The following is a 104,877-nucleotide window of genomic DNA, read 5'->3' as shown; positions in this document are numbered from 1 at the left end:
CTACGGCCCTGGGGCTATATGCGGCCCCGGTAAGCGTTTTAATCCGGCCCTGTGAACTTGAAGAAATTATATTAATAGTCAGTAAACCATAAAACAGTTGTGTTTCACCCGTTTTTCAGTATTTTAAGAGTGATTTTAATAACGGGCTAAACACAGTGGGGCTTCAAATACACACTATTTTGTACTTTTGTTTTTTTTAATTGATATTAAAGCTACATGATGTGTTTTCTACATATCCCTCATCCATCTATAAGTCACCTCTGTCTAATTTTAGAACCCATTGTTGCCCACCAGTCAAAAAAGTTTGCCCACCCCTGATTCAGCCAATACTGTTTTTAAAACGATGGTGAGCAGCGTCCTATAAAAATGGAAATTTGAGCAAAAATGATCAAATTTCATATTGTAATGTGTATAAATAAAGGTTTAGGATGAAGCAATAAGCAGCAGAAGTCTTTGTTTCACCTGCTGTACGTTCATCTACATTTTAACTGATTTATTGATAAAAAATAAATTGATCAAACTAAGTTGCTTTGCATTTTCTGCTTCAAGAAAAAAAGCATTTTGCCAGTTGTTGTTTTTTTTAGTGATTGTTGGTAACAAACAGGGGAAATGGAGCAGCGGGAGAATAAAGGTGCACCAGAGCGATTTGCTGACTTTTTAGACATCTGTGTTACAGTGAAAAGAAACATCTTTTGCTACACTAGGAGGACAAATTTACGTTTCCGCTCCAAAAGTGCGGCGCGCGCCCTCCAGACGGCCGCGGGTCTCAGGGTTCACGCGCAGCCGCGAGACAATTGAGTGCGGAACAAAGCGCGAGACACTGAGCCATTTTGCTCCGCTTGTCGCCTCGCGCTGCAACACTACGACCCTGACCTTCGGCTCGCGCCAACAACACCAAAACATAAATGCCGGTGTTTCCTCGTGAAACACAAGCAGGTCCGCGTGCTCCGAACCTGGAGCCGGTGGAGGAAGTAAAGGGTCCTTTAAGTGCACCTGAGTCTGATATGAAAAGCACTGAGGGTCTGCTGCATAAAGTAGCTCATGAAATACAAACTACCGTTTATTATTGCACCTTGTGATTGGCTGTTCTGATTCATTAGATTGGTTAAGATGAGACCTTTCGACCACAATGTCTACATATATATGTACATGACTTTTTATTGATTTATTTATTGATGAATTTGTTTATTTTTGATTGGGCATACATGCTTTTTCATTTTTCATTTTGAATTTTGCATTTTGTATTTTGCATTTTGCATTTTGGAGAATCACTCAGTGCATTTCTGACACGTGATAGTGGGTAAAAACAAAATACAATTGTGTGGGACTCCAGCAGAGTTTTTAATTGCTGTATGCAATTATTAATAACTGTTAGAAACGGTCCATTCCTTTCAGTGTGTATATATATACACACACATACAAATATTTGTTATATAGGACAAGACGGGAAGGAAGGCATTCAAATGGATTAGTGATGGAGTATTTAATTTAGTGTTTTCACTATTATGCTTTAATATTTTAGTAGTTTTTAGAGCTGTAGGCCTGGAGTTCATGCTGACATTTTAGTGAACTTAAAGCCAAACGTGTCTCTAAAGCTAATAAAATGACTTTCGTTATCGTTTTTTTTAGTTATTTGGAACAAATTGAAAAATGAATATTGCAATTTTTAAACTGACAATAAAAATGTAATTCGTGATCATTGTTACTTTTCCGCTGTTACGGGTTTCAGTTCAGTGTTGTGACGTTATTATGAATTAGTCTGGGCTCTATGTATTTTTTATTTTTTTATTTTTTATTTTTTGTTCTTTGTTTCTTGCTCGTACTTTATTTTTGTTTTGTTTTGCTCCATATCTGATCTGCGGACAGCGTCTCCTCGAATAATTCGTCATAGTTTGAGTAGAAAACTCATCCCTTGTTTGTTTTTCATCCGCGTGCTAATTAACGGAATTAATGTGAGGGGAGTGCGGGGGGAGTAGCTGTATTTGTGACCCCTCGCTCTGACCGAGCGGAACCGGAAAGAATCGCACTAAAGCGCGAGACAGAAGAACCAAAGGGGCGATTATAACAAAAAGTAAACACGTAAACATGGAGGGGCTGGGAGAGGGAGCTGTCAGTGTCTCTCTGCCTGTGGAAAGTCACTGCAAAGCGGAGAAACTCAGGTCATAAGACCGCATTCTGGCCATTGTCCAAATGCAAAGAGGAAGACAATGATATAATAATGGAAAAAAAATGTGCCCTTCTCCCACTTTATAGAAAGTGCCTGTTAGTTTTTTCTGAAAACACCTAAATCAATGAACATAAATGCTTGTTTTCCTTTGACAATGACATTTTATTAAGTGCTTGATGCTTTATGTAACAAAATGTTGATTTTTACATGAAGCAAACATTTCCTAGACTTTTGAATTGCAAAAGCAAATATGTTTTGATATGATAGCCTCATCTAAATGCTCTAAACGCTTTTCCCCCATTGAGTCAAAACTTAGGAATTTGTTTTTTCTGAGAAAAGGGATTGTGTGTTTTCTTTGCAACTTACTTGAGACAGCCATAAAAAGTTATTTTTAAAAATACTTCCCTTTTAGTTTTAGTTTCATATTATTATTTATGCTCTTTGATGCAACCAAATATCATTATTTGATTATACACATGTCCATATTTCTGTGTGGTAACAACCCTCCTTTGGCTTTCACCAAAGTGTCTGCCGTGCAGTGCTGGTTCAGCCACCACTGACATCCCTGGGATTTAATTCAGACTGGCACTTTGCAGTGGTCACACAAGGGTCCCTTTTCTGCACCCAGGGTGTCTGGCTGTTTGCTGTGACCATAGAAGCTACAAGGGGGCTTAAGGGCTGCGGGGCGGATTGAGAAATGGGACACATTATTTGTCCATGAAACATTATGTGACATAACATGACACTGGGCTATTTGTATGTAAAGGTAAACATTTCAGCGTGACAATTCAACAAGAGTGGACAAGGCGCCTGTCAATGTGGTTTTATACTCTGCAGTCAAAGAGGTGTTGTGGGATCGAGTGGCCGTGGGGTGTAGGTGGGACTTTGTGTGTGTGCGTGTGTGTGTGTGTGTGTGGTGTGTGTGTGTGTGTGTGTGTGTGTGTGTGTGTGTGTGTGTAGAGAGAGAGCTTCTGTTCACAAATTTAATCCCCATAAGGCACAAGCCAGTTGGACTGAAAAGGTGTTTGTCAGGCTGGTTTTGTTCTGTCCCCTACCTGCTGGGAGCAGCGGCAAACTGTTGATGTATCACAGAAAGGGAGATTTCACATCTTCTGACCACCAAAAACAACTAAAAAGTTGAGCAACAGAGGCCGTGGCTGGAAAAGGTAACAAAACCTCATGACAGGTGGAAGATGTTCTCTCTTGCATCTCTGTTTGAGGTAATCATGAAACCACAGGTACACAGTTCAGGAGAATTTTACAATGAAAGCCTAAAATATATAAAACTGTATTTGCGTTTGACCGATATTTACTGTAAATTTGGATACACATTGTTCTGTTTGACAGGTGTTTCATTTGCTGGTCAGCTCTCTACTGGTTACATTATTTATTTATTTTTAAATTATATAAGGAAAAGCAAAGACCTGCTAATCTGTTCACTGATCTATCAGTTGCTGATAGGAAATAGACTACAGTAGTGGAAAAAGGTTTTTGCTCACCCATAAAGTTTCTACACAATCCCAATCAATATTTGTCATATAATTTATGTTTGTTTATTTAAAAAGGGTTGGCTGTGAACACGCAAAAACAAGTAAAAATTATTTTTATTGCGTACTATTATTAGACAAAAATAAGAAAACAAAATTTCAATAGTTTTTGTACTCTTGTACTCAGGATGCGTTGCAATAATAAACATCCAGTTCTGAGCTGGCAGAACAGTGCGTGTGCAACATGTGGGTGAATGTTGGTGGCTGAAATAGACTGGTGGCTAAAATATACTGCACTTGGATTCTCCAGACTGATTCTTAGCGCAATACAATACATCACAAATGCATCAGGTATGCAAAAGCCTTTCACTACTGTAGATGTTGAAGTTGTTGTATAACATCAATCTAAATAATTTATAGTAAATCTGCTTGCTTTATGAAGACCATATGATGCGTTTAAGTTGCCCTCATTAAGCATATTAATGAGATTTAATTGTCAGACATTGTGTTCAATCATTGTCCCAAATGATTGAACAGGAAACGTTTTGAACAGGACCAACATCATTTCGCTCAATAAACTTTAATAATCTCTCTGAGCCTTCAAAGAATCCTTGTATGGAAACACTATTTCTTATTCAATAAGCACATGCTAATACTTACACTAATAAAGTCAAAACACTATGTGAATTTTACTTAATCTTAGGGTTGAGTAAGTCAGTACCAGAGACTGTGACACCAAAGCTTTTGGTTCCAGTGATCTAAACCCAAAGATTTATTCTGTGACATGATTCAAAATGTCAGGCTTTATCCTTGCATATTGTCTTCTAAATGTGTTTCCAACTGAATACAGACTTTGCCTGTGGCTGTAACCAGAGCCAATAATTAACGTGTCCTAGTGAATATTGCCAAGACACCTCAATGTATGATGCCATCATATCTCCTATTAATACAGTCATTTATAGGAGTGAAGAAAAAAATTACACAGTGACACAACACAGTCTGTGTGATGAAGTAAAATAAGAAGGACACCAGTAAGGAGCAGAATCATAAAAGACTGAAAATGACTCCAGCACTGAGGGCCCCATACGTGTGATGCATGGAAGCCATTTTTGTTCCGAAGCGCTGATCCAGGGCGAGACCCCCCCCCCCCCCACTCTCCCTTTTCCTTTTTTTTGGAGGGAATTCCTTCTGCGTGGCTGCTTTTATGCAGGCGACCTCGCTGTATTTACATACAGTAACAAGGAAGTCAGTTCCAGCAACCAGAAAGGAAGCAGATTTTGTTTGCAACTGGAGTCTTGCTGCAGAACTGAAACGAGCTGATGAAACCAGCAGTGGTTGGAGATGAGACTCCTCCTTTGGTGTTCTCACAAATGATTCCTGAGTACTGCAACAGCCACTCTCTCCTGAATATTTGCTAATTTAATAAATGTTCTCATACATGGCTTTTTGATGTTGGCTGGCTGTTTTAGACCTTTGTGAAATGATTTTCTTTCATCAGAACAATTTGACAATACTTGAATATTTATTTTGATTTTTATCTAATTTCTCTAAAGACTATAAAAGCCATAAGGAATATGTTGGGTATTCTTTTAAAATGGTGAGCTCAAAATTTACCAACGGCACAAAAGGTTTCTGTTTCAGTAACGTCGACCAGAGTTAAGAAATTGCAACATTAAGTCAAGAGTCACAGCGTTTTCAGTCATCAGGAGAGACCCCTGACCATCAGTCACAGAATATTGCCAATATCCCAGAGTCGGACGACAATTCTGCTTTGACATAACACTCCACTGGAAGTGCTCAAGTCTTCAGTGCCACCAAAATGAAGGCAGGAGCCACCATGGTACGTACAAACACTAGCGAATGAGAGCAATGACATGCTTCTTTTAACTTCCTCTCTCCAATAAAGATCATTCATCAGGCAGAACCACCCCTCTGGAATGTATGATTGGAAAATCAGGGGACACCAAATCCCTGTCCGGAGCTCTCCATCCATCTTCAACACGCCAGTGGTTTGGACTCTCCAAGATGAACCGCTCAACCAGATGCCTCCATTCAGCTCGTCTCCTCTACCTTTTTTTTTTTTTTTTTAAATAAATAAATAAATACCTTCAAATGCATGGAACCCAAAATCAGGCAGCCCCATCACAATTTCACTGAGGCAGTGAGGCATCCCAAACCTGCATCCAATTTAGAAAGATAGGGGGGAGCAGAGGAGGCTGAGGCCCCCTTCCCAAAAACAAAATAGATGCAGGATAATAAATGCATGCATCTCTCTCTCTCTCTCTCTCTCTCTCTCTGTCTCTCTCTCTCTCGTTCACCCTCTCTCTCTCTTTCACCCTCTCTCTCTCCCCCACCTCTCTCTTCGTTTCACATATAGACTAAAAGTGAGTGTTCAAACACGAGAAGCAGCCTAACCTTTGAAAGGAATAATCCAACTCTGCGATGGCCTTTCCCCCATTGACACGCATGGAGAAGCCTCTGGAATCAGATGGCATTCTCCCTCTGATTGTCTATCATACTGCCATTCACTCACTATCATTGTGATTGTGATGCCTAAAGGATATACCTGAGTTCACTATTATTCTCATGATATAGCGGGAGCGGGAAAGATGGATGTTAATGTTACCCGGTCGACATAAGAGCACGGCTGGCATAATTTTGCTGTATTCTACTTGTGACAAATATGACTGATGGCGATAGCCAGTCTGTTGAATTACATTTACATATAGATTTACATTCCTATCAGCGTGTAATAATAGCACAGGCCTGAAGGTCCATACAAGTCACTCAAACATTCATACACACAGCCAGTGTGCACATGTACGTTTTATAACTAATATCTGTGCCTTATTGAGGAGGGGGTGCAAATGCCGAGCATCCATCAGACTGAGAATAGTCTCTATGTTCGAAAATACTGTCATGCAGTAAGCGATCTTTTGTCTGCAGAAAGAGATGTGATGCATAAGAAGTAACTCACTTTAAAACTAACATCAACTTCAATAATTAAACCTTTTGTATCTGCCTGTTCAGACTGATGTATTTTCTGGGTGTTCTGTGGAGACTTTAAACATTCATCTATAACTCTATAACACTTGGTTTTAACCCTAACCCTAACATTAAGGTTCAACTGGAACTGTAATCCACATAGTTGTTGAAAGTCATTTGGCTAGTTATTTAGATCAAAGAAAAAATGGGAGGTCATTTGAAGAGAAATAGATTGAATAGATAAAATGCAACCTTTACAGAGAACCGCTGATGGTACACAGTTCTGGTACACAGAATCGCTTCACTGATTTTATTTTAAATAGTTCATTTTTAAACAATTTAATTTTATATTGTAATGATAATCATATGGGTCTGTTACAGAACTGCAGTATTCATAGTTTAACAGTTCTGTTGTAAAATGTGGCAATAGAGACATGAAAGTCCCATGTCCAACCTCAGATCTTAAATCATGATGTGAGATGTCAGGGTAAAATTATGAAACCAAAAGTAGATCCACCTTCTGGGCCAGTGAAACAGCGGCTGCTTTTTCTAGTTATTCTAAGATATACATTCATATATGATTGGGAATTTTATTTAATGGCAATATAATCATTTTAACATTACATATAAGACTGATACGTTTGTCCTTCATCTCTAAGAGTCATATTTTATGGGTATAAGTTACAAGATAGTCCATCAATTTCCCAAGACCACGATATCGACAAAGCAGTTATTACGTTTCGTATCACCTTCCAACGACATACTGACTGGAAATACGTATTACACTATTACACTAGTCCATAAAAGTGTCTGTGTAAGTGCCTGACTGTAAAACAAAACAAATAAAAAAAAATAATGAGTTCATTATTATTATTATTATTTTTTTAAGTCAAGATCATTTGGTCACACAATGTACGACACCAGCTCTGAAATTGTCATACTAAGTCTCAACAATTCAGAAACTCTTTCTCAGCACGCAGGGAAACTTTACGCTACGCCCACAATTTTTTCCCCGGATGAACCCGGAAGTGGTTCGCTCGTCCCCGGGTGGCCGGTGATAGGGGAGATTTTCTTGCCACTATAATTTCTGCATATTGTTAAACAAAGGTAAGTTAATGCTTATTGGCACTACTCAAGTATTGGACATACGCACACAAGGATACATTTGACCATTTTCTCATTTATTCCAAAACCCTTATTGTCTTTCGTGCGTGTTTGTGACCTAAGTGCTTCACTGTTTACATTCTACCGGCTGCTCTGCTGCTTGTAAGCACGTGGATAGACAGAAGGACCCATGCTGACCAGGGACTCCGCTAGGGACGATTTAAAGTCGGCGATTGACCTCAGCGCCGTTTTCTCGATCGCCTCTATCGCTTTCAGCCACCGTTATATGGCCATTCGCTAAGCTGTCTTCTTACAGAGCCAATAGAGTGAGTTATTTATTGCTAACGTGTTAGCATGCTGCTAGCCTTAGCTATCAGAGTGCATTGTCAGGTGCTTTCTATTTTGCTTGACATTAGATCTCAACAGTAAAATGTCACTGGCACATATATCCGGCTGATGTCCTAATATATGTGTGTTTAAAGATATTTAACATGTCTCGGTCTTGTGAATCGATATGCGTGTTTGCGTCATGTGAAGCAACTGTGTCGCTGTTTATTTTTTAACCAACACGAGTCGAATTAGGAGTTGACCCCAAAAAGTCAGATAGGATCTCATTTTGGCTTCGGAGGCGAAATATTCCATAATCACATTTCAGTTTAAAGGACATTGACAGCCTTTCGTTTGTAAGTTTAAAAAAATTAGATGGTCACATGCATTGTTGTCGTTGGCTTTCCAAGCCTGACACACACTGTTTGTACAAGATTTTAATGGCACATCAACCATGGGCTAAGGCAGAACGTTGTTGATTTCATCGTGGCGAAGGTTCCTCCTACGTTTCAACTAAACAACATTTGGGGTTGTGTGAGATGTATAGGTGCGTGTTTCGGGTTTGAATAAATTGAGAACACAGTAAAGTCAAAACAGGTGCTCCCAAACTTGAATCACTGACACAATTGTGTGTTACCAATAAGCTCTCTCTTTTTCTTTTGCTGTGAGTGCCATTAGTGGTTGCAAATTTGTCTGTTATGAATTATAATGTGTTTTGCAATGACCATTTATCCAGGGAGTTTTAATGTCCCAGTTTCTTGGACTTCAGTGGAGCAACTTTCACAATTAAGTTTCCTAAAATCTATTCTCATCTCCATGTTGAAACGGCATATTTTTATGTTTTTCATGGTTTGGTGGTTTTTGCCTCTTGCTAAAACTGTTGTGTTGTGCTACCTTCCACATGTTTGGAAGATGACAAAATAAGGTGGTCGTGAGATGGTCTCCAGAGGGGAACAAACGCCTGGCTTGGCTCGGAGAGATTTCAGTGTCCTTTGTGAGTGTTTAAGCACACATAATAATAATAACAATAATAATAATAATAATAATAATACTAGTTGACAGGCTAGAGGCATATATTTCTGTCAGAAAACACTGGTAAAGTGAGTTGTCTTTCGTAAATGGGCCACACATGTGATATAATAATAATAATTCAAAAATAATTCTTAATTTATATGTTTGCAAAGATCAAGCTTCTGTAATTTTCTGGACATGGACTCGTTAAGACGTAAGGGTGACAATTTCTATCCCTCTTAAACGGATGCGACGATGAGCTGATGCACCAGAGAACTAGAAGATTGCTTGAACACACCAGCTCTGCGAGAGGACTGTTTTGAACCTGCAGCAATAACTCCAACTTTCTAGCGCTATAAAAACTTGGCCACTCTTGGTCCACAGGACTCTTGTGCAAAGTGAAGAATTGTTGATCTTCCCCGCCAGGCGGAAAGACTCTTCTTTCTGTCGCTTTAATCCCCGGTGGCCGGCTGGTGACCATGTAGCGTGGCGTTTCTGCAGTATGTGAGGTCTGGGAGCCAATCATCTCCAGCCATCATGGCGCAGACACGCCGGACTGGACAGAGCAATGGGCCAGTGCTCCCTCTCTGTTCACTCTGTGTGTGCGTGTGTGTGTGTGTATGTGTGTGTGTTAGAGAGAGAGAGAGAGAGAGAGAGATTTAGAGCAACAGATTTGAAAAATTACCCTCAGTGTTTTCCCAGAGTGTGTGATTTCACAGTTTGTAACGCAGACATTGAAAGCGGGCTCTAAATGATGTCTGTTTAAAGTGTTTTGTTGACATCATCGCTCAACAGCTGATTAAATCAGAGCCCAAGTCAGCTTTCATAAAACAGCCTGCTGTATCCGCAGCTGATCTGTGTCTTCCCCCTCCACTCCGTTAACAAGCCCTCATGGATTTGAGGAGGAGACCAAAGTCTGTGTCCTGCCTGTAATTGATGCTGGTTCCATGTTCTCTTGCACTTAATCACTGACACATGAATCTGCACGTGACTGACCGTTTGAAACCATGTCGGTAATGATGCACCCGCTGTTATGGTTTGGCTTATGTGATCTCCAGATGTGGATCGGCCTTTGTTGAATATTTGGAGGTGTGCAGCATATATTTAACAAAAAAGAGACAGAACTGAAAACTGACATGATATAAAACAATGTTTAAATCTGGATTCTTTCTAAATGATTCTGCTCTGAATTTGATATTTGATGTCGCTCAGTTAGGTTACATATTACGTAATTGTTTTTGTCACAGGATTTGTCTCTTGCGTTTGATCAATTCAGCAGACATAAGAAAGGTCTATAAAAAGTTTATAATGTTTTTTTTTGTATGCCCATTACACAAAGTTCTGGAAATCGGGCCTTTTTTTTGTTGCTTTTACTAAGACACCGAAGGTAAAACATAGCACCATTTTAGCAGAAAGTTAAACATGTTGCTTTTTGGAGGACTCCTTTTTCTTTTTGTTTGATTTTTCATTACGTAATCCTACAAGCAAACTTTCGTGTAATCCAGAAATAAAAATAAAGTTCTGAGAATGAACACAAACCACTATGAAATGCTTAGAAATGGTCAGTACTGCTGAGAAAACCCACTGCCTTTATAGAAGTCAGCTTTTCCACTGGCTGTTCTTAAATATCAATATAAATATCAATGGAAGATCAAGAAATGTGTTAAGAAAAAAAAATCTATATTTGTATTTTGGTATCTTCACACATTTTTAATTATTGTCACCATAAGTGTGTTTGTTAATAAACATTTCACATATGTAAAGGCTTGATTGTAATAAAATATCATGGTTTTGTTTTTATCCCTACAGCTGGCTTCTCAGAATTCCTCTTTGTGTGTGTGTGTGTGTGTGTGTGTGAGACTGTGTGTATGAGTTGACGAGGTGTCTGTATGCGTGCGAGTTCATGACACGTCCTTTGGAGTGATGTACTGTCAAGATCGGGCGGAGCTGGAGGACGACCTTTATCAAGAGGATGATGGGGATTCGGACGGGTCAGAGGTCAACAGTGAGCTGGAGTTCCACCTCTACAGCCAGCTGCACTACTCAAACCCCGGGGATGAGGAGGAGGTGGAGTTGGGCGAAGAGGAAGGAAAGGACGGCGCCCAGCAGGAGGTGACCGAAAAGGCCCCTGTAGATGACGGAGGAAAGGAACGCACCAAAGACAGTCGGCCGTCGTCGCCGGACATCAGGCAGCCTCAGCCGCCTCTGGCGAAAAAGGGGGAGAAGAGCAAAGGCGAGAAAAAGAGAAAAATCCAACCCAGCGTCCGGAAGCCATCGTCGTTCCTCGAGGAAGTCATCGTGATCGACTCCGGCCCTGACATCATCTCCATCTCCGACAGTGACACCTCTGCTGACGATGCAGGAGTGTGTGCTTCAAAAGGTCAAAGGGCACAGCGGCCGCAGACCTCCACCCCAGCTCCACAGGTATGAATGGGACTGGGAGTTTCCTCAGCTGCTAAAAGAACCGTCATTTATCTAGAGCAATGTTCCAAATGAAGTCCAGCTATACCACAGCGACTTCATGGCTATATGGTAGATGAGTGTGTCAGTGCAATTTCACATGGCAGCTGTAAAGCAGCTATAAAATCTTGCTGTCCCACAATAAAAACGTTGTCAATCTGTTGAGCGCCGCAGGCCCTTTCACACAGCTGATTTTGCAAAGGTTCCATTCTACTTTGACTATCATTTGCATTTCACTACTCGAGGCAAGCTTGGAACCAACCCCCAGTATTCATTGCCAATTGTATTGCAATTTTGTCTGGATTTATTTTGTACAGTAATGGTATAACTTTAAATTGTTGGCCAATGAACAAATTGAAGTCATTCATAACAAACCTGATGCATTGCTATTTCATTAAATACATACCAAGACATCTTTTCATTCCAAAAGTTAAAAACAAAGTCAGCACTGTGTAATAGAAAATGTCTTGAATGAACCGTTGGGCAGGATACAAAAGATATTAGTGGGTTGATAAAGGGAGGGACCACCAACACCAACACTGTATTCTGATGCAAAAATGTAATCGGATACAAGAAATCTATCTGTCTATCTAATCTATGTTAAACTCGTGCTTTTTCACCAAGGGAATGCAGAAAAAGAAGATGGCTGCGATTGTGTCGGTGACCTCAGACTCCAGCAGCTCGGAGTCCGAATGGGAAGAGTCCGACTCCAAGTCCGTTTCGTCGGAGGCTTCTGACGATCCCGACTCGTCCGACTCGGACGGCCTGGAGAACTGGATGATCCTGGGCCGGGAGAATCAGGACGGGGACCAGTCCATCTCGCTCAACCTGGAGGGAGTGTGCGTCAGCGGTTCAGGTGGGACTCTGCTCTGCTTTCGCCCCTTTGTTTTGCGCAAAGTAGGGGATTTGTCCTTTTGTGCGATTCAGTCGGGGCCCCGTCTTAATCTACCTGCAGCACATTGATAAGGAGCCGGTGTGATTGTCTGCGCCGCGAAACTGTGCGTGTGCACACGCGCAGGCCGTCCTCCGCCCGCGCGTTTCACAAATTCGTAGGCTGGCTTCCCCGATGCATCTTGAAGCATGTTTGCCCGCATCATGTATTGATATGTGCGCCGGAGCCTGCGCGACGTGCGAGCACTCTAAAATATTCCCGCTCTAATCAGAATGCGTGCATGCGCGCGGTGCGCGTGCCGACAGTCATAACACTAATGCCAAAAACAAACAAACAAACACACACACACACACACACACACACAGAGCAAGAGGCAGGAGGAGAGCGGCGTGGGCTGCAGAGAGACGGCGAGTAATCAAAAAATGAATAAAAATGTTCCCGGCAAATCTCTCCAGATCTGCACATTATCTTAACCTGCAGCCTCAGCAACCTCTCCTGACCCCCCCACCCCCACCTCCCCCTACACCCACCCACCCACCTCCCTCCTCCTCTTCTGCCCCTCCACCAAACACTCTCCCATCTCATTCTTCTCCCCTATTTTGTCACTATTGTGCTCCCTTCCTCCCCCCTCCCCGCTCTTCCTCCCTGTGTCTCTCTCACCGTTTCTTCCTCATTTGAATTTCCCTGGGCTGATGTTTCTGCAAGAGTGCTCACTGCTTCCTCTACACACAACTGGGTGGGGGGTGGGGTTGAGCTGGGGGGGGGGGTGGCGGGGGTGTCTGCTGGTGGGAAGGCTTGGGGTTTTTGGCCCGGTTTGGGGAGGAAAGAAGGATTTTAGGCCCCCCCCCCCCCCTCTCTCTCTCCCTCTCTCTCTCCCTCTCTCTCTCTTTCCCTCTCGTCTGGCTTCGCTCTGTGATCTTTGGAGCTTGACCCCATGTCTGCACATGGGGGGTCATGGGTGTGGTGAGGAAAAGGGTCTTAAAGTGGGAGGAATATGGGGGAGGGTTTAGCCAGAAAGGGAGAAAATATATAATAAAAGGAATTGAAAGCAAGGAAATTTGAGGGTCATGCCTCCGTAGCCTTGAGCTGGAAGCTAATTTGACACTGCACGGGATTTCCGAGCGTGTTTTGAGTAAACAGCGTGTGCTCGCGATGGAATGGCAGCGGTCTATTCATTTTCGCAAATGGCGATTAAAACGGCTGATACAATGGAGAGTTGATTCTACTGGCAGGTTCTTGTTTTTTTAAGGGTCGAATGGAGGAATTCGCCATTGAAAAAAAAAAAAAAAAATGACCCCTAAAACATTTCACGGTCACAATCTTCAAATATTTGTTGTGTTTAAAATGAATGAATGATTAAAATGAATGTTATTTCTGCTCCAGTGAAAGCCCTCAGTGTTGGGCAGAGCTGACAGTCACACAGGCCCACCGTCCCCAGCAGCCTTCTAATTTCTTATAATTAATATCTTTTGAAAATAAATTTACATATTTGTGAAGCGTTTATTAGATTACATTAGATCACGCAGTCTGAGGCCTGGAGCGACAGAGAAGGTTAATAAATAAACCAGATTTAAAATATTAGGATTGGATCTCCCACACTGTTTGATATGAGGAGTGGGCTGTTTGTGTTGATCATAGCTTCATCAAAGATGTTGTCTAAGAAGACTATTTGCTCAAAGAAGCACTGGCAACCCTTTTTTTGTGAGTATATATATATATATATATATTTATTTATTTATTTTTTTTAATTTAGTGATGCATTTCACAAATGAAAGGAAAAGTGATTCTTGAGCGACAGCTGTTCAGTAGTTAATTTGCATCGATATATAAAAAGCTAAAAGATTGAAAGAAAGAAAAATTGACTGTATTGAATTGTAATTTTCTTAACTTCACAATACAAAAATAGTTTGTAATCCAAAAATATGTTTCTTTTGAAATATTTTTTTGTCATATGAAATCAATCCTTCTCACCTTCATTATACTTGGTACACAAACAACCAAGGAGTATAAAATAATTATAACTTTAAGTGACACTGTCTCTGGATCACCTAGTCGTAATGGTGCAGGATTGATGGCCAACACTGACCAATTCCGATATATATATATATTTTTTTATCACCTGCCCTTTAATTTTTTCATTTAAAGAAACCGATGAGAAGCACTTTCAACTCAAAAGATGAAGCAGAAAAAATTGAAATGATCTCTTACATCGTTGCTTGTAAAGTCATATATAAACCATAAAACAGGTACATCTACGTTAGATGGGCTGTGCAGAACTTGATCTTTGTTCACAAAAAGAGGCGGCCTGGTGTGCACAGCGGTGACGAACAATATTCATATACGCCCCCGAACCCCATCTCGGAACCGCCTGCGCCGCCCTCAGTCTTTCTCTCTCCTCTTCACCGCACAGGAATTAAATCCTCTCACCTCCCCAACCACCCTGTGTTCGCTGGCTGAAGAAAGGTCCGACCCGATCGCCGGCCATCTAATGGTTTTTTATCGCGGACATGGTGACGCTCACACAGCACGGGTCACCTGTCTGTACAGTGGGCAGCCCTCGGTGGGCGGATGTGCCGAGGACGCTGGGATGAGCATAAATAGAAAAGATAGAGGAGAGAAGGGGGATGAACCGGTTTGGGGGATGGTGGGGGAGGGGGGCGGCTTCCTGTCCGGCAGCCGTGCAAGCAGCAGCAGCAGCAGCAGCAGCAGCAGCAGCAGCAGCCGCAGCCACACGGAACAAGAGAGAGAAAGCCGAGCCTCCCAAAGTCCTGCGCAGTGTCCCTCACACTCGCAGAGGCGGAGGAATTAGCCCGGCCTGTAGGCGGGGGTGTGCTCAAGCTAAACTTGAATCATAAGTGGTTAAACTTCCACTCAGTGGTCACACTTTTTTTTTTTCTTGCCTTGCCCCCCGCCTACCCCTCCACCTGCCCCCCCCCCCCCCCCCAAACCCCTTTTTTTGTCCCCACGGTCTTGGTCAGTGCACACCAAACTTTGTTTGAGGCTTAGAGCGTCGGCTCTGGCTGGCTATCGGGGTGGCCGATCACATCAGAGTGTGTGTGTGTGTGTGTGTGTGTGTGTGTGTGTGTGTGCGTGTGGGTCTGCGGGTGTGTGGGCTTCTCGCTCAAAGTCTTAAAATGTGAAACAGGGGAGTGCGTCGGTGTGCCCTGTCCCTAAAGGTTAGCGCTTTCTCACAGCGGTCGAAGGTAAGCTCCTCTCGCCTCCGTTTTCCTCGGCACACCGATGCACACGACGAAAAAAAGTTGTTGTTGTTTGTTTTTTGTTTTTTCAAAGCGTCGATGTAAAGTTCAGCGTTTTCCTTCAGTTTGTTCCTTGTGTGAATGATCAGCGCCGACCCCCTCAACACCCCGCTGGGGGCCTGCCGTTTATATCCTGCAGCCGCAGCCATTGTGAAAGTGAGGCTGTCCTGTCTTAACGCACATGCCAATACATGGTAGGAACACGGAGAAATATGGATTTAGTTGGCTTCTCTATGTGTTTCACAGCGGCGGATTACAAAATGAGATTACAATGGCTACGATGGCCGCTGTAGGACTAGGTGTGGGGCTGTTGTGTCGCTGGTGTGTGTGTGTGTGTGTGTGTCTTTGTGTGTGTGTGGGCGGGCGTGCGGGCACTGCAGAAGGGAGGCATGGATAGGATCAGCTCTTATCTTGGCTGCCCAGTGCCACGCGAGGTGTAACGCCACACCCACGCTACCACACAGTGTGTTTGAACAGGCAACGCACACACACGCGTGCGCACAGACGCAATGAATTCACCGTGCCACAGTTTGTGTTCCGTTATCCATTTTTAACAGAGATCTATGCAAAGTGCACGAGACGAGCGCGGAGGCCTACTATGAGCAAAACGGTGTGACAGAGCTGAAACCCCGACGCACCATTTAAATACGGTGAACGTCAGCCGCTGCTTGTGCCTCATATTACTGTAAAGCTTCTTTTTATTTGAGAAATGAAAATGCAAAAAAAAAAAAAAAAATGTCTCTGTATCTGTGTGTCACTGCGTCCCAAATATTCAACCCAATTGTACTCATCAACATCGACTGAAACGATCAAATAAGTGTGTTGGAATGGTGCCGGGCTTGTGGTTATTTTTTTATTTTTTATTTTTTCAAACTTCACTCTCATTCATGCTAAAAGCTATTTTACTAAGAATATCCAACACCCGCTCCGCTTTCTATCTTCATGGTGTTTTTGCTCCCCTTACTCACTGCGTCTGGATCTAGCGTCGACTTAATTTCATCGGTTGACGACTGTTGCTCTGAAATGATCTACTTGAAAAAAAAAACAGCAGTGTCGCAGTTGTCGAAAACGAGGTCCGACCGTGTTCGAGCGCAGCGCTTGATTCTTTAAAAATGTTTTAACGGCCGGAGAAATGTGTGCGGAGGCACGGCTGAGCTCAGCGTCAAGACGAGGAGTGAGATGAGAGCAGCTAAGCTAAACAGGATGAGACAGGCCTTGAAAAGGATCGGCCACGGTTCTGCTGTTGGCCAGAGCCGCCACGTCTCCGGGCTAAGATCTCAGGATGGTTCTACCACGGCGGCACTCTGTCAGTGTCAAATCTGACTAGGCAACAGGGAACGTCACGGCTCTGGAAGAAAGAAAGATAGAAAAAGAAACGCGTTCCCTACTCCCACTTTTCTGGCCCTGATTCTGATTTTCAGTCGTATGGAAGACACTTTATTTAAAGCTCCAATTTAATAGGAACTGACCTGAACTGAACTGAAGTTTTTTTCAGTTGGTGCGAAACTGAATCAGCACGTTGAAATATAAAAATTGTAATGTGACTATACAGGTGCTGCTGCTGCCGCCGCCGCCGATCAACAAATATGTTTTTTCTTTGCGCCGACGCAAGTTTATTTTTACACGGCGTCTCTCTGCATCTGCAAAGAGCAAGCCATCCTGTCTGAAAGTCCTCGTTGTAAAAAATAATCTATGAAAATTTTCTCTATTTTTTTTTTTCGTGGAAACTTTGACTGAAAAAACACCCACAGACATCTGCGGTTGCGGCTGCAGGTGCTCATTTGTATTAGTGTGGCTGTTTTATTCTGAACGAGGCGTAGCATTTAAATACAATCCCGTAAATTGAACTCGCGCGCACGCAGCCGGCTCACTGTGTTGGAGGCCAAGGTCCTTCTGTTGATTTGATTTTTTTTTTTTTCCTTTTCCTTTTCATACGTATGTTTTGGCCCCAACTGAAACTCTTAATAACGACGGCTGACGTGGGGTCACCCTCTAATTTTTTTAGTAGTGAAAATGAGAGAGCATTTAAGAATGAAAGTGAAGGTGTTATGTTTGTTGGAGTGTGAAGGTGTGCGCTAATGACTAAAGTCTGTTTGTGTGTGTGTGTGTGTGTGTGTGTGTGTGTGTGTGTGTGTGTGTGCCTCAGTCGTTGTCGGCCTCACCACGCCTGAGGTGAGCCCAATAACCGTGCCCTGCCCCACTGGAGCAAAGTTTCACCGTCTTTAGTTCTGAATGGAGAAAGAATGTGATGGTAAATGAAATAGTTTTCAACATGGTGTCGTTTCCACGTCACCCCATTGAGCTGCGGCCCTTTGATTTTTTTTTTTATTGGATGGATTTTTATTTTCATTATCAGGGCTTTGTAAAAGGTGAAGGTGCCGGATTAAAATTGACTTCATTTTTTAATTTTATTATTATTTCTTCTGTTTGCCAAAACGAGCAACCTCGTGTGTTTTTTTGGTAGCTGTAGCCTGAAGGAAAGGGTAATAAACTGGAGACCCAGTGTCCCAGTAGTTTAGTCAGTGTGTGTGTGTGTGCGTGTGAAGGAGGAGCGGAGAGGTGAGGGGTGGGAGTCTCAGCCTTCTTCTTTAACCTTTATTTAACCAGGATATCCCACTGAGAGCTGGAATCTCTCCTCTACAGAGACCCGCAGCAGACATTGTGCCCTGCAGCTACAAGGATAAGACTCCTGCACAGAAAACACACGTGCCGCCGCACTCTCATGTATGATTAAATTAAACTTCAGCGCGATGAAACCTTAATCCTGCGTTGTGTGTTTTCGGCCGACGACGCCATTTGAAAATGTCTTGCGGTCCTGTGCCGCAGAGTTGGGTTCCAGCCACTTACTTTGTCCTCTTTTATTCTTCTTTTTTCCCTGCCGCCTCCCACCCCGTGAGTATTTCCAACACCGGTTTTGTATTTTCGAAGAAGAGCGGCGACGGTCAGGAGGGAAGGGACGGAGGTGACGGCGGTGGAAGCCAGGGAGGGAAAAAAATGTCAATTACAATTACCAATAATAATCATTATAATTAAGCAATCACTTAATGGGAAATCAAATTATTGTGGGGGTTGACAGTGGGACAGTGGCAGCTCCCGTGGGACTGTATTAATTTCTCTTCTTTGATTTGGCCGGAGAACTTTCCCCTTATTGTCTTTCTTCTTTCCTTTTTGCCTGGGAGGGGTCGTCGAGAGGGCTTTATTAACTGGTAGCCTAGGGTGGTGGTGGGGCAGGGGGCGGGGGAGGGTTTGGAGCAATATGTATTAATATTAAAACGTTTTTTGGAGGGGAGGGAAGGGGGAGGGGCGGTGGGTTGAGGAGCAAAGGCAGTCATGGATCCACAAAATTACCCCATCTTCCCCCTTTCGCCTCATCTGGCTCTGTGGCTGCCATCAGCACTGGGGGTGCGGGGGGGCGAGGCTGTTTTTAAAGTTTATTTGTAACAGCCGACTCTGGGAGAACCCCCGCACCCTCCAAACACGCAGATAGCACATGAACAGTGCGCCTATTTGCTCCAGTATGCAAAAGTTTGCCCTAATAATAGCTGCATAATGTTTTTCTCAAGGTCCCCAAGGATGACGGTGTGTGTGTGTGTGTGTGTGTGTGTGTGTGTGTGTGTGTGTGTGTGTGTGTGTGTGTGTGTGTGTGTGTGTGTGTGTGTGTGTGTGTGTGTGCAAAAGAGACATGGTCTTGGCAGTGAACCACACATACACAAGTGTTCCTGCTTGGCTGTTTCCTCTCCAGAGGCTCCTGGCAGTGTGTGCGTGGCCATTCCGAGACTTTCCTCCCCGCGTCTCTTAATTAAGGCGCTCGTCAGACGGAGACCAGCTGGGCCTGGTCTGGCCTAGCTGGCCCTCGCCATATTTCAGTCAGTCTAGCGTTTCCCCCTCACCCTCATCTCTCCTCTTCTGTCTCTCCGTCTCACAGTCTCACTCTGGATGTGTTTATTTTTTTTTCTTCCCTACCTTCCCTCTCAGCCAAATCCTCTGCCCTTAATTTGCCTCCGTCGTCGTCGTCGTCTCCTGGATTCGCCGAAGCCGGTGCCACTTCCCGCGATGTCTATCGATGCGCTAAATACCACATGTGTTTGCAACATATGTAAGCATAAATGGTTGACCTTCCCATCACACGGGCCTTCAATAAAGCGCTAATTAGGAGTCCCATTAGGATTGGAGAGCTTGCCAGCTAATAGGCCCCCAACATTCCTGGCTTTAGGTAGAAAGACTGGAGCAGCCATCGCGGGAGGCAAATATCAAGTTTTCACGGCTGAAATACTAATTAGGCCGTGCACGAAAGACGAGACAATCGCGTATGACAAAGCAAGACATTTCAAAGCAGGTCTCTTGTTAGTTCACTCTAGCCACGAGTCTAATAATAGTGTCAAACTGCATCTTACAAACTAATTCAGAATGTTAAAATGTCTGAATCCCCCAATATGAAACCTCCACTGTAAAGGTTAACTAGATTAAGTGACAGGCACCAAGTTAAAAAAAACAAAAAAAAAACAACCAAAAAACTACAACAACAATGTCCATCCCTGTTTTCTGATGTCCCTCTTGATCTCACATCCATCCTGTATGTGCTGTGATGGTGAAATCATGTAATCCAGAGCAGATCCACAGTCTGGGCTTCTGTAGATACCTGCTGGTGCAATACGACCCACGCCCTGCAGGTGGATCTGCTCTTTATGTCAAGAAAAATGTTTATTTTAGTGTCTTCATCTAACTTAAAAACAAGCATTTTTAATGCATGCAAGTAATCCCATTAAATGTCACACATTGTGCCTTCGAGATGTGAAGACATTTTCTTCTTTTTTTTTTTTTAGAATAATTTCCGTTTCTAACAGAATCTGTTCACGACCCTTGGAGCGAAAAGCTTTTTTTTATTTTTTTTAAATGCAACAACACTCGAAAACCTGTTCATTGCGAATTTTTGTGAAGTCTGCATTCTAGCGCTCCTCTTTCCCTTCACTCACCCCCCTGCCGCCGCCTGCTCCGCCCTTCCTTCCCCTCCTCCTCTCCCTCCATCCCTCCCTCCCTCCCTCCTCCCGTCCCATCTATTTACCTCTCCGCTCCCATTTCCCAACCATCCTTCCGCACAACGAGACCGGGCCTTGGTTACGTGGCTGTTGCTATGCTGGGCTCGCAGGGTCGTGATCCGCGCTCAAGGCTTCCCTGCGCTAATCCAGCGAGTGTCTGCGATCTGTTTAAAGGGGAGGGTGTAGGGGGAGTGGGGGGTCGCGCAGGTGACACTGTGTCCACAAACGCTGCATGTGTAAAACCTCCACAGCCCTTTTTTTTTTTTTTTTCGCGCTAATTGATAATTATCATTGGGGAAAGGTTTCCTTTTGTCGGAGGAAGCGGCCCAGTGTCGTGCGGGATGGCTGGCTGCGCAGCTGGTCCACCTGCTTCGCGACACGATGTTTGCGCGCAGTGTGGATGTCCTCCTGCCTCTTCACGCCGGCGCATTAGCACACCTAGGCTGCTCCTTTATCCAGGGGATTATGGTTAAATGGAATGCTGCGATTCTGGCAGCCAGCGAGTGGCTGATAAAGCCGGAGTCTGCATGAGGAAAGAAAATTAATTATTGGGGATAAAATCAGAGTGGAGGAGATAGTTGCCAATTCGTCGGGGAGTTCAGTCATTGATATTTTCCGTGCAGGCTTCTAGACAACATGCAGAGTTCATCACGCCCTCAATAATAGTGTGTGTGTGTGTGTGTGTGTGTGTGCGTGTGTGTGTGTGCGTGTGTGTGTGTGTGTGCGAGTGTGTGTGTGTGTGCGTGCGTGTGTTCAAGTGCTTTGCAAACTTTCGTTGGCTTCGGTAAGGCAGGTGCTTGGGTTTACAGACAGATTTTCCTTTTTCTTACTCCTGTCGATCAGTGAGAAGACCCGAACCACCTTCTTCACCTCTTACTCCGTGTAGCCTGGTGAGCAGCAATTATTAAACTTAATTTTATCATGATTCATAATTTGGCATCAAATAGAACATTACATTTGATAATTCAAACTTGCTCTGAGTCAAATGAGATTTTAAAAAAATGCGGAATAATAAACTTTAACTTTTTTTTTGAGTTGTAATGAAATTAAAACTCTTACTTAATTCAAGAATGATTTTTAAAAAATTTTTTTTAAACAAACTGTGATGTTCTTAATTCTACAAAGAATGCAGATGGGTCGAGACCAGTTCAGGTCGGCTAGTTTTTCATTTCCCTTTTTAAAGAACTTGACCTTTGACAGGTCTGTTTTAAAATAGCGCCTACTTTACAAGAAAATAAATGTTCTCAGTACGTTCTTGATTTAAAATATCATTTGAAAGGTTAGGGAGAGGTTAGGGTATAGGCGCTTTGCATCTAACAACTAACAACTAATTTTCCTATAAATCTGTATATAAAATGGATTATTTGTCCATTAGAGGGCCTTTAGAGGGTAAAACACCTGCACAAACTCAGTGATTAAAGAGACCAGCATACAAATTATAATAACTAAAATGATAATAATGTTAAACTCTCCAACAGTCTTTCTGTTTTTTCGAGTGGTGGCTGGACTGTTTTTAGAATCACCTGTGAACACACACCATCTCTGACCTTACAGGACTTTCTGCATCTAGACAGATTTGTGCACGTGTGTTCAGGTAAGCACATTTTTTCCCCTTCTCCTCTGAGTGCACACTGGTCAATAGTAATTGGGTTGAGTGTCTCAGGCCTGGTTCTCTCCTTCGTACTGGGCGGCTTTTGTAGGGTGACACGGGGCCGGGAGAGGCAGAGAGAAAAGGGGGACAGGGAGAGGAAGAAAGGGAAGAGAGAAAGTGAGGGGGGCAGAGAAAATGGGAAGGATGTTTGCAAGTCGATGAGCATGGCTGACTCCTCGACTAAATCTCCGGATATTTATTCAGCATTACTCACTAATCTAAAAAAAAAAAAAGTGTTCCACCCTCTCTGTTTCTTTTCTATTCATTCATACTCCACCTTCATGGAATATGCTTGTGTGCGCATGTGTCAGAACTTGTATTTTCAATGTATAATAATGGTAACGAGAGCGAGGCGGAAATGTTAAAGGTGCATTTGAAGGCCTCTCAGGTCTTCCCTCTTCATCCGTCATGCCTACAAATGCAAAACACACTAGCCGAGTATCTGTTCACCCTCCTCTCTGGGCGTGCTTCCTCTTTTATGACTTCCATAAAGGCGTTGTGTGTCGAGCAAGGGCGGCGAGCTCCGGCTGTATTAGCAGAGAGGCATTAGGCATAAACTCTAAGGTATATTAAAGCAACGGCCCTGTTGTTCATATAAACACGCCAATTCAATTTAACCTGCCCCACGGGGAATGGGATTTCAGCAGCGGGGGGGAGAGAGGGAGGAGTGCGAGGTCTGAGGTAAAACAAGAGGAGGAGGTGGGATGAAAGGGTTGGAGAAGCACACGAGCAGCAAGGGGGAATAAAGAAGAGGGAGCAAGGAGGAGCAGACAGGAAGGTTTTGGAGGTGGGGTGTGTGTGTCGGGGGAAGAAGGGGGGGTTGTGGCAAAAGGGAGTGGCATCGTGGACGGTTGCAGGAATTCATCGTCGCTGTGGCATCACTGCTAACGCGTTTTTTATTTTGCCGTTTACGAGTGCTGGGAGGACATTTCTAACATTTTAACAGATAGCCAACACACATAAAGTGGTCATCAAATTGAACAAAAGGATGCACAGTGTTCTATGTCTTGGCTAGTATTTAGTTGGATAGTCTGTAGTATCGGGTGGAGTGATCTATAATAAATATCTATCACTTGAATAAAAACAAGAGGAGCTTTACTGTGGCCCTGCCATGCATCAGTGATCCCCATTCGAAAACACTCCTTCAGTGTATTGTGGGGTCCAAGTCTGACTCACTTCTAGCTGCTCAGTGGGTCTGTCTAACCCGGGGCACCTGGATGGAAGGTCGTCTAATTCCTTTGAATTTATCTGATGTAATCTGACGGAAAGTGATTCTACAAACTTTCTGTCTGTCACATTCAGGCAGACCGTCAAATCTGTAGCTCTCCGACACCAGTAGGGGTGGATTATTATGACAAAAATCATAATAACAGTTATTTTAGATCATTGAAATCCTGACATTTAACATGATTAGTCACCCACTCGAAGACATGCATCTGTTTGATCTTTAATGCTTTATGACAGTGAACTAATATATATATAATGAATTCAATTAATTGGTTTAGGTAACTTATTTAACAAGCATTACATTTATAATAATGTGAGTTTTTAATTAGTTAGGTTCTTCCTCGCAATAGAAGCACAAAACAAAACAAAACAAAAAAGGATCAGCAGGTCAATCTTTCCTCTGCTCCCCTGAGATAATCCTCAGTAATCACTGTATTTTTACAGAGAGACTTATTTCTAATAGAAATTGAAAACTGATGAATTGCTAAGCGTTAAATCGCTTACCTGTCAATAAGCGCCACTGTCCAAGAAAAGCTGGAATAGTCACCGCCTGCCTCGTGTCCGCCACCTTTTTATCCACAAAGGAAGCTGACAGCTAATGAATTGCAGTGACATTTTAAAACCACTTAAAAAAAATGCTCTCTGGAAATGAGCGAGTTGAATTGCGAGAGATTCAGCTCCAGTGCAGGGTTCATGTTTGCCTCACAAATGCACGCTGTTGCATCTTTCCAGCACCGTCAAGGTTAAGCGTCTCCAACAGGGGACATGGCAGACACGTTACTGTTATCAGCAAAATGGAGATAAAGATTTGATTTGATTTGATTTGATTGGCAGGTAAAATGATGTAATAACTTCACCAACTGTTTCAACGCTTTTCATATACTGGTCAAGTTTGTTTTTTTTCCCAGCGTCCGACCAACAGCTGAAGGGTAAACCAGCCAGCGGCCACAGTGCGGGGATAAGCGTGGGCACACTCCAAGCTCACACCCGGGCGGCCAGAGGAGCTGCTGTCTGTTCAGCGTTGCGTGCCGGGACACAGCATTATGTGGGAATCCCAGCTTTTCTATTATTCAATCCAAATTCAAATGGGCTTGTCAGGAACGCCGCCGCTTTTTATTACCTGTCAGAGAAACCAAGGGATGGACCAAGCGGAGGAAGGAGGAGGAGGAGGGCGAGGGGTAGGGGGGTGGTGGTGGTGGTTGGGGGGGGGGGGGGGTTAAACGACAGTAAATTCGACCCCCGCCCCCCCTTCTGCCGTCACTGGCCATGCTGCATTTTGGAGAGACACGTTTTCGGCTTGACAGCGTGTTGTTGTTGTTGTTGTTGTTTGGCTCTGTGTGAAGTTTACCTTAAACCGGGGTTGATCTGTCAATCACACACGCACACACACACACACACACACACACACACACGTACATGTGGGAAGACCCTAATTATTTTGTACGTCTCAGGCTGCAATCTCCAGCCGGTAGGGGGTTCCGCTGTGGCGACGCTTAAATCTGAATTCTGGGTCGGGGAGGGGAGGGGGGAGACGACGACCCAACGTTCATTTGGGTGGTGGATGGATCAATACGCAGCGAATCACGGCAGGTCAACGAAGAGTCGATGGAAGAGAGGAGGGACGCAGGGGCGTCTCGACGATGAGCTTTGCGCGTGGAAAAGTAAAATATGGCGGTTTTCGCACACGCACACAGAACCCCCCCCCCCACCCTCTAACCCCACCTCCACCCAACCTCCACCCCCATCAGCCTCCTCCCATCTCGTCCCCTTCAGCCAGGCATAACCTCTGCCATCTGTCCAGCCCCCCCACCTCCTCTCTTCCTCCTTCTTTATCCAGCCGCCTCCTTCTCTGCTTACCCTCCCCAAAACACACACACACACACACACACACACACACACACACACACACACACACACACGCACACACACACACACACGCACATTCATTTATAGGGCCCTTTCTCCCCACCGTCACTGATGGCATCTGAAAGGTTCTGTGTTTTTTCCTTTTTGTACCCCCAGACCTGCATTGTGGTCATATTGGGAGCTTTTGAATCAAAGGTGCCTCTAAGCATGAGATCTCTCGCGTAATGTCACTTTTACATTTATTTCTACTTATCCGTCTGTCCCACCATCTTTAGGTTCAGATATTTCAAAGTTGTCATTTCTACCTTGCACATATTTTTGAACCTTTGGAATGTTTCGGGAGTGGAGCTGCTAATGTCACACTTCAATTGGGAAGACGCTGTCTTGTGTCACTGTCTTATTTTTGGCGCATTAGTGTTGCCTCCAAGTCCTCGACTTTGGCTCCTTTATCACTTCCTCAATTTTGAATTAAATGGCCTATTTTAATAAATTATATCGAACCTCTACTTTCTGCTAAAGCTACCTGCATTGTCTGTGGTCGTGACATTCATTGAAGCTTCTTTTTGGAAGAAGGTTTATATTGAAGAAGAAAAAGTGATTGAAAAATGACAGTTTGAAGTGGCTACAACGCTGCTATACAATCTCTTAATTAACTTAGATAAAATGAGTATGCAAATTTATGAGTACATTTTAGTAAGTTTATTAGTAAATTGGTCTACAGCCCAAGGCAATGCAATAAAAACATGTTTTCTGGACTTATCTATCGCCAATTTCCAACTTGGCCAGATGAAAAGAACAGCTGTGTTTGAATGTCGGGAGCAAAGCTCCACATTAGGAGCCGCTCGTCTAATCCTCCATTGTTCTTTGTCTGTCCCCCTGTCCCACAGAGAGGCTGCTCTAATTAAAGAGCAATAATTGTATTGTTTTATAAAGCCCACAGAGACAGAGATTCTGCTCTTCAATAATTCACTCTGTCTCCCAGTGTAGCCTGCTGGTGGAGGGCTATCTCACTGGGTGAGGTGAATAACTTGCTGCGACCGACTGTTCTGCCCGCACGTCTACGTGTGTGTGTGTGTGTGTGTGTGTGTGTGTGTGTGTGTGTGTGTGTGTGTGTGTGTGTGTGTGTGTGTGTGTGTGTGTGTGTGTGGCATACAGTAAGCCAAAGGAAATGGTCAAATATAAATTAAAACTTTAAAGTACCATTAATTACCCCAAAGGCCACGGATTGGAAGGACCTGTGTGTGTGTGTGTGTGTGTGTGTGTGTGTGTGTGTTCCCACCCATTTGTGTGTCTGAATGCTGTTGTTTGCTCAGGCTTCCTCCTTTTACTTTTCAATTTTCCCTTTCTCTTCTCAGTGTGCTGTGTGTGTGTGTGTGTGTGCACGCACAAATATTTGTTGGTGTGTGTGAGGAGAGAGAGAGAGAGAGAGAGTGAGAAGGGAGAGAGACCCCTTATTAGTTGCCCCTCCCTCACCTATACCCCCCCCCATCTCCCCCCCCCCCCCCCCCCCCCACACACACACACACACACACCCACACACACACACACACAAAGAGGCATGTAGGCATGCTGAAGCGCCAGCAGATAAAAAGGCATTATGGTAAATTCCACTTAATGACAAATTTTTAATTTGGGGAACAGGGCCTGGTGAATGGAGCTTAATTACCGGGGCCAAAGATCCCTTGAAAAAATAACCCCCTCGACGTGCCCACCCTGCCCGATAATGGAGCACTCTGCAAAAGGCCTCAGATTAACCAATGCCGTTTATCTCCCCCCTCTCCCCCTCCCTCCTTGCCTTCCCCCTTTTCTCTTGCTGTATAATAACAAAAATAACAATCATGAAAATTCTATCTGCCTCGCAGCCCCCACCGCCCCACTCCCCTTTCCCGCTTCTCCGCCCTCCCACCCACTGCCTGGCTCACTCCCGCAGGAGGAAATTCATCAAAATGAAATTGAGGTTGCAATTCACTGGTTTTATTAAAATATATTTGCCCCTTACAGACACCGCATGTCGGTTTGTGCATTTCACCGTAGAAGACAATGGGGACTCCCCGAATAATTTGGTCAGTTTTATCAGCAATGCCCCCCCCCCCTTTGCATACGCCAGCAGGGCCTCGGTCATAAAAAAGAAAAAGAAAGAAAAAAACACTTGTTGATTTTGCTCCACCATCATCACACTGTTCAAACCCATGGGTGGTTGTGCTTATTAATAATGTTGAAAACATTTGCCCTGATCCAACAATTTAATCTGCTTTTTTTGCCATGAGCTTCAATACACTTGCCATGAGTTTAAAAACTTTTCTCGGGGAGAAGGCAAAATCCACATTTGCTGAAGCTATAAAAATTTTAAAAACAGAATGTCAAAAATGTTACCAAAAAATTGTTGTAATGGTTTTCTTAACACAAGTTTGACTCTTTGCAAGTACTTGCTTATTTCCTTTTGTTCATAGTATAGTAAAACTTAATATAATTTCTAATCGTAATGGTAATTATAAAATTCTAGATGCACGTCATTGGTAAAAAAAAAAAAAAAAAAAAAGTTTTAAAGATTTCAAATTTTCCTCAATTTTTTTCATTTGTCATTTAATTTAAAATAACCAATTTGTTATGCAGGGACAGATAAAACTAATTTTTGGGGGTTTGCTAGGGTGGGGGTTCCATTATTTTATTGCTATGGCCACATTGACAATACCATAATTTTATTAAATGTTTTTATTATTATGTTAAAATGACAAATCATTGATTTTCCATTTGTCTCTGGCAGACAGTTTTGCTGATTGAAGTCCTTATTTCTCTCAGCTACCAGCGTAGTGTCGAATATGAATATACATGTATTATTGAGAAACAAAACCTCACCCCAATAACACAACAGTGTTAATGTGTATATATGTATATATATATGTATATATATATATATATATATATATATATATATATATATATATATATATATATATATATATACATATTAAGGTATTTAAGGCTGAAACTATCTGAGCATGAATAAGTCAAATTAAATGTGAGTCCAGCGGAACCAGTCCTGAGTCATGAGGACTTTGTGATGAATAAGAGCCAATGATTATCAACACTGAGATAAATTTTTGGTCTAAATTGAAAATCTCAATCAAATAGACAGCTAACGGATATTAAAATGATACAATGACTACCTGTCAAAGATGCAGACATGCATGGGCTCAGCCCCGGATAACTTGAACAGACACACACACACACACACACACACACACACACACACACACACACACACACACACACACACACACATACACAATCTCGTTTTTCGTTTTTTTTTTTTTTTTTTTTGGCCTACCCTGGTCCCTGTTGTTGTGTACCCTGATTGGACCATGTGGTTGCCATGCGGTTGCCAGGCCGCGCCCCTGCTGTGTGGTAATTGGTGTCAGTGGTGCTGCCGCGTGGCAGCGATGCTTTGACTGACAGGTTTGGCCACCTGCCCTGCCCTGCCTGCCAACATGCAGTGGAGGGCTGTGCGTAGGAAGAGAGGGGGTTGGCACACGGCTGGCAGGGGGTGAAGGCTTGGCTTGTCACATGGGGTAGGGGGCCTGCAATGAAATATGTGATGGCCAAACACGAGGCAGATTCAACAAGACCGGGGTGATGGCATGCTTGTGTTTGGGCTTTCAGCCGGAGGCGGAGGGTCTGATCAAACCCCTTGATCACAAACACTCCTCCTTTTGTATTTACTCTTCAGTAAATATGAGACTGTTCATTCAGTGGGTATGATTCTGGTTCTGTGGTTTCCAGTTGGAAAAAAGCTTTTAAGCAAAACCATCTAGCTCACCCACAGAATGTTTTAATTTGATTTAACGTGCATCATCTCATATTGCCAATCACATTGTGGTGCAAGAACAGCCCAATAGAAACAGTTCAGTCAAGATGCAAGACTAGTCGTGCAGTAATGCAGTAATTTAAATTGTTGCAATAAGCAGAGGTCACCAAGTCATTAAAAGGTCCCTGTAGAAAGGTCTCAAACGCGATGAGATGCTCAAGACTTGGACATTGTGGGACTGGCTCTGCGGACACACTTTTGCAGTATTTCATGGAGTCCTGGGACAATGGAGTCAGATGTTGCACGAAGCCGAGGAGCTCAAATGTCCTGGAGTGATGAGTGACAGGAAGATGTGTTGGGGTTTGCTGTGGCATCTTTGGTAATGCACACATACTGTTGTGACTGTTGTGTTGAAAGATGGAGATAAAAAGCTGAGCCTCAACGTGAAGTTTTCTTCACTAACTTCATTTACCTTTCTATGTTCTGACCCTTACCTGCTGTTGTGAGTTATGGGAGGTGACTGAATGGACTAAGGGCAGTCTAAAGAGTGACAGAACTTAGCCTTGGTCACAAGGCGAAGAGCCAGCGGTAGGCGGAAGTAGAGGACTTACAGTCACATTCGTTTGGACAAACCCTCCAAGGTAGGCCTATGACCTGTTGGAGGAATCCCATATCCCAGCTGGCCTGAGAGCACCTTGGGGTGCTTAAGGAACAGTTGGAGAGCATTGATTGTGAAAGGAAGTCCTGAAAAACCCCTGGCAAACCTGCTGTTTCAATGTAGCAGTGGGAGAAAATGGACTGATAAAACCAGAGGGCTAAATATCCTGTTTTCTGGACACGGGTAGGCATTTTGGGGTCGTACATTACTGTGCAGCATGCATGATTAAAAAATTAAGAATATAAAAATACATATAATATTAGATCTTTAACATATGAGGCCCCCTCCTTTGCTCCCTGCATGTTTAACACAGAGATCAGCGGCAATGGGCAAGGAAAGAGCATGAAATGGAGCCAAATGAATTCTGCAGTTTAAATCTATAATAGGCCTGAACTGCTATTGATCTATTCCCCGCATGGCAATGAACACTCTCACTCACACACTCACACACTCACACACACACACACACACACACACACACACACACACACACACACACACACACACGCACACACAGTCTACTTTCGCCTTCTGCATGTCATTTTATCTCAACTCTTCCATCTAAATATTCCCCCATACACCTTGTATTCCTGCACCCAGTTGTTGCTGTTGCTGTCCAATGGACTCAAGGTTTTACTTTTGTTGCCCCCCTGCTTCTTCCTTCTTTTTACTGTTCCATCTGTTTCCATCCGATCATATCCTTCTTTTGCAAATGTGTTTTATATTCTCGCAACCTGTGTCAGGCCACCGGTGCTCAGTGAGAGAAGTCAAACAGGTTTGTTAGTCTGTCTGATGCGTCTTCTATGAATTGGTCAACCTTTCGGAGTGTTTCACCCCGCGGAGGGAAAGGGTAATGTCACAAAGGAAGCACTTTACTCATGCACGCACCCCGCACACTCCTCCCACCCACCCACCCACCCCTGCCTTTGTAATGTTTAGCGTTGCTAATCTGGTGCTGTTGCTTTAGTATCAAACATAACCTCTGTTTGGGGGCAAAGCCCCCTCTTCCACTCCCATTGTGCCTGTGTGTGTGCGTGCTTTAGTGGCTGCCGTGTTAATAGGCCAAAGGCAGCAGTGTAGTACAATGGGGCGGGCAGGCTCTGGATGCCTGTTTAAGCGGCAAGACAGGGAAAGACGGATTGTGGGTAAGGCAGTCGGGGCCCGAGGCTTTGAATGCAGCAGCAAAAGTGCAGAACAACGTGTAGACACGTTTGCGCCCCCAGACAAGCAAGCGTGAGAGGAAACGGATTCACAGTGTCAGTGAAGGTTGCTTGTCAGCAGAGACTACCTGGGCGTTAGCCCTTTAGGAGGAGTCGCTCCTCCTCCTCATACCTTCTGTGTCCGTGTGTGTACGAGTGCATATGTGAGCTCATTGCCGCCCCAGGGAGAGCCGAGCGTTCACGGTTCATTAGCCACAAGTATACTTCTGTTGTGTACCTGCTGGTGGAGGGGACAGATTCGGAGGTGTCCAACCCCCCCCCCCCCCCCACAACCCCCCCACAACCCCTCCCGTTGCATTTCGCACTGATCTGATGGCTCTGATGAACTGGCGCGCTGCCTTCCTGCTCATCTTCCAGTAATCAGAGGGCCGCTGAGACTGACAGGTAGCATCTGTCGCCTCCTCTCCCCTGATCCTCTCCTCCCTCCGTTTCTCCGTCGCCCCCTCTTCCACACCATTGTGTCAGATTTCCCCCCTGTCGATGCAGCGATGTGTGATGTATAAAGGGGTTTTCCTGGAAAATTAACAATCACTGGGACCTGCAGAACTTGGAAAATGCCCGCTACGTGTGGTACAAAACTTGAAGAAATGCACCAGGACGCCAATTCCTGGTTTTCTGTGCATATTTTTTTCTCCGTTATTATTATTTTTTTTAATTTAGTTTTTTTGCTGTTCTGCCAGTAGACAGGCTTAAATTGAACGATCGTGGCCAACATGGCGAAGGTCTCTCCTGAAGGTCTCTCCTGAGTCCAGTCAGCTGCTGGGTGAAGCCGCTGCCATCTGCTTATTCAGCTCCAGACTCCTTTGGATCGGTTGGGCCATGATGAAGCAAACAGCACCAACGCTTTGGTCTTGAACGGGGCCTCAAAGTCAATTAGCATATTTTCAGCCGGTGTACAGACAACATTCCCCCCCGACACCACCCCCAGCGCCACCACTAACTCTCTCTTCCTTTTCTCCCTCCCATGTGTTTGATTCTTCGGCCGTGACAAAGAGCTGCACTCTTTATCTGTGTATGTGTGTTGGTGAGATGGGGGGCCCTTAGATTAAGGGAAAGCTTCCTGCTCTTTATTTGGGGAGTCCCTCCGGGAGACGCTTTGGGAATGACTTTCGTTGAGTCACTAAGGCCGACTCACAAACCCTCTCACACACACACACACACACACACACATACACACACACAGAAAAACCGACAGACACCAATATGCATGCCTTCCACACCTGCCTTTTTCTTTTTACACTGTCCCGCTGGCTGTATGCTTGCTGTTGTGTAACACAGACCACATATATATTGCACATATATGCAAGCAATGCACAGGCTGCATCTCAGGCATGCATGCTGACATTACAGATAAGAAAAATTTGAGCTCTTTCAAAATTTGCAATTTAAATCTCATACTCAAGGCCTTTAAAAACAAACATAATTTACCTCATGATTTAAAAATTGAGTGTTGCTGAAGTCAATCTGTTTTGCACTCCCTTTTGTTGCATAATTTCAAGTTATTATGTGTTGGATAATGTGCTTGTCTTAAACTCTTGGAATGTTTTTTCATATTAAGGGAATTTCTCCAGAAACAAACAAAATATACATTCCTTTATCAACTGCTTAGATGTTTTGAACTATGTAAGACAAATCTTTTAGCTTTTCAGAAAATGCGTATTTATTATTTCCCCTAAAACACAAAAATGTTACAGCGCAAGATTTTTTTTTTTCTGCAGGAATCTGCTGGCATGATAATTATGTTGGGCGCTTGTAAGGATGCATGTTGGTGTTTTATGTGTCTGAAGGTGAAGGTCATGACAGGAGGAAGCTCCAAACGGCAGCCATTTTAATTTGTTTGACAGCAAAGGGAGGTGATAACCCTCCCTCTGCACACACCGAGGAAAGAGAGGGCAGAAAGAGAGGTGGAGAAGGAGAGCGAGGGAGAGGCAAAAAAACCCAAAAGGAACTGAGCAGAATTGTGATAAGGACACCAAATCGAGACAAAGGAGGGAGCCGGGGGGGGGTTGATGGAGAGAAAACTGTAATATTTGATTGTGGCTCAAGGCCGTATGTTTGTCCAAAGGCTAAAGACTGTCAACCAGCTAATCACAGGGACCCGTGTCTGTGTGTGTGTCTGCATGTGTGTGTTTCATAAACCAAGTGAGCTCGTGTGGGTCACTGCCTATGTGTGTATATGTGTGTGTGTGCGTGCGCACACGTGCGTGCACGTAGAGTGTGGCTGGGGGACTATGTTAAGTTTGGATTCTTGATTGTCAGTTACAGTTCTCTGGGCCTGAGGAGAATACAGTGCTCTCCCTCAGGGCGCTGTTAATGCCACTCTCATACAGATGTGTTGAGCTGCCACTGTGTCAGTTTGTGTGTGTGTGTGTGTGTGTGTGTGTGTGTGTGTGTGTGTGTGTGTGTGTGTGTGTGTGTGTCCCCTTACAAGAAAGTTGCTCTCCTCACGGTTCATTGTTACTGTAAGGTTGAATGTCATCTGAAAAGCAATTATTTCAGGCTCATATGAAATCCCATCTTTAGTTGTCTGCTGTGGTGTTTGTGCACAGAAAGAAAAGTTCAAGAAAGAAGAAAAAGTTTTACTTTAAGCTTTTATTCTGATCTGGTTTTGCGCTCCATGATTGACACATTTATACTTAAATTAAAAGACATATGATGTTGCTGTCTATCTGTCTGTCTGTCTGTCTGTCTGTCTGCGTATTAAATTCAGATATTGCTCAGGGAATTAATGTATTAATTTGCAACATTTTGCTCTTTGTCTCAGATGTTGAAGAATTGGCAGAGGGCTCCTGGTTGGTGTCTGACAAAGACAAGGAGGTGAGAACACAACCTAAGAATATTATTCAGATCATTCGGTCATGCAACTGCGCTTCGCTTCCAAGAAGTTGAATTCTCAAACAGATATGACGACTTCTGGTACCCACTGAAGTATAAAGGCTTGATTTAGACGATTTCTTGATTATCTGCTTCTTGTCGTATTCTAAGCACGTGACCGCTTGTTGTTTCAGGCCGGGATCTACAACAAACCCAAGAACGGCAGCGTAGCGGTGCAGCGGCTGTCCAACAGATACTACACCGCCAAGAACGTGCAGTGCAGGAACTGCAACAAGAACGGACATCTCTCCAAGAACTGCCCCGAGCCCAAAGTAAACACGTGCCTCGTGTCTCAACCCTGCCCACGATGTGTAACTGATTCTAAAGGCTCCTCACCGTTATCTATCTGTGCGTGCCCGTTTGTGCAGAAGCTGTCAGCCTGCTTCCTTTGCGGCACCCCGGGCCACCTGGTGAGCCAGTGTCCCAACAGGCACTGCAACAACTGCGGCCTGCCGGGACACCTCTACGGTGCGTGCAGCGAGAGGGCGTACTGGCACAAACAGTGCCACCGCTGCGGCATGACGGGACACTTCTTCGATGTGAGTGAAGCCAAAGCCACGTCAGTTTGTGTTTCCCCACAGCTTGGTCCGTGCACAGGAGCCCTTGAATCATCGGTGGCGCAGTGTTATTTAGTGTTATGTGCAGTTTATGACAGGATTTATATGTATTTTTTATATGTGTTTATATTTGCCACTTTTCACACTCTCTATGAAGTCGCTCACATACGCATACATCAAGGTTTTTGACACCCTGGGATGTTGCCTCTGACATGGGAGCAGTTTCATTGTGGTGCCATGGCTTTTTTTTTCCTTTTTTTTTATTTTTTTTATTAATAAACAGAACTGCACTTTTAAGAGAGACTCCTACAAAAATGGAGAAAGCGAAAGACGTAAACAAACTACTTTTCTTACATCTGCAGAGTTCACTGAGAGGTTAGAGACTCTTGTCATCCATTGGGAAAATTGGAAAGTGACTTTTGCACAAGGTGTGACCCCACCCAGTACTCCAGCACCCCCCGCCCCCACCCTCCACCGCTACCTCTCCTCTTGTGGTCGGGGGTGTCAGGGGTCAGCAAACGCCGCTGTTCACATTAATTCAAACACTTTGGCAATTACAGCTTAGTTGTGTCCCGGCCGTGCTGCGTCTTCCAGCTGAGGCGTCTTAAGTGTGTGTGTGTGTGTGTGTGTGTACGCGTGCGTGCGTGTGTGTGCGTGAACGTGCACGCGTCTCCTGTGTGCCTTTGTGTTAGTGTTTTGCGTGCATCTCGGGGCTGAAGGGTGAATCTAACGACCATCAATGACAATTACCCCACCGCGGCGTTCATTACTCTGCCCATTTGCCCAAACGCTTTAGAATGGAAAAGCCTGTGTGCATGTCATCGCCGGCCTGCATACTCCGACCTCCCCCTCCCACCACCCCGCTGCGTTCCCTCTCTCTCTCTCCCTCTCTGTCTGTCTGCCTGCCTCTCTCTCTCAGCCAGTCATGTACTGTGCTCTGCGTAATGGATGAGTAACCAGGTGAACACCAGAGGGAGAGGGGAGACCGGGACACGCACTAGCCGCCCTTTCTCCTCCTCGCTCATCCCTTTTTTCTTCTAAGGCCTCGCATTTACCCCCCCTCCCCTGTTTTGCATATTATTTTAAACAGCACAAGAAAAGAGTGCAAAGTTGCGTGCTATTGTAATCACCCCTCTCTCTGAACGTGTAACTCCCGGACCCCTCCTCACACTCGCAAATTACACCGTACCGTAGTGTGTGTGTGTGTGTGTGTGTGTGTGTGTGTGTGTGTGTGTGTGTGTGTGTGTGTGTGTGTGTGTGTGTGTGTGTGTGTGTGAGGGAGAGAAACAGAGTCAGGTCTCTGTCCCCTGGGTCTCTCTGTGTCTCTCATTAAAGACAGACGGTTGACGGAGCGCAAGTGTGTCGCTCGCCTCGCCTGTCGCCTTCGACAACAACACACCATCGCGCTGGTCTGGAGGGAGCGAGCAAACAGGAGGGAGACGGCGCGGGGTGTGTTGCTGTCGGTGGCGGCGGCGGCGGCGGCGGTGGGGAGGCGCTGGTTAAAGAAAAGAAAAGCTAGATGAGAGGTGGAAGGAGATCCGGCTACCGAGATTCACATTTACCCATCTCTGCATCTAAATCTTATAGAGCTTAAATAAAGCCAGTCAGAGTGCCCGCTGTTCTTTAAGTGCCATTCAAAAAGTCACTATAGAGAAATAAATTAATGGGGGGAAAAAAATGCTGTCTGTCTTTTTTTTTTTTTTCATTAGAGCGACAGCAGTTTAATCTCATATCTGGTGTAAATCTGCAACAGCCTTCTCATCTCCAGCGAAACAGAGGGAGCAAAGTGAGGCGCACCCTCTTTCACCAGAGAGGCCCGGATCTCTGACTCCATCCCTACCACACACACACACACACACACACACACACACACACACACACACACACACACACACACACACACACTCTCAGTAGGTGTGTAAGTAGATAAATCTTGTTGCCCGCGGCGACTGCGGCATTTTCAATTTCCCAGTGGAAAGTGGCGGCGGTTGGGAGAGGATGTCGGAACGCTTAAGGAACAGCGTGGCGAAGCCCCAGAGATAATGCTTTAGCTACAGCGGGACAACATGACTGACTGCCTTGACTTACCGACTGTTTGAGTGGCTGACTGTGAGGAGACACACGGAGCTGGCCGAGTGGCCGAGGCTGGCAGATCGGAGTGATATGGAATATAGGCTGTCAAAGAGAAATTTAAGAGTCCAGCAGGGGAACAAATAAAACGATTATTAACAGTAATAATCGCTGATGACTTTTCCAAGTGCTCTGTTGGAATCTGCTTTCAATGTGTTTTCATTAAGTCAGCTAATGTCTCTGTATGTGACGGCAATATTGACTTTTGTTCTGTCTCTCCTAGGCTTGTCCGGAGATCTGGAGACAGTACCACATCACAGTAAGTCTTATCTTGCAAATCCACCACAGTCAAAAATAGTTCAGCACTTACGCTGCAAGTACTTCCCAACTTGACTGTACGCTTGTTGGATCAGTGGACTTTCACTTTTTTTTCAGCTTCTCATTCCATGAAAGTTTGTAGAATGTTTTTATCACCCTTTCCGGATAGACATCCCAAAGTGCTCGAGAGCAAAGTGTAATGCACATATAAAGCGCTATAAAGGAAAGAAAGTGACAGATACAAGAACAGAGCACTGACAGGTTAGCTTAGCATCTCAGAGCTGAGTGAACTTAATTTGAGCTAAAAGTCCCTCCGAAGAGATAAATCCATGAATACAAATTGCTTCCTTTACTTTGTCAACAAGAACAGGAAGGGTCTTAATGTAGCTTGAAACATATATAATCTTAATCTTTTTTTTATTTAGCTTAAGTGTTTATGTCTCACAGTCAGCATCCCTTCATTTGAGCCATAGTCTCAGTCTCAGAGGTGTAATATTTGTGTGGTTATCACATCCACAAACAAGGAGCTTGTGTAGCAATTCCTGACACGCCAAGCAATCCAAGCAAAATTCAAAATAGATTAGAAATTTAAAACTGGAATTTTCAAATTGAAGCTGTGAATGCACACACACTGTGTGTCACACTTAACAGCTTAGAGTCACTGTCTCTTTGTCCTATGGTTTACACACACACACACACACACACACACACAAAAGGCGGAGAAATGTGACATGGCCTCAATAGGACCAGATTATTTCTATATTCCCTTACAAAAAAAAAAGGAGATGGAATCATTTTTACCACAAGCACTGTAAGGATGTCACGATAACTTCAAATCAATGACTCAGTTGTGATGTGTATTGACTTCGCCCTGTGGCAGTTGAGTGAACCATGGCCCCCCAAAAAAAGGAACACACCCCACGCATCTGAGAAGATAAAGAAAGTGCCAGGAGTGATGGGAACCTTTTTTTTTTTTTTTAATTTGCATTTTCAACTTTGATGCACATGTCCCAGCTATGTGTGTGTGTGTGTGTGTGTGTGTGTGTGTGTGTGTGTGTGTGTGTGTGTGTGTGTGTGTGTGTCAAAGAGGAAAACTGACAGTCACATGGGCCATATGTCAGTCAGTGATGCATTTTCCTCTTTGTGCGTTTGTGTTTGCATGTGCGTGTGTGCGTGCGTGCGTGCGTGTGTGTGTGTTTATCCAAAATTTGAAAGATAACTAGTTTTCTAGGCTTGTGTGTGTGTGTGTGTGTGTGTGTGTGTGTGTGTGTGTGTGTGTGTGTGCGTGCGCATTTGAGCGCGGGGGTGATATAGACCTCAGCCTAAGAGAAAAGAGCAGCTTGTTTGTCAATTAAAAGACGTGATAAAGCATGAAATGGGCTGCCAACACCACTCGGGATGAGGGGGTGAGCGTGTGTGTGTGTGTGTGTGTGTGTGTGTGTGTGTGTGTGTTTGCATACATCTTGGCGTGCATTTTGTGCCTTGTGTGTTGGGGGAGGTCTGTCACTCTCCTCTATGGAGATTAATTAGCAGGGGCTGTCTAATGAAAAGGCAGCATCGTTAGCACCGGGGTAGCACACGGCGGGAGTGACGGGGGAGGGCGGGGGGGGAGTGGTTGGCGAGGTGGCGGAGGGGGGAGGCGGGGAGGGGTGGGGGAGGCGGAGGAGGGAGGACGGCGAAGTTCCTCTGAGACGCCGCCACAGACGACGGGAGTTAAGTTGAAATGTTGCTCGCATCGCGGGCTGCTTTGGGCGGCGGTGGGGTGGGTGGAGGCGTCGTACTTGAAAGGAAGACTCGGCGGCGAGCAAAAAGAGATGTTCTTTGGTTCTCTTGCAGGGCCGTGAAGCCTTGGTGTGTTTCTGCGTGGTGTGTGTGTTTGAGGCGCCGTGCTTTAACGGGTGGAGGATTGTGACCCAGGTCTAATTGAAGTATTTAAGCTATTTAAGTGCCGGGAACAGAAGGTCGTTACAGATCCAAACCGGCATGGGGGTTAGTGGCCCACGCAGACACTGCTTCTCGGTAACACACGTGCACGCACGCACACGCACACACACACACACAGGCGATGCTCCTTCTGTTTAAGACAGCCTCATTTTATTCATGATGTTGCTTATGACCCTGAACTCCCAAATGTGAGAAGGTGTGTGTGTGTGTGTGTGTGTGTGTGTGTGTGTGTGTGTGTGTGTGTGTGTGTGTGTGTGTGTGTGTGTGTGTGTGTGTGTTTGCTTTGGGAGATGTGACTCTGTCACCTTCCGCTGGGCTCATCCAGGTGTGAAAAGGCATTCTGTCAGACCTCCCTGCTACTGGGTCCATTTATCCTGTGTATGTGTGTGTGCGCGTGTGTGTGCATGTGTGCGTGCGTGCGTGTGCGTGTGCAGAGTTCGTTTATCTTCCATGAGTGTATGTGTTGTCTGCCTGCACCTGGCCCCTGACTAACAAACTCCTCCAAACCACACAGTATAGACCACAAAGCCCTGGGGTATTTACTGTGAGAGTAAGATACTGACACACACGGACACGCAAAAAACACACACCAGGCCTCTACCAGTATATAGAGTTGAGGGGTAGAGCAGTAAATGGAGTTAAAAAGCTGTCCACAACATTTTCCTCTTGGCTGTGTCCTTAAGACTCCGGTATCTCCGACACACACAACACACACAGAGTGAGTTGCTCAGAGTAACAGGTTTATTTGGGCAACTCCTTCACACTCTGACTCACCCACTCACAGATATCCTAGTTTTACTTCTTTCTTCACTCAAGCAAACCCAGCGTGGGTTGCTTCCTCACCAGCAGGCACTCGCATCAACCTCCACTTCTGTGTTTCTGTGCATTTAACAAACTCAGTCAGTTATCAAAAAAGCAAGAAAAATACATTGTCTTTGATGACATCAAACTAACGTCGTCAAACGTTTCACAGAAAGGGGGGGAAAGATAAATGAAATTTCCCGTTGCTTGCTTGGGGTTTTATCAAATATGTACTATATATGCATTTCCCAGAATCCTCTAAGATGTAGAAGAACTGCGGTGTGGTCGTGATCACGGCTTCATTTTTTTATATTGGAGTGTCAACTTCTTGGAAATGCCAAGGTGCAGCAGCAGAAGCAGCTGTAGCTGCCTTTTGACCATAGTGCTCATCACATCAACATAAACCTAAAACATACAACCCACACGCTGATATTTTTTTTAGCAGTTTGCGTTCAAAATAAGCAGTTTGTGTTGTAGAATAAAGAAATTATGAAAACAAGTGCAGTGGCATTTCACTAGCTGTGTCTTGATAGACCTGAAGTCACACCTGACATGCATTGAATTTCTTGATCAGGCGTGTGCTCGCCTTGCTCCTTTTCATTTTGACGCGCAAAGGAACCAAGTGGAGGTTTGAGCGCCCAGGGTGGTAAAAGGGTGTGAAAGGTGAAGGAAGATGAAAGGGTTAACGGTGGAACGGATAGGATGGGAAGGGCAGGAGGAGGCGCTGCAGCTCTGGATGACCTGCTGTCCTCGCGCCGGCTGCCTTAATGCATGTAAAGATCATGCATAAATGCGTGCGTTTATGCATACAACACGCACAGTGACTTCCCTCCCCTGTTAGTGTTGTCAGGACCTTCTTTTATTTATTTATTAGTATTATGATCGTTATTTTTGTAGCGAGGAAAGACCAGAGCACCCCCATATGGCCACCGCCAGTAGCGGAGGCTTTTGTCTCCAATCACTTTGTGTCTTTTTTTTTTTTTTTTTTTTTGAATTTCCCAACACAAGAGGTAGAAAACCCTAAACGAGTGTGTGCCATTTCTTTTTTCTTTCTTTTTTTGCCATGTATTAGAATCAGGGCGAGTGTGTGACACCTGATTTGGCCTAATTCACCCACGGGTGAGAACATGTCCTTGTGTGGATGTGAGTCAGGAGCCAGTGTAGCGGCGGGTGATGCTGAGAGAGACTCAGGCAGGCAGACCAGGGAGGAAAGTCAGCCTGGGTGGGGTGGCAGGGTGGGGGGAGGAGCAGCCCGGAGCAGCTGATTGGTACAGGTATATCGGTGTGTGAGCATTGATTGGCCTCTCTTTAGATAGTAGCAGTGACACCTGTACCTTAGTGTTTATTGATTGGTTCCTCTGCCCGCAGTGGTGTGTGTGTGTGTGTGTGTGTGTGTGTGTGTGTGTGTGTGTGTGTGTGTGTGTGTGTGTGTGTGTGTGTGTGTGTGTGTGTGTGTGTGTGTGTGTGTGTGCAGTGAGCAGATTTTCCCTCTATGCTGGTATTAGTATGTGACTGTATTGATCTTTTCTCTAGGACACCTGTGTGTGTGTGTGTGTGTGTGTGTGCGTGTGTGTGCGTGTGTGTGTGTGTGTGTGTGTGTGTGTGTGTGTGTGTGTGTGTGTGTGTGTGCGTGCGTGTGATGTCTTCGTGTGTCGTGCCCTTTTCATTCGACACAGAAATTAAGCCATTTCCTTAAACTCCATTTGCTGTCCCTCTGTCTCACCTGACTGCCCTCGACTCTCCCTTTTATTTGATCTGCTGTACGTTTCTATACTTTTTTTTTGTCCCACTGTCTTTCCCCGCAAAATTTCTTCACTGTACGCTGGGTTCACACGTGGCTTTGTCCGCCTAGAGTCGGGACGTCTCGCTCTTTGAAATCCCTTTTAGAAAAGAAATGTATTAACATTGTCTCGGTGGAATAGAAGATTATTCTTCTCTTTTTGTTTGTCCAAGTGAAATTACAGCTTACAGTGCAACACGTTTTATGGTGTGATTTGTGTAAAGTCTCTGTGTGTATTGAAATCACTCTATTTAATCAGCGATTCACATTTGACTAAATGCACTACCTTTAAACGTGGTACTTGACAAAACAATCTCTCCCCTTTGGTACAACTGTCACTAGACTCGGCTGTGTTTTGTTGAGGCCTTGTTGCCTTCTCCATATTCTATTTTTCTGCCGTTTCAGATGAAGGCTCTATTTAATTATTGGCATTGAATTCAGAATGGGTTTCTCACCTTCGAGTGGCGGCGCTTGTACAGACAGGAGTGAAAATGACTTCACATGTATGTGTCCCTTGTGCAGAGCAAGCATTTGCATGTAGAAAGCCAAGCAAAATGCACACATTTTTCATATTGACATACATGAGTGTTTTCCTGTTGTTGTGTTGTTTTCTAGTTGTATGTGTTGTTATGAGGGGATCATTTTTAATAAATAACCAAAAATCTTTTTTCGTCAATGCTAAATCAATGTAGACTTCTGCTATCCTTCGTAGTGCATTGACAGAGACGAGTGTCTCATTGACTAGATCAGTGTTTTGCAGAAGAGACTGCACACAGAAGATGAATGAACAGTGAAAACAGTTTAACATTAATATTGCATTATTTTTAACCGTTAAATCACTGGTAGGGACGTCTTAGAGTGACAAACACTGATCCATTGGGAAATGTGTTGTGTAAGTCAGATGCAAGAACAGAAGCTTCATTCAGTTTTTTTCAATCGTCCAAGTCAGAGCTGGTAAACTGCCCCTTCAAACAGTTACAAACGGATTTTCTTTTTTCTTTTTTTTCCCTTGTCGTTTCTTTTTCTTTTCTTTTTTCTTTTTTTTTTTTTTTTTTTATAATACATGCACTTTAAAGCCTTTGCTCACTTTTACAGGAGGTCAGTGGTAGACCAGAAAATCTTAAGACTGGACCCAGACCAGCATGTAGTTTCAGTCTGAATCTTTGTTTGCAACTGCTTTTACAGCTTAAACGGACGTTTTCACTCTTGACAGACGCATTTTGGACCTCTCACTCGAGGGTAAAGTTGTATCAAGGTTTAATTGACAAGCATGCTATGTTAGAGCGCCCTCGAGTGGTTAAAAAAGGCGTAGCCCCAATGAGGAGCGGGAATTCGAACGTCAGAAATATCCTATTGCAATTTCCTTTTTTATTTGCTATTCTAATGTATTTACTTCTAGATTCAAGTATTTATTTGTTTCTTAAAAATATGGAAGAGGCTAATTTGTCTTTGGGTTAAAAAAAATAAAAAATCATTGTTACCTATTGAATGTAACAAGGAAAAACCATTTCACTTTCTCTTGCACGAGACAGTTGGTGAATGTGTGACCGATAAAAGCCAAAATCACAGGTCCGGGGTTTAACCTTTCTTCTTTTTCTGTCCATGTCTTAGACAAGTCAATCCCTCTTTTTTCTACTAAATCCAGCAAAATGTGCTCAATTCAGTCAGTGCTTTGTAAAAATCCTTTAAATCCAAATCTATTCAGAGCACTGCTTTTGCCGTCTCATCACTTTACAGTAGCGACTCTCCTCAGCTTTCACCTCTGCCAGCTCTTTGTTGCTCCCAGACACCCGGGACAGGGCAGAGCAGAAGGTTACATTTGTTTAAGTAAAAATGTCTTTTAGGTTTTAAAGCTGTATGAATATTAACAGTTAGCCGTCGTTATAGAAGAACAGAACTTCTTCAAGTTCACGCCTTTGGTTCCTAAAAATCAAGTATCCACGTGAGCTCACAGCCGCACATCCAGCCAATTTAAATACAAAACAAATTCAGCTATTCGTCCGTGTTCCGCATGGGAAGTTCTGCTCACTGCGTTTGGAAAAAAAACCAAACAGAAAACAGATCAAATTTGAAACAAACAGAGCACTGCTCAAACTAATGGCAGTCGTTGTGATCGTAAATGTTTATGCATTAAAAATAAATCACAGCTTTCTGTGTTTGATCAATGGGAATACTTCTATACTTTCTATAAGGTAACCAGAGCGGCATTGAAGAGGCATTTTAGTGATGCTGGAAAATGTGAAACTGTGTTGTTCTTGAGCAGTACACACGCAACCTTCACTCGCTCAAATGCACAGACGTAGAGTCAGAAGAGGCCTCAGGTGCACAAGCCTTGCAGAATTGCTGACTTTTGGTGCGTGTGCGTGTGCTCGTGTGCCTTTTTAACTCCTTTCTAACTCCTTTTTAACGTGATGGGTCAACGTCCTGCCTAATTCCATTAGTGTCGTATGCGATCCGTGTCCCCACTTTGTCTCTGTCTAATTGCCGGGACAAACGTGACCAGCGTGTGTTCACATGTGGAACCTCACAGCGGCAACAAAAGTTTCTCCCCACCCCTCCACCCCCTCCGCTCACCGCTGAGTTCCGTGAATGGCAGACAAATAAGTCAGGCCCAGATTTGAATAGATTAGCTTGTACCCTCTGTAGTTCTTTCTACAGTGTGACCAGATTACCTCTCAGCTGCCCCCAAAAGAGGTGCAGAGGTGGCAACCCACCGCGCTCAAACCCTGAATGGCATTATCCTCACATTCCACAAGCAGGTTTCTTCTTCTTCTTCTTCTTCTTCTTCTTCTTCTTCTTCTTCTTCTCCTTCTTCTTCTTGACCGACTGGCCGAAGGGAGCACATGGAGGATTCCCAGCAGCAGCGGGGTGAAGAATTACCTCATAGGTCAGACTTCCTAAAATGGCAGACACAAAGACGGCAGGAATCACATCTGGGTTTTTTTCAGGACCGCCCCTTTCATCCTGCCGCCTCCCTCTCCTCCCCCCCAGCTCATCCGGAGAGAGCGCAAACAATGTAATTAAATTCTTAAATTTTTAAGAAGCACAGTTTTAGTTCCCAGAGGAGAATTATTGGATTAGTGCGCCTGTAATTAATTTTTTTTTTGTATTTTTCTTAAAGAGACGTTCACCCTATGGCCGTTTCACAACCGTCTAATTAACTCCCCGCGCTATCCCAATATGTACATACACGCTCCACATGTGTCTGTTTGTTTTGGGATGAGTGTGTTGTAGCCCTGTGTGGCGAGGCGGCTGTTTGTTGTGATTAAAGCTTGCAGACTGTGTTGCTGCTGCTGCTGCTGCTGCTGCTCCCTGTGGGTCCAGTAACGTATGCAAAACTCTCCCCGATGCCACAATAACGTATGCAAAACAGCACCTCTGGCCCTTGGCCCCTTTCGGCCTCCTACCAACCATTACCGCTCAGGTCCAACTGCTCAAACACACACGCGCGCGCACACACACACACACTCACACTCACAACTCTGCTCTGATTGTGTTAAACAATTGCTTGTGTTTGTCTTCAGGTTGGAGCTTTGTGACTGAGACTTAAACAGTTTTTTGGTGGCCATGAATTGTCATGCTGGTCGCCACCAGCAGATACCACAAGGTGTGCACGCGTGTGTGTTTGTGCATGTGTGTGCGCACACATTCGCACAACTTTTGAGAGAGTGCTTATGCATTGGTGAATGCATGAAAGGCCTGAGGTTGCTGGTTGCTTGTGACTGACGGCCAAAACTGTCTTCTTTACACACACACACACACACACACACACACACACACACACACACACACACAAGGAAGTGCCAGTCCTTATCCCCATTCTTTTTTTGTCCCCACTACTGCCGGTGTGTCTCTGAGCAGCTCCGGCGCCCCTTTGTGTTGCATCAACAGGAAGTAGCCTCCTGCCATTAAGGCACCCAGGAGGGCAACTCATTGGGTTATCAGCTTTGTGGAAAAGCTCGGGCGTGATCAATATTGTTAATTGTATTACATTACCATAATATGAAAATTATTTTGTAAACTAATGTGCACGCGTGCTAGTGCTCACACACGTTGAAACAGCTCTCTGTGTTTCACCTCAAAGTCTGACGTAAAATGTAAACAGAAGTGGGGATGCAGACGAAGAAGAGTTGTGCCTCAAATACTGTCAGAACAACAAAGGAGCAAGACAACGGTCAGGTGCGGTCTAAGTTGAGAGGTCATTTCATGCCTCTGCTTTTCTCCAAGATAGTTGATCTGAAATATTGGATTACGTATGTTCTTTTTGCGGGGGGGTGTCGGTGAACATTGCCTCTACTTATAAGCCATCGTTTCCTGAAAATGTTTGACAGAGATGTGCACCAGAGAGGATTTACCTAAATTCATATTTGAAATAAATACTCAACACATACGATTCCTCCTATTAATGCTCAACTCAGACAATACGGGGCCATCTTCACTACAGAATAGAATAGTGAAGGAAGAGTGCGACACCTACTGACTGGGAGGTGTAAATACATGGCGCCGGGCCATCTGTGCTGAGAGGACGCAGTAATCTGGGTGTGAACTTCCGTCTTGAAGCCGTTTTATTGATTTCACTGTTCACACAACTAGTTGTTCTGCCGGCTTTGCAAAAACACAGCACACGCTGTTCTTTATCAAAAGCACGCTTAAAATCAAGGACGATTATTGTCTTCCTTAAGTTGCCTCTGTAGTTGAAAGACTGCTGATTAAATCTCCTGGTGTTTATTAAGAAAAATAGGTCTGACTATATCAAGTCACTGGTTTTAATTCTACTGCAGCTCGTATGGATCCGAACGAGGAGTAACGACTGGTGGGACAGAGTGGTGACCACTTTATTTTCGGATCAACAGTGGCTGGCAAATTTTCAGATGCAACGTCGCACATTTAATCTCATATGTGGGAAACTGCGACCGCTGCTCCACTGAGAACATACGCTAATGCGGAATGAAATTTATTAGCATGCTAATAAAAGAGTCTAACAAAAATGATTTGTTTTGGCTTCTTGTTTGTAACTTTATAATGACGACCCCGGGAGGTGGGGCGCCGACCAAGTACGTACACGGGAGAGGTGAGTGGAGTAGGCGGTCCTTAATGTGGACTGAGCTGCATTCTGTTCGCACGTCCGTGACGAATGCGTTTTTATGCGATGCGAATACCAAAACCAGTAGTCAGATGACAAAACGGATTTGGACTGTTTGCACTTGGTTACTTAATGTGTTTTTTGCCAATCAGAATACGAAAAACGCATGAAATGACCAAGTGCAAACAGGGCCTCATATGTCTGTGAATGTTCTTCGTCATGCGGGTCAACTTAAAGTAGAAGTGTTAAGTGAGGGCAGCTGGACTTGTTTGTGTGAGATCACACGAACAAGTCCAGCTACCCTAACTTCACCCTTCCACAATAGGTTTCATAGTTAAGCAGAATCAGTCGGCTGGTTTGTTGTCATTGTTTTCACGCAACTCGGAGAAAAACACTTTGCCAATGCGGCGCCCGAGGCAGAGTTTGGCTTCACCGAGAATTTCATTTCGGAAATGGTTTCCAGGCTCACGTTGATGTGAGTGTGACTCCGCTCGACTGTCTGGGACTCCAAAACTCATAACAAAGAGAGGCGGCGTTCACCGAGCGGATGAGGTCCCTGAACCCCTCGCCCGTTAGCAATTTAGATGCCGGTGATAGAAAGCGTCGCAAGAAATAAAGAGTGTGCGAATAAAGGAGGGATGAAGGTTCACCCCGTTAATTAATATTGTATGAGTCGGGCAACACCTCCTCTGGTGAATGCGGACGCTGCATTCACACCAGGTTCTAAGACATCTATCGCAGGTTGATGAGAGAATAGGAGGGGATTTCATTTCGTCTCTCCTTTTTTTTTTTTTCTTTCCTAAAACCCTCCCCTCTGTCGGCTTTCATTCATTGTGCGTGCGTGCGTCCGTGCGTGTGTGCAGGATCAGAGTATGTGGAGATAACACAAGCCCAAGGTCAGGGAAGCAGAGACAGAGGCAGTCCTACAGCCAATTTACATGATAGATGAATGGGAAGAGGGGCAGGCAGGGTGGAGGTCGAGGGCGGGGCGGTGGTGGGGGTTCCAGACTGGGACTGTGATCTCCTTAGGGCCCGTGCGTGTGTGTGTGTGTGTGTGTGTGCGTGTGTGTGTGCGTGTGTGCGCACCCGCTTGCAAGTGGTCTGTGATCTCCTGGCCTTTGTGATGGAGATGGGCCCGGCCGGCCTGACCCGATAATGACACAACGCTCTAATAGCATTCATCCTTTCTGCCGCAAAACTACTCAAGCGGAAAAGAGAGAGGGAGAGGGAAAGGGCTGGGTTGGAGGCGCGGAGGTGGGGGCTACGCCGAGAGAGGGGAGAGGAGAAAGCGGTGGAGGTGGTGGAGGTGGTGGAGGGCAGGGGGTGAGTGAGCTAAGCTATGTTTAGGAAATGACGCCGGGGCACAAATCATTTGTAATCTCCAAATCAGAGCTGAGTGAGGAAGGAGTGTGTGTGTGTGTGTGTGTGTGTGTGTGTGTGTGTGTGTGTGTAAAACATTAGCAGTAAATGCACTGTGCCTGTGTCTCTCTCTCTGTCCCTTTCTCTGCCTCTCCCTCTCTCTCACTCTTCTCTCTCTCACTCTGGCTTTCTCCCTCTCTCTCTCTCTGTTTCTCCATCTCTCACTCTCTCTTTCTCTCTCTCCCCCACCTCTCTCCCTCTCTCTCACTCTCTCACTCCCCCACCTTTCTCCCTCGCTCTCCCTCTCTCTCTATCAGAGTATATTTGCCGTGAGCGTTGGAGCATGGAAGGCTTTCAGAACGCCGGCCCACAGGGGACGAGACCCCATGTCCAAACACACACTCGCACGCCACACACACACACACACACACACACACACACACACACACACACACACACACAGTTACTTATCACACTGGGGTCATTACAGGCCTCTAACTATAGGCCGGCTAATCAGCGTCGTCTATCAGCGGCCATACACTCAGTGTACAATATGCAGCCGCTGGTATCAATGGAGAGCGTTGGAATGACAGCAGGCCAGGAGGGGGAGAATGTGACTTAAACCATTTTGTATGTATGCAGATGCCATAATGCCATTATGTCATTTGAAAATGCACGTCTGACAATAAGCGTTTTGGTGTTGTGTGTCTGTGCTCAGACTAGAACGGGCGTTCCCGTGAAGCAGCAGGAAGAGAAGCAGAAACAGACTTGGCCCACCGTCCACTGCTACAACTGCTCCAAGAAAGGCCACTACGGCCACGTGAGTCCCTCTCCCCGCCTGGTGTCTCATTACACTCTGTCTGGTAGCTGTGTAACTGTCTTAACTCTGAAACACTCTGTATGTCTCTACTGCAAAAGAAAGCTCAGGGTAATTATTGTACCTCAAGCCTCAGAATCCTCAAGAGGTTTGTAATGAAAGTGATTTTTATTTGTGTCTGTTTCTTGGATTAAACCTCAGACCTAAACCTATATATTTTCTTCGCTTTACACTGCAAGATATGTGTAGAAGGGAATAATTTGTAGGTTATGCATACATTACGATATGCAGGCACGTTGTACAGTCATGGTTTTGAATTAAAAATAATATATTTATCCTCTTATTATTCTCACAAATCTTTAGGTTTTGTTTTCAGATGTAGTATTTTGGTTCTATTGAAATGAATCATTTTAATCTAAAGAAGCTAGATTCTAAATTCTTGTCCACTTTCGGTTTCAGTGCTGATTTCACTCACTTCATCGTGTTCTTGTGTTTCCCCCCCCCTCAGGAGTGTACAAAACATAGGATGTTTAACGGAACGTATCCCTCCACGCTGCTCATCAACCACTACGACAATATGGAAGACATTAACCGCAGAAAACACAGATTAAAGATGAAAGTTAAAGGTGTGTCACACGAAAAAAAAAAAAAAACTCCAACCAACTCCTTGTTGTCACTTCTGCCATTGTATTCGAGTCTGTCTGTCTGTCAACAGACACAAGGGAACATTAACGTCCTTTACATAAAGATATTTCAGACATTTGACTCCTGCATCTCCTGATGCGTATGACCTTCATTCCAGTGTAATACATTCTTACAATGACAAATTGTTTTTTATCTGCATGGTGAATCTTCTTGTGTTGGAGAGAAAAAAAAATCACATATCTAATTAAATCCTGTCTTGCTTCCACGTTTTCCAGAGCTAAAGAGGAACGGAATTTTCCCCAGCAGCGCTCAGACGCCCGTCACTGCAGAACCACCGAGGAAGAAGCAGAAAGTCGGCCATCACGCCAACAACCACCCACCTCGCCACACACCCGACAGCCACAAACACGGCCGCAGTCACATCTTTTTCAACAGCAATCGTGAATACGGGGCCTCAAATAAAAACAAGCACGAAGGCACGGGCAGCAGCAAAGCATGGAAACCCAAGAGACCAGTGCCCCCCTCGAGGAAGGTACCAGTGAAACTCCTCCTGGATGAAGGAGGCGACCTTCCGAGAGGACGCTTCAAGGGAGAAACCGGGGAGATGAAGAAGAGGAAAAAGACGAAGATGAAGAAACCGAACAGAGTTGCTTCCGCTCCGTCAGACGGCCGCACGAAACGGGACTCTCCCGGCTGGAGGGACCGGACGCCAAACCCCGATTCTAAGCAAGAGAAGAAGAAACAAAAGAAGAAATTGCAAAAGATGAAGATTGCTGAGAAAAGACTTCAATCTCCAATGTATCCAACAGATGAAAACCTGTTTACGATCAAACAGAGACGAGGCAGGAGGAGATAGCACCAACTCACCAACTTAACTTAACTTGTGTGTTCACACTTGCTCTTCGTTGCAGGATTGCAAGAATCTTTCCTGGCAACCCATCATCAAACAATTTCCTAACTGCTACTCCTGCGGGCCTTAAATTGAACCGACATGAAGTATCCAGCACCGATACTTCTTTTCTTTTACATTTATTTGCCTGACTGGATCACTCTGATCTCTAAGGAATCTATCGGTTATTAACGGTATTACAGAATTGGTGTCCCAACATCTTCTGTGAAATTTATTTGGACGCGGTCTCATTTGATATCATAATACATTAACAGACAATGTGAGAACATTCCGTTATACAGTATAAATGCTTTTTAGCTAAACAGTTGGAATGAATGAATCTTCAATTTGCTCTATTTGACTTCACTTCTGTAATTCAGGAAGAGAAGACGTGTTCACACTGGATTATTCTGTAACTCTTTTCTGATCCATGATCCTTTGAGTAATTTATGAAAATCATAAATTAAATAAGCGGTTTTGTGGTCCTTTGCTTACATTTAGGCTCTTCACACTCTTTTTTTTAAACCATAAATGAAATAAAAAGCCAAGTGATGCTCAAATATGCAAAGAAATATGATTTGTCATTAAAAAGAAAACGTGCTCTCAGGATTGCTGTAGTTGCAAAGGTTTATGCGGACTCACACACTCTTTTTCTTCAGACCATCTTTTTACTGAATCATAAAAGTTAGCAAGGAATTATTAAGCAACCTTTACATCTTGTGTTCTCGAATTTCGTTTTCTTTTTCCAGAACTGGAAAAAGTATATTTTATCTAATTAGGGGGGGGGGGGGGCTCAATAAAAGCTCATCATTCAAAACTACAGAAATGCTGCAATGCTCTTAAACAAAAAGTTGAACAGATTTAACAGATTTATTGATGGATGCGCTTGCCACATAAAAGCGGGTCTGTCCTCCCTGCAGCCAGGCGAGGGCGCTAAAGCAAAGAAGCTGTTTTTTCCGTTGCGCCAGGGAGGCAACGGAGTTACTGGAGGGAGGACCAATAGCGTGACGCACTGTCACAGAAGCTTCCGGTGTCCCCCGAATGAATAGAGCTGCTGTAGTTAGCAGAGAGTTGACTCGAGTTCGGTCAAAGAATGGAAAAGCATCTGTGCGCCACTGGGGATACCAAGCTGGACGAAGCCGTCCGGCTGTGGCTGCAGTTCGACAAGGTGAGCTGATGATGCCGCGGTAGTGAGCTAGCTTCTCTAATCACGCTGTCACCGGAAACACGATTGCAGAAGTGTCTCTTCTGTTTTTAAGCCATACATATGTCCAACAAACCACCAATTTTATTTATGAGTATTTGATAAGAAGTAGTAAGGGAGGCCGTGTAAAAATGTGGACTTTATACTAGTTCCCGGTGTCACTTGACGACTTTCGAGAATGTTTAATTTTAACGCCACGTCAGATAGTTGCGATGTAATTAAACCGAGTAAATCCCCGTAGATGGTGTGTGTGTGTGTGTGTGTGTGTGTGTGTGTGTGTGTGTGTGTGTGTGTGTGTGTGTGTGTGTGTGTGTGTGTGTGTGTGTCGAAATATGTGAGTACTGATGTGTAAACTGGCACGTAAAATAATCATGCTACTCCCGATTACACCATCACGTCATTTGAATTCAGGATTTTAAGAAAAAGGAGGATATGTTTAGTGCCTCTGTGTTCTTGTTGCTGCTGCTGCTGTGGTTGTTGTGTGTTAAATTATGTTTTTCTAAGTTTAATATAGCAAAGAATATGTTACAGTTGCTTTAAAACAAGAAGAATTTCTGTCACCTTTTGGGACAGACAATAAAGCTTATATTGTCTTATCTATATTTCAAGGTCAATTCCAACGTCTAAAACTGTTTAAACAATTTCCATCCCGTCACAGATTGCGAAGGCTTTGAAATTAACCAAAGTTGATGCAAGACCCCCGCCTGTCAAAGCGAACACCACTTTTAGCTCAAAACAAAATCAAATAAAATTGATTTTCACATAGAAATCCATCTGTGGCCACCAATTTTATGGATATTGGCCCCTTTTTGCCTTTGAATGTCAAGGAATCAAACTTAACGGTTTTCATGGAATGAGCCTTTAACATGTGTCTGACCACCTGACCAGCACAACAAGATCTATTCATGGACTTAAAAAGGCATTGGATGTCACCAATCAGGTCACATTGGAAAAGCTGACCTTGCTCATTAGTGCTGCCGTGCAATAATTGTTAGTCAGAGGCTCATGGCTAATTTACATTGGAAGCACTTGGAACCACATGCTGTAATCAGTAGCAGTCCTAATAGTAGTCAATACCCTGGCTAATTCTTGTCATGATACACCCACTATTGTCAGATTCACAGATCTTAAAAACTACAAGGTTGAATCATAGAAACTTTTAGAATTACGTTTCTGACACTTGATTTAAAATGACCTCAGCTGCCCCAACCTAACTGTGCATTTCTTTCTTCTGTTCTAAGAACCCCAAGACGATATCAACGGTGCAGGAGCTGGTAAAAGAAGGAAATGTTGAGGCTCTTAAGAAATGCTTCTCCTCCAGGATGGAGTTTGGCACAGCAGGCCTGAGAGCTGCCATGGGTGCAGGCGTCGCCTGCATGAATGACCTCACCATCATCCAGACAACACAGGTTGGTTAATGGCTAAAGTGCTGACCGTCAAGTCGCACACATGCAGAGACGTATAGAACTGGCTCCTGTTCTCTGGGACTGGGAGCAGTCCAGACTCTCACGCTCACTCACGACATAGCTCACATGCCATCAATTTAAGATTCCCTGCACAGGGACATTGCACACCACTTCACTTACATTCATGTTTTATGTTTTCACCAAAAAGAAAAAAAAATGATTTTATGTAACACTGCACTTATTTTTGCGCCATCTGTTTGCCTTGAAAGGGTTTCTGCCGCTATCTGGAGGAGAGTTTTGCGAACCTTAAGGAGCGAGGCGTGGTGATTGGCTACGATGCCAGGGCCCATCCCGCCAGCGGGGGCAGCAGCAAACGCTTTGCCAGCCTGGCTGCAGCCGTCTTCATCAGCCGGGGCGTTCCTGTCCACCTCTTCTCCAACATCACCCCGACACCTTTTGTGGTAATCACATGAACGCCAACTTACTTTTCTTCTTCCCTTCTTATATAGAGCTGTCGGTCTGTGAAAATAGCATACCCCAAAACAAATGCACTGTGTGATGAGCAGCTCTGTTTTGAACACCCGTTAGGCTTTTTAACTGTAAATTTATAATCATGAATTGGACCAGTCTGTCGGCTTTCAAGTTTGTTTAGGGAGCCATTGACAGCGGGACAGAAGCTACAGGGCAAATTCCATCCCCAAAGCACACTTGGTTTAATGTACTACTGGTTACACAACAGCCATATGATTCCCTCAGTTATGCTGGCTTAGAAATGTGCAAAGGCCTAAATGGCCACTGGCACAAGCATGCCAAGCGTATTAACTGCAAACAGAAATATTTTAGTTTTGACATGAAGTATTGGAAACCTGCTACTTCTGCTTTTTTTTTTTTTTGTCAAATGTAAAAAACAATTACTACAACGCACATTTTCAAACATGGGACAACTCACATTTCAGTCATAATTTCAGTTTGAAACTGGGAATGATCAGCGTTGACCTCTTGCACCATCACATGACAGCTAAAATTGCTTAATTTAGTTGTCATGGTTTTCATTTAGTCAGTTTTAGCCTGCCTGACCCACAATCAACATTTGGGCAGAAGTTGACCTTCTCCAGGACACTTCAAGTCAAACATGCTGCATAGTTTAGCCGTTAATCTGATTCAAGAAGAAGCACCAACAGAAAAGGGTCAAATGAAGGAAATGGGCCTCTCTTTATTTCCATGTTCAGCTAAAGAGAGTTACCCTCTGATGATGTTATTGCATCTTCTACCTGTTGGTTTGGCTCCTTTATCTAGTGTCGTGCTACCACACCGCGTGTTCGTTTAATGCACAGAATAGGAGACAAGTAAAATCTTCATCAGTTTTAGTAAAAGGAAGAAGAGCCAGAGATCTGGTGCAGAGATCTCTGGAGTCGAGTCCTGGCCGTCGCCGGAGTCAGACCGACACTTCTCTCCTAAGAAAGTCCTTAAATACCAAGAACAAAGGCTAACTACTGATGTAAAGTGTCTTCTCAAGTGTCATCCCTGGATTGGCTGTCCGGTCTCTATTTCCCAGCCTCATTGGATTTGGTTGTAGCCTTTGTTCCCCATTTTAGGCTCATATCTGAGGCAGGAAACAAGTCCTTATTTGGCCGGGAGCCAAATGGTCCATCCTCACTTCCAGTATGACCTGCTGAAACCATTTCCTTCAAGAAAAGCCTGAGGTCATAAGTTCCCATCCCTATGACTGGATGGGTCATTAACTTTATGAGGATTGCAAAGGCAGTTATTGTAAATAAGACTTTGTTCTCAATAACCTGCCTGATGAAATAAAGGTTTGATAGTTGTTGTGTTTGTCCACTCTCTGGTCATCCAGAGTCACTGTTTATCAGACTGAAGGAGTCACACAGTCTTTACTCACAAGGTTTTGAGCAATCCCTGGGCACTGGTCATGATTAACAAATAATGATCAAAGGACTAAATATATACTTTCGACTCAACATAATAATTCCAATAATAATGTAATATTACCAATATAATAACACAATACGCTATGATGCATGATGTTAAATATGTGATTCCGACCCTGCAGCCTTTCACGGTTTCTCACCTGGGACTGTGCGCCGGAATCATGGTCACTGCCTCCCACAACCCCAAACAGGACAACGGCTACAAGGTGACACCTTCTTTCGTACTTTTTTTGCCTTTAAAACCTTAAACATTATGTCAATACAATCCATTATATTTGAATGCTTCAAGGACGGTGAGTGAACAGAGAAATATTTTCCCACTGCCTCGCTCAGGTGTACTGGGACAACGGAGCCCAGATTGTGTCTCCTCACGACAAAGGAATCACCAAGGCGATAGAGGAGAACCTGGAGCCCTGGCCTGAGTCTTGGGACACGCCGGGAGCGCTGAAGAGCCCCTTGCTGAAAGATCCTTATGAGGACATCCACACAGAATACTTCAGAGCCATCCAGAAACACTGTCATCACAGGTGGCTCACAGATTAAGAAAACAACAACAAATCAATCAAAATGCCTTCAATGCACATACACACCAACCATATACAGTACTCACTCAGCTGGTTGTTTTTTGTTTATTTGCAGAGACATAAATAAGAGCTCAGGGGTGAAAATTGTGCATACGTCCGTGCATGGCGTCGGCCACACGTTCGTCCAGGCAGCGTTCAAGGCCTTTGACCTGCAGCCTCCGTACGCTGTAGAAGAGCAGAAAGACCCCGATCCCGAATTCCCCACAGTCAAATATCCCAATCCTGAGGAGGGGAAGGGCGTCCTGGTAGGCTCCAAACAGTTGCATCAAATGCGGTCGGGTCACATGCTCCTTTTTTTGTTTTTGTTTTTTTAATAAGTTTGTGTCTGTCTTTGTGTTCATGTGTGTGTGTGTTTTCGTGCAGACTTTATCGTTTGCGCTTGCAGAGAGGGAGGGAGCCGCTTTTGTGCTGGCCAATGACCCCGACGCTGATCGACTCGCCATCGCCGAGAGGCAGCAGAGGTTCGTCCCTTTTTGGACACATTTTCATAATCCGTTATCTCCAAAACTTTCTAAATGATCTAACCAATACCCACCTTACATTTTCTCTGCATGTAAACTGTGATGCTCTAAACGCTTTAATCACCTTTTTATTTATTTTTTAACCTTTTGCTCCGGTTGCGCATGGGTAACCTCTCCCTCCGTCTCTCTTCTCGGTCAGCAGTCAGTGGCGAGTGTTCACTGGGAACGAGTTGGGAGCGTTGCTCGGCTGGTGGATGTTTCACTGCTGGAAACAGCAAAACTCTGACTCTGCTGCTGTGAAAAGCCTCTACATGCTGTCAAGCACCGTCTCCTCCAAGATACTGCGTGCCATCGCTCTCAAGGAAGGTTTCCACTTCGAGGTAAAACACTCCCTTGTCAAGCATCAACAAAAGGGAAAGAGAGAGGCGAGAACTTAACTAATACGGTAATTCATATACAGATTTTTTTTATCAGGGTTTCTTCAGATATTTCTGAATCTTCAGATGTTTTGTCAAATCGTCAAAACATTCCAGAGTTTCCTAATAGTAAGGAAAAAATGCTTGCCGTGATTGTCAAGAAACTTGTTTCAGGTTTTGTTTTGTTTTTTCAATTTGAAACATTTACAAGAAAAACATTTTCTTCCCTACTGCGTTTGCATAGGAAACACTAACAGGATTCAAGTGGCTTGGGAATCGAACCAAGACCCTTTTGGACCAGGGAAACACTGTCCTGTTTGCCTTTGAGGAGGCCATAGGTACACACACACACATACGCACACACACTTTACCCTCAGGCTCCACAATTAAGGGACTTTGCTCCAAATTAATTCTTTGTTGCACCATATTAACAAAATCTACTCACATAATGAAGTTTGCCGTGTCACAAGATGAGTTGGAGGGTTAGTTACCATAGTTAATCACACCCACATGAGAGTTGAATACTGAGCTCGAGGCCAAATAAAACAAAATGTATCCTTTTTGGATCTAAATGAAACTCACAGGATGTAAACTGAATTTCAGACCAGGGGGATTTTTTTCCTTGATATTAAAGTACAGAGGTGTTAATGGAAACACATTTTGATCCTCTGTGGGTTTGAAGCTGTGCTTGACCCAAACATTCAAAGATGAAAACTGTAATGTGTCACAGATATCACAGCCTTCATTAAGATTTATTAATATTTACTATTGAGATAGTTAATTTTATTACTTGTTAAGCTTTTTTTCTTCTACATACTTTTTTTTTTAATGTAGTACTAAGTTCTAAGTGTTTTAAAATGCCCTCAATAAACAGTTTACAAGGGTCCGCACTGCTGACTTTCACACCTACATTCCTGTATAATGTGATGTGGTAATTGTAATCACATGGCTTTGTAATAACTGTGAAAAATGTAAGTTACTGCATTCACGTGTGTGTGTGTGTGTGTGTGTGTGTGTGTGTGTGTGTTGCAGGGTACATGTGTAGTCCTTTTGTTCTGGACAAGGACGGTGTGAGCGCTGCAGCCATCGCAGGAGAGATGATTTCCTATCTGGCTACCAAGCAGACGAGCCTTTCTCAACAACTCACTGCCATCTTTGAAGAGTGAGACTTGCACACGCAGCACACTCACCTGTGGATAAACTGGAACCGAAACCCAGAATGACTCTGTTTTTTTCCGTCTTTTCCACCTCTCCACCAGATACGGCTACCACATCAGCAAGAACTCCTACTTCATCTGCCACGACCAGAACGTCGTCCGCGGCCTGTTCGAGCGCCTGCGCAACTACAACGGCGAGAAGGACACGTACCCCAAAGAGTGCGGCCGCTTCTCTATCTCAGCCATACGAGACCTGACCACTGGCTATGACAGCAACCAGCCCGATAACAAGGCAGTAGGTTTTCACTCACGGGGACAGAAAGAGCGCCGTCACTCACTGCAGCAAACTCTGTGGGAGTGACGACAGCATCTGAGCTTTAACCCCCAATTTACACCAAAAGCATCTGCGGCGGGTGTGTGGGCGGAGCTGCGTTGAAACCGCTCCGTACCCTCTCACACCAAAGGCGTTTCCGAGCTGCCGGCGGCGTCGAGCGCGGCAGCTCGATCGGTTCACGCGAAGATCGCAAGATCTTTTTAAATTTATTTAATCTAATTTAATCTATCTATTTAAAGAAAACGACTTGTTTGTCCGTCCCGACTGTGTCTCGAAGTATCATATGTCTTTGATTTCAATTAAAAAGAAAGATTTGTCAAGTGTACATTTCATATGTTGGTGTTTATATTAATTAAACAATTTAAGTGAAATGAATATATATATAAATAAATAATACCATGTCTAAGTTTTTGGGAGGATTTTTATTATAATTCTCCTATGTTGCCCCAGGTTCTTCCAACTTCCCGTTCAAGTCAGATGATCACGTTCACCTTCTCCAATGGGGGCCTGGCCACCATGAGGACCAGTGGCACAGAGCCAAAGATAAAATACTACACTGAACTATGTGCTGCTCCAGGAAACAGGTGAGTCAATGGAGAGAAAGAGGCTTTAAAAAAGAAATCATTTGCGGCACACAATTAACCTTTATCGTCTTTCTGGGTTTTTAAAATCAAATCACTTTAATGTTGTCATGAAGCTAAAAATAAAACCGCACATTAAGATCTACTTCCTCACAAAACAGCCTCCATACAATGACTGCTTGTATGGGCACTCAAATAGGAATCATCGTCGTGATCATTCGGTCTCACACCTAGCACACACCTAGCATAATCAACAACAGTAAAATGTTACATAAGAAATAAATTGGAATTTTACAAAAACGTTACATAATAATGCACACAAACCAACCCCTTTTGCCTCCTGTTAGCCCACCACATTGTGCAGTTTTTTTATTTTATTTTCTCCATTAGCATGTCAGAAGCATCCGTCATCTCTAAAACCAGGCACTGTGGAGTTCTCTGTTTTTTTTTTCAGACAAAAAGTGAAGATGTATAATTTTGATGTGAACGATGTGATGAATTCAAAGCATATCCTAAACATTGAATGAAAATATTGTCTATGATTAACAGAGTTTCATTCATTCCTTTTCTTTTAGTTGCCTCTTTTTTTTTGTTTAAATCTAGCAATAGCGCTCGAAGATTAAGTTAACAGTCGAATTGTCTATAAGATACTAAAACCAGTTCCGTTGCCTTGACTTAATCTTCATGTACTACAATGACATGGGTGACCGAGAACCTTCAGACCTATTAGGGCGATCATATCTTGAAGTGTTTTTTTTTTCTCCCTGTCTCTTTGACTTTGACACAGTGATGTGACTCAGCTGAAGAAGGAAGTGGATGAACTGGTCGATGCCATCATTGAAAACTTCTTCGAGCCTGAGAAGAATAAGTTGCAGCTCAAGGCAGACTAGCAGTGATGGTCAATCAATTGCACCTACAGCCGCTGATGGCAAACATTTGTGACCTGTTTTTTTTTTTCTACATGATATCTTAAAGAGAAACTTCACCAATTTTCAACATCATGATGAAGGGAAAACAAAATAAAATGTGTTCAATGTCCCTTCTTTTTTGTCTGCACCCAGAGACTCTCCACCTATCTTGGGCTTAACACCACAAGCCTTTTAAATGTCAAAATTAAATTTTAAAACAATTAGGATAATCGATACATAACAAGGGTTGATCATGGGTGAAGTTTCCTTTATAATTATTCCAGAAGGGATTCTTGATCAGATACAGGGTTCAGCTGACTTCATGTTCATTATTATTTCCTTTTTTGACCACCAGAAAACTATTATTTTACTGATCGTGTGTTCTTGTTCGCCATATTTAACCTTCACAGATAACCTGACCCGTATTGCGTCAGTCATGCATTCCACAGCAACAACAGAAAGACTACCAATGGAGAAAGATTTTTTTTGAATGAGACCTTTAAATGGAAATATAAACCAACTGTAACTTTCAGGGGGGAAAAAATTGTAAATGCCTATGTCTTGGTTTAATTTAAAGGTACAAAAATGAATAAAGAAAAAGGTTAATATTTTTAAGTCTTGACATCGTGGGCAAAAAAAAAATCTTTTTCTTTTGTTAGTTTGGAGCACCACCGTGTGGCGATTTCTTTTCTTTTTCTCTCTCTCTTTTTTAAATCTTTGTTCCATTCGGTCTGTGATGCCGCCAAACCGAAATTCGTCCCAGCATCCTTTTTTAAGTGTGCAAAAGATCCGCTCAAGAAAAAAATGCAGTCAGCAGTTGTTGATTTTGTCCCCCCCTGTAATGACTATAATCACTTGACACGATACTTGTCACTTGTCACTGATGACTTTTCTATTATTAGTGTTGCGTGGAGTCGCACAGGCATCCATCCATCACCGTGCAGCCCATGCATGCAGCACGCACTCGTCATGCCCCCATCTGAGTATAGGACAGGGAGCGGAGAGGGGGGTTTGTAGGGGTTGTTTGGGGGAGGGGGGGGGAGTCTGCCCCGTCTCTGCTATATATAACTCATCCACTGTGTGAAGCCCCTTCTCTGTGGGCGGGTGTGGACAAAATAGTCGGACACGCAACAACATCCCATTCTGCGCAGCGCAAAAATTCCCTTGAGAAAGGTAAGTTGACCGAACGGAATTGTGCTGATGCGTTTGTTTGGAGGGGTAACGCGCTGGAGCCATGCTGTTCTGCGCGACTCGGGATCTCGTGTGTGCGTATTCGAAGCGACTCCGCTTGTGACGCTGCTGGTGTCGTCAAGAGGATTTAGAGGATTGCAAAGTCAGTCACTCAGACGGCCTTCATTTTCATATTTAACCTCACGTTTATCAAATGATCAGGTCAGCTTATTTCACATTCTGGACCCCTCGTGCCGCTCCCATCCATTTACAACATGGATGCTTACCTACTTTTTAATACGCAGATTGTGACGCTGCCCTACTGCGTCTGCTTACAATGTTTTGTTGCCCGTGTGTGTCAAGAGTGGCAGCGGACCCCCTTTTGGACCCCCTCTGCTGGCTAAATGGCATCCTCAAATAGTTGCTCTGTGTCCTTGAGGCTTCGAAAGGTCTTCTTCACCAGCTCAGCAATGTGCTTGTGTCCGTTATAACATTGGGTCTTGTCGTTTCACCTTGATGAAATCCCATTGTCATCATTTAACTCAAGAAATACTGCATTCTAGCACAGCAGGCTAAGTTCTTGCTTTGCGTCTCGCCCAGAAAATGATCATCATTATCAATCATCTAAACCTCAACAGATCTCTGAAAACAATGTTCAGCCCTTTGTTTACAGCCTCCCACAAAAAGTTAAAGCTTCCTTCCAAGAGTGATGTTTAAAAACCAGAGGTACTGAAAGTGCTCACATTCTGTGCTTGGGTGGATGCATGTGTAAAAAAAAAAAAAAGTATTCTGGTAAAAGTAAGAATATTGGCTGAGTGTTGGCGGAGTCCTGACCGGTCTTGATCAAAAATCCTGAGTCCGTCCAGTCCGAGACCGAGACAAGACAGTAAAAATGCCTCCGAGACAAGACCAAGACCCTTAAAAAGTGCTATCCAAGCATTTAAAATCAGTTTGTGCATCATTCCGACTGCTGCACCTGTTTTCCTGTTCCGCTTTAAATGTCTTCGTTTTTTTTTTTTTTTGGTTGTTTTTTTTTTTTCCCCCAGGTGATAGCCTCTGCCCACAGTTGCCATGGAGGGACTCTACTTTGAAGTAAAGCCCAGAGGAGATCAAGCTCCAAGGCTGGGAACCTCTGAAAGACCCACTCCTCTCACCATGTTCAACCGGCAGTCAGCTTCCTCGCCCGTTCATCTAAAATCACAGGGTCTCAGTAAAAACCCCTCCGCGAGGAAGAGCGTCAGAATGTGGAGGGAAAAGTTGGAGGAAGAACTGGAGGAGGTCCGATACAAGCTGACGTTGACGGGCTCTCTGCCGGTCCACCACCTGACCACCATGGCCATGCTGCCCTGGGTGGTGGCAGAGATCAGCCACTCGCAGCCCTCAGAACGGGACCCTGGTGCTACGTTGGAGGGCAGCGAGCCCAGCGGTGGACGCCTGGACACGTCCTCCTCAAATCTGACTGTGTTTCTGTGCGTGTCGGCGTCGTCCGTACGGTGCGTGTCCGTTCTGGAGGAGGCTGACGTCTGGGACCCTCTGACCCACAGGGAGATGTTTCAGTGTCGTCCTCACCAGGTGACCAAACTCATTCACAACAGCCAGGAGCCCAGCAGCTTTGGCTGCCTGGTCAAAGACTCGTCACACTGTGGCTGTTATGTATTCCGCTGTCAGGACAGCACCAAGGTCAGTGTGTACATACGCCTGAGTGAGGAATGTGGTATATCAGCCCAAGCTTTTCACAAGGACTGATAAACTGGCGATACGGAGACTGATAAGTATTGTTTTTATAAGAAAGCAAGAACAAAACAGCCTACAAAAGCTATTGCTTCTAATCCTAAATCAAGAAATATTACTCAAATACATATGAGAGGTTTGCCAACTGTATTACAATATAATAATGTTACAATCATTCCTTCAAGAAGAATAGATAGAGAATAGATCAAAGCCTAGACATTTGTTGTAAAACTTTAAGCCAAGTCATGTTTGTTTTTCATGAGTCCCCCAAGAGCACAGTAGATTAGCTGCAGTCACTGAAGTGAAGCTCCAAGTAATGTAGGTCATTTACAGCAATGTATAGTCAGCCAAATAAGCAATAGCCAATTGGAAAATGTTGCCTGAAATTGTTGTTCAACTTTCACATTTATTGCTGTCGATAGTTTATATACTTTGTATATTTCATTATCTTTCCACAACAAAGGACACTGCCAGACTTAACCGAGTCCTTTAATGACAAAATCACAAACGCATTGCTATGTTTATATGGACAGCAGTGTGAGATCCTCTACTTTGGTACACTGTGCACACAGTGCTCACTCTCTTCTATGGACGACACCTTAAATCATAAAATCCACCCATGTCTGCACTTTGTTGACCAACATACTCTTGACCTCCAGGCCATGTCAACTCTGCCTTAGATTCCGTGTCTGCCAGCAGCAGCAGCAGCCTCCAGGGAGTGTAAAGTTGCAGCTGGTGTTTGATTCAGGCCAGAGATATTTGGATATGAAATGCCGTCTAATGTTGGGCACCGCGCCCGGCATACCAAATGCTTTCGAAAGACATTTGGTATGAGGAGATGGATAATTAATGTAAGCTTAACCTGGATTTAGCTTTTTCCTGCCTCCCACAGAGAACCTACCCACACCGTGGCTCACATAACTACCTGCAGAGGCTTTGAGTCAGCTTGCACTGTGTGAAGCAGCCTTCTGTAGAAACAATCGTGCTGACATGCATTTGATTCAAATGACACTCAAAATATCTCCAATATGGATGCGTAAAGAACAGTATGCGTTATTAATTTATTTTTGTATGTATATATATATACATGTATATATATATATACATGTATATATATACATGTATATATATACATGTATATATATATACATATATATATATATGTATATATATATATATATATATATATATGTATTAATTTATTTATTCATTGTGCAGGCATTTGTTTCATGTTCCTCCAGTTCATACACTCGTCCATCACAGTGTGAAGTCGGGTCATGCTGCCATAGCAACCACCTCCTGTAACTCAGCGTCTACCCTGGCGTGTGTTTATGTCATGTCGTGCAGGGATGTGTTTATTTTGTGTGTGTCTCTCTCTGTGTGTGAATGTGTTGTTCTTGCGCCCTTTCAAGTATGTGATGGTGATGTCAGCTCGACCACCTGTTGCTCTGCCTCCCTAATACGCTTGAGCCAGGAGCTCAGACGCTGCTCAATCACACTGCATTGCTTTGGAGCGGGGGAGGTGGCAGCAAGCATGATCGCGGACCATTTGATTATCGCTGTTTAATCAGAATAAATCTTCAAACCCACAGAGACGGTTTATATGTCCCGCATGGAAAATGCTGCGTAAGAGCTGCCAGTTTCAAGTAACCTTTGCTGAAACAACTTTGTACCAGAACTGCATTAATGAGCATTTTGTAAAGTTTACAGTTGGCAAATCTGAGAAATGTGATTCTCAGGTTCTTGATTCTCATTTCCCCCTTCTTTCAATATTTATTATAGTACAGTTTTTGTCTTTCCCAGAATGGAAATGTTCGCAACAGGCAAACTAAAAATCAGCAGATAGAGACACAAGTCACACACGTGCAGTGTTGTTTGCTGCCAATAGAGTTTATTACTTTAACTCCATCATGCTAGATAGAAAATCTATGTTGACATTAAAAAATGTTTTAACTCAAGCAGATATAAATGCATCTAACATTAGTCTATGTGACAAACTGGAACACAAGTCAGTGATTTGACCTATATGTGAAAAATTAGACGAAATATAAAAAAACTGCAACGCACCATCAGTTTTTTCGTTAGATGCATAATATTTACCACTAGATGTCGCAAAAGTAGCGAAACACATTCCCCAAGTTTGTGGTAAAGTTATGTTTGACATCACATCTTGTATTTCACTGTGCAGTTATGAACATTGGCTTGCTTTAGTCACACCTTGAACAATTTTAATGAACTAATGACATTTTCAAAACATCAATGCATCATTTCTCATTAAAAAAACGTTGGATTTGGGAATAATGCAAACAATTAAATGAGTTTTTGAGGATGCTGTAGTTTTTAACGTGACAAAAGTAATATAATTAACTCTACACATATAAAATATTACTATTAGGCAGAGAACCGTAAGGTGCCTGCCCTAGAGTGACAGTAAATTATGAACTGATAAACTGTATCAACTGTGACTGACTGCACTGAGGCACGGCACTCTAAAAACAACAAAAAAAATTGTTTATCCTCCATAATAATCTAAGGAGCGGAACATCACCATCATTAAATCGTACAGAGCATCGAGTCATTTCATCCCAAATTTACAACAGATCCAAGTGAAGGTCCAGGGCAGGAAGGAATGCTGTTTGATTAGATCTTTGCTTCCTCCAGGCAGGAAATTCAGTTTATGCTAAGACTGCCTTTGCGAAGATAAGAGCCTCGCCCTAAATCAGCCACGGTCTAAAGCCCCCGAAAGACTACCGCCTAAAGTTTAAGTCAGCCGGGACAGGAACTGCGGCCACCCCTTTCTCCCAACGTATTAGTGGGGTTAACCGCTAAAGGCAGCTAGAACAAGGCAGGAACACTCTCGATTGTGTCTTCAAAATAAAAGCAAAAACATCGCAGGAAGCGACGGATATTCCGTGGAGCTGGAAATGAGGTTTTATTTTGAAATTTCCGACTTCGTCCGAAGTTTCCCAACTTCACTTCGCCACAGGATTCTCGTCTTTAGGGAGGAAAATGAACTTTCCAGCGAAATGATATTCAAGTGTCCCCACACCGTCTGAGACGAGTTTCGTGGTGTCAAAAACCAAGACCTTGTTTGGAGAAGTTTATGGCGAATGGGATGAAAGCGCGACTCCAGCGGTTCAACCTGTTTCACAGCAAACCGGAGCAGAAAGATGTGAGTTAGCTTCAAGTTGGGAAGCCTTGTCGCTCGGGTTTTGTGTCGTGCTAAATGGGAAGTTCACGTTGGCTAACGTGAGCCGCCCGCCGGTACTTTGGCGAGCGTTAATGTACAATGTTGTTAAATATACGCGACCTGTTGAGAGCCACCTTTTGTTTTGTTTGTTTTGTTTTTATTGTACCTGTGTACGCCTTTAATGAGACGGTCGCAACACGCCTGACAATGCGTCCTGTACTCATTGTTGACGTATGTGGTCGCCATTAATTTGGATAAATCGTCTTTAATAATTGAGCTGGCATAATAACTCGCCGGATCAGCACGAGTTCTGCTGCTGTTCGATGCAACGCCTGGCTGCCGGGAGCATAGCAGCGTTGCTGCCATAAGTGGGCAGGAAATTTAGATGTTTACAGTAGACAATATTGGAAGTGCCTGTTGTGCAAACAGGGTTTATAGGGCTATTGTGTGTTTACTGCAAACCTGTGCATGTGTGTGTGCGTTTTTAAGGGCAGAAGGACGTCTTCATAGCAGTTGTTGTGTACTAACTAGTAAAGTGTAACATGAATCACTGGAGTAAAGTGAAGCTATGAAGCTTACACCAGTGATAAAGGCAGGTGTCTGCTGCTTCCGGTGTGCTGCTCCTAGTCTACAGCACCGCTGACATTGTGCCTCCTGACTTCACATTCTTGAACCTTTGACCTCTTGAATGTGAAGGGAAACTTACAACTGTTTGTTTTTCGACGCTTGTTACTGACATAGTGATTGACGTGATTTCAGTGGCATTGCTGTTTCCCCCTCCTGCTCTTGAAAATATAGCATAGAGCAGTCTGTGCCTTCCTGAAGGCAGACCTTTCAGAAACACTCATGAACATCCAGTTTAGTTAGCCAGTCATGCCAAAGCCAGATGTTGGTTTGAAAGAGTGAAAAAATGAGCAACACAGTGTGAGTAATGGCAGTATCACCTTGAGAGCCACTGTGTTTATGCCAGTACTTTGCTCGTGATACAGGTTCTGAGGCATTTGGACAAAGTATTAGTCACACAGTGTATCTGCCATTATCACCTCTGCAGTCTGGCGTGTTTGTTTTCTGATAAGTGGTGCCTTTAAGTCTCTTAAAACAGCCTACCCAAGCCTGTTTAATATTTTTATCTCTTTGAAGTGATTTCGCCATTCCATGCAGTAGCACCACGAATACTAAGAATAAAGTACTGCTACTGCTGCCGCTAATAATAGCAGAGTCTTTAAATCAGGGGTCACCAACTTTCTTGGCACTGAGTGCTACTTCATGGATCCTGAGATCATTTGAAGGGCTAGCAGTTTGCTAGACTCTCCTGAAATAACAAACTCTCTGAGTTTTATTATTATTATTATTATTATTATTATTATTATTGTTATTATTATTATTATTATAATGAGTAAGTCACACTTCAAGTTAATGGGTTCTCATTAATTATCAACAATAACTTAACACAGTTCAATAAGTTGTGCAATTGTTCTAACAGGCCTGCGGGCCACTCATGTGGTCCTTGGGGGCTACCTGGTGCCCGGGCACCACGTTGGCGACCCCTGCTTTAAATGAACAGCTTAAGATAGATTTGTGAGTAATGTTGAGTCTGGAAAGTTACATTAAATACAGGGTTTAATACAATCAGTGGACACTCAAAGTCGAACATCAGTTTGTAAATAACCCAAGGCACTGTGGGAGGGTTTGCTGGACCATCAGGTTGCTGTAATACTGCGAGACTCCAGCTATCTCCACTGTCTGAAAGACACTGTACTCCTAGCCTATGTATCTTGGTCTCACATGGTTTTCCCTTCCGCTTCATGTGACACACTGTGTGCACTGTTGTAAAAATAAGCCAGTAAACTGCAGGCACCTTCCTGACTCTACGTAACGGTCACTGACTCCGCTGGTTGTTTGTCAGTCTCCTTTATTTCTCCTCCTTGACCTGTACTCTGTCTGTTTTGGGGGTGTTTTTCCAACTGGAGGTGACAACATGGGAGTTATCTGCTGCCCATCATGACCCACTTTATTCTTAGAAGCACACTTCACCCTGACCCAGTGTCGTGCAAAACAGCACCCTGTCGCTGTTGTCATGTCCAGATTATTTATCTTTGCCCCGCTTGTCTTTGTGCTGTGAAGTGGCTCCTTGAGCCCGATGGAGCGACGTCAATGTGTTAGACACCGTGTTTTGGCAAACCGCGTAAATCCAGCAGGGGACATTTCCTGCTCTCGGATTAGACGCGGCCCTTTTCAGTGTCCTGTTCTTTTTCTTTTAATGCTCCACTTTCTGTTAACTTAACTGTGCTTTTCATTGGCTGTGCGGCCACTAGACTTTGAACAGTTGTGAGTCCTTGCTACGCTCCACTAGGCACAAGATGTGGCCACATGACTGTGGGAAGTGTGGAAGTGGGGACTTTTGCCAGCTCGTCATCACTGATGTAGATTCCAAGGCTGGCTTGTGGGTCACTGTGTTTTTAGGGACATTCCTCCTCCCTTATTTCTCCTTTGTCCCTGCTCATATCAGTTTCATGCCCTGAACTAATTATGTTGTCAATTGTGGCAAACTTGCCTCTATTTTGTTTGGTTTAAGATGTCTTCTGTCGTTTTTCTTTTAGTTTCATTGTTTGGTTTTTTGATGAAGAATTGGGGGAGCATCGCTGTGTTTTATCTTGAATATGGATCCGATGAGTCTGCTTCTGGCTCGTTGATGTCTGACTCATTGGCTGCATCGTCATCCTTCAGCCTTTTCAGACATCATCTACACAGTAGAACACGCTACCGACATACACGTACGATACACACAGGAAAAGCTGCATCAGATTTGGTGCAAAACCAGACACTTGACAACTGGCTATGCTCCTTATATGGTTTTGTCACCTTTGGCCTCTGCAGTCTCTTTACTTACGCCGAAGGTTTATTTTGTTTATTGCACTGAATCGGAGCTTCTCTTTTAGCCCTGCTGCTTGTGTAACTTCCCCCTTTTTTGAGGTCAGCACTACAGTAGTTCTATTTAATTCTAACTCGGTGGGAGACTCGTCATGTTACCCTGAGAGAGGCCAAGTCTGTGGGTCACAGCCTGAGGCTGTGTCCAACTGCCTTCCTGTCTGAGATCGGCCTCATGTAAATGTTGCACTGAACAAGTGCGAGTGTGTGTGTGTCAGGAGCCAACGGCTGCTCTCATAGCGAACCCTCTGCTCCCCTTCAATCCCGCTAATCCCAAACTCCAAACTGTGTGTCGGCTCTTCAGCAGCTGTCTAAAAAAGGCAGGAAGTTACCCTGAAGGAAGTCTAAAAATATGATGGAAAAAAGAAATCTCCGAGCAGTCGATTCTTACATTGTGCAGCATGACATTTGTTTATAACTGTCATGGATGGAGAGGTCCGTCTCACGCTGTTACTGGCCATCACCTTGTTTACAGGAAGAAAAAAAAAAGTCAAGCCTTATCACTGAAACAGGAACAGTCACAAACTTTCACATCTGCCGTTGACACTGCTATACTTTAAGACGTGCGAGTTGGAGTTGTGGTCACTCAAACAAGCTGAAGTCACTTGAGGTTGTGGGCCGAAATAAACATGAAAAGGCTCGGGAGGAATTATTAAGAAAACAAATCCTCCACCTCCTGCTTCTACATCAGAGAGAGACGGAAGGGGGGAGTCGGAGGACTGAATGTACCTGTTAGTTCATGTGTTTCATATAATCTTGCTGAGGAAGAGGGAGGACTGGGTTCGATTGAGGCTCGCCAGCAACACGGAGAGGGATCTAATGTTTGTGGAGATAGCAGCAGTAGAGTGACTCGGCAAAGAGACGATCATGAAAAGCTTCCCTTTCTAAAGAAGGGTGTGTGGAAAGACGAAAGAGTAGACAGAACTATGATAACGTTCTCATTTTGACAAAAATATCAGTGTTTATAAGCTCTCAGGACGTCGGGGAAATGAAAGTTGCTGTGAAATGTAATCTGCTGATGGCACAGTTCATTTATTTGAAGTCTGCGGTGTATTAGGCAAATATATTTAGCCTGTGTTTATTTTTGGCTGTCTTTGAGTGTCATACTGGAAAAAAAAATGTTGCATAGCTCATTGTTATGGGACGCTCACTCAACTTATTCATGATGTGATCATGAACCTGCACATTTTTCTGCAAAAGAAACTGTCAATGAGGAAATAAAAGAGGGTGAAAATGTTTTGTCAGTCAGTGGCAGTCAATGACAGTCAGGCACACTCATTTACACATTAGAAGTCAAAACATTGCAAATATATAATAATATTTGGTTGGAATTTGTGCGGCAGTGGCCAGTAAGTAATGCTGCGGCATTTAGTTCCCACAAACAAAACCACTGCTTACTATAAAACAGAAGTAAGCTATGACTCACTCCCACTCTCACTCTTTATATTTTCAGTTTCAAAGTTAAAACCTGGATGATTTCAGAGTGAACAGAAAACGAATGACAGAGAACAAAGTTCTAAATAATTTGTGTTGCACCTAAACTTTTAATTGTATCACTCTTGTCCTGTCCAGTACCAGCTGGGAAGAGATTAGGCTCAGGTAAAAACATTACAGTGACGCATTCAGAACAAATCCTATGTTCATGGGAAGATGTCTTAGTTAATTACTGATGAGGTTGTTTTGGCTTTGTCTATTAAATAGCGGAACAAAATGATTAACTGCTTGTCAAAAGATTAAGCTTGCTTCTACTTTTTCATTGTGGAAGTTTGTCTAGATGTGCATAAGCATTCATTTCTGACCAGGACAAGTTTATAAGAGGAATTATGAAGACGGTGAAGCAAAGTAAACTGCGACTGTTCCCCATTGTACGCCTTGGTACCATACAAGACATGGAAGTTCCTAAGAGATTAACAACAAACACATATCTTTACAGCGAACAGATTAGCTTGATTTGAAATGGTAATATCTTGAAATGATGAACGCCATCAACATGTTTCAGTTTTGTACCTTTGATAATAATAATAATGATCCATTTTATTTGCATAGTGCTTTTCATAAAACTCAGACACTTTACAAGGGCATTAAAGTAATAAAATCAGTTCATACACTCATAACTACAAATAAATCAAAATGTAGAGGTACATGAAATGACAGCAATCAAACAAATTTAAAAGAAATTGTAGACAAAAAATGCAACTGCAAACTATGGCTAGTTAGCATGAGCAACAAGGATTTGTGTACTCATCCTGCTGGCACTCCCAGGAGCCTGGAGTCAGTGGTGTTATGGATCCAGACCACAGACAACAACAGTCAGTGCATTTAAAAAAAAAAAAAAAAGTATTCTCCTGGAGATTTTCATCTACTGTTAGAGTAAAGCCCTGGTATGTTTAAATTGTAACATTGAGAAAAGCAAATTGGCAAATTCAGTGAAGACAAAATCCGATAAGATCCATTTGCGAATGAAGATAATCTGGTGTCGCAAAGTGAACTAATTACAGATGATTGAGTGCAACTTGTGCCTGTGTTACGTTTTTGTCCTTGTCTCCAACCGTCGTGCTGTAACAGAAAACTCAGCACTAAAACACGTCAAATCCTGAAGTGGCTTAGCTGGCACACCCGTACGCACAAGAGCAGTTTGAGTTTATTGAGAGTGCTCAGGGTGTCACTGCGAGGTGCGTTTTGTTTTGATAGAGCAAGAATGAGCACATCTCATGCCGACACAAGACACAGCAGGACTTAACTGTGTGTGTGTGTGTGTGTGTGTGTGTGTGTGTGTGTGTGTGTGTGTGTGTGTGTGTGTGTGTGTGTGTGTGTGTGTGTGTGTGTGTGTGTGTGTGTGTGAGAGAGAGAGAGAGAGGCTGCAGAGCCGGTAGGTGCTCTGGCATCTCAGGACGGTGACATCACCGACGTGAGTCACCCGCTTCCTCGGCTTCGCTCGTCTTCCTCCTTTACGTTCCCCTGCTGGAGAGACGCCAGCGCCGTGCACCAGTCGAACCCTCGCAGAGGGAGACTCACTCGTGTGTTTGCTGGCACGACTGCAATTATTGCGGTTTGGCTCCAATGTTCGTCAAAGCATTTTTTTTTTTTTTCAATTATGAAATGAAGCGAGCAAACTAATCAGATCAAACTTGAGAATTCACCTCTGCAGTAACAGAATTTACGACGAGAACAAGCAGTCGGGTTCAGATTAGAACTCGGTTGTCTTGTGCTGATAAAGCGCACTGCACATTTTTCAGGATCTGCGCGTCGCCAGCGCCACACTAACGTGTAGTATTATTTTTTTTTTTTCAAACAAACTGAAACTCAATCAGATGCCATGAGTGGAGATTTATTATTATTATTATTATTATAATTTTTTTTTTTACAGTCTAATAGGGATGCAAATTATCCATTAATTCATGAATTGTTAGTTGATTGCCCTTATGGATCGATTAACAATTAATTGATAAACAGCGATTTTTCCTGAGAACCTAAACTTCACAATGAAAAATGTGTAAGGAACACATTATTTAACCATTAAATGTTGAGGGTCCAATGTGAGCCATTTATACCTTAGAGAACAGTAAAAACGCCCTGAACATTTATCCTCTGACTTTAAGTTGACTTCGAAAGGGTCACATTTCTACTATTTTTCTTTCTTTTTTTTAAGTAACTATTATTAGATTATTATGACCGTCACAGTATCTACCGGCAAATTGCTCTTTCCTGCCACTATACTGTTATAATATTAACTACCGTGTAAAAAACAAATTCAATTAATTGCGACTAATTTAATTTAATTGATTAAATTCTTAATCGATAATAGATCGCTAATCGATTAATTGTTAACATCCCTACTGTCTCATGATTTTCATCAATGATTTTGACGCTTGCTCTCCTCTCATTGTGTCATACCGCTTTTCCTGCTGACAACTTTCGCTTTCCTCATTGCCAGACTTGACACATTTAGTTTTAATTCTGTTTTTGAATTAATTAGAATTCAAGACCAAACACTGAACACGTGAAGCTCTACAGGCAGTGGCTTTTCCACACTAAAGAAGACGTAAAACGCATGTAGGTCAGGGGACCGACGGCCTGTGTAAGTCATTCAGCCCTTCTGTGAGCACTTTATTTTTCACATCACTCAGTGCACGCTGCCTTTTCCCTTTAAAATTCTGCTACATCTCAAGTGTCGGCCCGTCCTGCTGGTCATGGAAATCCTCAGCGTTAGTCATGGAAAGACTGCTGACTGGAAGGGCTTTGTGTGTGAATGAGAGTGCGGAGCTACGGTGCGTTTGCTCTCCTCTGTCGTCCTTTAACCCCCTGTGTCTGATGTCTGCACACCAGCGCAGGCTGAAGATAATAAAAACACAGTGGAAGAACTAAACTAAACACATCACACGTAATGAGACAACAGTTTTTTTTTTCAATGTTTTCGAAGTGCTTCTGCTTCCTCTTCTACTCCCACCACTACTTCTTCCTGTACTACTCTCAATATTACTGCTTCTTCTTTTTCTACCTTTAAGCCTGATACAGCTATTGAGCTTGTATGTGAGCCAGAACAACTTCAATCTGTCAGGCTTTGCAATAAAGGCAAATGCAAAGGGTCAGATAATTGTAAGTGTTATGTAGTTTGAAAAGAAAAGGAAATGAAATGTGTATGCCATTAGTTTGAAATGCACACACATTTTAGTTTTCATCATAATATTGTTTGCATTGTACGATTAATTGCTTCTGATACAAAAAATACCAACAAAATGAAGAAAGGAAAAATTAAAGAGAAGAGGAGATGGGAATGTCCAACATAAGCAATGTCCATTGACCTAACTTTGTTCCATTTTCCCTTCTGTCATTCATTCATTAATTCACTCACTCATTCATTCATTCCTTTTTTCCCATCTTGATCCAAAAAGCGTAGACTGAAGCCTAAGCCTTTTCATTTTATGTCTTTTCTTCCAAAATAAAATCCATCCATTTCAATTTTACGGAGAGAAAAAGAGAATTTTAAGGTCCCCACAACAAAACAGAAATCAGAAGATCTCCAAAGACCTGATCAAGATAATCAACTCTTCACGCTATTCACTACTTTCATATGTTTCTAAAGTTTAAAGTTTTGATTTTAAATAATCTCTTTTTTTCAAGTCATCGTCACATTCATTCCATCACTTGACTCCATTCACTGAAGCACATCTGCTTTTCGCACCGGTTACTGCTCCAACCTTTCAAAAGTAAAATGTGCTCTCTGTGAGTGTGTACCTTTCCTCATTGGGAATGACCTTGGGCTCAGTGCCTTACAGTTTGCTCTCTATACATCACCTGGAATGTTTTCAGCTGAAGGAAACCCATATATTTCACAACTTGAGAGTTTCCCGTTGCTCGCCAACCCTGCAGGTTCCAGAGATCATCGGTACGCTGAGGCAGGTCGGGAAAAGCTCAGCGCGGAATGACGACGCCGGCCTCTCCTCGGGCAAAGCCGCGGGTGGAGGCGGCGACCCGCCCGAGACGTGCTTCTCCTCCGTCTCCACGGCGACCGCCGCCGCCACGGCGTCCTGCGGACCAGTGTCTCCGACGGTCTTCTCCAAGAAGTTTGAGGTCTTGTTCTGCGGCCGCGTGACCGTCGCTCACAAGAAAGCCCCCCCTGCGCTGATCGACGAGTGCATCGAGAAGTTCGGCCAGCTGCACGGCTGCGGGCAGAGCCATAAGGCGGACGGTGATGGAGGACTGGCGGGTGGACTGAAGAGGGCGCTGGCCCTGCCGGCTAACGGGCTGAGGGGTGGCGGCGTCGGCAACGGCTGCGGGTGGAGCCCAAAAACTGAAAGGCGTCCCATCCTGCTGAAAAGAGACGCCAGCTTCCCCTGCCTGCAGGACCTGGACGAAAATGGACTTTCGCCAGAGATTTCTCACAGCGGCACTGCCGATGCACAGCAGCAGTGCAGCGGGGTTCAGCCCACCAGCCTGCAAGAGAACAGGACCATGCTGTTCACGGTAACTCACATATATAGTTGCACTGTTTGTCTTTATTGATTATAAAGTGTTTTTTTTGAAGGTGGAAACCGAAATGGAAGTACTCTACTGGTTCGGTAAAAAAGTGGTATTGGTGCAGCCCTCATAGTAATTATAGCTCACATCATAGAAGCACCATGTGAACGCCTCCACATTTGACAGAATGATACTCAAAGATTAAATTATGAACAAAAGACAAAACATAATCATGACACAAAATCTCATGTCAACTTTTGAAATTGGACTTTAACTGGTCTTATAAGAGGTCCAACTCTAGTGCAGTCATCTTTTAACAGCTTGGTGCTGATAAAGACAAAAATGGTGATAGGGGGCCAATCAGTCGAATGACTCAGCAAACGCTGATTCAGCTCATAATGCATCCAGTCACACTGCTCACACCCACCTCCCGATTGACCTCATCATCTCCTGCCAGCGGGGGTTTTCCTGTTTGTCCTCCAGACAGGAAGAAGTGACCACTGGCATGCGGCCTGTTGCCGTCCATCTCAGCAGAGACGTTATTGACTCAGGATACTTCCTGCTGCTGCCGCTGCAGATAGTTGACCGAATTACTTCATTCCGCTGACATCATCTGTTCTAGAGACACTGATTAACTTGGCTTTCATTACAAATCGGATAGATAGATGTAGATAGAGGGAATAAACTGGACTAAAAGACATGTTTTAAAATGCTTGAAACATTATTCAGTAAAAAAATGAAAGAAAATCATTTAGATAAGTAGCAGCAGCAGAGCTGTTCTCTGTAGTGAAGCAGACCACACCTAGGAGTGGGTTAAAAGTCCAACCACTATGTTCTCAGTCGTTCATACTGATCACAGATGCATCGTTAATCAATCGCTGAAGGAGTTTCTAAGTTCATTAAAAACACAATGAAAGACATCAGATGGAAAACGATCATCAACAATCTTTTGAAGTTTGGATCTCAGTGCGACACATCAAGTTCCGCACAGTTTTTTTTTAGGGTTTTGAAATAACTGCGTGAATGGGGGATGTCCCAAAAAAATGTGTCATATAACACATCATCCGGGAGCGCCCCCATCTGACCTCGCAGCTTGAATATAACAATAAACCCAGTAATGGTTGCGGTTTTCTATATTCTTATTTATTTCAGGTGGGCCGGTCTCAGATCTTCCTGATCAGTCCAGATACTAAGAAAGTTTCCATAGAGAAGAGTTTCAGAGAAATCTCCTTCTGCTCACAGGTAGGAGAAGCTTCCCTCTTGTATTTTTGATCTATTTGATTTTGTGAAGGAGCATTGTTTTGTTTTTAAGTTCACTTACGTAAAACATTTCTCCTCAGGGTATTCGTCACGTAGACCACTTTGGCTTCATTTGCAGAGAGACGGTGGAAAGGGGAAACTGCCATTTTGTGTGCTATGTCTTTCAGTGCACTGACGAATCACTGGTGAGTGACAGTAGCACAGGAGGTGCAGTGCAGTGGGGCCGTATTTAAACAAAACAGGCCAAAGACTGGATGGATTGTTCTCACAAGACAGAAAATGGATGAGCTCCTTTGAAACTGTGTTTCAGTTTGAAGGTCCTTTCACACAGGGAGCGAATTCTAGAATTCTCTAAACCTCTTTAAGTCAACCGTACACACCAGCCGGCCAATTTCTGCGCAGCGAAAAAGCGGCTGTTATTTTTTCTCTCTTGTGTGAATTTTGCTGAGGCGAGCGGCTGGACCTCTGACCAATCAAAATGATGTTGGCGTTTCGATGACGTCACATCAAAGCTTTGGTAAATTGTTCTCTCCCTCTGCAAACGTGGAGCCAGTTGATGGAGCAATCCTTCAAATTGTCCGACGGACTTTCTAAATTGCTGGCAAAATTTAACCGGGTAAAATTTGAGCTCCCGGATCGTCGAGTTGAACTCACCCATCTCCTCTTTTGTCAAGCCGTGGTAGAAGGCGCTGGTTTGTTTTACTCGCGTAACACAAAACTTCTTGGTCACCATACTTTTTCTAACCACCGCTTCTTAACCAAACATTTAGTATCTTCCACCTGTGCCGAGAATACAGAATACACATGTCCGCTATAAATTAAGGTACTAGGCATACGAAAGTCATTACTTTAATTTAACGGCTGCAGCACCTCACTGAAGACCAATATTGTGTGTTCCCAAAGACTTCTATTCTTTTTCTTTTTCTTTTTTAATCCAACCATCACCAGGACATCACCACTTGAGGATGTAGTCGACTCCATTGTTTCTCCTTTGGCGCAAAAGACAGAGCCCCAAACTTTATTCTTTTCGTGAATTCTATACGCATATTCGCCTCGTGCTTGGTGTGAACAGAAAAAAAAATTGCTGGCAAAAAATTTGTGTTTTTGCGTCGCTTCACCTATTGCCCGGTGTGCAAGGACCTTAATTGTCAATCTGTCTGTAATCTTCCCAAAAGATGAGAAAAGTCCAACTGCAACTTCTGCTGCTCACTCAACTTTTCTTCTTTTTTGATGTCACCTGACAGGATGTCAATAAACTTCAGATATTGGCAAAAAGATATGTACATATCCCTTTAGCATTGACAATATGTCAATAATATAGATAAATATCAGATCAGATCTTTATTTACGTGGACAGACAGAACATCGCTGAGTCAAAGCAGACCTCTTCCTTCTCTCAGTTATAGCTGATCATTTCAAAGGTGGAATACACACACGCACGCACACACACCCTTATTTGCTTTGATATTTAATGACACATTTCAATCCCCCACCCCTTTCGGACCCATAGGTGGATGAGATCATGCTGACATTGAAGCAGGCCTTCTCTGTCGCAGCCCTGCAGCAGAATGCAAAGAGCCAGAGCCAGCAGTGTGACAGCTGCCCCATGCAGCAGCTCCACAGACTGTGTGAAAGGATAGAAGGTATTAAACTGTCCACTCTGCTGCTCCGCCTGGTGCAACAACAAACAAACAAAAGAAATCCAAGCATTTCCAAATCAAGTTTCAAGTTTTGGCTAAATGTTGTAGATTAATTCTTTTTTTTTTTTTAAATCATGTTTGGTTCATGCATTAATATAAGCCGGCCAGCCTTAATGTGTTTGCGATTTTTATTTTGAAGACAGGTTCAGGTGGGCTAAATTAAAAAAAAACAACAGCTATAGTCAGTTTCTTAACTTGGATACCTATAAAGTCTGAGCCAATATTATTTTGTAATTATTTGTATTTTTCCCCCTTTTTGTTTTAGGTCTACACCCATCACAAGCCAAGCTGGAACTTCAGAGGCACTTGGCCTCTTTGGACAACCATGAGCAAGCATCAGTTTTTGAAAATACTAAGGTTGTGACTACTTCTTCCTATGGAAATTTGCAAATTCATTAGTGTCCACTCTCTGAAGGATTATTGATTAGTTCAGTTACTACAGATGCCTCTCTTTTCATGGTACACTGTTGGTGTCTGTTTAGAGGAAGAAACAGGGATATATGTTTTTTTTTTTTTTTTTTTTATCAAGTAAAACCTTTTATTTGCTCATAATTCGTTTATTTATATATATATATATAAAAAAAAGTTCTGTTTCAGAATGTTGCTCCATAAACAAGCCTTTAGTCTGCAACGCTGCTGCCATCTGTTGGTGATGTTTGTAAATTTCACTACTACGTCGGTACAGAATTGTAATTGTAGCTGGATAGCGTTTTGTATTTCTATGCAACACATTGTATTACTCTTGAAAATAATAATTAAAAAAAGATCTTTCAATTAATCCATGACCCCAATTAGTCCAGAAATGCCGCAAATGCTAATACGCACGTAATAGTCAAGTGTCATGTAATACAATTTTGTTCTGATAACAGTATAACTTGGGATTGGACAGTTTTGTTTTTACATAATTGTGTTCTCAACATTTAAAGAGTTTGTGTTTTGTCAGAGGGCGCATCCCAAGAGTGACCAGGAAGAAAATGAGTTAGTGATGGCCTCCCTGAGGCATCTGTATGAGGAGAGACAACGGTGCCATCAGCATGTTGGAACGGGAGACCACAAGCAGGTAACCTAACAAAAGCATTCCTTTGATCATGTGTCTTCATGAATGGTGTGTCTTTATTTCAAAAGTGATCTATTTTTCTTCTGCTTCTTCTTTTTATTAGAGTTTTGCAAATTTCTTATGTGTTATTCAGCTTCAGTTCTGTGACTCTCTGACACATGCATCTGTTTACCAAACGGTGCTTTTCTTAGCCACCAGTTAAAATGCAGCTGTGTGTCCACACAACAATGAAATGCTCAGTGTAATTTTATTCAACAAAATGTGGAGAGAGGAAAAATGTGTCTCAAGCTCTCTAAACTTTTTAGCCTCAGTCCCCATCATGTCGTGTCTCTCAGTGATCATTGGTCTGTGTGAAAATAGTATAAACTACCTACCTGAATAGGTTCCGTTATGCTAAATCTGTAAGACTCACCCCAACTCATGAAACGATATATGGCTTATTACGTAGAAAAATCATACTTGAGTTATAAACAGGGTAAATTATATTTTAGTTATTTCAGCCATCCTTTTAGTCTCTTACAAATAGATTCACTGGCATTTGTATCAGATAATATAAGGGGTGTAACCAAATCAGAAGTCAGTGTGACTAGCTGAGATAGCGCACAGTCAAGTCATAAGTCACAAGTGAAAAATGAGTCAAAAGCCCCGTTTATGTCTTGCGCTTCTTTTAGATATCACCTCTCCAGGTCCTCCTACTTCCTCCTGCTCTGGTTTCCTTACTTTGCCTCTTTACATGTAGGGCTATGAAGAATCAGCTCCAGCCCTGGGCGAGGGTCAGCAGCAGAGCAGCAGCCGACAGAGACTGGAGCAGTTCAAGAGTCGAGCCAAGCGATCTCTCACTGAATCCCTGGAGGGCATCTGGAGGGTAATGATGGAATTCAATTTATGGCTCATATTCAGTAATGGACAAACATGCATTTTTTGTTATTTTGTCTTTACATTTTTAGAATACTGTTGTTACAACTTTTTTTTTTTTTTTTTTTTTACATCAATAGCAACAAATTTTATACTGGAAATGATGGAGAAAAAGCCCCTCGGCTTACGTGGAGCGAACTGAGCGAGTGAAAACTTGCACTGTGTAATCTTGAGAGGTGTGTTGTTGTTGCAGGGCAGCAGCAAGGCTAGATCTCAGAGGGGCGACAGCGTGGGAAGCGACAGCGGCTTGTCCGTTTGCACAGTCAACAGCAGCCAGGAGCAGTCCTGCCCAAACGATCCCCTGCCTGCCAGCGGCCACCTGCGAGCCACCAGCCCACTCAGGTGAACAGACTTTGAACACACCGAGCCAGAACCCAGTAGGCCCGTAGATTCAGAGCAGTGAATCCTCAATGTTGCGTTTAATGAGGATAATAGCTCTGGTTCTTACTCTAACAACAGTTACCAGTAATAAACAATAGTAAAACATGAAAACACTTCTTCCCCTCATTTGAAAGACTGGTGCAGACCTTTGGGACCATGAGAGCGTAAAACATTTTTTAGCGATATTGGAGAAATTGAGTTGTTTCCATCACCATTTTTTAAAATTTTATTTAGGTTTTGCACATTCCTAAGACGGATGGGAACCCAGCTGTTCTTGATGTTGCTTTGCCGTATTTTCAGGTGCCACAACTCAACAGGAGACCTGAAGCACCTCGACTCCTCCCTGCCTCCCTCTCCTCACTCCTCCCCTGCGCACGGCAACGCTCGGCAGCAGGGTTTCCGCCGACGGGCCAGCACCTTCAGCCACCCGCCCACTCCCACCTCGGCAGAGGACTCACCTGTTCACCCACTGACACGCAGCCCGCAGGACCAGACCACGGTGGCCAAGCCCAAACTCATACGGCACTATTCTGTCAGCACTGACACGCCACACCAAAGCAAGTAAGAGAAAGATGCAGGAAACAAGGGGAACAATCAGCTGGAAATATATTTAAGCTGAGTGTGTCTATGAATTCACAGTCACTGTCTTTCAGTTTGTGCTTCCTTCCCTTTTCTTTTTGTTTTTTCCTTTATTTTTTTGCCCTCAGCCAACATAACAGTTTGGATATTTAATGAGAAGGATGTTGAATTATGATAAATGCAGGAAAGATTTCTTGCTCATTTTCTATTTTTCTCCAACTTTCCTGCAACCTTGAGTTTCATAGTTGACTTGTTACAGTCAGGGGGTTCTACTGATCAGTCATGGTCCTAGATCATGACTACCATCTCTCAGCCCTTGAGAGTTCTCCACTATTTCTTCTGAACCTTCCTCGTCCTTTTCATTTGATTTTGTGTTGCCTTTCTTTTGCTCCTTCTTCTTTGCTCTATTTTCTGTATCTCCACTGTTTTTCAGACCTAACCCAACCGACTCCACCCTTCCTCCTATTCCTCCTTCCCATTCACCTTCTTGTTCTCTTACCCATCATCCCTTATCACCTTCTGCTGCAACTCGACCCAATAAGCGAAGGTGAGGTTCCAGCAGCGCCGCTAGATTTTACTTTGCCTCACGGTCCACGCAGTTTCTTTGTTTTAAAAAAGCCCATTGTTGCTGTTTGAGGTCTTATTTTTACACAGAGAACTTCTATACCTGCCTTTAAATGGTCTCAGCTTTGGAAAGTGATCCAGAGTTTTGACACTTGATGCTTGTGCACAGTTTTCTGTGTGAACCTGGCCCAAGCTTCTCTTCATCTGTTTTCTGCCTCCTGTTTTCTTCACCTTTCCATCTCAGTCCTCTGGGCGGTCTGCGTGCACGTCTCCACTCCTCCTCCTCTGTCCCTAACTTTCTGAAATTTCAATTTCTGGCCCCGGTTCAAGAGAATGAATCCTCTGAAACAAAAAGCAGGTACATTGACACATGAACCCAGTTTGCGTGTCCTCTACAATGAAATGCCATTTATGATAGATAGATAGATAGATAGATAGATAGAATTAGATTGTTCCTAAAGAAGGTTTATGAATATCTGATATATATTTGACTTGTGTGCTTGTTGTTGTTGTTTCAGGGACATAGTCGCTCTTTCCTCACCACAAGCAGGATATGAGGTTGGTGAAAGTCCTCTGCGCAGCCATCGCCACTCTTGGAGGCAGCAGATCTTCCTGCGAGTTGCTACACCTCAGAAAAGCACAGAGCTCAATGGTAGGCCTGAATGTGTAACTCATTCCATTTTTGTCCTGCCCAAGAAAACAAAGTATTGACACACACCTTCAACTGATTATTTTTATAGTACATATGTCTTTTATTATAGCAAAGTAGAGGACAGGTGCGCAGTTGGTTGCCAGTCAGGCAACCAAATCTGCACAGTCTGATTCGACGCCAGGGGCACACTTTGTCATAACAAGGTGCCATTCTACCTGTTGCAAGTCAACCAGTCAGAGTAAATGTTATTGGTTATTTGAAGCATCATCATCGTAAGGTAAAAAAAAATTATACTATTGGTATAGGAAGCAACATTTGCAGCTGTGAGTGGGCGTACATGACAACAAGGTCAGTATAAAACCATGTAGGCTATTGAATAATTTTATCACCAATTAATGACCTCCATAATCCTTTTAACCTAATTACATTCGTCATAATTTTGTATGTTTCATGTCATTGCAATATTAGGAATGAATGTGCCAACATGCCGTATTTATGCATATGTAAAAATGGCCCTGTGAGCGTAAGAGAGCTCCAAAGCACACCAAGACGTGTCGACATGTCAGAGAGCTGGATCAGGTGGATTACAACAAGTTACGTCTTTATAATAACAACATGTGTGTGTGCGTGTGTGCGTGTGTGCGTGCACGCTTGAACAAGCTGAGCCAAGAAATGTGACATGGTTTTATACTCTTAGACTAGCAGACACGTAATACAATAAAACATGCTACACTTGTTTTAAAGAAAATAAAATTTAAGCCGACGCACTATGATGAGACAAAGAACATATACATCTGTTTCCTCATGGTGAAGGTTATGTTGCAGTTCCTAAGTATGTCCACTCTGTGTCACTGTTTTACTTTGTAATAGGGTTAAAGAAATCCATGCAGATCATACATCCTGTTTGTGATATTTAAACAACGGTTTCTATTTTGCCATCAACCACCCACTGTCAGTAATTATTTTATAGCCAACTCATAATGTCAGTTGATTATTTAAAAACCACAATGACTTCCCCGTGTCATCAGTCATTCAAAAACTTGACTGCTTGGATGTTTATCCTTTAATTACTCCAGCTGTGTGATCAGCGCTGGGAGATAACAGTGAACATTTCACTTAATGGAATGTCATTTGAAGCAACTTTGAAATATCACCCACCTTAGCACGTCTGTCTGTCTGTCTGTCTGTCTGTGCAAGGGGTGAAACCATACATGTGCATGCACGTCTACAGATCCTGAGTTTTGATAGTTATACGTTGTGCGTGTGCGTATGACAGACCAAGTGTTGACAGTCGAGATGGCTGGGTTAGTCACACAGCGCTAGACCAAAAAAAGAAACTGCTGCAGGAAATCTTTACCCCCAGATGCTCGCACAGGAACAAGTTCATGCACACCTTTGGCAAGAGTCAGGAAATGTGTCATGATCGCAGTAAATCTGCTTTGACATTCACTGCTTTTGTTGACAGTGTCTGGAGAACATTTCACCATTCACTTTACGGAGCCGTTTCGAGGCTTGCAACCGAAGCCAAAGTCACGTTGATTCATTATTTTCTGAGTCACGTTTGAGGACGTCTGGCTTGTCTGATTTGTGAGCCTCCTGTAAACAATCCAAAACAAGAGAATTTCTGTATTTAACTGATTTGCACTTGGTGACATGTCTCACATGTCTTTTTGCCCCTGTTGTTTGGCTCTTGGATCTCTTTGGATCTTCTTTGTGACTGTTAAGTACAGTGAAAATGCCACAACCACCGGTTTAAACAGACGTTACAACCGTTAAAGTGGTATGATGATAGTCTTTGTGTTATGTGAAGACACACTCAAGAATAGTGTGAAAAATATCTCTGCGGAGCTCACAGTCTTTCATACACGGTGCAGTGGACCTCGTCTGTGGTGACAAACTTTTTGAACGGATAGATTAATAATGTTATAATGTTGTATCCTTTAGAAAGTGTCTTCCACTTTAATGTGCTGCCAATAGAGCGTGCTTAAGTATAAAATAACTGCATTGTCAGCTCTTTATGTGCATGTGCATCAAAACAGCCTGTATAGTGTAACTTTTTTTTTGTCTGTTTGTTTTTTGCACTCTCCCGCTTTTTGACCAAACTCATTATTATAATTATTTTTATTATGTGATACAACACAAAAGTCATCTGGCTTCATTTTGAATGATAAAATCTGCTGCTAAAGTCGAACTTGGCATCCATGAGGTCTCTGCTCAGGCTCGACTTCGCGCTGCATGAACTCGGCAGCCAGCTCGGGGCCCAGTTGGGTGTGTATTCATGCGCGCGCCTCTATACATGAAGTCATGGGTGTGTCCAGTTTCTTGTTTCCAAGTGCACACTGGAGAGGGTGGCGGTGCGTCAAGGTCATGTTGACAGTCCACACAAAGACAGCGCCAGAGGAAAGCGCCAGCCTTGATGACACACTTTGTGTAGACGCATACATGATAGGGACTTTGTTATGGCCGCGTTGGGCTGTTTGCTCAGGGGGTGGATAGTGTTGCTTCTTCTATACCGCCAGTGTTGTGTGTGTTTGTGTGTGTGTGCGTGCGCAGTGCATTTGCATTTTTCACACCTTAAAGGTAACTTTTCAGACCGCAGCTAGCACAGTAGTCTGCGCCTGTGTGACAAGGGCAAGGCCCCGCCAAGTGTTGTTTGTTGTCTGCGCCCACATCCCCTCTAATTAAAACCTGTATGTTCAGATAGCGACACTAAGCCCTCCGAGCATAAACACAACTTCAGTGTCGTGCACGTTCAGGGATTTCGCGCCGCTGTCTAGCGTGCGAGGTGTGCGCGTTGCGCAGGTGTGCGTGCGTGCACGCCAACTTGCGTGCGCTCCGAAAAACGGAAAAAAGAGAAGCAAGTGCGGCGTGGATGGTTGTTTTGTCATGGCTCGAAACGGCCCAGAGTATTTTGAGGTTTGGGATCCACCCTGTACTTTTGAGGTGGAGTCACACAAACACTTCTGTCTTTGTGTCCCTTCACCGTCTCGGATATCTATTTTAAGTGCTTTTATTTTATTACACAGAATTGTCAAGGCAGAGTTTAAATTTTATTGAATAGACTCTTTAAATCCAAACGACTCTGGGCTTTACTTTATTTTAACTATATAAACATGTATATATGTATTTTTTTGGAATCAAATACCATTAAAATAAATATTTTTTGCACCACTTTTTTGATGAAGTTGGCCATGTTTACTCATCCAGCTTGTGAATAATGTCAATCTATTTGTTTTTTCCAAGTTGCCATATCTTCAGCTGAAACCGATTATCAAAGCTTGAATAAAAATCCAAATCTTTTGTGCTTTTCAGAGCATGCGGCTTCTACTCTGGAATCGGGTCGAGTGTGCGTGAGCCCGGTGAACGGCGGAGCAAGCGGCAATGCCTACGTAGGGGTGGTGCCAGAGGAGAGGAGCCGAAAAAGTAAAGAGGAGTTGCGGGAGCTGTGGAGGAAGGCCATCCTGCAGCAGATCCTGCTGCAGAGGATGGAGCGGGAGAACCAAAAGTTGCAGGGTGAGTGGAACACATGAGTGGTAAAAAGGCCAATTACACACAACTGCGAAGAAAGATTTTTACATATTTTTGCACAGTTTTTCCTAAACAAAGGTTCTTGCAGAGTGTTTGAGGTGGCCTCACATTCCCTGCAGCAGACACTTTGCCTCAGCAGGCGAAAGTTTCATTGAATTAAAATTGCAGATGTGCAGACGCAGCATGAGGAGTCTTGCCGCTGTCATAGAAAATAGAAAAACTCTCGTTCTGCCCGATGCTGCAAAGTGATTGATAGAGCAAAACAATCTACTTCCATGCCGCCTCCTTATTATGGGATGTCATCACTGGCTTTGTGGCACTGTCAAACGCTTAGCAGATCTTCCTTTCAAGTTTGCAAATGTTTTAATCCCTTTCAAAAGAAAAAAACTGCAAGGCAACACAAACAAGCAGGTTATATAATGTGTGTGCGCCGTGCGCACGCGCGTGTGTGACCCATTATTGCTGTTAATTCTACTGACGGCGTGCCAAGTGCACCACCCCTTCCCTGACCTAGTTGGCATGTAGCGACACACACCTAGCTATGTGACCACACCTAACCACCGTCTTTGTATACAAAGCACTAATTCATATACACACACATACATACACACACACACACACACACACACACACACACACACACACACACACACGTTATCCATGGCAGGTGGGGGCAGCTGTATATGTTGTGCTAATATGGGTCAGTGTTTGTACAAGGAGCAGTTTGGGCAAGAGAACTGATTTTGATCCGCCGTAGCAACACAGCGACCACACAAGCACACAAACACACAATATCCCGCGCTCTGAGTCGTTTTATTTTGCGCACACTCGTGCACCTCACTTCTCCATTGACAGTATTATACGCTGTGCGCTGTAGTTGAAACACCACTCCGCCTCGTTGGTCATTTCTCACCCTGCAACCTCATTTTTGAGTTCATTATTTGCGTTTGTGCCTCAGCGTCGGCGTTTCCTTGTATGTTGGCATCCCGTTGTACACCGGTCGTGTGTGTTATCTTGACTGGGGCGCTCCAGGGGAGAGCTGGGAAGAAGTGAGAGGCGAGAGGTGAGTCCGGAGTGGATAATGGTTCGGCCGGTCCCGGTTGGGCTGCAGCTAGAGACGCCACTGCCTGTCTCCAGGCGGCTGATAAGCGCCGGCCTCTCTTGCAGCATCTATTCTCGCTCTGGGTGTGGTGAGTATATAGTGCGGGGGGTTTATTTCCCCCTCTTATGTACAATTCACAATCCAGGTCACTCCCGCCTCCTTTGTTTCTTTGATTTTTCACGATTTACAAGACTTGATTAGCGCCACCGGCGCCCCTCGCATTGTTTTCATTTACTCTTTCCGAATGACTTCCTCACACACAGTAGTCGGCTGTGTCGATTAGCAGCGCACTTGCATAATTTCAACTTCCTTATCATTTTGGAACATCCTGGTTATTAATAGTTGATCCCTCTATTTCCTGGAAGCTTTCAGCCTCGGTCAAAGCAGGAAACGGCTCTGGCTCTTTCCCGTCCTGCTAAAAGTGATGTCACCCCCTCTCGCCTGCCAAGTTGCAGCTGGTCACTGGGTGGACACCACACATGAGCGGAAAGGGTGGGGAAGTCCCAGAGGGAAAGGAGGGAGAGGCGGAAGGGGGGTGAGCCCGACAGACCAACAAAGTTTTAAGAGAGGAGAGCGAAAGGCGCCTCGACAGGAGGGAAACAGCGAAAAGAATTAAAGAAGGGCTCTGAGCGCAAGATTAAGGAAGGGCGAGAGGAAGGGTGTTGCCCACAGGAGAGGAACACACACCAGGGCCCCCTGGGTGCGCCCTCACCTCCTTTGATCACTGGCGTCTTGTGTCGAAGTGGAATTTGCAGTTTGCGTCTCCTCCTGTGCAGTTTGTAGCTGGTGCCAAACTGTATTATAATAACACGGGGCCTGTTTCCCCGAAAGAGATTTACACAAAACAAAAATGCGTAACGAACGACAATTATTTCCTCCTCCGTCATCATCTTCCCACCTACGTTTTCACACCATCAGTTTGACGCTCGACTCGTGGTCCCTTTCACTTTTAAACCACGGTTCCCTCTCTTACGGCTGAATACTGTTAAATTGTGAACGGTGAAATTTATTTTTCAAACAATATCTACCTTTTTCTAAAAAATATGTTTTTGTGTAACCATAAATAATTTGGTGGAGGGTGTAAAGAAGCAGCCGTTCGCCTTTAGATGAAGAAAACAAACTGAAGGTGATTCCAGTTATTGGAGGCAGAGGCAGATCACTCCACTGATTGGTCCACCTGCAGCAGCAACAGCAGGTGACTGATGCCGTCACGCCGTTTTAATTGTTCAGGCTGTCACTGTCGAGGCCGCTCGATGCAAATGAACACTGAGCACATTCCTCTCATTCCTTCCCTTTTCAGCAGCGTCTCGCTGTCTGAAATCACACTGTCACGACACCGCCGTCCGCGTAAAGCCTTACCAACAAAAACACAGTGGAAAAGGATCTACGTTGCAGCTGTGTCACGCCATCGAGGTCACATCACCGGCTGGTCACAAATAAGCCGCAAAGTCATACGTGACTTGCTCTGTACGTCATTCGCAGCAGACGCAGATGCGTTTGCGAGCCACAGAGCAAGTCTTGTGTCATTTGCCATCAAAGCATGAGAGTCGGTTCCGCTCGGTCGCTCGGCTTTAAGAGGAAACTTGGGCCTCGTGAAGATTTTTCATCCTTCTTCAAACATTAACTGATAAATGTGAGTGACAGGCATAAGTAATGCCATCTTAAGCCGGGACGCTAGTGCAAAGTGAGAATGCAAGCGAAAGATCAGCTGGCCGCCTTCTGGAAAAGTTGCCGCAACACTGAGAAAATTTTCAAAGTCGCAGGAGTTCCACCGAAGAAGCTTCAAACCTATACACATTCAGTCGGGCAAAATTACATAGAAGCTAGGCATAAGAGCTCTGGGGCACTCCCACGTTCCTTTCCGTTGGCTATTCTGTCTTTCACCAACTCGCATTTCTGCTGTGTTTTGATGTGGCGCAGCCTCGGAGAGCGACCTGCAGAACCGGCGGCTGAAGCTGGACTACGAGGAGATCACGCCGTGCCTGAAGGAGGTCACTCTGGTGTGGGAGAAGATGCTGGTGACGCCCGCCAGGGCAAAGGTCAAATTCAACCTGGAAAGCATACACGCTGCCGTCGCACAAGGTACACACACTGGGCCGCGCAAAACACGTGTGTCAACGCTTCGCAGAAGTGTTTGCTCTCGGCTCCGAGGCACCAGAGTGTCGGCAAACATTGCCTAAAGCTTCATGTATGGAGCTAAAAAAAAAAAAAAAAACTGAAGTCACATTTCCCCCTCCCGTAATCATTAGCAATTGGCCCTTTTTCAGACAAAACGATAGAAAAGAGCACCACATTCTCTGAGCTGCTTTTAGTGCAGTTTGTGTCTGTGTGCATTTCCTGCTAGCTCTCATCCCCTCATGTCTGTCTGTCTTCAGTGCCTTCTTCTCTTTACGTTTGTGTAGTATTAGGAAATTGATCTCCTCAGTCTTCATTCTTGAATATTACTCGAAAAGTCAACGATGTACGTGAAGGTTTCTGGCCAGTAAAGGTCCAGTTTGTTAAATTTGGCTTGATTTATGATTTTTATATTGATAAAAGCTCAACATACTGCCAATAAATACATTAATAAAGTGTGTACTCGCATTACAATAAAATAAATCTAGTTTTCCTTAGAACTGTTCTTATATACATAAGAAGAGAGAGCATTAAGGCTCCCAGTTGCTGCCATTTAGGCCACCTGACAGTGACCTAAATACAAAACGCCCTGTCAGGTGGGCTTCCGTAACAATTTTACACACTGGACCTTTAAAGTCCCCAACAATCATCCTGTGTGATATTTGCCGAACAGGGTAACAGCCCTGATTTATGTTAACAGCAGCAGCTATTTTTAACAGAATTAACCTCACCTACACATCGCTCCCAGCCACATTCCAACTATCCACTCCAAGCACATTGTGTCTCGGCTCTGTCATATTTTTCTTGGTGTTGTCGTTCTCACTCGACCTTGCGGGCACCTCCTAGCCCCCCGCCCACCTTTTGACTCTCATTTAACCTGAATTTCTTTCCTCTCCGGCAGGCGTCCCGAGGCAACATCGAGGCGAGATCTGGAAGTTTCTCTCTGAGCAGTACCTGCTCAGGCAGACTGTCCCTTCCCGACCCCCAGCCAATCACACGCCGTACAAAGAGCTGCTCAAGCAGCTCACCTCCCAGCAGCACGCCATCCTCATAGACTTGGGTAATTTTCACACACGCACGCAAACATTTTTCGTTTATAGCTGAACTGTCTTTCGAAACCTTTTTTACTGCTTTTTTTATTGATATTGTTCATTTCCATCCATCCATCCATCCATCCATTCCTGAGCTCAGGGTCGTGGTAGTCTGCTGGAGCCTCTCCCAGCTGTCATAGGGCGAAGGAAGTCAGCAGTTCATCGCAGGGCCACATAGAGACAAACAACCATTCACGCTCACACTCACACCTACAGAAAATTTAGAGTTTCCGATTCACCTCACATGCATGTTTTTGGACTGTGGGAGGAAGAGAACCCGGAGAGAACCCACACAGACGTTGTTCATTTCAATTTTTATTTTCAGATAATTGTCATTCATAGCCAAAAAACCTTAACAGGTGTCAAAATGTGTGTATTTACTGATTTTAGGATTCATGTGTGGCCTTGGTCTTTGCCTGCGAGATCTTGCAAATGTTTGGAAAGGCTGCAAACTGTACAGAGCGTCACACTTCATTTAACCTCGATTTTTACTTTCCTCAATCAAATGTTCACAACACCTCCCTCCTGAAACCCACACACAAACAGTGCACCCCACCCCTGTAACACCCACACGCTTGCATACTACACCCACACATCTGCTCCGGGTGTGATGTGTCCCTTTGGTTTTGCTTACGCCGGGCCTTTCCTCCGAATATCTTGTTATTCGCAGTAACTGCATCAAACAGGGTGGGGTTGAGATGCAACAACACAAACAGTGGCGGTTCACAGCTCAGCCCCGTCGTGTAGGTGTCGTGCACTCCGTCGTATCGGAATGGTTTGCACTGGAGTTACTACACCGGTGTGTTTGCAAGATCACAGCGCAAAAACAAACTTTTGAGCAGCACACAGCGAGTCTGAAAGAGGACAGCGGCTTGTAATTGAAGGTTCTAGTTCAGGTGTGGGCAAACTATGGCCCGGGGGCCATAATGCGGCCTTTTAAGCTTTTTAATCCGGCCCACCGAACTTGAATTTATAATATTAACAGTAAGTCATAAAATAGCTGTGCATGTGTTTTTTCAGTATTGAGGGTCATTTCAATAAAGAGCAAAATACTGTGACAAGACAAAGACATTTTGATGCAACTTTGCTTTTGTTCAATTGACATGAAAGCACATGTTTCTACATATTCCTCCATATCACAAAACACTCCATCCATCTGCTGCTGCTTCAGCCACTCACATTTTCGAACCCATTGTAGCATCACCAGTCAAAAAGTTTGCATTAAAGGTCAACTGTGTATTATTTGGAGATTTTGAAGAAGAAACGGCAACATCAAGTGATGACGTTTAGATGCGACGTCTCCCTCCCCCTCCTGATCTTGGAAAACCAAATTGCTTTTATTGAACTGCGATTATACACTTTTATTAATGGATTTATGTATATTAAGATTTTACCAATGTGAAAATCATTAATCAAGCCAGATATTACACACTGGACCTTTAAAGTGGTGGTGGGGTGGTGTGCGGTGGTTTGGGAGTTGCGTTGGCCAACGCAAAGCCCCTACAGCACATTCCTCACATTTGCGTTCAACACCATTGTCATTGTCTTTTCCAAAGCCTCGGCAAGTCGCACGCTGTAAGTGGAGACGTCTCGGCAGCCCGGCAACGCATGTATGCACCTGCCAATTACCAGCCGCGCGCATTCACAAAGTTATTTAACAGATCCTCGCTCATTATGCTGTCACCTGTGAAAAGAACACGCATCCTATCGGCCCCCCCGAACGCTAAGCTCGCGGAGGCGGAGGAATTCGGCTGTGGCAACAAACATGTGCCTTTGCCTTCGCAAACTTGTTTGTAAGCGAGTCTTGGAACGGCTTAACGCACGCCGGTGTCTCGGCGAGCCCTCATTTTTATTTTATTTTTTTCCAGTGAATTGTGAAGTGCGCGACAAAGTTTTGCAGCGGTGTTCAAACACAGGGTTTAAGCCACAAAACATTGTTTTTGCTTATTACTGTTTCTTTTAGGAAACTGATTTATTTTAGTGATGATGTGTTCTTTTTTGAAGCTTCAAAACTTTGTCTTCAAAGCCAAATTGTCTTATTCAAGTGTATTATAAAATACCATCATCTTAAACAGCTTTATGATAATTTGGATTTAGTGCTGCTATTATTATTATTATTGATAAAATGTTTTGTGAAAGTGCAACCACACAGTTCCACCTTGCAAGGCCTTTGGAACCGTGGGAGTATAGTTTACACCTGACAGCCACAGGTTTTCACTCTCTGATGTTGCATTAATGTGTATCAAAGCACTGGATCGTGTCTGCTTGCTTGCTTTGCTGGCTTCCCTCCCATTCACAGGATTAATATGACTGCAACTTCCTTCTACATCTGATTTTAACATCTTAATGCTCATTCTAAGAAGGTCTTGCTCTGACTTTGCAGATCTGACGATTAGAGATGTACTCAAGGCGAATTTAAGCTGCCTCTCCTGTTGTTAAATTGACGTGACCATTTTAACTTGACAAAATCTTAAACGTATGAACTACTAACTGTTAAAGTACCCTGCTTTTCACCAACTCCTAGTGAATGGTTTTCCCTCATTTAATCAGTGTCCCCTCCCTCCCCCCCTCCCCCCCCCAAAAAAAATGGTTTCTCAGCAGAGACAGAATGTCAGTGGTCAGAATTTATTCACTGAGGTGCTTCTACTGGACCCTGGCGATGTGTGTCTCTTGGCAACACGCTTGTCAGATGATCTTTCATACTTTTCTCAGCATGCCAGTGAGACAACGCCAAATCTCTGAACAGGCAAAGTCAGACAAACATTGGATCTCAATTAATGGACTGCAGCCTTCAGAGGTCCGGGCCCGCTGGGTCAACAAAGACTGTGTCCTTCATGGACACAGAATACTATTAAATAAGACAATTAACCCAGAGCCCTTTAATGGAGATGCAGCAGCTGGTTTTTCATGGATATAATTTCGCACACAAACACATCTCTCCCCAAAGTCTTGCAGTCGTAGTTTGATTTCTGTAAAGTGAGAGCAGTCATAGGATTAGTGGTCCTCCTTGAAAATGGAAATGTCTATGGCTACTAGGTCTTGGGACCAAACTTCAATGCCAAAATGCTCCCATAGCTTTTGTTGTTGTTGAAATTGGTTGAAAAACATCTGGTATCAGAACAATAGCGTTGTGGAACTAACATTGAAACCAAGGTATCAAAAATGTTTCAATAGTAACTGATCAGTAAGTCTGTTGTCATAGATCAGTTATTAAAACTGGTGGTATCATCATTGGAACAAAGCTCAGTGTATCTCTGCATAAGCGTCTGTCTAACCGTCTTACCTGTTGCTCCGTTTCAGGTCGCACCTTTCCAACACATCCCTATTTCCAAGCGCAGCTGGGAGCAGGACAACTGTCTCTGTATAATTTACTCAAGGCCTACTCGCTGCTGGACCCCGAGGTATCGTCGAACCGCGTCTCGTAATATTATCAATACCACACTGGAGTCTCCCGCCTCTTTATCCCCGAGCGCGTCGGCATCAGGTTTGTTATTGCTGTTGCTGCAGGTGGGCTACTGCCAGGGCCTGTCCTTCATCGCTGGAGTGCTGCTGTTACACTTGGGGGAGGAGGACGCCTTCAACATGCTCAAGTTTCTCATGTTTGACATGGGGCTGCGCAAGCAGTACAGGCCTGACATGATCATCCTGCAGGTAAAGAGTGCACGGGAACACACTTTACCAGCAGACGGAACGCACACCGCACACGTGCTAACGCCCTGTGGGATCTTCCTGGCCCCACCCCAGCACTAAACCAGCACTAAACCAGCAATAAAACAGCAATAAAACAGCACTAAACCAGCACCACCCCCAGTACCTCCCACAGCACCACCCCAGCTTGAAACCAGCTCTAAACCAGCAACACCTCAGCACTACCCCAGCACCATCTTAGCACCACCCCAGCACCACCCTAGCACTAAAACAGCACAAAACCAGCACTAACTCAGCACCACCTGACCACCACCTTAGTACTCAACCAGCAATAAACCAGCAATAAACCAGCACTAAACCAGCACCACCCCAGCACCACCTCAGCTCCACCCCAGATTTGCCCTAGCACCACCCCAGCAACACCCCAGCACCACCCTACTACCAGTATGAGTTTTCAGTGCAGCTACGTGCTCATTGCCCTCTACCTTGAAGATCTTGTGTTGTTTCTCCCGCCAAAGTGGTGTTGTGTTGCTCACTTTATTTGAAGGCGATGCCAGGAATCATCTGTCACAGCCAGTTTGAGACAAGTGTTATAACACCAGGCAACTACGAGATGCACAATCTCACCAAGTCTTGCCCGTATTTCATACCCCACAGCCCTTGTGTTTACATTCTTCTGCTGCCTTTGTGATAATGGATTCCAGTGAAAAGTTTCTTCCTTTCCAGAAAACACCCACCAAGGGTGGGGCGGAGTGAGACGTCGACGCCGCGCGTGATGTGGCGAAGGTCACAGAGAGTTGACTGTTTGCCACGGAAAAAGAAACGTCTTGCTATGCTTCTCGTTGTTGTCATTTAATCTTGGTGGAATTAGAAGATTAGCAAGCTAACAAAACAAAGCCATCTTTCTCCGGCGGCGGCACGTCATGCTGCCGCGCACATTAGCCTCAAAGCCGTGCCTTGTTTCCTTAATGCGTTGGAATTGTGCGCGTTCAAGCATGTACAAACCCCAATCAGTCATTAATGGGGCTTCAGTCAATGAAAATTAAAAGAAGCTTTTTATTGTTTTTTTTCTGACAGATTCAGATGTATCAGTTGTCGCGGCTGCTCCACGATTACCACAGAGATCTTTACAGCCACCTGGAGCAGCAGGAGATCGGGCCCAGCTTGTATGCAACCCCCTGGTTCCTCACTGTGTTCGCCTCTCACTTCCCTCTCGGCTTCGTGGCCAGAGTCTTTGGTAAGCCTCCAGCGTGCGTGCGCGCGTGTGTGTGTGTGTATGTGTGTGTTTCTGCGATTACATACAATGGCTCCCGTCACCGACTTAACCATTTTTTCCTCAGCGATTCAGATGTGATATTTTTTTAACAAGCTTTCAGTGAGTGATAATTGAAATGGAATGAAAAATGACAAGAAAAAAAAAATCTCATGTTTCTCATCAGTGTAAATACCAGCGTGAGGAATACAGGGGGTGCATGGGGGTCCGGCCCCGATTAACCCATGAGATCGCCTCAAAGCCTCAAAGCAAAGTTTTAATATATATATACAGGTACTACCCAGAAAATTAGAATATCCTGAAATGTTGTAGTATTTCTGCAATTCAACTAAAAAGGTGAATGTGACATATTATATAAACAAATAATATGCAAATCAATATATTTCAAGTTTTTATTTCTTTGGATTTTGCTGTTCAGCTCTTGCAGCTTAAAAAAAAAAGTTTGTGGGTTGTGGTTTTAATAAGCTGAAAATCTTAATCAGCAAAGTTACAACAAGGAACTGCTTGAGATGTCAATTTGCGTTTAATGGCTCAATACAATTTGTTGGTTTAATCTTTTATGTTAAATTGCCAAAATAAAACAACTTTTACTTGATATTCAAATTTCTCGGGTAGTACCTGTACATACAGTTTTTTGTTTTTTTAAATATTATTCACAAAAGGGGAAGGGAGCAGATTTGAACCAGAAAAATGAGTAAAAGGTGATGTTAGCTGCTTTGATGCAAAGAAGGTTGCATCCTTGAAAGACTGTAAGGTTATTACTGGCCTCCTGAATGTTCAGGAAATTTAGATTGGTATCAGGAGGATGGGAATATTGACGGGTATTCCACACCCTGGTCAACACCCATCAGCCACTCTCGCACGTAGATTTTTTTATTCTTTTATTCCTTCCTTTTGTCTTTTGTTATTCCTGCCTTCGTGTTGTGTTCATGCTCAGTTTCGAGCCAGACTTGCCGGCACCTCGGGACTCAGCTGAGCGTGACACTGTGTGTTGTGTGTGTGTGTGGGTTTGCCGCAGAAAAGTGTCTCCTCTGCTGCCAGCGCCGTCAACTTTGATATCCAGCGTTAATGCGTTGCCGCACACTCCCACCTCTTAATCTGTTGTAGGATCACTTGCACATTTTTTTTGTTTTTCATTTGACCTTACCCCGGCCCCACCCTGATTCATGTCGAGCGTGCGCACAAACACTCCACCTCAGATGCTTTCACCCTGGCCTACATTTGTGTTTGCTTAAACGGCTCCAATGACGTCAAATTGCTTGATGTATTAGAAGCCCAGTAAGACGCCAATCAATAGCAGTAAGCTGCGGTCAAAAGCACCTGTCATTAACTTGCTGTTATGCAATTGGGGGGCGGGGGGTGTTGCTGTGTCGAGACTTTTCTTCTTAAGATATCTTTTGTCGTGTGTGTGTGTGTGTGTGTGTGTGTGTGTGTGTGTGTGTGTGTGTGTGTGTGTGTGTGTGTGTGTGTGTGTGTCGTTCTTCCTCTGTGACCTTCTCCTCTGCTCCCGTCCCTCTCAGATATGCTGTTCCTTCAGGGTTCAGAGGTCATCTTCAAAGTGGCCTTGAGTCTGCTGGGCAGCCACAAGCCGCTCATCCTGCAGCACGAGAGCCTGGAGTCCATCGTGGACTTCATCAAGACCATGCTGCCCAAACTGGGCCTGGTGCAGATGGAGAAAACCATCAACCAGGTTAGAAAAACATACGGCGAAGACTCAATTGTTTCCAGCAGTCACCGGACAGGCAGACTGGAATAATAAGAGGAAGTCCTGTTTTTCCAGGCTGCGTTCGAGTCCTTTTAAATTAGGTTGTAATGAGGCATTTTCAGTTCTCGGAACTAATCGTGCGTTTCACGTTCCTTTTGACTCAGTGGAGTTCATGTCACGTTCGATTTGAATGACTGATGTGGTGTGTAATAGTTAAATGTAAAAGTCTGTACACTTTTACATTATAAAGCTAGAAACGACTGAATTAATTGATCAACTTGAAAGTATAAGTTTGTAAGTCTGGAAGAAAATCACACAGCGGTTCATTAATAATATTCTCAGAAATACTAGGAAGCAAAATACACTAAATTAAAGCAAAATTTAAAGGAGTACATCTAAACATGCACTTACAATCTATTGCACACTATGTTGTGAAGACTGTCAAATGTATTGTTCATGTTTAGAAAAATATTTTTGCATTATTCTAAAAAAAAAATCTGCAAGGAAATGAATTATTCTTGAGAGACAGCAGGAGTCTAAGTATTCAGCAAATGGCTTACATTATATGCGGTAATGAAATATGGAAGAAATTCCTCATCCTTACAGTGTCAACACTACACTATGTGCGTGTTTATTTGCAATTGTCATGAAAAGACACAAGCCGCACCGCAGCGTCGGCCACGTATTCACGTTGTGAGTCACTGCAAAGGTTTTGCATTTATATCCTGCTGCACGATGATGTCACTTTCAATGACCTTCAGAACAACGTTTCTCAACTGGTGCCGTTTTGATTGGGTAGCGGCTTTGTGAGCAGTTCCCCCCTTTTTTTAAAAAAAAACAAAAAACCTGATGTTTTAAAATATATATATTTACAGAGAACGTGTTGGACATTTATTTTGCAGGACACAAAATTCTCTTAAATAGTTTCAATAATTTATTTACTAGACATAATAGAAAGAGGGCTGTCGTTTTTATTTTTGTGGAATAAATTTGAGTGCTGTGGAATAAATTTGGGTCGCAACTTCATGATGAGGGGGAAAAAATGGGGTTCCTGAGCCTCCACCCGTTGAGAACCACTGTCTTAGAACAGAGGTGGGCAAACTTTTTCACTGGTGGGCCACCTCAAAGGAGAAAAAAATATATATCATGGGATATGTAGAAAATATGAGCTTTAATGTCAATTGAAAATGAACAAAAGCAAAGTTGCAACAAAATGTGTGTCCGAAGCCCCATGGCATTTAGCTCTTAATTGAAGTGACTCTTAAAACACTGAAATAATTGATGAAATACAACTGTTTTATGATTCACTTTATATTGATATCATTTCTTCAAGTTCGGAGTGCCGCATTAAAAAGCTTAAAGGGCCGCATATGGCCCCCGGGCCATAGTTTGTCCATGCCTGGCTGAGAACGCTTATCTTATGGATCTGAATAAAAATATGTGGCTCCAGCGCGTCTCCAAATGCTACTCGCGGCATTTTCCACCTCCCACCTCAGTCGGCTGCTGAGCAGCCTTGCGTCACCGTGACATGTGATTTTACAACTCAGGGCGTCAAATAAAGTGACTATATCATTACCTGAACAACAAAACAAGAACGCGGGAGTGATCATCGGCTCCGAGTGCCAGATATTATCAGTGCTGCACACGCCCTCTTCTCGTAACAGCTGATGGGTGGAGTGTCGCTGAAGTCATTTATCCTTTAACCTCATCCGTCAGCGCCACCGGTGGAAAAACAAGCGCGGCGCTGCGCTGCGCGGCGATCGCGTCATTTCGGATGGGCCAGGACGACTCGCCGCTCTCGAACCCAGCCGTCGGCGCCTCCCGCAGGCTGAGATCACGACGTGTCTCACGCTCAGCTGCCGCTGAGTCTATAAATGTTACGCAACGACATTGATAAAGGTGTGCAGCAGTTTGTGTTTTCTTTAGGGTTTTTTTTTTTTCCCTTCCAAGGGTGATTTGCATAATAACAAAGGGCTGTTGTGTCATGCCTGCATGCCGGTACTTTCCCTCCCAAGTGTGACAAATCTGTCTTGCTAATAAGCCGGCAATGTCGTGGCTCATCCAAGAACAGGGTGTTTTCATACAGGATGTTTACTTCCTTCTATGAAGAAACACATAATTGCAGGTGTAGGTGCAGTGTATTCAGCCTCGAGTGTGATTGCACTTTGTATACTACTTCATACTTTTCCACCTTTGGTTTCCAGAGGTGTGATCAAGATGTATTTTATAAATCGGTGCGCTGCAAGTTGTGCGTCATTATAAACAATATTCACTCCCATCACAAAAAGAATCTGAACGGTCTGTGTTTTATGAGCGTATTTGCATTTTGCAAGGGTCTACTTGCAACCAAACAACAACTATGGTCACACCACCTTTATTTGTGTTTGTTCGATGCTCTGAATCACAAGGTTTGATATTCAAACCAGTTAGGAACAGCAACGTTTTATCAGTTGTTGTGAGTATGTGTCTCTCCACCGACTGTCTGTAAAGATGGGCGGCATCATCCTGACGTCACGCATTGGTTTTTGAATACCCGTTTTGAAGCCGAGCAGAGAGATTAGTTTCACGGTTGGCACCATCTGGTGTTTCCAGTTTGACTTCCCCAGCCTCCGAGAAAATGTAATTGTTTGTAACTTCGCTGGAGGGGAACTTTGCATATTTGGATGTGTGGGTGGTGCCGGAGGTGAGGGATGATTGGAGCACGAGGCAGTGTGCCCCGCCCACCTGTTGGTAAGCTGACTACACTTGGCTACTAAACATGAGCTGCAGCCACAACTTTATGGATGTTTTTACTCGAAATGTGACCAAATCAGACAAAATGGATACGAGCGAATTTTCCTTGCTGCCCCTTTACACGCTGGTTTAGAATCGGAACCAGCGTGTAAAGGTACGAATTTAGCGATCCTTTCCGTATCGACAGCCAGTCATTTTTAGTCTCTTTGCAACCATTTCTGGCGGCCCCTGCCGCCCAGACGATAGACTGCAGGTTTTCGCTACTTCTGTGTTTGAAACCAGAAGCCTCGTCCATCTTTACACTCAGTCAACGGTGTCTAGTTAATGTGCGTCTCCTTTTAGATTCTTGCCTTATGGTCAGACCTTTGATTTTCAGATGTATTTCACTGAACTATGACGTATTTCTGAAGTGTGCTCCCAATTCATCGACCGACAGCCTCCCATTCACTACCTGCTGCCTCTGCAGGTCTGTGAGATGGACGTGTCCAAGCAGCTGCAGGCCTACGAAGTGGAATACCACGTCCTGCAGGACGAGCTGCTGGACACGCCCCCGACCCTCAACCAACAACAGCGAGCGGCTCAGCTGGAACGGACCAATCAGAGCCTGCGACAACAGAACCTTGACCTGCTGGAGGAGCTGCAGGTAACAAACGTGGACGTGCAAACACAGCGACGAGGTCTTTGGGGTTCGGCGTCTTTGTTCACACCGGCGTTCCCTCTTTCCGCCCAGGTGTCACACGCTCGCATTGCCGGCCTGGAGAGCCAGGTGGAGACTCTGGCCCGGTCAGAGGGCCGGCTCAGAGAGCAGGTCTGCACTTTGGAGGGCGAGAAGGAGCAGCTGGCGAGAACCGTCGCCCACCTCCAGGACCTCCTCAACAGCCTCAGCATCCGCAGCCCCCCCGACGGACTCGCGCTCCCCCCAGCCCCGGGGACCCTTTCACTGGAGGAGACGGCGACCTCAGACTCTGTCTCCGACCCCGCGGTCCACCCAGAGGGGTCGTAACCGCAACCTTGCAAATCGCCCAACAAGTTAAGGTCGGCCAGTTGTCCAAAGAGAGAGAAGGTCTAGCGAGACGAAGGGGTCTCCTCACCTCAGCTTTTTATCCTTTTTCCCAGCTCGCGGATGTTTTTATGAAAAAGCGCACAAAAGGAATGAGAATGAAGAATGAGAAAGTGTCATCCCAAATCACATCCAGAGCTTTCTACTAACAAGCAGTTCTGAACAAACGTGGACGATCCCCAAAGAAAGCACTGACCCACCGGGCTCTTACTGTACTAACAGGACACATTTGCACCAGTCTGTCGTGTCGTCGCGTGTTGAGCTGTGGTCTGGGTGTGGTCTGGGTGTGGCGCAATGCAAAGTAATGGCCAAAGAACATCCTTGTAAATGTAAAGCGAGCATGAACAAAATAAAAACGGGCGACCAATCAGGCAGGTAGCTCCTCAGAGAACAGGAAGTGGACAGGAAGCGTTGAGGGTGACCAACTTAACACGAGCTATTCTTCATGTTGGTTCTTCAACAGTTTCCCAACTGCATTTCTTTATCTGACAGGAAGAGCATCACAATAAGTCCAGGCCCTTTGCCCTGCTGTTTTTCTCACCTTTGAGTACACATCCATTCGTCTCAACAGAGACGCAATCCCAGCAGAGAGCATTTCTTTCTAAGGGGGCTTAACATTGTCTTGGCCTTTTCCACATGGCTGCCTCCGAATGGCTGGGAGGCATGCTGGCGTTTGAAACACCGAGCAGACGTCTTCAGCCGCAGAGACCATCTGTCAGCTCTGAGTCATCTCCTGTATTCGGCCCGCTGGCTTCCTTCAGACGGAGCTGCAGCGTCGCCGCTGCGTCCACACGCTTCTAGCCGAGCGACAACCAACCAACCAACCAACCAACCAGCCAGCCACGCCACGCCACGCCACACCACGCGAGACGAGACGTTTCACTTTTCACGTTTCACTTTTTACTCCAGTCTGTCTTTGCACTTGTTTTCTTTTTTTTTTTTAATTGATTGTTTCTGCCTGTTAAAAATAGATTTCATATCATTTGAGCACATTAGAAGACAGGTTGTTGGTTTTTAGTTTTGTCCCTTCATGTTGCCGTGTGTGTGAACATCCAGGTGTGAGACGCCGGTTTAACGGAGTCTCGACTTGGCGGCTCCTGTCTAAACACGCGCGTCACCGAGCGCTCTGCCCCTGACATTTGGTCGCAACTATATGGAAATATGCGTTTCACTGTATTTAAAACACAGACAAGAGTTTCTTTCTTTCAAGGAACTCGACTTCAAGAGGTTGAAATAAAAACGTGTCGGGACAAGTCTCCGTGTCTGTCAGCGTGCATGTATGTACCCAACACAGCAGGATCCAAGGAGAAACAACTGTGTCCACACACAATAAAAAATAATGTTTATATATGTATATATACAGTCAGCCAAAATAATGCATACTCACATCAGGAAAAGAAAAACTTGCATAAATATTACAATACGAAATTTATTCAGACATGAGATAAAAGACAAGTTACCTCTGGCCTCTACAAGCATCATTATGTGTAGAAGTACTTATGCAAATTCAATATTTATGCAAGTGTTTCTGTTCCTGATGCATATGTATATACACATATGTGTGTGTGTGTGTATATATGTATATGTATATTTTGATGAATCGTGGTTTGAATTGCATGTATTTTGTATTTCAAGGCAGTATTTCTTCCCAGAAATCTGGCAGATGGGCCAATTACGGGTTAGTAAAAGGGACAAAAAGGCTTACGTTTGAAATGCGGTTAGAAAACAAATATATAAAATATACACACATAAATAAATATACACTCACATATATATGCGTATACGATTTACCCATCTTGAACATGAGTTGATGATTACACATGATCTGGCGATGAGGCCCTCAACCTGTTTGAGGTCCTTTTGAGCGAACCGACACAGGATATTGCAAGTTGTCACTATTTTTACTCTTGTGTGAATATCTCATCAACACATCGCAGAATTATCAGCGCCACACAGGAGGGACGTTTAACTTCTTGATTTGTGATGTGATGGATAAACTTCATACTTCTGAGAACAATTTATTAATCCAAAAAGCACTGGGGCACATTGTGAGGAACAACCCCATCGTCTGCTATTGAGTGTTAGTGAGGAAAATTGAGTCATAATACCAAAGAAAACATCATAGTTGAAGGAGAATGCGCTACAGTTTTGAAAAAATCTATCGTGATTAAACCCTCAAACAGCTAAATGGCTCAGATTTTGCACCCTTCTTTCCAACTTTAAAGAAAAAGCTGTGTCAATCCCTCCACACTTCAGTGGCCTTCATTACTAGCCAACAAAACCTGGCAGCAGCAGCCGCTAGATGATCTTGAAAGCTTCAGACGCTGCTGAAAAATAAGCGGAGGAATGGACGCACTGGCTTTGGCAAGACGTCAGTGGAACACGGTGGTGCTAGCTGTCACCACTCGGACCAATAGGAAGCCATCTGGTTAAGAATGAGAAAAATAAATCTGATTGGTCCTCTTAAATGGGATAGGATGGTTTCTCTAATTAACTTTTCAAAGTGTTCCCTTAACATTTCCAAACACTTCCTATGGGCTCTTTACTTCCATGTAGGGGCTGTTTAAGGTGGCATGAACTGTAACCTAAAAATAAATAAATAAATAAAAATGAATAAATAATTTTGAAAAAATAAGGGAAAAAAAACAAAACAGAGAAAATAAACTTTCCCCAATAAAGATTAAATTCATTCTATTTTAACTGAAGTTTGTTGTTCGGGTTTCATAACCATTACTGGTAACATATGGTTGTATGTAATGTTTGTTTGCTGTTCTGGTAGCCACATACATTTTATATCTTTGATGTATTTAGGTCTAAAACAGAGACAATCTCAAAGGGGGAAGCAGTGAAGTCCTGATCAGAGGACCGTCCGGACTGACGGCCACCACGTCACTGCTGTATGTGTCCAGCAAGAGCAGCCAAACACGCTGAACAACCTGTGTGAGTCGGCTTGTTGTCGGGATCCTCTCATTGAAACATTGGAGCCTCTGACTTGCGCTTGCAGTCAGACAGAAATGCTTCTGGGTAAACAACTTTGTGTGTTTCTTTTGTTACACGCCCTGGCCCGAGGATTAGAGCGAAACTAAAGACTTTCCCTGAAGGGATCAATCGCAGGTGACGCTGTTTTATTAACTGCGGACCAGCCACTAGCAGCTGAACCCTGTTTTCTCAGAGACGCAGAGTGGAGAATTCCACTCAATCCACCGCGTGCGCACGTCTGAAGTGTCACATGGTCGGCCGTTGAAGGGGGCTGCTTGGTCATGTGACCAAATACAAAACTAAACACCAATCCAGGGGAGTTGCCCAGAGTTGGTTGAAATCGCCTCTGAATTCTCTGAATTCCCCGGTAATGGAGCTCAGCCACTTTTATCTTTTGTGTGGCGCCGATGCAGGTGTCAACAGCGTGGCTTTTTTGTTGTTAGTCCCGGTGTGTGTTTGTCTCTGGCACACGTCCAGGCGGGCGCAGGAGTCGGCCTTTGTTTGACTTTGCCACCTGTTTACCCTTCCATGCTCCACCTCGGCTCGGCCCGGCCCTGCTCGGCCCGCCCTGGGCTCCGCCACATGCCTGGATCGCTGTGCAGCCCTTGAACCGACATAAAGACAGTGTGAGAGCCAAGAGGGACTTTCCACCCGGCAGGGTTTGGCGCTTGGGTTGCTGATTGACAGCTTTCTGAAAGCCGTGATGGCGAATTTGTAAGAGCTGTTTATTTCGTGGCTCTTTGGCATTTAATGTGATAAACAGGAAAACGTCATTGACTCATTGCGTACAACTACAGGTTCAAAGTTTGGGGTCACTCACTCATTTCTGCATTGAACTCCACGATAGCCTGTTTTATGAAATAATCTGCTGGAATGCTCAAAGAACATCACTAGTGCAGGGGAGTCAGGATGTGCTGAACACATTATGGGATGGCTTGGACAGTTGTTGCCTTGAATGTCTAACTGAATGTGATTTTAGAGAATTGTGCAATATGCGGCCATCATGACACCAGTTGAGTGCTTTAAAATTGCTAAAAACATTTCTAAAATAAAGCTTTGTTTTATAATCACACTTAGTTGCATGTGCTAAACCATACAAGAGTAAACAAAACATCATGGTTTATATTTTAGACTCTTTCAAACTCCACTGTTAGAGTGTTCACACAGAATTTTGCACACCCGGAATTCTCCCAATCACTTTTAATTAGACGATGGACAGGGTTTTCATTCAACACTAAAATGTTCCCATACTTGCTAAGCACATCTTGACTGATTTTCCTGCACTCATAATGATCATAAATCATTCCAAATTATTATTTCATAAAACTGGTTATAATGCAGCTCGGTGCAGAAATGCGTTCAAACTTTTGAATGGCAGTGTATTTAGGCTCGTTTGGTCAACACTAACCCAAGCCGAGCCCACGAACTTGTTCGGAATGTTTGAAGACGGCGAGGTGAAAGACCGAAGGAAGGAGTAGCGTGAGTAAACATGGCTGTCATTTGCTCATCCCTCCCAGTGAAGCAACGACTCCTCAGAGAATCGCCCACATTGTTCCTCTGTGTCAAATTCAACTTAGCCTCGGGCTCAGATTTGGGGCTTTGGCAGGAGACGCGCATTTGCATTCACTGCCTATATCGTCGGCTATCAATCTGCAGGTGGAGTCGCGCTACTTTGACAGTTATACATATCCCACCTCCACCTCCAACTCCACACACCTGCCCCACACACACCCCTGTGGTAATTGCCAGTGTGTGTTTACTGGCAGCGAGTGCTGCTCAGCAGTGAGTGGAGCTAATGTACAACCGTGGCTAATCAGTCGGGTCGTTCCGGTGGATGTAATCATTAATGAGGCTGCGTTCAAAAGCTCACCGCTGTCGGCCCTGAAGCTTTGCTGCGTCACATCTCACAAAAGCAGCGCCGCTCGCTCGCTGCTCCGGCCCTCCACGGCCCACTGGAACACAAGTAGCAGCAGCGGCCATGAGAACTGGTGACCACTCGGAGCTTCTCTTGTGGTTCTGCTCAGATGCTGCGTTGAAATGAGATCTTTCCCTCTCATAGACTGTTTTTTTTTGTTGTAGTTTTTTTGTTGTTACCGACCATTTTCTTCTTCTTCTTCGCTTCTTCTTCAGAGCTGATAAGCCCTTCAGCCGTTCCCAGCGAACTTCACGTCTTTCACGTATTTCTGTTTTTGCTGTTGCGAGAAGTTAACACTGATCAAGAATATGCAAAAACATGCACCTTCGAGCGCGGCAGCAGAATGCCTTGTG

General features: G+C 44.0%; 3 protein-coding genes and 1 long non-coding RNA gene across 7 annotated transcripts; all 4 read left to right on the top strand.

The window, feature by feature from the left end:
- The first annotated feature begins 7,666 nt into the window (after positions 1-7,666).
- On the top strand, positions 7,667-50,899 carry zcchc7 (zinc finger, CCHC domain containing 7). 2 transcript variants are annotated; one of them, XM_076030387.1, is made up of 10 exons: positions 7,667-7,746; positions 10,891-11,505; positions 12,166-12,397; positions 33,918-33,970; positions 34,162-34,299; positions 34,396-34,566; positions 36,938-36,973; positions 48,658-48,759; positions 49,265-49,382; positions 49,677-50,899. In XM_076030387.1, exons 2-10 carry the CDS (start codon positions 11,005-11,007, stop codon positions 50,255-50,257), a joined length of 1,932 nt encoding a protein of 643 aa, XP_075886502.1. In that variant the 5' UTR covers positions 7,667-7,746; positions 10,891-11,004; the 3' UTR covers positions 50,258-50,899. The 2 variants fall into 2 exon arrangements, with proteins under 2 accessions (XP_075886502.1, XP_075886504.1); XM_076030389.1 differs by lacking the exon at positions 7,667-7,746 and adding an exon at positions 7,925-7,968.
- Positions 50,900-51,295: 396 nt separating this feature from the next.
- On the top strand, positions 51,296-59,627 carry pgm2 (phosphoglucomutase 2). The gene is made up of 13 exons (XM_076030390.1): positions 51,296-51,458; positions 52,736-52,903; positions 53,170-53,361; positions 54,972-55,055; positions 55,183-55,376; positions 55,489-55,678; positions 55,797-55,894; positions 56,094-56,274; positions 56,555-56,648; positions 57,343-57,472; positions 57,570-57,762; positions 58,252-58,385; positions 59,170-59,627. The coding sequence occupies exons 1-13, from the start codon at positions 51,384-51,386 to the stop codon at positions 59,270-59,272; spliced, it is 1,836 nt and encodes a 611-aa protein (XP_075886505.1). The 5' UTR covers positions 51,296-51,383; the 3' UTR covers positions 59,273-59,627.
- Positions 59,628-61,480: 1,853 nt separating this feature from the next.
- tbc1d1 (TBC1 (tre-2/USP6, BUB2, cdc16) domain family, member 1) lies at positions 61,481-100,888 on the top strand. Of its 3 annotated transcripts, none has more exons than XM_076030377.1 (22): positions 61,481-62,140; positions 73,680-74,273; positions 75,420-75,509; positions 75,608-75,712; positions 77,038-77,170; positions 77,493-77,584; positions 78,171-78,287; positions 79,024-79,149; positions 79,393-79,541; positions 79,881-80,141; positions 80,593-80,706; positions 80,968-81,081; positions 81,242-81,375; positions 84,688-84,888; positions 87,926-88,087; positions 89,022-89,180; positions 92,512-92,612; positions 92,719-92,862; positions 93,937-94,096; positions 95,653-95,822; positions 99,037-99,213; positions 99,301-100,888. In XM_076030377.1, the coding sequence occupies exons 1-22, from the start codon at positions 61,532-61,534 to the stop codon at positions 99,571-99,573; spliced, it is 4,185 nt and encodes a 1,394-aa protein (XP_075886492.1). In that variant the 5' UTR covers positions 61,481-61,531; the 3' UTR covers positions 99,574-100,888. The 3 variants fall into 3 exon arrangements, with proteins under 3 accessions (XP_075886492.1, XP_075886500.1, XP_075886501.1); XM_076030386.1 differs by lacking the exon at positions 61,481-62,140 and adding an exon at positions 65,157-65,363; XM_076030385.1 differs by lacking the exons at positions 80,593-80,706; positions 80,968-81,081 and having other exon boundaries at positions 61,487-62,140.
- Positions 92,869-93,661, top strand: LOC142891013 (uncharacterized). The gene is made up of 2 exons (XR_012927163.1): positions 92,869-93,021; positions 93,134-93,661. It is a non-coding gene; the product is annotated as an uncharacterized LOC142891013 (long non-coding RNA).
- Positions 100,889-104,877: the final 3,989 nt, after the last annotated feature.

The sequence above is a fragment of the Nelusetta ayraudi genome, unplaced genomic scaffold (genome assembly GCF_046127955.1).
Source record: "Nelusetta ayraudi isolate G7.1 ecotype Tasmania unplaced genomic scaffold, CSIRO-AGI_Nayr_v1 ptg000004l, whole genome shotgun sequence".
Classification (NCBI taxonomy): domain Eukaryota; kingdom Metazoa; phylum Chordata; class Actinopteri; order Tetraodontiformes; family Monacanthidae; genus Nelusetta; species Nelusetta ayraudi.
The sequence above is the reverse complement of the archived record's forward strand: the minus strand, read 5'-3'. Positions and strand labels throughout refer to the sequence as shown.

Coding starts and splice junctions, on each gene's coding strand:
- zcchc7 (XM_076030387.1), top strand. CDS start 11,005: ATGTACTGTCAAGATCGGGCGGAGCTGGAGGACGACCTTTATCAAGAG. Junction 33,971..34,161: donor TGTCTGACAAAGACAAGGAG/GTGAGAACACAA, acceptor TTGTTGTTTCAG/GCCGGGATCTACAACAAACC. Junction 34,300..34,395: donor AGAACTGCCCCGAGCCCAAA/GTAAACACGTGC, acceptor CCGTTTGTGCAG/AAGCTGTCAGCCTGCTTCCT.
- pgm2 (XM_076030390.1), top strand. CDS start 51,384: ATGGAAAAGCATCTGTGCGCCACTGGGGATACCAAGCTGGACGAAGCC. Junction 55,056..55,182: donor AACAGGACAACGGCTACAAG/GTGACACCTTCT, acceptor TGCCTCGCTCAG/GTGTACTGGGACAACGGAGC. Junction 57,473..57,569: donor CTCACTGCCATCTTTGAAGA/GTGAGACTTGCA, acceptor CCTCTCCACCAG/ATACGGCTACCACATCAGCA.
- tbc1d1 (XM_076030377.1), top strand. CDS start 61,532: ATGGAGGGACTCTACTTTGAAGTAAAGCCCAGAGGAGATCAAGCTCCA. Junction 62,141..73,679: donor GCTGTCAGGACAGCACCAAG/GTCAGTGTGTAC, acceptor CCAACCCTGCAG/GTTCCAGAGATCATCGGTAC. Junction 89,181..92,511: donor CGCCATCCTCATAGACTTGG/GTAATTTTCACA, acceptor GCTCCGTTTCAG/GTCGCACCTTTCCAACACAT.